Source organism: Canis lupus, chromosome 28 (genome assembly GCF_011100685.1).
Source record: "Canis lupus familiaris isolate Mischka breed German Shepherd chromosome 28, alternate assembly UU_Cfam_GSD_1.0, whole genome shotgun sequence".
NCBI lineage: Eukaryota > Metazoa > Chordata > Mammalia > Carnivora > Canidae > Canis > Canis lupus.
The window spans coordinates 29,967,516-30,088,001 of NC_049249.1; the positions used below are offsets into that span (position 1 = coordinate 29,967,516).

The following is a 120,486-nucleotide window of genomic DNA, read 5'->3' on the forward strand; positions in this document are numbered from 1 at the left end:
TGATGTATCGCTAAAGGAAAAAAAAAAAAACAGTGGCAAATACAAAACCAGTCTATTTAAAGGAGCATTTGACTCTACCTCCCTAGTTGGGGCAAAGCCCCTTGTGTGTGTCCTGCAGAGGAAAAGGAAGACTAGGCCAAGAGCAGCAGGGTGGTGGCCTTCTCCCTGGGAGAACAGAGAGAAAATTCTAGTTTCTAGTTGGAATGGTTGAAGATTGACCTGAGCTGAAATCTGGTCCCAACTGTCATAGTGACAGGTGGTACCCTATAGGGTCTGAAAGACCTGCGTTCTAATCCTGCCACTATCAGCCATGAGCCGTGGTGACTGGGTACAGGTCTGCTGCCTCTGAAGATTATTTCCCCTTGGGATATAGTGGAAGTGTCATACCCTCTGCCATGGGCCCCGCACAATGCCCAACATGTGGGAGGCACCCAGGAAATGGTGGGTCTCTCCTATCCTCTCAATTCTGCATTTTAGAACAATTACAAGAGTTGGCCATCAGCAAGGGGCAGCTCAAGGTGCCAGACTGTGCATGAAACCAACCAAAATTCAACATGCTGATCCACTTGGCCCTCATTTGCTCACTCAAGAAGCATTTATGGAGGGCCGGCTGCCACGTGGCTGCTCTGGGCCAGGGATGGGGCTCATGTCTGGGAACAAAGTGAAACACACCTGTCACTGTCCTCGGGGAGAGAGGTCACAAACCTGTAACAGATAAATAGTCATGCACCAGGGCTCCAAAGGGGCTGGGAATGGGCCTAAGGGTGGAGGACTGTGAGCAGGCCCCTCAGGAAAGACGTCTCCCAGGAGCTAACGTGTGGCCCGACTCCAGGGAAGGAGCCTGCCACACCGAGGTCCCGAGGGCACAGCCCATGAGAGGCTGTGGGAAGCAGCATCTGAGCTCTGCTCTCGGATCTGAAAGTAGGCCCAGGAGCCCCGGAAGGGCCAGAAGGTGAAGTGGGGCTGGGTTCGGCTCTCCTGGCCTCTGAATTTTTATTCTGAGAACAAGGAAAGGAGGCACCTCGGGCTGGCCAGGGCCAGGCTGTGGAGATGGGGAGGCATGGGCACATTTAGGCTTGAGAGAGAGTCTAGAGGGCCGACTGAGGGATCAGACACAGAAGTGCAGGCAAGGGGAGGCTCTCAGGCCACTGCCAGGTGCCTCTACCCGGTGGCACTGTGGGAACTAGCAGAGGCTCCCCTCTCCCCAGACGGATGCAATACCCTGAACATCTTCCCCCAAGCACCCAGAGAGGGCATGGCCCGCAGGCCCCTCACTCAGAGGCCACCCTCTTGGGGGGCCCACCAGGTTTCCCCATGAGCAAGCCTGGACTCACAAAGCTTGCAGGCAGATCCTATGGGAATGGAGGGGAGCCCACCTGCTCTGCCCAGGGTTTGGGAGCCCCTCGGGCGGCGATCCTGCCCCTGGGTGCCAGGCTTCTCCCCTTCTCACCCCAGCGCCAGCCCTTGCACAGCGCCCACTGCCTTGGATGCAGCCAATCTCAAGAAAAAACACAAATTTAAAAAACCTAGACGCTAATGGTACAACGAGACCATTTAGCACTTAACTAAATGCACGTTCTAGAACATCTGCAGCCAAAATGAAGGTAAATAATGAGAGACTATGAGTCATGACTGTGCTTGCCTAGCAGTTTACAAAGCTCGTAAACAAAGCGTGCTCCCAAATTCAGAGCCGGGACCTGGCAGTTGGTACCAATTCATCAGGCCTCGACTCTGTAACACAGGAAGGGGTCTGTGTCCTCGTGAGCAAAACCACAGCGGGAAACTTGGCCAAACTAATCCTTCATTTCCCAGAATTCACCTGAGACTGGAAGGAAAAGCTCGTGCTCACAAGAACAGAGCACCCATTCTCATGTGTTGGAAAGCAATCATTTCACCAGTGTCAACACAAAGCCTAACGTCCTGAAACTTAGGGGAAAGACAAAACAACTGAGCCTGCAAACTGAGGAGATGAACACCACCAGCCAGTCACACCCCAGAGGCCACTCTCCCAGGGGCTGGTCACTTCCTCAGAGCAGGGGTTTCGGGAAAGACCACCTCATCTTGTGACCAGATGCTCCCTGAAGGCAGGGTTTGTGCCTCATTCTTTCAGCTCCTAGATTCCTGTGTCTAGAATTCAGCCTGGGTTATAGTAGGTGGTCAGTTAAGTCTCTGTCCATGATCCCATTGGAGTCAGGTCACTGGTTCTGGTTTTCCCTTCTCTAAAATGGGGGAAATAGTTCTCCCCCCTCCACACACTTTTTTAAAAAAGCAGGCTCCACGTTCAGCACGGAGCCCACTGTGGGGCTCGAAGTCATGATCCTGAGAGCAAGACCTGAGCTGAGCTCAAGAGTCGGATGCTTAACCAACTGGGCCACCCAGGAGCCCCAAGTTCCCCCACTTTTTAAGCTTTGGTGTAAGGGGCAGTGGGAGAGAAGCACTTGGGCGGGGGGGATCTTCATGTAGGTGAGCTGCCCCTGCCATGCCTAAGAGGGAGAGCTGCCATTGAGAAGGCAGGGTAGTGAGGACCGTGTGGAGGACACGGGCCACAGCCCACGCTTAGAAAGCCAGGCAGGTCAGAGAGTGGGTCTGGAGGTATCATTACAGACAGCAAAGTCACAGAGGACAATGCCAAGTAAAGTGGAGATCGGGGCACACACTATGCAGTGAGCAGAGCACATAAATATGTGAGTGGCCTGTCACAGGCAATGGGGAGTGACAGGGCCTGCGGCCAACTAGAGGTGACACTCAAGCTCTAAGGTATTTGCATAGAAAGATTTAACACACATGCCCTGTCAAACACATCCATGGCCTGCAGGCTGAGAGTGTGAGACACTCTCAGCCCCGAGACTGTTGTACTAAGCATTTTCTTAAAAAATTCTTTTTTCTGATGCCGTGACATCGGGGGCCATCCCTGCAGGGCTCGCCAGCTCTTAGAAATAGCAAACCACCGGGGCTAACGAACCGATCCAGATGCATATCCCAACCACATCCTTTATCAGGTTCTCACAGGCCTCTCACACTCTGGGCCACCTGCCCTCATCACCTGGGCCCAGGTACCAGACAGCTAGGGACAGCCCCAGGCCCCCAGAGCCTGTGGAGGTTATTCAACCCAGCCAATCCAAGCCTGCTTACCCTGCATTGCCTTTCCCAAGGAAACCACAATAAATGCCTTTGCCCACAGTTTCCCCTTGCTCCCTCTGTCTCCCCACCAGCCCTGGTGGCTCCCCCACACAGCTCTGCGTGGCACGGCCTACCCCTCCTCTTAGGACCTGTACCAGACTCTCTTTGCAATGGTCATCATCTCTCAATCTCCTCAGCACACCTGAGTATGAACAAAATCTGTTCTTGGTAACACCTGTCCGTGCCACGAGGGCATGACTCCTAGTGGCTGCTTCATTCTCCCACCCCCACCCCACCCCACCCCATTGAATCTTGGCACCTAACATACTCCCTGGCACACTGCAGACACAACGGAGATCCTAGTCAACAAGTGGTTGATGGCCAGACAGGGCGAGGGTGAAAAGCTGGCTAGAAGCATCTACTGGCTGCATGGATTCCCTACACTTCCGGCTTGCTTTTACAGTGGCTTCAGGAAGCTGAATTCTGTATACGCCTCAGCTGTGCAGGCGGCACAGATGTGGGCAGCCAGGCGGGAGCAAGCCAGAGGAAGTGGCAGGAGTTCACGCCGGTAGGAGCACGCTGCGGTTAAACGTACGGGGCTCGCATCCCACTGGCTCTCAGCTTTTCAGGCAGCTCCCATGTGACAGGCTTTTCTTTTGCTAGATCATCTTCGGGCTGACTCTGGATATTTCCTTTATTCGAGCACTTATAAAGAGACCACCACTCTAAAGGGTCTCTGAGCCCAGTGGAAAGGGAAAAAGCCAGAAGGCTCTTTGAGTCCCATACAGGCTCATCAAAGGGAGCACAGACCCGCTTGTTCAACTCCCTGGCAACCCCAAGTTACCGTCTACCTGCAACGGCGTGGTGGGGTGGGTGTGCAGCTCTGCACTTTCCTGCTCAGGAAACTGCAAATTGCAAATTGAGGATGGATGACATGTCCCTTGGGTGTGTATCTCAGTGTCACTAACTCGCCCGAGGCAGAGAGAAGGCTTGTCTGGGATGTCCTGGGGGAAGGCACAGACATCCCCCACCCAAGGGATCGGAGCATTTGCCGTTTCTGATAAATGCAAGGTCAAGTCACTTGGTTCTCAGCAGTCAATGGCTCCCGAAGGCTGTCCCTTCCCCAGGCCGGAGATGGACGGACAGGAAACCTTCGACCACAGTGAATGGACATTGTGACGCTGGGGAACTAGGAGAACGGCAGAGTGGTCACGGGAGGGGACGGTCATCATCGCAAATGGCTCACTCAGAATAGAACCAGTCTGTGCCGATTATCCCAGCATAATTACTAAACTTAGTTCCCTTCTCTCTCAAAACTATCCTGGTGTGATTAATAAACTACATGGTCACCCTCGACATCAGGGAATTTTGCAAATGGAAACGTCTGAGTGGGAAGGCTCGCAAGTAACAGTCTGGTTGCTGTGTTTGTACAAACAGGAGCTGGAGGTTTGGCAAACATGCTGGAGAGGCCTGGCAGCAGCAGATGGTGGGAGCAAGCGGCAGGAGGGAACTGGGCCTGACCTTGGGCTCCGCTGGGCTCTGCTCGGAAAGGGGGGTGTGTGGGTGGCACCTGGGCTGGCTGCGACAGCCTGGGCCAAGCAGGATTTCAAGCACAGCCTCTCCACCCACGAAGAAACTTTTCAAAGACCATTTCTTTCCCCTCATTGAAGCGTCAAGCCCAGAGTTAACAAGTCCAGTAAAGGGTAGGACAGAGAAGAAAGGGTTCCAATGTGTCCCCAGATGGGCTATGGGGGAACGAATCATCCCACCAGCTCCGTCATCGGCACGGGCCATGTGCCACGAGCTCGTCCAACACCGCCTTGCGTTGTCACGGGGGACCCTGAACAATTTCACATGTGTCCTTCTTTCTTCCTGGTTGAGATCCTGTTTCTGTCAAGGTGAACTATTTATCTGTGCTGCATGAAATGTCACAGACGGTAGGCAAAACCAGGACAAACCCACACACCAGAAAATAAGAACCCTCTGATGATGCTCACACACAGCTCCCCAAATCTGTAGAGGCTGTCGGTGAGGACTTTTCCTTTCCCAGGTCGGAACTTACTCTCGACAGGTCCTTAATCCAAAAAGGTGCCTGACAGATGACACCCCCAGGGACCTGGGTTTGACAAGTCATTCTTGAGCTGATTTGCCAAGTGAATCGGTGGACATGCATGACCCCTTCCCGCAGAGGCCGGGCAAAGACTTAAAGGCAACAGGTGGCTCTAAGTTTCACCTGGTGGCCTCACAGGATGTTTAATCAGGCTACAAAATGCTCAAAGTATCCAGTGTTTAAGGACTCTTCTGCTTGTGTGTGTGTGTGTGTGTGTGTGTGTGTGTGTGTGTTTGTGAACTAAAACCTCAAAGCTATTTGTTGTTTTATGTAAGATTAGCCATCATGCAAAACTTACAGGTCAAGCAGTTAATAAAATACACATATCCCATTGGAGGGAGGGTTTTTTTACATTTCAGTCCTTACAGATAACAAAGCAATGAGAAACCCTGCATGGTCCTGAGAGTGAGTCCCTTTGCCTCTGACAGCCGCCAGTCCTGCCAGCTCTTGGGCGGCTCATGTGTTATAAATTCTCGAAGCCCTTTTCGCTGCAGTTTGGGCATCGGGGGGATCTTCTTCCTCTTCCTCGGTTCGCTTGTGTTTTAAAAACAAGTCAGACTTCAAGAAGCGGCTGTAGCTGTCGTACTTCATGAGGTTGAAGATCTGAGGAGAAAAAGGAAAAAGAGTCTAAAGGTTGAGGCTTAATCAGACCATGAGTCATTCTATCAAATGTTCATTAAATACCTTCCGTGTGCCAAAGAAGGCAAATATGTGCAAAACACACCAAGCAAGTTAAGTCGTGTGCTGGGCAGGGAAGGTTTCCTGGATGGTTTGGGTCATTATGAGTCTCGACGGAATATAATAGTTACTGCCACACGAACAAATCTATCTTTATCTTCCACGGAAGTATGAATGTGGACAGCAGATTCATACTCTTGTATCAAGAGGTCCGTTAAGAACCTCCACTTTATTTGTACAGATAACACAGGGATGGATTTCACCAGAACCTGGAGATGGCCGAACAGAAACCATTCCTGTAGAGAGGGTGGTTACTGGGAAGGCCACGGTCACTTCAGGTGATGTCGATATTGTTAAGACCCCCCAGAAGTCTGGCATCCAAGGTCTCAGATAAACCTGTTATTATGCCAAGGAACAAAAATAGGGCTTATTTAATGCAGGCAGGGGTGGGTGAAACCACAGTCTTAGCAAGGAGAGGCTCTGGGAACAGGCCCTAATTAAAGGAAGCAGCAGTTGGCTGCAGCTTGCGGACACCTGCGCACTCACACAGGCCCAGGAGCGTGGCTCTGGGAAAGCAGGGACTCCCTTGTGTGCTCATGGGGTACGAGAGGACCACCCATCCCGGAACCTAAGTCCCCTGGATTAGAGGGCTGCCTCCTGCACCACAGGTCCTCAGAGAGTCGCCCCTCTCTTCTTAGCCACCGTCCCTATTCCCAGCCTCCCCTCTCCCCCACTCCCCTACCCCAATCCTTTGCCACTCTCCTCCCCTGCCCTACAAAAGTGGTGGAGAAAGGAGAAGCAAACAGAAAAGTATTTTCCGGCTGTCATGGAGTATCGTCTCTTGAGAAATCTCCCTCATTGTCTCTCTCTCAAACCTTTCAACTGAATTTTCAGGACATTCTGCAGATGGAAAATCTGCAAGTACCCTGGTGTCTTCGCTTACTGAACTATGACAGGCTCAAGTGGAAAGTTCTAGGGGTGTCTAGAATGTCACTCACTGCCAGGCAGGGTTTTCAAGTGGGTGGTAAAACCCTGACATCCTTTTTTTTTTTCTTTTCAGATTTTATTTATTTATTCTTGAGAGACAGAGAGAGAGAGGCATAGACATAGGCAGAGGGAGAAGCAGGCTCCCCACAGGGAGCCCGATGCGGGACTCGATCCCAAGATCCCGGGATCATGACCTGGGCCAAAGGCAGATGCTCAACCACTGAGCCACGCAGGTGTCCTCCCTGACATCTTTAAAATTTGACCTCAGCCAACATACAGGCAAACTATTTTGAAAACTGAATGTCTGGGGCGCCTGAGTGGCTCATTTGGAGCCTGCTTCTCCCTCTCCCTCTGCCTGCTGTGTGCATACGTTCTCTCTCTCTCTCTCATAAAATCTTTAAAAAATAAAGAAAGAAAAGAAAACTGAATGTCTGATGGAGTCTAAGGACTCAGAACATCTGCCTGGGGGATTGGAGACCTGGAACCTTCCGCCTTTATACCTTCCTTCTCCCAAGATGGCTTCACCCCCAGGTGAAGCGCCTAAATCATTTTGCTAATCCTCCAAGTCCACCGCTCAGCGAATTTAGGACTCTGTGTTTTCCTTAAACTCTTACACTCTTGCCTGCCCTTCCCTGGGTGTCCCTCCAGTCTTGCCTCAGATCTGCAGCTGTTCAGGAAGATCACGCCTCCATAAATCCCCACCTTGTGTCTCTCCATGGCCATCACCTATTTTATAGCAATTTTGCAATCCTAGACTGATTTGCTGGGGTTTGGAGAAATCATTCATTTTAAAACAACAATTAAAAAAAAATCTCCCAGAAAACACAAAAATCATAGCCAAGGGCAAGGCGGGGGATGAGGAATGCCATCATCATGCCGTGGCCTCCCACAAACATGCTGCGCAGGTGCTGCCATCCATCACCACTTGCATTATTTGGCTTTTCCAGGCACAGGGCTCCCAGAGGGGACTGTGATATGCCCACCTAGTCAGGAAGTCTGGAATGAGGCTCAGAGTGACTCATGAAGGCCGCCTCATGAGTACCCCTCCTGGCACCCAGCCCTGCACCCCTCCCACACCAGGTCCGCAGCAGATGGGACCCACCACTGCCAGCAGGATGCGGTTCGACCCAAGTGTCTCGTCTGAAGTCTCTGCATGTGGGAGTGGAACATCCTGTTTGCCTGTCGTGGCTCTGAGGCTCACACTTCAAAGAAGAGAAGAAAAAGGCACCCAGGGATGGAGGCGGCAGGGGACAGAGGGCAGGGGGTTGCTTCAGCTGAGGGGAATGCTCGAGATCCCGAGAGGCCACAGGCTCTCAGTACTCCACGAGTGCCAGCAAGCTCGAAGGGACAGGGCTGCAAACTATTTAACAGGAACATAAGGGCCACTCCCTGCCGTGGGCAGGTGTGAAATGCCCATGAAGGCTTTTGGGCTAGGACTTCCTCCGCCAGGAACCTTCGCCCGCCTCCAGGGGCTGTGGAGTCACGGGGTGGTGGCTGCAGCCATCAGATCCCCATGGGAAAAGGAAAAAGGAAAGGGCTATCGCTCCCAACATTTTCTGGGGCTCTGAGCTGCCTAATAGCTCATCACTGCCATCAGCAAAGGCTCTCCTGGGCACAGGCCTCAGAGCATATGGCAACAGGGTGCTCCCATTACAGGGCCCCCATGGGGGGTGCTTGGTGAAAACAGCTCGGAGAATAGAGAATGCTCCCAAAAATCCCTTTCAAGAAAGTGGCCAAAGGCAGCGTACCTGGCTGCTGACCACAGGCCACAGTCTTAGTCATCACGGGTCCAGTGGCCGCGACTGGGGTCCAGTAAACATTCGCCTAATGAATGAACAGAAACCACCCACCGTGCAATGACAGGGGGCTGGCGAAATGACGCAGGGGATACCGAGACTGCAGGGAGCACCTGCCAGCCCAGCGCCAGGCAGCACCGAGCATTCTCGCCTTTAATCCTCACCGGGACCCGATGAGACCTGATTGCAGAGAGAAGAAACTAGGCCTTCAAGGTTTGGTGCCTTGCCCCAGCTTAAAATGGCTCAGATTATGATTTTTTTACTTTATACCAGCGCAAAAACAACACACATTCAGTAGAAACTGTACTTCAAACTTTGAAATTTGATCTTTTCCCCCCGGCTAGCGATTCATAGTACATTCCTTGCTGGTGACGCTGGGCCCCGGCCTCCAGTCTGTCCCCCGATCACGGGCGCAAACAGCTCATACTGACAACCACCCCACACCCTTACGGCAGTTCTGTTTCCACTTTCAGTCTAATATTCCATAAACCATGTGAGATATCCAACACTTCGTTGTAAAGTAGGCTTTGTGCTACATGATTTCGCCCAGCTATAGGCTAATGTTAAGTGTTTGGAGCATGTTCTAGGCTGAGTTATGAGGGTCGGTAGGTTAGATGTGTTAAATATCATCTTCAACTTACAATATTTTCAACTTATGGTCAAGATGTACCTCCATGTTGAGTTGAAGAAGCTCTATAAGTGGCCGTCTTCCTCTGTGTCCTCACACGATCCTCCCTCTGTGTGTGTCACCTCTTCTTAGAAGGACACCAATCATATTGGATGTAGGGCCCACTCCAATGACCTCATTTTACATGAATTATCTCCTTAAAATTATCTCTTTAAAGGGTTATTATCTGTATATTAGATATTTTAGATATTTAGATTTTAGATTTAGATATTTAGATTAGATATATTAGATAATTAAAATTATCTTGAAACACAGTCACAGGGATCCCTGGGTGGCGCAGCGGTTTAGCCTTTGGCCCAAGCCTGCCTTTGGCCCAGGGCGTGATCCTGGAGACCCTGGATCGAATCCCACGTCGGGCTCCAGGTGCATGGAGCCTGCTTCTCCCTCTGCCTATGTCTCTGCCTCTCTCTCTGTGTGACTATCATAAATAAATAAAAATTAAAAAAAAAAAAAAGAAAAGAAACACAGTCACATTCTGAGGTGCTAGGGCTTAGGACTTCAACCTCGGATTTTGGAGGGCGTCACAGCTTGTAACAGCCCAAGAGAGATGGGTGGGATGCGAACGCTGGCCACCTTGCCTCGCGAGCCCCTACTCCTAACCACTAGGCAGTCCTACCACTCACCTGACAGACCCATAGGCAGTCACTAAAAATGAAGGCTGCAAAGAGAGACGTGGAAAGAATGTAATAGGTGAGCGTTACACCACTGAACATTAAATTTTTAAAATGTATGAAAACGGGAAACAATGATTCCAAGTATGTTCTCCAAGAGTGTATCTGTGGGGGCACCTGGCTGGCTCAGTCGGAAGAGCTTGTGACTCCTGATCTCAGGGTCATCAGCTCGAGCCCCATGTTAGGTGTAGAGAATACTTAAAAATAAAAATAAAAATCTTTTTTAAAAAAAGTGCATTTGTGTGTATAAATGGGAAACAAATATCCCTAAAAGTCAGTACGATGGTTGAATGCTGGACCTGCAAAGTGTCTGTTCACCTGGAACCTCAAAATGTGACCTTATTTGGAATAGGGTTTGGTGAGGATCTCGTCACAGTGACATCATCTTCCAAGGAGCAGGGTCTTCCTAAGAAGAGGATAGGACACACAGAGGGACACAGAGAGAAGAGGCCATGTGAAGACAGAAGCAACCACCAGAGTGATGCAGCTACAAGACAAGAAGCACCAGGAATGCCAGTCCCCACCAGAAGCCAGGAGGAAGCCGGGAAAGATCCTTCCATACAGCCTATGGGAGGAGCACAGCCCTGCCGACACCTTGATTTCAGACTTCTGACCTCCTGAACCGGGAGATTAAATTTCTGTTGTTTTACGCAACTCAGTTTGAGATAATTTGTTAAGACAGCCCTTGGACACTCACAGTCGGCTTATTGATTTCAGCTCACTCTTACTGGAGCACAGAAAATGAGATGGCCTTAGGTGTTCCAGAAGGTTCTACAAAATGAGGACTCTCTGATGGGGAGAACTGGCCTCACCAGGCCTGAACTGAGAGCATCACCCTTCCAACACACCTCAAGTTGTCCGCAGGGAAGAGAAAGCAGAAGGTGGAGACAAATCTGGGGTGCGGGGTGGTGCTCCAGGTGGGCAGACGGCATCGGAGCAGAGCCATAGAGCAGAAGTCCTTCTGAGAGACAGGCAGCTAATGAAGTAGAAAACTCCAGTTGGCAGCTAAGGTGCATTCCATACTTTTTTTTTTTTTTTTTTGCCAAGACAGCTGTGGCTCAGCAGGTTGAGAGTTTTGGCAGCCCCACATCTGTAGGCAGCATGCCTTGTCTATAACCTATTTAGCATCGTTGCCTTGGGATCCACTCCTGCAGGAGGCTGGAGGTGAAACTCTCAGTGATAAAGGCAAAGAGAGGGAGCCCCCCTGCCCGTGGGCATCTATGTGCCAGGTCCCCTTACATGACCAGGACTCTCCCTCTCCACACCCAGGGTGCTGACTGATTAGGATTTCCCTTTCCTCAAGGGAAAACAGCCACGGAGTGCTGCAACCGGAGGTCATTCCGAATCTGCTGCTCCAGGAAAGGACCCCCTCCGGGAAGCACCCTCATCCATGGAGAAGACAGGATGCCTAAACTTCCTCAGTAAAGATTTCATCACTGTCTCAATCAAGTGTGTTTCAAGCCTAATCTTTTCATGCCTCTCAGACAGCAGGAACATTAAAAGACCTAAATGAGCATCCTCCCTCCTTTTCAAACCCCTCTGCCATGTGATTTCAACTGGGTACAAGGAGAAAAAATAAATCCTTTAATGCAACAAAACGTTTTAGTAGTGGGATTTCATATTTGCTTCAAGAACTGAGTTCTTGAAAGAAGGTGGCAAGCATCACGGTCTCTGAACTACACTTCTAGAACGTGCTCTCCTCCCACACACCCAGACCACAGACATGCTTTCATACCCACACGTACAGACAAAAAGTGCGAAGAAAGCAAGCTCCCTCCCTCCAGCCCTCAGGCTATGAAATGATCAGAAGCCACGGGGCAGGGCACACACAGGGATGTCCCCACCGCGCAAGTTCCAGACGGCCTCGCCATCTACTGAGTGGGGTGCATCCACTGCACAGCAGCTCAGCTCGATACTTGTCCCAACCTGCGAAGCTGGGCCGTGGACACTTCTGTTATCCTGGATAGTGCTCCTGCTTCCTGGACAGGCTGCCAGAGAGGGACAGCGTGCTGGTGGGATTAAAACTCTGGAAAGAAGGTGGACATGGACAGAGGAGGAAAGATGCCTGTTCGAGGGTGAAATCCCCTCACAGGCCCATGGGTGGGGTGTTATCCTATGGAGCAGGGGTCAATTCATCTTTTTCCTGGAGTCCGTAACACTCGAATCCAAGGCCCAAATGACATGCTTTATACGTGGGGTGAAGGTATTTTATTTTTGCCTTTGCCATCAGGAGGAGAGTTAAAAGCTATTCTAGTATCCCTCTGATCTTCTTCCCTTAAACACATTTTTAGAGTTATATTAAAAAAAATCTCAAAGTATTTCAAATACTATCCTTCCTGCCCCACCCCATCCCTCATAAGGCAAAGGCTGTGGCAGATGGAGGGAGCCAACTTTTCTTCCATTTGAATGAAAACCCATGACCTGCCCTTTCTGGCTTTGCACTCTGGAAAATGCCAATTTCAGGACTGGACTCAATCTTTAGGGGCAGATGTCAGCTGGCACCCACAAGACGGAGGCGCCCAGGATCCCCAGCCTCAGCCCCCACTGCAGACTTGAAGATACTAGGGGTGGAGGGAGGGAGTGGACCCCTACATGACCCCGGAAGCATGGGGTCATGCCCCTCCCCCACTGCTGGATCCTCACCAACTGGTCCACCCCTTCTTCTTGATGTCTAAAAAGGAAGTGTTTCTCACTTCTTGGGTTCTGGGGAAATTCAAAGAAAAGACAAAAGACATTACTAACAAGGGGCCGGACGCATGGTTCCTTTCTGTCAAGGATGTGGCTGGGAGCACTGACATCTCACTGAAGTATTTTCTACATTTTTTTTTAAGCATCGGAGGTTGAAGGCTTCCTTTTCCGTGGAGAAAGCTGCCTCCATTCTCCCTTCCCTCAAACCAGACTTAGCACGAAACCTGGATGGGAATGTCCTGGCAGCATCTGAAAGCTGCTTTAAGTGTAAGCATTGGGATCCCTCGGGTTTAAGGAAGAAGGATGAGCTTGCCCTCAAGCCTTCTTTTTCATGGTCCAAGAAAGCGATGATTTCAAGTTGCCATGTGCAATGATCTTGACCCTCCCATCATCTCCAGTCTCCTTGCTGTCCCGGAGCGAACAACCCAAGGATTGGGTTGGAACAAGGATTCCAACCCGATCCTGTGGAATCCAAACCCGAGGCATCAGGGCAAGAAAGGGGTTTAAGATGGTGCTGAGAAACTTAAAGGAGCAGAGTTTTGTTTCAAATCATTGACATGGCATAATGTCAAGTCACTGAGCAGATTTCAAAGCTTTCCATTCTTATACTTTCAGGGAAGGGTCTGGAAGGATCTGAAACATATGGGGCATTACTGCCTGGGAGGGAGAGAGAAGGCACGGCCTGGGGTGTGTAACTTTTTACTTCAGACCCTCATGGGTCATGTGAATTTTCTTTTCTTTTCAACAATGAACATGTAGCTATTTAATAATTAAAAATAATTTTTAGGAGTGCCTGGGTGGCTCAGTCGGTTAAGCATCTGTCCTTGGCTCAGGTCATAATCCTGGGGTCCTGGGATCCAGTCCCGTGTCGGGCTCTCTGCTCAGTGGGGAGTCTGCTTCTCCCTCTCTCTCTCTCTGCCTGCCTCTCTCCCTGCTCATACTCCCTCTCTGTCAAATAAATAAATAAAATATTTTAAAAAAACAATAGTGGGCAGCCTGGGTGGCTCAGCAGTTTAGCGCTGCCTTCAGCCCAGGGCCTGATCCTGGAGACCTGGGATCAAGTCTCACATCGGGCTCCCTGCCTGGAGCCTGCTTTTCCTTCTACCTGTGTCTCTTTCTCTCTTTCTCTCTGTCTCTCATGAATAGATAAATAAAATCTTTAAAATAATAATAATAGTAGTAATTCTTAGGGGTGCCTGAGTGGCTTAGTTGGTTAAGCATCTGACTCTTGATTAAGCTTCAGGTCATGATCTCAGGGTCGTGGGATCGAGCCTGGTGTCCAGCTCCACACTCAGCACAGAGTCTGCTTGAGATTCTCTCTCCTTCTCCCTCTGCCCCTCCTCCCGCTTTTGCTCTCTAAATAAATAAATACATGAAATCTTTAAAAGAATTCGTTTTTAAAATTAACCTGCTCAGGATCTTGAACGGCACAGTAGCAGGATGCGCTCAGGGCTAGTGCTGGCCGAGCGGGCCCTGGGTGGCCTTCCTCCCTGGAGCTCCCAGCCGTGCGACAGAACGGGACACACGTGTTCCCAGCCCACTGAGCTGACAGGGCCACCGGGGATGGGCGCTGTCCTCTCTCATACAAAGAGGAGCGCGTTAGGCCGCGGGGATCGATTTTGCTCCCTGCATGTTGGAGAAGGGAGAGCACTGGCGGGGGTTTCATGCTGCCCTACGGCATGTGCAAAGGCGAAAGGTGGCCCCAACCAGGAGGGGACAGTGAGGAAGGCCACCGCTCGGCCCAGGCCAGGTCCGTGGGCCACGAGCCCACCCATTCCCCTTGCCCCGCGCGGTGACCTGGGGCCAGCCGTGCCGCCATCCCCTGGGGTGACCTTTCACACTTCCCCGGGACCACCCCCCCCCAAGTCCCATGAGATGCGCACGTGGAGGCATCGTGGAAACCACGGGGGGGTGGGGCTCAGCCCTCGTGTTTCCCGAAGTCACGACGCTGGAGAAAGCCGCGCAACCCTGGCTGGTTATCAGTGGGGGCCTGAGGCCGCGAGCTCCGCTGCGGGTTTGGGAGTCCTTTGGGAGTTCTGTTGAGCTGGGCTTTCCCGGCCTGGGCACCACCGACACTTGGGGCCGATCATTCTGTGTCGTGTGAGGCTGTCCCGTGCCTTATATTTAGCAGCATCCTGGACTCTGCCCAGGAGCTGCTGGTGGCCCCCTCGCCACCCCGCTTGTGACAGCCAGAAAGGTCTCCAGACACTGCCCAGTGTCCCCTGGGCAGGCTGGGGCGGGGCACAAAATCATCTATTAAGAACTATTGCATGAAATTAAAGTTTATCTTCACATGACAGTCTAAAGGACACGCACAGTTAACACGGAGGGCTCTGAGTAAACACAGACACGACTGCATTTCGCCTCGTAAGTGTCTTATCATAATCTCCATTTCACAAAAGGGGAAGCTGAGGCACAGACTGTATCTTGCCCAATGTGTCACAGCTAATGAACTCTGAGGTCATAGGAAAGGGGGGAAAAGTCAGGCCTAAGGAAATAAAGATGTGGCTGGCAGGGAGCGGCTGCAGGGCTCTAGATGGCTTCACTGTGCAGCTCCGAGGGGCAGCAGAGTTTGCCAGAAGCCGCACGCCGTAGAGGAGGACACAGAGGCCACACCAAGAGCCCCCACGTCCCCCACCCAGTGCACCCAACACGCAGTGATCCTGACAGTAAATGTGAGCTCCACATCCAGGAAGTGATGAGCAGCGAGGGAGATGTCAGGCCATCAGGGAACAAATGATGAGCCATGGTCAGGAGGCTGCGGGTTCACAGTTGGTACAGAGAGGCTCTGCACCACCGAGTCATCATCAGGCTCCTGCACAGCTCATGAGACACGGGCACGGCTGGAGCTGGGGATCAGGGCCAAGGCCCACCTTTGAAGAGGCCCTAACCTTATTAGCCCAACTGGCATATTCTAGAACGAGTTACCATTCAAAATCCTTGAAAGTAAACTGGTTACCACAGCTTCAGGGCCTCACCCTGGCCAGCGCCTCCTGACTTAGTTTCTACTGCCGTCCTCATTGACTATATACTCCAGCCATACGGACCTCCTCCAACACGCCTAGTGGCTCCCCACCGCAGGGCCTTTGTGCTTGCTGTTGCCTCTCCCTGGAAGGTCCTGCCCCCTTCTCACCTGGCTTTCCTTGCCACTCAGGTCTCAGCCACCTCTTCGGGGTGCCCTCTCTGACCACTAGATCCCAAGTAGGCCCCCCTCAATCATCACTCTCAGTCCACCACCTGCTGTAGGTACTTCACGGCATTTATCTTTTTCTGTCTCTTTGGTTGGACAGGGGCTGATTTCCTCACTGCATATATAGTTCCTAGCACGGTCCCAGGCACACAGTAGGCTCTCCATCGTCATTGTGGCACAAGGGAGTGAATAAAAGAACAAATACCAGCAAACCAACCAGAGCTAAAATAAACCAGCCAGCAGTGGATTTTTAAAAGAAGAAAACAAAGCAAAACAAAAAAAAAAGACACTGCAGGAAATTGCAATTCATTGAAAAAAATCAACTCTTTGTAAGGTCGCCTCCTCCTTCCTGCTTCCCACAACTTAAATTTGTCCTCTGATTCTAGGCTAAGGTTCCAAGGAAATGGCCACAGTACTACCCCCACCTCTCCTGGCCTTATCCGCATGTGCAGAGTGCACAGAGGGGCTGTGTTTGCAGAACTGAGTTAAATCGGAGCATGATCCCTCCACTTCCATAAGTTTTCAAAGTGACAGAGTTCTGAGCCCCCAAACTTCTCGTAAGATATCAAACTTCTTTTAAGATATTAAAACGTCTAACACATCCTTCACAGAATATGTCGACCACAATTCAAACTTGATGCTTTGGGGTATCAGGATCACTGGTGTTGCCACCATCCCATAGCACAGGGATGCCCCCACAGTGGTGCGTGGGGCCAGGGGCGCCCACACGCGGTGGCTCTAGATATCTCTGCGCTGTGGTTTTATGTTTAGTTTCGTTTTTCTGTCTCCTCCCTGCCTGTCGGTTATCGCTTCTTGCTGCCCATGGCTGCACAGCTTCTACCGGCACTTCCAATCTGCTGGGACCTAAGAAGCAGAGGCTGCTAGAACTGTGCGTAAATCAAGAATAAATAGGACTTGAATGAAGAACCAAGAAGCTTTTCATTTAAATCAGATGATGGGGGGTCATCTGATTTAATGCCCAGGGAGGATTTTCCCACCCTTTTAGGTTCTGTGTCCTAAAGTCCATCCTGCCCTCTCAGCACTTCCACGGCTGGGGCCCTGCTGCCCTGAGGAGGGGCTGAGGCTCCCCGAAGTCTTCCTGGCAAATGGGGTTGGGAGGTAGGGAGCGTTCCCGCAGGCGGCTCAGACAGCTAGCTGCCTTGATGCCAAGCGGTGCCCAACAAAGCCAGAGCCATGGAGCCGGGTGGGATTCAAGTTAGGTGAACTTTTGTGGTTGGTTCTATATATGTGCCTCTCAGCTTCAAATTCCTTCACTTAGAAAACCAGGGCCCTCTGGGGGGCCTTTTGGGAGCAGAGAACCGTAGGACCATGCTGAGCACACATTTTGATGGTTACCAGCAAGGCTTTCACGAGGCAGAGTTTTCCAAAGTGGAACAGACCCAGAAGCCCTTCCCAGGGATTCACTGTGGAATCAGCTCAGATGCCAAATACCCTGTTTCCACCTTGTTGTACCTTTGAAAGAGAGTTAGTGCCCCTTGCTCCCTCTCAAATCAGTGAATTTTAACAACAGGATACACAAGTACCTTCTTCACACTAAATCCTTTGAACTGCATTGTGGTACAATGCTGTGTGCGTCTGCGCATGTGTGCTCGCACAAAGAGAAGGATGGAAAATCTAGAAATCAAATGTTATTTCTGTTTTTTTTCCAGGTATAGAACTACAAATTTTTTTTCATCTTTATATTTTTGATTTCCTAAGCTCCTTTTGTTAAGCATGTATGACTTTCATAGCTAGGTAAGTAAAAGTAATTTTTAAAATATTTTTCTTTGTCACTTAAAAAAAGATCTTCCTTTGTTCCTTGTGTGTCCTCCTTTCCCTGCCGGCAAACCCCCCCAATGTATGCATCGAGGGGAGCGTGCCCAGTCACAGGGGTCCAGTTCCATTTTAAGATGTGCTGCAGGACTAACTGCAAGAGGCCTGGGTCCTGGGGAGCCCACGGTCTCATCAAGTGCAGGGCTATCAGCTTACTGCATTCCTCACTAGTACCTTGGCTTCTGCAGTCCCGGAAAATGGGGTTGCCTGTGCTCACCTGGTCTCTCCAGTCCCTCTGCTCCAGCTGGTCTCTTGGGGCTTTGAGGAGCCATGAGAGGCCCCCAGGAACCCAGGCTGTGAGTGTGGCAGAGAGAGTGGGGTCTTTGAAGACAGGTGGACGAGAATGCACCTGGCCTCTAACACTTCTTGCTACCTGTGTGACTTTGTGCTAACAAACCACATAATCTCTCCCAAACCTTGCTTTTCACATCACCAAAATCAGAAAAATAACATGCATTGGAGATTAAGGAGATGGTATGTGCCAAGTTGGCATCAGGCACTGAAGGGCACTCCTGAATAGTAAATATTGTTATTACTGAGTTTTCAGTCTAGGACAACAGGGGGGTTCAGTCCAGGTTCTCAACTCTAGCTGTATTTTAAGTGACTCTAGGGAGCTTTTGAAAGACTCTGAGGTCCATGGGGGGCCTGGATGGCTCAGTCAGTTGGGTGTCTGACTCTTGGTTTAGGCTCATAATCTGAGTCAAGGTTATGGGATTGAGCCCCATATGGGGCTCCACACTTGGTGAGGAGTCTGCTTGAGGAGTTTCTCCCTCTACCCCTCCTCCCCTGGTCTCCCTATCTCTCTAAATGAATAAATCTTTAAAAAAAAAAAAAAAAAAAGGACCCAGAGATCAGAGATCCAGGTGGAGCAGATATCCTTACGCACTACAGCCAAAAGAAATGCCTTTTTGCCATACATTCTACTTTATTTCCTTTCACTCCACAAATCCATGTCCATGGCATCTTTCCCATTGGCTCAAAACTACCACCTCCAGGAAGCCCTCAACTAGTCTCCTGCACCCACCAGAACTCCTTCAACACCTAAATTTGATTAAGGAGTCACATGGAGTTTGCACTTGCCACTGTGTCAACTAGAAAACATTCTCAAACTACTTTTCAAATTTGTATTTGCTACTTGTTTCCTAATCTGATGCTGAGCAAAGATGGGGCATCATGGATGCTGGGACAGGCTCTGGGCTCTGCACATGCTCCCAACGATCACAAAAAGGCCAACCAAGGTCTTGTACCAGTTGTCGGAGTGTCGTGCCAGGACCTGCAACCTCAGCGTCGCCGGGGAACTTGCTGGGAAGGCAAAGTCTCAGGCCACCCGGGAACCATCAGATCTGAAGGTTAACTCTGGAGGTGAGGCCCAGGGTCTGTTTTAACAAGCCCTCCAGATGGGTATGGGCTTGCTTACCTTTGAGGGCTGCTGAATAAAGCTAAAAGCTAATTTCCACCTGTGAGCCAAGGAAAGCCTCTGCTCCCTTAGTAAGGAAAGTGCATGCAGAGTCTGATATTTGTCTGTGTTCCATCATCTACAAGTGTATAGATAACATGTCGGGAGAACGGAGCACACTCTGAATAGTCACATCTGCAAATTCACGTCTAAGAAATCTCTGAGTGCAATCTCATCCCTTTTCCTATTACCACTGGCAAATCTCATAAAAAAGCTTGCTAGAAAACTAAATTATCCCTTACAGGTCCTTTTTTAAACTCAATTCTTTCTGCTTTAAGTGGAATAAACTGTCAAACGTTAACCTTTTTCCTTATAACTCAGGAGCCTCACTATGAACTAGCCTACGGTCTTGGGCCGCTGGAAGTGCATGATCATGTTTAGATATTTGCACCAAAAACGGCCCCAGGTTCCCTACCACTGTGAGTCCTCGTGCTCACTTTCTAGATTTTTCTCTCTGTTCCTCCCTTTAGCAGTTACATATTGCTTCCTCCATGTAGGTTCCTTGAATAGCTCCAGCCTCCCTTCTAATCTGGGTGGAGAAGACAGATAATACTGTTGGTCCAACCTGTGTGTAGACGAAAAGTAAGCAGGCATGTGGGAGACTCCGACGGGTCAAATCCTGAGCCTGGCATTCCAGTCCCCTCTAGTTCACCAACCACAGCCTCTCAGGATGCCTCAACTTGCCCAGCTGGATGGGATAGCTTCTGGGGTGTCTAACATTTAGTTTTAACTGAATTCTCCCCAGCCTACGGGTAAGTGTCACATCCAAGTGCCAGCTGGGAAGACAGGTTACCTGGTCCTGCAGTTTCTGGAACATTAATGGGTGCGGTTCTTCCAGTATCTTCTCATTGAGCCGGGACTGCCCCTCGACGTTGACTTGTGACGAGGCCTTACTGGACAGAAAGGTCATGTAGATCTCTTTTGCCTTTTCCTGCATCTGGAGGAGACACAGGGAGCCTGTTATCTGGAAGCCCAGCCCTTCCCCACTGCACCCAGTTCTCTACTCCAGCCAGACCCAGAAGCTGCTGTTGCTCCATAGCTCTTGGGTATTCCGGCTGCTGCTCCAGGGCTAAGGTCTCTGGGAGGGCTCGTGGTTGGTCTAGCCCCTACCCCCACCCCTGTCATGCATCTGTAGCTGCATCTCCTGTTACGAAATTGCTATACTATCTATGGGGAAATGAAGACAGAAAGAATCCCGGCCCAGAGTGAATGACTGTCTGCACCATTCAGGACTATCCTGTGAAGTCTCCAAATTAAGGACTCAAGGCAATCTTGTTCAATCATAAAGAGGAGGGAGGCACTGACCCACACTACAACATGGAGAAGCCTAGGAAACATCATGGTGAGGGCAAGAAGCAGGCACTGAAGGCCACATAGTACATGGTTCCATTCATATGAAAGATCCAGAATAAGCAAATCCATAGAGATGGAAAGATGAGTGGTTGCCCAGGGCTGGGGGGAGGGGAAATGGGGAGCAACTGCAAATGGGTAAGGGGTTTCTCTTTAGGGCAATACAAGATTCCGGAACTGGATAATGCAAGTGTTCTTAATGCTACTGAACTATACATTTTAAAATGATGAAAACAGTAAAAATGAAAGCCCTAAGAGATGGTTAAGTGGTAAGATTTATGCTGTGTGTGTTTCACCACAATTTAAAAGATCAAGTTTGGGATGCCTGGGTGGCACAGTCATTAAGCATCTGACTCCTAACTTCAGGTCATGATCTCAGGGTCGTGAGATTGAGCCACACGTTGGGCTCCATGCTGGATGTGGAGTCTGCTTAAGATTCTCTCTCCCTCTCCCTCTGCCCCTCCTCACCTCCAAAACAATTAAATTAAGTAAAAAATAAAAATAAAAAAGACAAAAAAATCAAGTGAAACCATGCACACAGATCCCAACCACTCATCCAACACCTACTATGCCCAAGACACATGCCAGGGGTTTTACAGCCATGATCTCATTTCCTTAATCCCCTGAGCATCCAGCAAACGGCTGTTTCCTGTTGGCACCACCTCCCTGGGGAGGACACAGAGGAGAGTACTGTGGCTTATTCAAGAAGCCTGCAGGGAAACTGAGAACTGTTTGGCTCCAAAGCCTTTCAATTCTACCACCACCCCCGCCCCCCACCCCAGTTCCACGCTCACGAGATTCATCACCACCTCCAGGTGTACCATCTGTCTGCATTCCAGGACAGGGATTTTTTGGTAATGGGATAGGAGTACAAGCAAAGAGGAGAACACTTGCTGCCCCCTGAGTCCTAAGTGCCGTCCTGCTGGAAAACATCAGCCCTAAGTACATACAGGCCCTTAAAAGGCTTGTAAGCACAACTGGAAAAGATATACCCACCTGTACTCATGGTGCTGTGAAAACCTGGAGCAAAAACACTTAGGGTAAGTGCTTTGTCTTAAAAACAGCATGTCTCCCTGCTGGGGCTGCAGAAGGCAGCCCGTCCTCCAGGGCATCCCCCTAGGGTTCTATTTTCTCCTAGAGAAAGGAGGCACTTCGCTGGCTGCAAAGATGGGGGTCGATCCTCTGAACATTACAGCCTAACTAGTACCTCACCCCACAGAGCAAGTCAGGAGACAAATGCTTCTGACATACAGCCACGGAGCCATGATGTGGGGGGAGCACAGGGGCCTTTGTGGGGCCTACAGAACTACTATTCCCTCCAGAGAGCCCACCTGGGATCCCACACAGGCTGCAGAGCTCAGCTCAGGAAAGCCCAGGCTCTGGAAACGTTCAGCCTTAGAGAAACCACCAGAAGGCTTCAATATTTGGTGCTTGAAAGGAGGGGAGTTTAACTTATTCTGGTTCCAGGGACTGGTTGACAAAAGACCCCATGAGGCTGAGGCCTGACCATCATATCCCCCAGAAAGAAAGTCTTGACAGTACTTGCAAGAAGAATCCCCAGGTGGGGGTCAACATTCAAGGCCCTGGTGTCATTTCTTGATCAACCGTTACTATGAGCAGTTCATTGAGGTCAAACTCAAACAACCCAGGAGCATCTCAAGGTAAATATGGCTACTCCACGGGACAAGTCTGGAGACCATCACAGAGACCCAGGGAGGGCAGCACTTTGGAGCTTCTTTGCCTTTCAAAGACCCACCGTTCCATGAAGTCATGAGCCTTACTCCCACCACCCCTTCTGTCAGTGAGGAACAATTTTAGAGAACTACTTCCTGTTTTAACAATACTTCACAAAAATACAGTTTCAGCTCGTCTGATCAACAAACTTCATGCAGAGCTCTGGAAATAGAAATCACTTTGGGTCTCCCCTCTCCCTTGAACATTCTCTCTATCTCACACACACACACACACACACACACACACACACGTGCGCATGCATGCACACACACACATTTTCCAGATGAATCCAGGCTATCTTGGGTGGTTCTGTAAAGGAGAAGTGTAATGAGTAGCTTGAGGCTTAGAGGTGGGGGTAGGACGGGTAGTACAAGGATGGAAGGCACCAGGAGAAGAGGACGCAGGCTGGGGGGCCTGAAGATATCTTAGCCTCTGGATGGCTCAGCCCCACCTTGAGGCCCCCGTCCCCCCTCCTGAGGCTGTCGGGGAACAGTGCGGAGTCCCCGAGGCACCCAGGCCAGGGCCGGCCTAGTTTGTGGCTGCCCCCACGCATAGGGGAATGGCTTCAGCCACAGAGCTTATCTGGGCCGGGGTAGGAAGCGTGACTGGAAAGGGAAACCCTTAGACTACAGACCACAAGCCAGTCACGGGAAGGCCTGGTGCCCATGCCGAGAACTCTTAACAAAAAAGAAGAACCGGGTCTCTCGAGTTATTTTGGTAGATTTTCCATAGCTTTGTTAACCCTATTCTAGCTCCTGTCAGGAGCTACCCGGGTCTCTGGTTCTGGGTGCGACCTGGAAGGATGGCCAGCTTCTCTTCCCTACCGCGGACAGCCTCCACCAGAGCACCTGCTCCATGGAGAGCAACTAGGCCCAGCATCTGATCCTGACCATCCAGAAGGTGCTGGAAAAGGATTCCCCGCCCCCGGGACCCATGTGATGACTCCTGGCATCATCCTGAGGACTGCCTGTGGGGGCGTCTGCACCCAGATGAGCTTCTCCCAGGAGTCTGGGGCCTTCCTTCCACCTGGCAATGCATCAGCCATAACAATGTGCAGACACCAGTCAGCGCTCAGACGCTGCTCCCTCAGCCGATGCATGTTGAGGAGAAGCAAATTCGTTTTAATATCAGCCCGAGACACAGAAATCTCCTCAGAAGAACAAAAGCATTAGCATTCCAAAGCTCAGAAGAGTGTTGCTGTGTATGCTCTGGCCCCTCTCCCTCATCCATTAAGAGTGCTGAAACTTTTTCCACTGGGAGAATGAAACAAAACCTCCTTCTAGTCCACATGCCCTTACAGCTAATGACCTCCCCACCCCTGACTTCTTACAGAAACATCTCAAAGGAAAAGCATGCACTTGGCTCCTCCACTGTCCCCAAGCCACCCCTCCTCAACCCGCTCAGCCCAGCTTCCGCCCACCTGCCAGCGAGGCCTCCCAGCAGCTCCCTGATGCGGCCTGGTGCCTAAGTCCCTCAGACCTTCTTCTGGTCCACACTCTGGCCCCCAGCTGCCCTTTCAGGATCCTCCAACACCTTCCTGTTTCTGTCTCCTTGGGAGGCTCCTGTCTCTCTGTTCCCCCATAAATTCTGGGTTTCCCAGACTTCTGCCCTAGGGGAACTGCTTTCCCAACCACATGCTCTCCCAAGATTTCAGCCCAACCCCCTCCCCCAAGCTACGGACCACGGAGCCAACCGATTTCTAGAACTGTGGGCCTGGATGTCCCACAGACACCTCCAACTTAACACACCAAAGAACCAAGTGGCCCCTCCTGGACGGTGGGTCCTGCAGTCTCTACTCCTGGACACTGGGAGCTGCGGTCCCCAACACATGCCTCCCCCTACACTGCACCTATCACCAAGATCTGTTCCCTCTGTTCAGTCTGCCTTTTATACGTGCCTGCACAGCCCGCTCTTGTCCACTCCCGCCACTTGGCCGGCAATGGTCCAGAAAAAGAATGAGGCAAAGAATATCAAGTAGAGGATTCGAAAATATTTCTGAGAACTGGCTCAGGAAATGGAAAGCAGTTGGAGGGACAGTGGCTGACTCTGCCGAGAGCAAGCGTACACCTGCATGGGTGTTGGGAGGCAGGGAGTGCCAACAAGGAACCTCCGAAAATGGCAGGAGCTCAGGGGTGTCAGGTTGCCCAGACAGAAGGGACAAGGAGGGCAGCAGAGAGAAGCTGCTAGACCCCCAGGACCCCCGAGGGCCCCCAACCCTGAGCAGTTATCCCCCTCCCTTCTCCGTGGGGAGCTAGAATCTTCTCTAAAGAAACTTAGGGAAGCTGCCAAACAGAAGCCTGAGGAGAACAAGGATGAGACAGCATATAGTTAGGTGGACCCCCAGCAAAATCCTCCCAGCCCCGTACACTGGACCTATGTGTGGTTTCCAAGCACATCAGGCTTGTGGCCACCAGGAAGAGATTAAACAGGGCCCCCAGTCTACAGAAAACAAAAGCAGAAAGAAATTCCACAGAAGGATGTGGAAATAAAGTTGAAATCTCCAAAAGAGAAGTAGGAATCAAAAGCCAAAGAAATGACAAAAAAAGAGGAGGAAAAAAAGATAAAAGCGAAGGGGTCGCTCAGTCCAGGGGATGAGGGCCTTCCCTGGGAAAGAGACCAGAGAAAGTGGGAGGAAAGGAGTTATAAAAAGTCATGACAGGGACGCCTGGGTGGCTCAGGGGTTGAGCACCTGCCTTTGGCTTAGGTCATCATCCCGGGGTTCTGGGATCGAGTCCCGCATCGGGCTCCCCACAGGGAGCCTGCTTCTCTCTCTGCCTGTGTCCCTGCCTCTCTCTCTCTGTCTTTCATGAATAAATAAATAAAATCTTTTAAAAAAAAGTCATGACAATCATAACAACAGAGCATTGCCTCGAACTCTACATGTCCAGATCAATACGCTCCATGAAACACTCACACAGTGGGTGAACCCCAACCCCCCAAAGCCTCTGACTATACAGCTGTAGAATATTTGTGATGAAAAGGAGACTGTATGCTATTCCAGAGGGGAAAAAAACAAAGGGAACAAAACAAATAGTTTACATATAATATATTAATTCTTAACAAAAAGGGAAGGCGATGGGGCAGTGTGTTCAAAGTTCTAAGACAATGTCAACCTATGTCAACATTCAATTCTATGTTCCATCACTGTATCAGTGAAGTGGGAAAGAAGGGGGGAAAATCACATTTTCACTCAACGAGATCTTTAAATGTCCACCTGCCGTGTCCCCTTCCTCAAGAAGCCACTGCTGGCTGTACCACAACAGGCATGAAGGAGTGACTTGGGACCGAGAAGGTGCTGGGTCCCAGAAGCACGAATAGTGCTGGTGGCAAAGGAAGATCTGGGGACACCCCGGGGGGAGCTGCGGTCAGCGGGCCCCAGGAGGATGGTCCCCAAGTGAACCCCAGCTGCAGAGGTGAACCGAGAGGGCTGAGCCCATGCGACACCGCATCAAGCATTTTAGAGGGCTACTGGATGTTATAAAAATAAGAAAACCAAAGATGGTCCAAGAAGAAAAAATGTAATGGAAGCATCCCCTTTGGCTCGGCAGCAAACAAGAAAGATGAGTCTTAATCATGAAAATACAGTAGACAGGGATGCGAGTAAGTGAAAGCTCAGTTATAGCAAGAGGAAGCTGGTAGATAATATCTAAAAGTGATGAGTTAGCTCGGAAGGAACGGGGGTGCAGGCCAGCCAACGCTGGGCCTAAACCACACCGGGAGCAGCTGAGCTCCACGCAGGCCAGCCTGGATCCAGCCAAGCCCATGCTGAAAGGCGCAGCACGAACCAGAGTGGGGGATGAACTCGAGGGTGCTGCGGGGTGAAGGGAACCAACCCATCTTACTCCAGAAGGAGCATGGGTCACTTTGGGATATTTAATACTTTTTTTTTTTTTAACAAAAAAGATGGTTTTTAGGAAAACCTTTATTGTAGCACTTTTTTTTTTAAGATTTTATTTATTTAAAAAAAATTTTTATTTATTTATTTGAGAGAGAGAAAGAATGAGCAGGGGAGGGGCAGAGGGAGAAGCAGACTCACTGCTGAGCGGGGAGCCTGATGTGGATCTCGATCCCAAGATCCTGGAATCATGACCTGAACCTAAGGCAGATGCTTAACCGACTGAGCCACCCAGGCGCCCCTACTTTAGTACTTTAGATAAGAATCTCAAACACACTAAATCCTGGATCAAGTTGTAGTGTTAAATAGTATGTAATAAAAATCATAAATACCATAGGCCCTTACCCCCATAACTCTGTTAACACTAAAACACTATAAAAATGCAAGGTACCATTATATTTAAATACAAGTGCAAGTCGCTCTTGGAGCTATGGATTTTTTTTAAAGGTTTTATTTATTCGTGACAGACACAGAGAGAGAGAGAGGCAGAGACACAGGCAGAGGGAGAAGCAGGGAGCCCGATGTGGGACTTGATCCCAGGACCCCAGGATCAGGCCCTGGCCCTGGCTGAAGGTGGCGCTAAACCGCTGAGCCACTGAGGCTGCCCTTTTTTTTTTTTTTTTTTTTTTTTTTTTTTAGCTATGATTATTAGAAACCTGTACTGTGGGGCACCTGGGTAGCTCAGTCAGTTGAGCATCTGACTCTTGATTTTGGCTCCCGTCATGATCTCAGGGTCGTGAGACAGAGCCGCACGTTGGGCTCCGTGCTCAGCTCAGTCTTCTTGAGCTTCTCTCCCTCTCTGCCCCTCTCCACCACACTCGCAGGTTCTCCCTCTCTCTCTCTCTCAAATAAATAAATAAATCTTAAAAAAAAAAAAAAAAAAGAAAGAAAAGAAAGAAACCTGCACTATCCTACCACTTCACCCCTACTCTCAGCTTGTTTTTCCAAATCTGTACAAACTAACTGGAGCTTCTCCTGAGGTTTTATAACTCAGAAATGCTGCTCGGTTTTAGAAGATAGATCCATCTCTCGTGCTAATTCATGGGGGAGAGGCACTTTATAGAAAAATTTCAAGCCATAAAGAAATTGAGAAGGGGGAGACATGTTCTGAAAGCTGCCTGCTGCATATGAACACCCTGAGTTACAACCATCCTAGAGATTCCAAGGAGGGTGGGGGTGTGGGGTGTCACCCTCCCAACTCCCTAAAGTCCAGCATCCCTGCCACACATGACGAGTGTCAAGACCCTCCCAACCTAAGCGGCCACAGGCCAGGGAAGACAGCAGGAACACAGCACGGGTCCACTATTTGGAGCTTCTGGGCAAACACGTGCGTCCCCGGGGCTATCGCCGCTGCAGGAGGGGAAGGGGCTGGGACCTCGCCTCTGGTGGGTCTTCAGGTGCCCGTGCATCTGAGTGGGGAGCACTGGAAGTAAAGAGTACCAGGCTGCTCTAGGCACTCGGATACAGTGGGGAGAAGACATTGATCTCAGACCTGCAGAGCCTGCGGGATAGAGGGAAGCCAAGACAGTATAGAGGAAATAAAGAAATCATACACATAAGGTGCCAGATAAGTTGGTTAAGTGCTCTGGAGAGATCTAGATAATCCTAGTAAAAGAATGAAAAAGACAAGCTAGCACGGGTCCTATTTAAAATAATGGAGGAGGGGATCCCTGGGTGGCTCAGCGGTTTAGTGCCTGCCTTCGGTCCAGGGTGTGATGCTGGAGTCCCGGGATCGAGTCCCACATCGGGCTCCCTGCATGGAGCCTGCTTCTCCCTCTGCCTGTGTCTCTGCCTCTCTCTCTCTCTCTCATGAATAAATAAATAAAATATTTAAAAATAAAAAATAAAATAAAATAATGGAGGGGCACCTGGGTGGCTCAGCTGGTTAAGCGTCCGACTCTTGGTCGTGATCTCAGGGTCATGGGATTGAGCCCCACATTAGGCTCTGTGCTCAGCGTGGAGTCTGCTTGAGATTCTCTCTCTCCTTCTCTCTCTGCCCCTCCCACCCATGCTCTCTGTCTCTCAAATAAATAAATCTTAAAAATAAATAACTAATAAATAAAACAATGGAGGCAAAGTAAGATTCACACCAATCCCACCACTGCCTTAGTTCACTGTAGAGATGCACCCTTGACACACTCCCCACTGGACCAGACGTGACAAGCCTTATTGTGAAACTCAGTTGGGCTCACTTCTCCTCTGGCCTCCGGCCTCCCCCACTTTTTAAAATTAGTGCTTCAGAACTTACTCCCGGTTTTACTTCCCCTGTAGCCAGACCTGCTGGAGAATACACAGGCCCCGCAGTTGGAGACCTGGATCTACACCCTGGCCCCGTCTGCAGCAAGCCGGGTGTGTATCCTCCCAAACCACAGCCCGCACATCTGGAAGGATGGAGGCAGTCATGAGGTTTAGGGTGATACCCCAGACTGAGGTCTGGGCACCATGGGCCTCGTGGATGCTGCTTCCTTCCCAGCACTGTCTTCTCAGGCAGCTGGCAGGTGAGGCATTCACTGCCCGGAAGCAGTAGCCAGACATGTTCTAGGCTTAAGGACACGAACCTTCCAGGGGTCACATGCTGGGTGTCAGGGGTGGGGGTGCAGCAAGGGACTGCCAGATTCTGGAAGCTCTGTCTATAGGATGTGGATGGGCCAGTGCAAACCAACCCTGCGGCCTTCCAGCATTCACCTTGACTCCCAGGCTCCCCGGGTGTGACCCCCAACTCCCTTCCAGCCTTAAGTGCAGCAGAGCCAGCCTGCCCCTCAAGCACCACTCTCCCATCACCTGGCCTGCCTTTGGCTCATTTCTCCAAGCCATCCCCGCCCACATGCTGTCCCCTATTCCAGGAACACTACCCTTACCCTCAAACTCCACCCCCAAACTCTGTTTCCCCACCGACCCCCACCTGTGCCCCGGGGGAACCCACACTTCCCATTTCTCTGCTCAGCACACTTGCAAAGGCTGTTTGAACAAGCTGCTTTCCTTTTATATGCCTGTTCCCTAAAGAAGCTCATCTGTCTTGTCCGTGTGTGTCTCCCACACTCTTCTCAGGGCCTGGCCCTGAGCAGACACTCCCCAAAGATCTGGTGAATCAACTGAAACTAAGGACGCACAAGCATGGTGTACAGAGAGAGCGTCTAGGTGACCTGGAAATGCTGGTCCAAGTCCCAGCTCAGCCGTGGGACGGGGTGGGGTGGGGGGGTGAGGGCTCAGCTTTCTGATTAGTACAACGGGGTGGTAGGATGGTGGGAGGAGGGACAGCAGACCTGTAGGCCCCTCTCAGCCCCAACACACAGACTATGGCAGAAGAATGGACATGTTTGCTTGCTTGGCTCTCACCTAGGGTTTAGGCTGGGGCTGGACAAATCAATTGCACAGTCCAGCATTTATGGACAGTGGTCCTGGGCACTGGGGCTGAAGGAAAACAATGAGCACTCCTGTGTCCAGGGTGGCATCCTGGCCTTCCAAGGCAGGCAGCCCCACCTGCTTGCTTTTCCCCAGAGGCCACTCACCGCCCAGGAGGCTCAGACAAAGTTGTCCAGGGAGGAGAAGAAGCCTGAAGGAAGCAAATGCCAAGGGTCTTGCCTGGGAAGGCTTTCTAGGCTGACCTAGGAAATTTGAGCTAAAGGGAACCTATCTTAGCATCCACCCTTGCCCTCCACCCCCTCCACCCACAGACAGGAAAGCGATAGAAGGAAGGCTTCGCTGCCCCATCTTGGGGGAAGTGTGTCTGAGTCGGGAAAAGGCTTTGAGCAAACCAATGATGAACATTTTCCAAGCTGTTGTCTACAAACATGTAACCGCTGCTGGCTTTGTGGAGTAGAGCTTTTGGAGACAGAGGCTCAAAAGCTGGCAGTCCACAAGCTGCATCTGCCCGTGGATGTGTTTTGTTTGGCAGGCAAGATTTTACATTTTTTACAAATTAGTTCCAACATTTATAAAATCGGGATGATTTCATAAGAATCCAAATGTCCAGCTTCTCTGGAAAACCAGACAGCACTGGGCTGGAGATGGAAGAAGCTGCCCTGGGAAGAAAGGCCCACCACTTAGGATTCTGCGGGCAAGGGTGGGCAAGCGAAGACCCAGGCAAACAGAACTCAAAGCACAGAAAGCCCAGACAGCCACAGGCCCCAAAGCGTTCATTGCCAAAGTCAGCTAAAGAATCAGCCACAGCCCCTGGATGCAGGGCCCGCTACCCACAGCGGCCCCAGTCCCCACCACTCCCTATAGCCTCACACCAAAAGCTTCATGGACTCCTGTTACTCACCAGCCCCTGGAGGCATTTGGCTGGTAGCCTCTGAGAAATACATAGGCATAGGCCTCATGAACACACTCAATCCACAGGCCTTGTTCTCTATCATCTCCTCCACCTCCCCTGACACCCCACTTTCAAGGACAGAAAATCCACTGACATCAGAATTAAAGGCTACCTCCTGCAAAGAGCACACATCTACCCGGGAGAACAGTGAGAAACTTTCTAGGTAGGACGCCTGCCAACTACAGGATGTTTCGTAAAGATACGCTGAATAATTGACAATCTATCTGATCTGAGTTGCGCTTTTATCGCCACACATCTGTTAATCGCTTTACTACATCCGTACAAAATGCCGACATGTCAAACTCCGGGGAAGCATCCTCATAACTTATTCATGAAGAAAAAAATCGTGCACGATGATAAACTCGAAATAACAGAAATCGTTATTTTTACTTCAACTCTGTGTCCATTTGAACAGCTCCATTTAAAAATTAACACACTTTTAAAAATTATTAATATTTGATCAACACAAGGTACCTAATCTGAAGCTTCGGTCCTTCCCCAAACCCACCATGGATCAGATTTCTTTAGGCAATTTCAAAGTCTATTGGAAAGGCAGCAATGAGAGAAAAAATAATGAGAGAAAAAAATATATCAAGAACGTGATTACAGACTGGAAGACATACCTGCTTCTTATCCTGTGTTTTCTTAAAATCTTCACATGCTAGCCAAAATAAAACATTTTCTTCACTGAATTCCTTTTTTAAAAATTCCTATGGATAACGAGAGGAAAAAAATATCAAGCAATATTCCACTTCAAAGAGAGAAACAAACAAATAATGCCTTTTCCTTCAGGGATGGGTTTGGCTAAATGCAACAAATGAGTGCGGTTCAATCTCCCTTTGACACCTCCATCCTGAAAAACAAAGCGTATGTTTAATGTTAAAGCTAGAATTTCATGTGCATTTGAGCTTGATGACTTGGACACCGTAAGGAAGAGTAAAAATGAAGCAAGAATCTACTCACAAGTCTAAGATGACAATAAATTACCAAAGAGTAAATTTAAGTGGGAGATATATTCATTCCTTCTAGACAGTGTTTAAACAAAATACATTCCTCTAAAATCAGGCCCATTTTTTTAAACAAAAGAAAAGAAACATATTAAGCATGTCTAAAAATGCCATGATGAAAACTATTTTAAGTTGGAGGTGTGTTTTTTTTTTTCTTTTTTTTTGGAGGGGGCCGATGTTGGGGGCTTAGCAGTACAGCCTGCTATCCCGCCGTGCACAGAACAGGGTCCTGCCCGAGATCTACACAGTGCTCACTGCGGCCTGGTATCCAGGATTGTAGGAAATCCTGGTGGCTGGCCCGCCACCCCGTCCCTTAGTACCACGACGGGGACCCACAGCATCAGGGCTCACTCTGACCTGAGCCAGGGCTTAAAGACAGAAGTCGGTGGGACTCAGGCAGACCTGGAGCGTTCTCAAAATTCACATGTGGTTCTTCTAAACTGACACCTGGGGTTTCTGCTAGCCAAAACAGTTCTTTCTAGGCAGCCCTGACACCCCCGTCCTTCAGCCCTCCTCTCTGAGTTCAACTTCACTTTTCCAGCTGTTGTCCTTGTCTCTCACTGGATTAAAAGTGAATCCTGAGAGGGGGTGCCTGGGTGGCTCAGTGGTTGACGTCTGCCTTTGGCTCAGGGTGTGATCCTGGGGTCCCAGGATCGAGTCCCGCATTGGGCTCCCTGCATGGAACCTGCTTCTCCCTCTGCCTGTGTCTCTGCCTCTCTCTCTCTGTGTCTCTCATGAATAAATAAATACAGTCTTAAAAAAAAAATAGAATCCTGAGAATCCCTCCCCAACACCCAAGGGAACAAACCTTCACATCAGCGACACCCAGACCACCCCTCCCACACGTCACAGAGCTGGAAATTCTTTGTAGGTTTTACCTATGAGCAAAGTACCTCTTCACCCACCACTCCTAACACCTCCCATCCAACTATACAAAAACCAGAAAGAGTCTGGGCATGCCCCTCAGTTCTGGTCCACGGCTACCTGGGAGAGTGACAGCGTCTCCATCGTGGCCATGGCAAGTGAGAAGTCCTTATTCTCAGGTTGGGGCACAGAGTGTGAAAAATCAGCCCGTGTTTCCCCCCACAGGTGTCTAAACTACTTCATGTGTTGCAATCCACCCCCCCACCCCCCACCCCCCTCAACAATGAAAAAGGCAAACCCTAAATCTTTTCACGCCTTCTGGGTCTTCAAGCAGATTCTCCAGGGAGGCGGCCCATTTGTCTGTGCTCTTGGGGCTCTGGTGGCTGCTGCTGGAACTCCCATCGCCGCTGTGGATGTCTGTAAAGCAAAGTTCAGACTGTGTATGTGGCCCAAGGATACTTTCATTTAAAAATATCTGCATATCAGCGTCATCACCATTGTGGCTATCACAGGTCATGTACCAGAATCTTCTCCAGGCACTTAGCATGGGGAACTCACTCCAGCCCCGATGATAACCTCAGGGGGTAGGCACTGCCTTTTCCTACTTTCCCACCACTCTCCATCGCCCTTCCCCCACCCACGCCCTTCCCCCACCCACGTGTCCTCTGGCCAACCCTCAGGCAGCCCTCAAGTCTCTCTCCCACCATCCTCCCAGGGACCCTGACACAAGGGCAACTACACTCTGCACTGTCTTGTAATTGTCATGCTGTCGTGTGATGAGTTGGATGACTGATGCGCTAGTCTGAAGGCTTCCGTGTCTCTTTATCTTACACCTGCAACACATAGCAGCTCATTGGCTGGCACGTAAATAAAAGGATGCACCAGCGCTGGGCCTAGGGTGGGAACAGGAAGGCACTGGCTACAGGTGCAAAATTTCAGGGGGTTGCTAAAAAGAAAACTCAGGCATCAAGATAAATGGTATTTTCACGCAAGATTTTGAAAAATCAAAATATGCAAAGAATTCCATAACAAACAAAATACCAAAATTGTAAATAAAGACCAGATGGGGGACGCCTGGGTGGCTCAGTGTTTGAGCGCCTGCTTTCGGCTCAGGGTGTGATCCCAGGGATCTCTCGAGCCCTGGGATCAAGTCCCACATCGGGCTTCCTGCAAGGAGTCTGCTTCTCCCTCTGCCTATGTTTCTGCCTCTGTGTGTGTGTCTTTCATGAAAAAAATAAATAAAATATTTTTTTAAATTGGCCGGATGGGTATTACTGATTTTTCCATTGCCTCCATTAATGGTTCGGCATCACACCATTCCTGTGTGTGTAGATTGAATAAACAACTCTTCGTACCTGCACCTCTGCTGCATTCTCTTTCTCAAGACACCTGAAGAGTTTCTTAACTCAAGGAAAGGGGATGGGGGACCTCCAGCTAACACACTTTGTCAACTTACTTGCCTGAGAGGAAGTGACAACACAAACATGTCTCATTCTACAGAATTCAGCCCCTTCCTAGAGCCAAGGAAAACCCATGGAATGTCATTTCGGATAGGCCCAAGTTCCAAACCCAGTTTGGCCAATTCAAACTGTGTGGTAAGAGGCAAAATTCTGTGGGCCAGATAAAGATAATCCTCCTACCTCTCTGGTTATCCAAAGGACTAAAGGGGAAGCACATCAGGCATTTAGAAGCTCACAGCGGACTCTCAACAAATGTTAGTTCCTCTCTCCTCTTCCCTAAAATAATGATACATCGAGTGAACTCTTTTTATAGCTAATGCTTTTTCTCCATTGTCTTTTAAAAAAAAATTCAACGTAGAAGCATATTTCTATAAAGAAAAGTTTGAATGTAGGAGAAAATAAGCTTTTAACTAAAAAAATCAGCAAAGCTAACCATTTGTAAAGGATAAGTGAAAAAAAAAAGTCTTAAGAATATTAATTACTGGACGCCTGGGTGGCTTAGCGGTTAAGTGTCTGCCTTTGGCTCACGGGATCCGGGATCGAGTCCCACATTGGGCTCCCTGCAGGAGGCCTGCTTCTCCCTCTGCTTATGTCTTTGTGACTGTCATGAATAAATAAATCTTTAAAAAAAAAAGAATATTAATTGCTGCAAATAGCTAGGATGCCATACAGTTTAAAATGTTTTTGGAAAAAAATAAAATAAAATAAAATGTTTTTGGAAGAAAGTTGTATCTGAATACAGTGGACTTAAGAGTAACTCAGCTTCCATGATCTTTCATGTTCTATTGGGGGTCAACACACGTGTTAATTTCTCAAGCAGCTGAGACTCTGTCTCCCAGCATCTGGGAGAACTATCTGGATTTTAGACATTCGCTGGCTGACTGGAGCTAAAAAAAAAAAAAAAAAAAAAAAAAAAAAAAAAGAAGCAGAAGCCAGAAGCCCCAAGAGGGGGTGGGGGCTGTTTCAATACACACTGGTGATGGAGCACGAGAGAAAGATTTGGGGCAAATCTAACCCTTTAATTGAGAAGCAAACTCACTTGAACACAATATAAATGGACCTGACGCTTCTCTAAAGTGAATCTTCGGTTCGTGGATATTACATTAGTTTCCTACTCTCTTTGCAAATGCTGGGACGGCAAGCTTCTGAACACTGAGTTTCTTCCCAACAAAGTATAAATCAAATCAAAGGATCACCATTATAAGAAAGTTCAGCACAAGGGTTCATTTTGCCAAGCATTTCACCAATTTACTCTCCTGTTCGGGGATACAGCTTGACAATTCGCTGCACTTCCTCAGCTGATCTTCTCTTAAGTAAATACACATGGAGACACAAGTGGGCTGCTCCCAGGGACAATGTTAGGCAGCCACAAATTTTTCCTGCTGTCACACAACACCTACTTTGCCTGTAAGTTTTCGACCTTGGTCTGAAAGGGTTCCAGAACTCCTGACATCCTTTTCAATAATAAACCAAACCACATTGGGGTTTTTACTGCCACGCTGTCTTGCAAATAAATACATGGTGGATTCCCATTTAACCAAAAGAGTGCTCTGGTTAACCAGATCTTCTGGTTAACTGAGAGCTCCGATAGCAAGCCCCACCATTAGATAATTGCCACCACCCCCAACCCTTAATTCATACTCAAATCATCTTGCATATTAGGTTTCATTTGATCAAAACGTCTTATAATTCAATACGCACTAGTCTGGTCTAGTCTCTTTTATTTTATAGAGTAAGAAGTAAAAGTTTAGAGGGTATAATGATCTATCCAAGGTGACTCAACCAAAGAACTGCTCAATGGAACCTATATTGAGACCAGTATAGAGAAGGTGACTGTCCCTACCAGGACCACCTGCACAGAACCCCAGGGCTGCTCCAGAAATCAGGACTTTGCAGATAAGTGGCCCTTCCTCTCAGTTCTCAGCTGGGCTATCATCTCCCTGCCGTCAAAAGTAATGAAATATTTTTACCACCACACTGTTACATAAAGGCACAAAATTTCCAGGGCTGGCTCCGAAAGTCCACCAGGATGTATTACTCCCCATAGCCACGGCCACTGGTGTCTGGCTTCAGTGTCCTGGATAAAGACAAATTCCTTCTTGCCTTTTTGCCCACCTTCTGCCCCAACCATTCCTACTGTAGGAATCTTCTACCCACAGTCTGTCTGATGTATGTTTTTGCTTTTCCCAGAAGTATTGGTTTCAATTTTTCCAAGACTTCCTGCTTGTCTCTCAATTTTGATAAAAGCTTTTGGCTATGCCTTTTTTCCTTAATCTTTCTTGACTGGCATCAATATAAAAAGATAGCTCTAAATAGAATAGCATTTGCAAACTCCATTCATTTAATGGTGTATCTTCTCTCCAAGTCATTATCCTGACCTCCTGTGAGACTGAGCCGAGGGCCTCCCCATTTGACACTGCCCGAGAGATTGTCCCTCTACCTGGGGCGTTTTTTTTTTACTCAGGGTTCCCTCCTCAGGAGACTTTTGCTACTTCCCAATGCATGTAAGTAAAGGTTTCCTAAGACAAGTTCACCTTAAAAGTTACAGTCAGTCCAGTAATCATCAGAAAAAGGAAGAACCTTTTTCCAGAGTAAGCAGGTTTATTTCCAAGCTTAAGAATAAAGGAAAACCGGATCTCTGGGGGGCTCAGCGGTTCAGTGCCTGCCTTTGGCCCAGGCGTGATCCTGGAGTCCCAGGATCGGGTCCCACGTCCGGCTCCCGGCATTGAGCCTAGTTCTCCCTCTGCCTGTGTCTCTGCCTCTCTCTGTCTATCATGAATAAATAAAATCTTTAAAAGAAAAAAAAAAGAATAAAGGAAAACCAAGAGTTCCCAGCTTCCCAATTCCTGGCACTTGAAGCCATGAAGGTATAATTTTCTTCTTTGCTTTTTCATTGATAAAAGTTGCCATTTTAGATGGATGACACAAGAAAGTAAGCCTGGAGGGACACCTGGCTGGCTCAGTGGTTGAGCATCTGCCTTTGGCTTAGGGTGTGATACCAGGGTCCTGGGATTGAGTCCCACATGGGGCTCCCCATGGGGAGCCTGTTTCTTCCTCTACCTTTGTCTCTGCCTCTTTCTCTGTGTCTCTCATTTACTAATAAATAAAATATTGAAAAGAAAGTAAGTAAGTAAGCCTTGAATGCACAGGTGGAAAAAAAAAAGTCAAACCTACTTTTCTAGCAGCCTTAAGATCACTCAAGCTAGGAGGGAACTATTGGTGATAACATTTGTTTCCATTTTGTCCTGCTCTTTTTTATCTTGTCTTGTTGTTTAGTTCACCTTTAAAATATTCTTGCAATGAAGAAAAAAAAATTTTTAACCTCCTGAGGTCTTTAAAGCATTTTGGATCAGATTTTTGTAGGCACAAGTCTTATTTTTCTTTTTTTTAAAGATCTTATATATTTATTCATGAGAGACAGAGAGAGGCAGAGACTTGGAGAAGCAGGCTCTCCGTGGGGAGCCTGCTGAGGGACTCGATCCCAGGACCCCAAGATCTTGACCTGAGCCAAAGGCCAAGGCTCAACCACTGAGCCACCCAAGTGTCCCAAGACTTATTTTTCAATAAACTTATGTTCAGATTAATCTATCGTGAGCTAATAACAACAGTGAACACTTGTAAATGGCTTACGCTGTGCTGGGTGCTGTTCCAACGGGGGGTTAAATCCTTCACACCTCCCAGGGCCCTGTGGTGAGCTTACGATTATCCCCACTTCACAGAGGAGGAAGCACGGATGAGGCACAGTGACTTGCGAGGGTCCCCCCGCTGGGAAAGGGGGGACTGTGCTCAGAGCACAGGCCCACAGCACATGTGCTTTACCACGAGGCCCTGTGGCCATCTTTGTTTTTGATAAATGCTGAGGCCAGAAGACAACGGCCTTGAAGAGAAAGACAGCAGCTGCCCCGTGGGAAAAGACTGAGGAAACCGAGAGGGAATTCAGTGCAGAGGAAAACCCACACAAGACCGGGCCAGAATCATCTCACATGCAAACACAAAGTACAGACACTCTCCATTTACACTGATGTTGTTCTGGGTGGTTTCTGACTTCAGCAAAAGCCATTATTTCAAAGATACAGATGGCTGAGGCTGGTTGCTGGCAGCATATTTCGTAATGCATTATTTATAGATGCTGTGATGTCATATCTACCAGAGAGTTTCGCCAGACATTAATTCTTTGGAAATCCATACGCAAAAGGCATCTGTAACACTCCTCGGAACTGAATGCCTACAGCGTGGATCCCTCCTGTTAGTCTGCAGGAAGGCCTGGCTAATGATCCTGCATGGACCATTTTCCCAAGGCAAAAAATGTCCTGGGAATATCTCAATACGCAGCTTCCTCAAAGCAGAGTCAATGCACATCATCAAAGAGTCTATCCTAAGTACCCCTAAAACTTACAGCATTATTAAAGAAAACAAACCCAATATTCAAGCCCAGGAAGAGGCAGAAATGTTCACTCCAAATTCTGAAGTGGTTTGGTGCAACACACACACACTCACCCCCTCCCACGCACACACACACACACACACCATTCTCCTGTAAATATTCAAGGAAAGTGCACACCCCCAGAACTTTATTTAAAACCTCACATCAGGGGCGCCTGAGGGGCTCAGTCAGTTAAGCGTCCAACTCTTGGTTTCAGCTCAGGTCGTGATCTCAGGGTTGTGAGATCAAGCCCCGTGTTGGGCTCCACACTCGGCACAGAATCGGCTTCAGATTCTTTCCTTCTCCCTCTCCCTCCTCCTCTGCCCCTCCTCTCCCTCTCTTTCTCTCAAATAAATAAATACATTAAATCTTTAAAACCTCATATCAACTACACCCATCAAATGTATTACTTTTTTTTTTTTAAGTCATCCAAACTTAGAAGCAAAAAAATCGGTTTGTTACAACTGGTGATCTATGTAAGGCTCTGGAGAAACTGGGTCATGGAAACACTCTATCTAAATATTACTTAAGTGTTTATCGGCTCCAGTATCTAATGTCTGAGAATAACTACCCTTCGAGCATGCAATTCCCTTGGTGGAGAGGTTTGCGTGAACTGGAATTAGCAGAATATAAGAAGAAGAACGAAAAAGTATTAAAATAATCATCATAATAGCAAGCATCAAAGACCAGAGGAGGAGAGCAGACTGCAAAGAGGATTGGCTGGGCTCGGAAAGGGCTTCTTGGCATAATTTTGCACGTGAAGCCCAGACCTCAGGGGCCAAGTGCTCAGGCGGTGTCTGCAAAGGTCGCCTCTGCACCTGCGTCTGCCCTCCACACTCCCCCAGCCCCTGCCCTGCCCCGCTGTCACCCGGGCAGTGGGCGAGCTGAGGACATCTGCCGACGGGGGCGGGGGCCACTCCTTACGTTCCATGCTCTGGGGTCCACCCGAGGCGTCTCACGCAGCCCAGAAACCCACTGCCTTCTCAGAGACGCTTCGTGTCTCTGCCCGGGGGCTGCGGGGGCTCCTGAGCACCCTTGGGTCCGGAGGAAAAACAAGACTCCATCCACATCCTCTTTTGAGTGGACTAAACAACAGATGGCCACTGGTTTCCAGTTTCTACCAGAGGGAAGGAAATCAGAACGCCAGACTGTTATTTGCAGCCTCCCTAGAATCTCTACTTTCTAGGCAAAGGCCCAGAAAAAATAAAATTACCCAGGAGCCCTATCCTGGGGGTGCAAATGAAGACCCCGGCCTTCACGCTTCCTTCACATCCCAGAAGCCCTGTGCTGCCCCCAGGGCCTGACACTCGTGCACAAATGTGTCCTCGCTCCACCGGGGCCCCACCCGCCCGGCGAGGAAGTGAGCCTCGGAGAGGCTGTGCGTTTCTTGAGTAGGAGCTGCGCCTTCCCCAGGGTCGGCTGTGTCTGGCACTCCTGTTCGTGTTTACACTGATGGATGTTTCCCGATAGATTGGGGGCGAGGCAGGGGAGCGGGACAGCTGTAAAAATAGCTGCCTGGCTGAGCACTTGCTATAGATCCCGTCTCCACGTCACAGCAACCCTTGGAGGTGTGGGCTCCTCGGTGGCCCGTTTTACAGAAGAGGAAACTGAGGCACGGGGAGGTTCAGTAATGTGCTCCAAGCAAAGAAGAGGATGAGGTGGGACCCAACCACCCTAAGCCGTCTGGCCGCAGAGCCTGGAAAGGGAAGGGCAGTGACAGATGCAAGAAGTCAAAGGCGGGGCCCTTTTTCTCACGGAGCTTAAAATGAATTGAGAAGATGAGCCCAGGAGTTCCCAGCTGGCTGCCTGCCCCCAATGCCACAGGCTGGCATGAAGTTTTCTTCACTGGTTCATGAACAAATGCGAAGATAAGGAAACATTTACCATGTCAGCTGTCTTGATATGGTCAAGACAGCCTCGGGTTGTTTTTAGGAAAGAGATCATTGTATTTATTTACACGGTACCAAAATCAAGAGACACAGGGGGAGTACAGGGGAGCAGGGCTTCCTGGCCTGTCCCTCAGCCAGCCACTGCCTCTCCCTGGACACAGCAACCTCTAGCAGATTCCTGTGGATCAGGACGTTTCTGACATGAGAAACTATCTGGGGTGTTCGGGGATGGTTGACGATGGCACGGTTTTCAATGTCCTGACTGGAGAAAGGAAGAAAGGGGAGAAAAGGAAGAAGGGGGTGGGAGGACAGGAAGGAGAAAAGTGGTCAGCTCCATATTCGTATTTATATATATACATATATATATTTTTTTAACTCTAAATATAACTTAACACGATGACTAAATGGATACTGCGTGAACTCAGGCAGGTGGCTCAGGACTTGGGTCAGACATTTGCGTTCTCTGGTCTGTCCCGTGGGAAATGGGTGGCTCTGCCCGTTGGTGGCCTCTGCAGCTGCCCAGGGACAGACAAAGCGGGCAGGCTGCGGCTCAGGGGCACGGAGGCCGGGAGAGCGGGCCCGCGGGAACAGGGAGACCCGGCCCTGGGAGAGGGCTCAGGAGAGAGGACGCTGTGGGGGAACAAAAGGGGCAGAAGTGGGAACCCGCAGCCACCCACGGGCGGAGCGAGAGCCCGGGAGCAGGCCGGGGAGAGATGAGGGGTCCCCGGGCGCTGCGCAGACGCAGAGGGGGCAGCACGGCTGACCTGCAGGCGCCTGGCAAGGCCCTGGAAGGATTCGAAGTGGCCTAGAAGGGGCACGAGGCCCCAGAAGTCTGCATGGGGCCGTGTGTATGTCCCCCCCACCCCCCCGACAGTGGATGCCTCCTGACGGCTCTTATCGAGGAACTGCTGCTGCGGCCTGCCCGGGCCCCCCCTGCCCCTCCGCCCCTCTCGGGGCTGCTGCCCTGGAGAGCTATCTGGGGGAAGCAGAAGACAACCAGGGAGAGTAAATTTAGTACAATTTAAACAGCAACTTTCCGAGCCCAGCGGCCCCCGGGGTGGTGGGGATTACTCCATCAAGGTAGGAAGCCCAGGAAGCCCCAGGAAATGGCCCACCAGGCACCTGCTGGGGTCCCCCCAACTTCTAACAGTGAGGAAAGGAGACATCAGTCACATAGAGTCAATGAAGAGAAAGAAAGCTCCAGCGGCACCTGACACCTGCCAGCCTCCAGGCCACTCTGGGTGGCACTGAGAGCTGACACCACCGATCCAGCCGGCCACGGCCCGTATAAGACAACACCCCTCGGACCGCCCAGCCCCTCTGTCCCTGAACTGCTCTCCCTGAACCCACAGGCCTGAGCCAGTGATGATCTGCAGGGCAAGTTTCCCCAGAGGCCAAGACTGCTCTGCTGCTGGGTTTGTTAAAACAAAGACGTTAAGTTGCTATGTTGACTGTCATCTTTAAATAAAAACTTAAGCCCAGTAATAAATCTGAAACTGGTCCCAAGGGTTTAATGGGATAATGGACAACAGGCCTCGGGGGAGGGCCGAGGCCTGCCTGCAGGGTGGGGATTCCCTCGACGGGTCACCCCTCAGTCCATTCGCAGAGGGGAGGCTGTGGCTTTGGCTTTGCTTTCCAAGTGAGCAGCATCACAACTGCCACCAACAGTGTGAGTCGTGGTGGGGGGCAAGAGGGTGGCCAGATTCCTTCAAGGGGTCCTCACACTTCAGTGGCCTAAGAATCAACTCGGGCGCTTATTGAAAATTCAGCCTACTCTCCCTGCCACCTTGGGTCCCCAAGACTGAATCTGCGGGTCCAGGGTGTGGCCTGGAAAGCTGCATTTTATCAACCTCCTTTCCACCCTCAGTTTGTTCACGAACACACTTTGGGAAATCTAAAAAAGGAAAATAAGGAAATCACACTTTGAACCTTGCAATTAGGGGTTTGGGACTCCAAACTCTGAGCTTGAAGACGTTGTCTCCAATAGGTTTTGCTGAAAAGCAGGAAAAGTCTACGGCAGAAGGTTCTGGGAGGCAGGACAGCAGTCAGGTCCATATCAGGGGCCTCCAGGGGGTGGATCCAGCACTTGTGGGGCTGGAAGCTTATACAATTTGGAGAGCCAGCTTAGGAAAAAAAAAATCAAAACTACCAAATAAAAATGTACAGGGTCCCGTGGATCGCTTGGCTGGCTTCCCAGCATCTCTGCCTTGGGTCCCACATTCCCTTTCTCACTTGACTCCTTTTCTCAGGGCTGGATGGTGATGCCCAAATGGCTGGGCGTCATTTGCCGTTTCCCATCAGTGGGGCACACTTTAAGCCTAAAAATCCCAAGGAGATTGGGCTCTTGGAGGCCAGGCCCCCAATACCAATCCATGATGCTTAGCTACTAATCTTTCTATCTGTGACCTCATCCCATGTCGTAAGGCTGAAAAGTAGATGCCCTGAAAGAGGTATACTCCACTGATGTCCCTAAAAAGTGCCCCAATCTTTCTGGGGGTACAATCCTCACACATGGAACACCCTTCAAAACCAGTATGCCTGAAAATGACACAAAGCAATGAATAACCAGGCAGGGATGTTCAGAGCAGCTCTGTTTATAATATAAAAGGGGGAAACTAACCATTCTTAGTCATTTATTATGTGCACTAAGGACTTCATGTGTTCCGGTGTGTTTAATCCCAGGACTCTATGAAACCCACTTTACAGAGGGGAAAACAGATGCAGGGGTGTGCTAGTAAACCAGCTATCCTAGGGGGGAAAAAAGAACTTGCTTTTTAGCATTTGCCCATTTCCATGGTGAAACGTAGTAACCAGTTCTCAGATTTCCTGGTAATTTGGCAATTGGCTCAGAGGTCAAGTGGTCACTGAATGATAGCCAGGATGGGAACCAGGAATTGAACTCTAGGGTCCAGGTTCTGACTACCCTCCTGTGAGTGAATAGCCACCTACACGGAACACCTAAAACGAACACCCTCCCACAAAGGAATCCTTTAACCCACAGACAACACAGCAAGATCTAGGAGCCCGCTGCCACAAATATAAGCTCTTTCCACTAACCCTATGAAATCTGCCTTTATTAGAGGTGTCCTGAATATTAAATATGAAGATTTGCCTACGTTGTTGGATGGGAAACCAGGTCCATTCCAGTGCTCACAGAGGGACAGCTGTTTGGTTCCCATTTTGCAGATCTTTATCTGCACAGATACAAAGTTTCAACAGCAGCCGAGGCGGGATTTTTTGTCCCAGCGGGTCTGGTTCCAGTCTATCCTCTCAACTGCAACGTCTCTCATAAAATAGGATATTCAGTGAAAACAGGACACGGACCAATGTGTCCAGAGTCTTAGCACTAGAAAGAAGTGACTCTTGGAGTGGGAAGGGGCAGAAAAGCCTCTGACCTCCACAGTCGGGCAAACTTGGGTTTCCAGGATTCTCCGTCCCCCAGTTAAGTGTGACTTGGGCCGAGTCACCTAATAGCTCCTGGCTTCCGTTCCCTCTTGTGCAAAGTGGCCTTACCTGTCCCTATCTCACAGGGTCGCCCCTCAGGGTGCAGACAAAACACAAAACTTGGTGAGCAGAGACCGGGGCCCACATTGCGGGCTCACGGGAGCGCAGCTATAACTGAGAACGAAAGGGCAGGACGGTTGGCATCAAAGCCACGGGCTCATCGTCCCCGTGGATTCTTTGTCTTATCCAACGGGCTCCAAAGTGAGGCTCCGGCTGGTCCAGTGTGGCAGCCAGGCGAGTCCGGGGTAGTGTCAGCGCGCCCCGGGCGCCAGGGGAGAAGCGCCGGCCCCAGCCCGGTGTTCGCCTGGGGTCCCGCCGCGCCCGGGCGCCGCCGAGCATCCCCGAGCATCCCCCGCGAGAGGCGGCCGAGCTCCAGACGGGCCGGGCCCCGCCACGTTCTGCTTTCGGGTCCGGAGCGCGCGCTCCCTCCGAAGTTTGGGGGCGCGTGGGATGCCCTTTCCCCCCAGACCATCGCTCAAAAGAAAACTGCCGTTGTTCCCCCTTTTGCCCAAACTTCCTCCCCGGGGCGCCGTTCGGGGCCCTGCGCCCCCGCCGCGGCCACGACCGCAGGGGCGCCAGGGGGGACGGCGCGGGCGGAGGAGGGGCGCGCTCGGGGGCGCTCGGGGGGCGCTCGGCGGGTGCGGGCACAGGGGCGGGGGGGCCCGGGACCCGGCGGGCAGCGGCGGCCGAGGCGGCAGCTCCGGGCGCCCCGACCCGCAGCCCCGGGCCCGGGAGCCGCTTACCTGACGGCGGCCGCTTCCTGCTGAGCCTGCTCACGGCGCGGTTGAACATCGCCGCGGTGGCCCCGGGAGGAAGGAGGAGCGGCCGGGCGGCGCGGCGGCTGAGCCCGAGGACCGCGGGCAGGAGGAGGAGGAGGAGAGGAGGAGGAGGGGGAGGAGGGGAGGAGGAGGAGGAGGAGGAGCCGGCTCAGCGCCGCCCCGCCCCGCCCCGCCGCGTGGCGCGCTCCGTGCGCCCTGCCCGCCCTGCCCGCCCTGCCCGCGCCGGGGCCCCGCTGTCCAGCCCCGGGGGCGCGGGAGGCCGCGGGTGACCCGACGCCGAGGCCCGGCCCCGCGGCCCGGAGGGAGAGCCCCGGCCCGGGGCCCCCGCCGCTCCCCCGCCCTGTCCCTGCAGCCCGCGGCCAGGGGCGCCCCCTCCGCACGGGCCCGGGCTCCCCGCGGGCCGGGCACTCCCTCCGGGGAGAGCTCCGGGGTCCCGGGCCGCTGCGCGCGGGGGGCACCTGGGCGCCTTCCCCGGGGGCCCGGGGGCCCGGGGGCTCCGGGGCGGGCCTCGGCGGAGCTCGCGCGCACCCTTGGGTTCCGACGCCCTCGATGCCTCTGCCCCGCACAGCCGCCGGCGGGGGACACTTCTCCAACTCCGGGGACACGTGGTGCGGCTTCCGGCAGGGCTTTCCGCTCGGGCCCGCTGGGCGCTCCCTCCGCTTCCCACCTCGCCGCCGCCGGTCACCTGCTCAGCGCGGCGCGCCCCCCTCCATCCATTGTCTCGTTTCCGTGCAAAACAGCCCCAAAGGGGGTGTCATTAGCCTCGTTTTCTTGAGCGTTCGGTTTCCGAAGAATTGTCTTTCTGGCGAGTCTTATTTTTCTCCTTGTGTATCTGGCTTTGTCTCCAAATTGGTCTTTATTTTTAGCTGTGCTAATTGCTATTTTTCTAAACCGCTCCCCAGTCGTCGGGCCCTGCCACCCATCGTTTTGCAGTGTTTTCACTAGCTGGCACTTTCTTTTATATCATCTATTCTGAGCTGCCCGTTCTGCTCGTTTTTCCTCCCTCCTTCTACCCACCCGCTCGGTCCCAATTCCAGCCCATCTTCTGGCCTTCTACTGTTGCTTCTCATTTCTGTCCTTTTGGCCCCTCAAAGCCACTTTTCTCAAAGTATTTCTAAGCACCCCCTCTCCTCTCTTGCCAGAAGAGGATTTTCTGGCTCCTGAAGATGATCATGGGGATTGTGAGGATGGTCACTACGGTGACCAGGAATAAGCTTAGAGCCCAGGAGAAAAACCTCGATTTAAAAAAACAAAACAAGACAAAAAAACCCTCTTCCTCCTATCCTTAGCCTGCTTTGGGGGTGGGCTCCCCACCTGCTTCCACACCCTTGTAACATACTGCAACCACAGGCAGCGGCTTCATTAGTTGTCTAAGAGCAGGGCTTTGAAAATCCCAGAGTCCTGGATCCAAATGAAGTGGCTACAGTCTCAAAGCAATGCCAAGGGTATCTGTGCAGCGCACCTCCCCAGAAAACCACTCTGGAGACCAAATTACAGGTAAAATTACAGGTAATCCTAACACAGGAAATAAGGAGCCGGGCACAATGGGTAAGCATCAGGCATAGCTAAATATGCCAGTTGCCAGGTCCAGCCCCACAGTGTCCTGAAGTGCCCTGCTGTGGCCTAAGACATACCCATGAATGCCTTCTGAGCTAAGAAGGCAGCTAGGCCTTTCTGATGTAAGGGGAAGATCGCCCAGCTTCAAACCACTTTCACTGTGCTGTTAGCAAATCAGATGGTGAGTTCAAAAATAAAGACCATGGTCAAGGTTTAATGTACAGTTTAAAATTTCTGTTTTGGGACATGAAGAGTCTGTCTTAGTGAAGTTGCTTTAAATATCTGTTTTAAGTGTCTAAAGATCCAGAAGCCAGTTTTCAACATGCACTGTATAAAAGACCAAATAGACAAGTATAGAGCTTCACGATTCCTGAAGCTTGCCAAAAGAAAACACACCACACACACACACACACACACACACACACACACACACACACACACGATTAAGTTCTCCTTGCAGTTTGCATGTGGGCTGACAGTGCCCACCATCCAGATAGCATCACTCACTTTCTGTAGCTCATCTCAAGCCTTCTCAAATGATGATAACCAATCTGGATAGGAAGAAGCAGTTTGACCTCTTCCTACCTCTGTTGGTCTCATCCTTGGTTGAACAATTTTCATTCAGCCAGGCAAGGAGAAAGAGAGCCCAGGATTGTCAGAGTGATCATTGACTTCGGAGTTCAGTATATTTTTGTTCTACTCAGAAACTTTAAAAAATTAGTAAGCTGTGAATATATTAAAGAGTTTCTTATGTTTTAGGATCTCTCCTAAAGAGTACTCTAGGCCAGTTGAGGCAGGTGAGGTGTCTAGGAAGATTTATAAGTAAGTGCCTGCCTTGGAGTCAAGACCTAGGTACCAGTCCTGGGCATATAGCAGCCCAGCTAAGTGTCTTCAAACACACCGTCGTGGGATTCGACGGGGAAAGGATGCCACTTACATCCTCAGGGTGTGGCGTTCCCCAGCAATAAACAAGAAAGCCACTGGGCACAGTACCCGGCACATATAGAAACACAAAATATACTGGAACCTGAATTACTCTTGCTCCCCCTTCCACTGCTGCTTTAGTGTAAAGTTTAGCCTATATGCAGTGAGAGGCGGCTTTTTAAAAAAGATTTTATTTATTTATTTGTTTGTTTATTTATTTATGAGAGACATAGAGAGAGGCAGAGACACAGGCAGAGGGAGAAGCAGGCTCCCCATAGGGAGCCCAGTGCAGGACTTGATCCCTGTACCAAGGATCACGCCCTGAGCCCAAGACAGACGCTCCACCACTGAGCCACCCAGGTGTCCTGAGAAGTGGCATTTTAAAAGAAAAAAGGGAGAATGGGAAGGGTTAGTAACAGTGATGCGATTGATACAGAGAAAGGAAGAAAGTAAATTGTTACAACCTCTCTGGAAGGCAAGAGAGGCAGATGTGTTAAGATGCATATTTGGCAACATACATAAAAGCTTTCAAGATGTTTATACCCATTGGACCAGTGAATAATTCTACAGCTGGTAATTTATGTGGAAGAAAGACTGAGGGGCAAAGATTTCTATGTACAGTTGAACATCCTAACTCCTCTTTCATCAGTGCTGTTTATAGTTGCTATAAACACTCATTAATGGAGTGACTAAATGACAGTATATTCCTATGATGAGATACTTAACAGTTGTAAGAACTGCTTTTTTCATTGAAAAAAATCAGGATACAAATATAGAGAAATTTTTCAGTGGGGAAGAAGAGGAAACATAGTCTATTTTTATATATAGAAAACTTGCAGAGAACTACACCAAAATGTTACTAGCATTTATCTAGAGATGGGATAAGGGGTGTTTTTAACTTTCATTATTACATTTTCCAGTTTTGCAAAGTTTCTGTGGTGTATATACTCTTAAATCAGGAAGAAAAATCAGTAGTTGGAAACTGGTCAAAAATCTCTTCAGGGCTTAACCTACCAATATTTAAACCCACATTTTTACAACATGAGTCTTTAGACTCTCCATTTCCCATGGATGGAGCAAGCAGACACCAATGGCCTTTCCCATCTTTGATCTCCCTTGCATTTCAAGTCACACATTCATGGCATCCCACAGCCGGAGGGATCCTTGAAGGTCAGCTATTACCCTGCAGATCAGGAAACTGAGGTCCAGAAAGCTTTAGAGAGGATGTGTTCCTAGGTCTCCTGAGAGATTTGAGCCCATTCTTCCTCGCCCCACTCTCCTAGTTTTCCTTCTGCCCCATTTGCTGCTCCTGCCGCTGCCACCTTCTTCGTAAAAGTGGGCACTGCATGCCTGGTCTTTGGAGCTCTTCTCTTACATACTTACTTCACTGACTATCTCATCAAGTCTCATGGCTTTTAATACCATTTTTTAAAAAAATACACTTTTTAAAGAGCACTTTTAAGTTTATAGCAAAATTGAACAGAATGTACAGAAGAGTTCCCATATACATCTTGCACCCCAACATGCACACCCCCCTCATGTGAACCTCCCCCACAAGAGTGGTACATTTGTTACAACTGATGAACCCACATGACGCATCATAGTCACCTAAGTCCATATGAAATCCCATTTTTATAGCACAGAACTCCCACACTTCTCTTTCCAGCCTGGACTTGCCTGCTTGACATCTTCTCTTGGATGCCTAATGAGACCTCTCAAACGGAGTGTGTCCAGAATGGATCCTCCCCTTCTGGCCCATATCTGCTCCACCTATAGGCTTCTCATCTCAATTAAGGGCAACTCCACCCTTCTAGTTGCTCAGACCAATTATCTGGGAGTCATTTCTGATCATTCTTTTTCTCACACCTCACGTCTAATCCATCAAGTCATCCTGTAGGTTCTACCTTCCAAATAAACCCAGAAGTCCATGCTTTCACCATTTCCATCTCCACTATAAGCACCTTGTCCGAGGTGCCACCCACTGCCTGGACTAGAGCAGCAGCTTCCTATGGGCCTCCCTGCCTCCGCCTCACTCTGGTCTGTTATATACCCAGTACCCAGAGGTATCAGTGAAACAAGGGAAGTCTCACCATATCAACCCTCTGCTCAAACTGCAATGGGGAGAAAGCCCAAGACCTTATCAAGGCTAACAAGGCCCCGCGTGACCAAGACCTCCATTCCCCTCTGACTTCTTTTTCAGGTCTTCCCTCTGCCTCCCAACTCATCTGCTCCCACTAAGCCTCCTCATCCTTCCAATGCTTCCACATGTTCCTACCTCATGACCTTTGCACTGGCTATTCCCTCTGAAACACACCGCCCTGGGTGTGTGCATGGCACACTCCCTCACTTGCTTCAGATCTTTATCCAGATATTATCTTATCTGTGTTTAAAATGGCAACCCCACCTCCTGTTCTTCCACGCCCCCTTTCTTGCACCCCCGCCATGGGTTTCTTCCTTTTTTTTTCCTTTTAACATTTTATTTATTTATTCATGAGAGACACACAGAGACAGGCAGAGACATAGAGGGAGAAGCAGGTTCCTGCAGGGAGCCCGATGCAGGACTCAATCCCTAGACCCTGAGATCATGACCTGAGCCAAAGGCAGACACTCAGCCACTGAGCCACCCAGGTGTACCCCCGGCCACAGGTTTCTGCATATCATGTAGCACCTTCTGGCATACTTATTTTACTTGTTATGTTTGCTCTGTTTCTCCCTACAGCCCCTACATTCACGATACCTTCCATTCCATAGTCCCAGCACCTAGAAGAGTGTCTGTCACAGAGTAAGGACTCAATGAAATGTGTTGATGACGCAAGAGAATCCTTATCTCCTCTCTCCCAAAATCCCAATCAGTTGACAGAAAAGCTGTTAAAAACAAGGTATATTTTTATAGTAGGGTATAAACCCACCTGGACCAGGTATATGGGAAAGGAGGCAATAATAGGAGAGAGATTTCAAGAAATCTGAAAGCAGATGGAAATGCAGAAACCGTTAACTCAGAAAGTCTACCTCATACATATCTACTCAAGAGAAATGAAAACAAATGTCCACACTAAAATTTGTACAAGAACGTTCATGGCAAAATTGTCGATAATAGCCCTGAAGCGGAAACAACCCAAATGTGCATCAACTGACAAATGGATAAAACATGCTGTATCCTTACAATAGAATATTATTTGTCAACAAAAAGGAATTAAGTCCTGATGCATGCTACAACACAGATGAACCTTAAAAACATCATAGAATAGCATACATCATATAGTCCCATTTATATAAGGTCCAAAATAGACAAATTGGTAAGAGATAGAAAGTGGATTAGTGGTTACCCAAACCCAAAGCAAAGAGAGTGGTCAGGGACTGTTGACAATTATGAGCTTGTTTTTGGGGATGATGAAAAAGTCCTAAAATTAGATTATGGTGATGGTTGCACAACTCTGTAAATATACCAAAAATCATTTAATTCTATGTTCAAATAGTTGAACTCTATGGCATATAAATTATATCTCAACAAAATTGTCAAAATTTTAATTTACAAAGATCAAAAACAGATCACATATAAAGGTTCAGAACTCAAACTGTCCTGTGTCTTTGCCTCTCTCTGTGTATCTCTCATGAATGAATGAATAAAATCTTTAAAAAAAAAAAAACAGCAGCACTGTGCATTGTTCATGAGACATGGACGTTAAGTATCACAAGAAACCGTTCAAGTTTTAAGAGTGGCCTCTGAATAGTAAACCTGGGAAAGGACGGTGAAGGGGACTGCTATTTTTCATTGGCTTTTAATACCATTTGACTTTTTAAGACTCTTACACATATGCATTATTTTAGTGAAAATAAAAATCGGTTTTTAAAATTTTCAGCAACCACCACCTGCCTCATACATAAGGAAAGAGTTAAGACTTGGTGATAGCACTAATAACTGTAATAGCTACATTTCATGGAGCACTTACTATATGCTCCATTCTAAATGCTGTTTGAAATATTCCTCATTTAACAGTCCATTGGAGAGATCTCAATCCTAGACTCTCTAAGGATGGCTAGATCACCAACTAAAAGTAAAACTGTGGCTCTTCATGGATTAAAAAGCACATCCAAGCTTATTTTCAGGCGATCTTCCCTAACACAGTGATATGGGAGTTTATAGATGTAGAAAACATCTCCAAGACCTCTGGGAGGACTGGAGAACTACTCGATGTCACAGGTACAGGTGAAAAAGGAGGGCTGGAGTTCAGGTCTCTTGGCTCCCAGTGTTCTTTCCATAACTGCCTGCCAGGAAAAAATTATTAAAAAAAAAAATGCCTGTGGAGTGCTTGGGTGGCTCAGTCAGTTAAGCGTCTACCTTTGGCCCAGGTTATGATCCCAGAGTCCTGGGATTGAGCCCCGCATCGTGCTCCCTGCTCAGCAGAGAATCTGCTTCTCCCTCTCCCTCTGCCTGCTACTCCCCTGCTTGTGCTCTCTCTCTCTTTTTCTCTGTCAAATTAATTAAATAATTAAATCTTTTTAAAAAAAGAATCCCTGTTCCAGGTGTCTACTTTGTAACCCTGTACCCTGGTGTTATTTTTAAATGTTAATCTAAGATTCTTGGGGATCCCTGGGTGGCTCAGCGGTTTGGTGCCTGCCTTTGGCCCAGGGCGCCATCCTGGAGTCCCAGGATTGAATCCCGCGTCGGGCTCCCTGCATGGAGCCTGCTTCTCCCTCTGCCTGTGTCTCTGCCTCTCTCTCTCTATCATAAATAAATAAATATTAAAAAAAAAAAGAATCTAAGATTCTTAACCTGGACCTTCCTTCAAATCCAGATTCAAAAATATCCTCTGAAAGGCAAACAACAAGAAAAACAACACAAAGCTCATGGGTACACATGCACACATACACATGTAAGGCGTGACTATAACGTGATACTATCTGGGGGTTCCTGAACAATTGCACTGCAACACACATCTCCCACCAAGTGTGGCCCCATTCAGCGTGATCACGCAGACACCCTACTGAGGCACCTGGAGCCACCACTGCTGAGACCTTTTCAAAAACTTCTCCTTTGGAATGTCATATTCTCATAGGTATTTCTAATAGTGAACACTATCTTCTGGACCTAACTGGTTTTGGGAAACCACCAAAAAACTATTTGATGAAAATCAGCAGACTGAGGTGTGAGATGTGGCAGTGAGGAGCCAGCGTGGGGATAGAAGGCACAGATGTGAAATCACTAGGCCAACTGACCCATGTGGCTTATAAACCAAGCCCAAAAGCGACTTCAAAGGAATCAGCATTTGGGAAGAGAGAATTCCAGCTGACTCCTTTTAAAGACAAATGTATGTTTCACATCTTGGATATATAGAATCTGGCATGGTTAAAAGAGATTCACTTTACAAAAGCAAAAAAGTTACATGACTAAAGTTTATCGCCATTATATAATAAACCCACAAATGTTCTTACTACTTAATAAAAACAATGGACACCTTGTGCCCAAGACAGAATTCAATAAAAAACATTTTTAAAATCATCTTTTTTTACCCAGGCCTAATTGATATTAAAAAATGCAAAAGTTTTAATGATTTTTATTTTCCAGTTATTTATCTATGCTTATATATTGATCTCGAAAACTCTTAAAATGCTTTTTAAAATCATAAAATCCCAAGATTCAGTTAGAAAGCAATCTTCAAAAGATAGATCATTAAACTGTTACCATGTATGATTTCCAAGTACCTTTTGACCAGCCATCCAATTTCACCTGAAAGCTATTTTACACCTGCTTTACATGTAATTGTAGAAAATACATCAATAAGAAAGTTAGTGAACATATAAGAAAATCATCTGACAAAAACACGGGGACTGTAAATCATGCCTTTCTTGCTTAAATCTTAGCCAGATGGAAACTTTCCTGAATTATTACTTCCTGGATACACACTGACCAAGTTCTCAGGAAATGTTGACCATATTATGTTCTCAGTTTATCAGTGTAACAGAACATTACATGTGAGTTTTTGCATCCTAAAGAAAAAACTGAAATAATATACAACACCATAACTTAGATTTTGAATATACTTGAGGTAGAAAAATACACGTGTATATATGTATAGGTATGTATACACATATGAACACAAATGTGCACATATATGTATGTATATGCATATATACATATTTAAATGAGTTTTAAGCAAGCTGAAAAGCAGTGAGAGTTGTCAGCATAGCAGCTAAATGTGTTATTTATTTATTTATTTATTTATTTATTTATTTATTTAAAGGGAGAAGCAGGCTCCATGCACCGGGAGCCTGATGTGGGATTTGATCCCGGGTCTCCAGGATCGCGCCCTGGGCCAAAGGCAGGCGCCAAACCGCTGCGCCACCCAGGGATCCCTAAATGTGTTTTTTTTTAAGTTTACTTATTTTTTTAGTAATCTCTACACCCAAAGTCAGGCTTGAACTCACCACCTTGAGATCAAGGGTTGCATGCTCTTCCATCTGAGCCAGTCAGGCAGCCCACAGCTAAATGCATTTTATTTTATTTATTTTATTTTATTTTATTTTATTTTATTATTTTATTTTATTTTAATTTTATTTATTTTATTTTAAAGATTTTATTTATTTATTCATGAGAGACACAGAGAGAGACAGGCAGAGACACAGGCAGAGGGAAAAGCAGGCTCCATGCAGGGAGCCCGATGCAGGACTCGATCCCAGGACTCCAGAATCACACCCTGGGCCGAAGGCAGACGCTTTAACCGCTGAGCCACCCAGACGTCCCAGCTAAATGCATTTTAGAAACAATTTGTACAGCTTATGTCTCTCAAGAGTAGGCATTAATTTCACACAGAGATCTGGCCATCGTCAGATCCAGAGTTTAAGCCCAAAGATCTTTCCATAAGGAGTTACCTGGACAGGGAGGCAAATACCACAAATTTCTGGTTATTCGTATCATTAGATGATCTCTATTGATAAAGACAGGAGAACCCATTAATGGTACTTAGTTTTATGTGCTTCCAGTCATAAATACCAAAACACTTTCTTTAATAACTGTAAGTCCCACACATTTACATAATAGGCTATAAAGTGCCATTCTGGATACAGGCCATATTTTGAAGGGATTTATAGATACAGGTAAAATTTGTTGCCAGGCACCATTTACAACCTCAAACAATCTTTCCCAGCTGAGGCCAAGTCTGTTCTCAGCCACCATTATCCTCAACCTTTTTTAGTCATGGTCACCAGAGAGTTTTTTTCACCCTCAACATAAACAGCAGTAAATTCTCCAAGTGCAAACATACCATTCTTGACTTTATAGTCTAAATGGACACGGGGCAGCTGAGGCATAAAAAATGTTATCTGCTACATTTTGCAGGCATTTAGAACTTCCTCGTACTGGATCCACCTTCTTTCTTCAGGTCTAATATTTTTATGCCAGTAGATGAAAATCACCGTAAAACAATTTAAGTCAAAAGGCAATCCACCAATAACCTGGTGACTAGCTGAGATCTTAACTCTCCTAATGTCAAAGACTTAAATTCTGTCATATAAAATGGACATTTAATAAGGCAAAGATGTGGAAGTGTAGTGTTTCTCAAGAGGAAAAGTACCTAAGAACAGTCACCTAACAAAAGGGAAGCTGAGTACATTTGCACAGAAACCCAGATTTGGAGAGCAGTGGATGAACCTGAAAGGGAACTAAGTATTTACAACGAAGCAGGAGTGGCTCTCCTGCTTATTACAACTTTTATATGTGATCTATAAAATTTAAAAATCATATCCTTTTATTGCAGCAAAAATACACAACATAAAATTTACCATTGTGGCCATTTTTAAGTATACAGTTCAGCATAATTATATACATTCAAATTGTTGTGAAACAGACTTCCAGAACATTTTTATCCTGCAAATCAGAGACTACACCCCGGAAACAATTCCCTTCCTTCAGCCCCTGGCAAACACCACTCTATTTTCTGTTTCTATGAATTTGACTACCTTAGAAACCTAAGTGGAATCATTCGGTATTTGTCTTTCCATGACTGGCTTATTTCATTTAGCTATTGTCTTCAAGGTTCATCCAGGTTGCAGCGCACGTCAGATGTTCCCGGCATTCAAGGCTGACAGTCTGTGTCTCCATTCATCCACCAATGGACATTTGAGTAGCTTCTCTCTCTTGGCTGTTGTGAACTCTGCTACTATAAACATAGGTACAACTATGTCTTCAAAAATCTGTTTTCTGTTGGATATATACCCAGTAGAATTGCTGGATCTTATGGTAATCCTATGTTTTAATTTTTTGATGAAGCTCCATGCTGTTTTCCAGAGTAGCTGCATCATTGTTACATCCCCACCATCAGTGCATAAGGGTTCTAATTTCTCCACAGCCTCACCAACACCTGTTAGCTTGGGGGGGGGGGGGTTCCTCTGTAAAATAAAATATATACATTATATATATACACACTTATAGACATATATACTTACATTATATATACATATATACATACAATTATATATATATTTATAGCTTTTACATCCACGGTAAAGTTTTCAGTTTAAGTTATTGAAAGTTGAAAAAAATTGGCAACAATTGTCTGAAACTTTTCAAATACAAAAAATGAATATTGTTAGTGGAATCATGGTCCCCAGAACTTTTTAAAATTTTAACTTCAAGATCTTTTTAATTTTAGATTTCGACTTCTTTCTTTTGAACACCCTGCCTTACTCTAGTCCATCAGGAAGGTGAGAAAGGGTCCATTCAATGGTAAACATAGGAACGGTTGGTTGGTAGTGTCAGAAAGGGGGAAGAGGGGACGGAAGGGAAGATGTTGGCATTCCGACTGGCTTCCCTTGGAGATTTCCTTTCCAACCACTGCCACAAGCACCTTCGAGAACACCAATGGGCACTCTCAGGAAGAAGCGGGATTTGCCTGTTCCCAGAACACCTAAGACCTGGGGTTCTCTTCACCAGCAGTAGCCGCCCAGGCTGCCAGAGGAGGCTGTCGGTGGCTCATACCCAAGCAACATGGTGGGAAGCATAGGAACTACATCTTGGAAGACAGAATGGCCTGTACTGCTTTATCAACACGTCTGCCTTACTCTCACCATCAGACTGCTACAGCAAATTTGTACACAAGCACCTATTTCCCTTCTGCCCCAGTCCTACTTTGTTACTTGCCATTAAGCCCTTTGTATGTTTGCAAATTTACCTCACATAAATCATTCACTCAACAACTATTCATTAAACACCTAACACATAAACGCCACGAGTGGTTAAACGAGACAAAGTCCCTACCCCCGTGGAATTAATAATCTAGTTGAATATCATTAATCAAGTAATCACATAACTACATGTCTAGCATCTCAAGGATCATAAAGAAAAAAATGCAGGGATAATGAAAGCATAACTGAGGGACCCTTAAATTACATATAGGGCTGAGGGACAGTTAGAAACTTCTGGGAACAGTGACAGGCCGATGTAGAAGCACCTTCTAGGTTAAGAAGGCATATGCAAGGGCCCGGAGGTGGGAGTGCCCAGTGAATAAAGGACGTGATCGATAGGGTGACTAGAGCTTGCTAAGGGAGAGGGCATGGAGGGGTGGGGAAAGCTGGAGTAGGTGGGCACCTGGTCCTGCAGAGCTGGAAAGCCTGTGAAGCACGTGGGATTTCATGCTAAGTACAATGTGAAGTTACAGAGGCATTTTCAGGTTACATGCTAGTAGCTGTTTTAAAAAAAAATCGATGCACTCTTATAGGATACTCTCTAAGATTTATCAAGTGAAAAAAGAAAGGTGTTCAACAGTATATGTACATCATGCTATCATTTCTGGGGGAAAGGGAAAATATACGTTGATGCATAAATGAGTATTTCTGGAAAAAATACCAGACAGCATCTCGAGAGGGAACTAGGTGGTATGGCTAGGAGGGAGGAGTGGGAGGAACGGGTTTTACTGTGTATCTTTTTGTATCTTTTGAATTAGGTATCATGCTTAAGAATTATCTACAGAACAGTAAATTAAATTAAAATTTAAAGTCACTCTGGCTGCTGTGTCAGAACGACTAAGGGCTTAAAACTTAGGAAAAATACCAGAACAGTTAAAATGAAAAAGACCAATGATTACTGTTGGTAATGTGGGGAGTCCGTGGAATTTTCACATGCTGCGTGCAAGTGCAAACTGATGTAACCATTTTGGGAGACTGTGGGGCAGCAGCTACTGAAATGCATCAGACACACGACAGGACCCCAAATTCCATCCTTGGGTATACACTCAACAGAAATGAATACATATGTTCCCCAAGACATTTATAAAAATCCATTAGAGCACTATAGGTAAATCCCAAATGGAAAGCCATGGGCTTAATGAAGAGTAGAATGGATAAATTGTAGGACACTCACACAATACTACATACAGCATTGAAAACTCAGTGGCATGCAACAACTCATAGCATTAAGTAAATCAGACACAAAAGGATATAAGCCGCTTAATTCCATATTTACATAGTTAGAAAATAAGCAAACTAATCTATGGTCACAGAAATCAGGCCACCAGTTACGTTAGCAGAAGAATGGAGCTATCCAGAAGAGCAGGCAAGCTTCTGGGTGCTAGCAACATCGTTGCCCGATCTCATGCCATCTCGTGGCTGTGTTCCCTTTTTCAGAGTTCAGAGCTGTGCACACACGTGTCCTCTCCTATGGAATGTTCAGGCACGTACTTAGGTCTATGAGGTAGGAGCTCCTGCAGTGGTGCATATGGAGGACAACAGTCTGACTGGGGGGAAGAATGCAGTGGGGGGAGAGGGGGTGCGGACACAAGATCTACACGATGACAGGCTTTGGTTATTTCTGCTTTTGCATTTTTTCACCAGCCTAGTAAGTCTAACAAAATCATCAGCAAATTTAACGTCAAAACAAAACATTTGTTTGAAAGAGGTAAATTACCTGTGAGTAAATCCAGGTAATTTCCAGATATGAAAATTTAAAACCTTTGACAGCAGAGCCAGATTCAGGGCACATTTAAGACCCAACCAAACTAAGAATACAGAATATAAGGTCTTCACTAAATATTTACCCTTCAGGATAGAAAGGCAAACCAAATTTTAAACAAGACACTATTTTAATTGTGCGCTCACGTGGCAGACACCATGCCATGAAAGACTACCACTGCTCAGATGACCTGTTTTCCAACATTGTACAAGTCTTTTATAAGTTGTCTTCTCATCCTCACTTTAAACAACTAAGAAACTGCCGTCTGCTCTAACCAGTTTAATCAGTAAATACGCTGAGGCACACACTGACTTTAGATGCAGTCTATGTACTATATATACAATTGCCACTTTAAGAATCTCAACTGTGTCACTTCCCACAGCTATTTCCAGGTTGTCTGTTATACTCAGATGTTGCCTGTCCAGGAACCCAATTCCTGCCTTGCTGTTAGCCCATCTTCCTAAAAAGTAATCCTTAAACTATCTGGCACTGTGGCCCAGGATCACATTCTTAGAAGAGTGCCATGGAAGGGCAGCTATGGCTCCTACTTGCTGCACCCAAGTACATTACAAGGAGAACATAATCACCTCCAAAAGATGTCTGACAAGCTATATAGGGTAGCGATTACAGAGATCATTAACTCCCCAAAATCCATTTTTTTCTGGAGAATGTGTGACCATGGGCAATAGGGGTTTCTTCCCTGGACAAGAGTTAGAAGAGGAAAAAAGGAATCCACACCAATTAACTTTATTTCAGATTGCCTTCATCCACAACTGTGGGGACTCAGAATCTGCATTTTGACAAGCACCCAGTTGATTCTGGCCAAGTTCTACTCCAGTAGAACACTAGATGTTCTGGTTTTTAAGAGGGAGACTAAAATGTTTACCTTTACTTCCTACATCATAGTCTTGGCATTCAACATTTACTTAACATCTACCATGTGCCAAGCACCGTTCTGTAAGTCCCAGGGTCCGAGCAGTCACCAAAAGTCCCTGCCCCCATGGAGCTTACATTCTAGCAGAGGGCGACTGACAGAACCAAAGATACAAAAATAGCAAAGCAATCTGGAAAGGCAGTTGTCCATTTTTAAAAATAAAAGATTCCTGGTTATAATAAACTAAATGTGGATTTTGAAAGGTATCTTAATCCCATTTTACCGAAAACACTCAAAGGCAGTATTTTAGCATTGCAGCATCTGCCCCACATTCTAACAGACATATAGATACATTAATAGATATACACGTTAAAGGAAACTGCAAAGAAATGATCAAGGCCAGTAAATAAGACAAAAGTGTTGGTGATAATTTATTTTCAATGACCTGGTGAGTCTCCTAGTCTTCCTCATATGTGCCTATGGTCTTAAACTAAATAACCTATAAAATTATCAGCACTGAAGCCCTGATCACCATGGTTTGCTCTACCTGCCCAGGGCTGTCTTTTCCCATATCAACACTCTTCCAAATCAAGGACCTCAGCCCCCTTTATTATCCTAGTCATCACTTTCCCAGTCCAAATACTCATTAAACAGATAACCAAGTCTGAGTGGGGCCACAGGCTAAAATATAGCTTAGCTACTTAGCTAAAGGAAACTAACAATATTTTTATAAGTTTAGTTTTTTTCAAAAAGCAAACTAAGATTATTAAAACGGCATTCTCAATTTTGTTTAGCTATGTTAAGATTTATGAATTAGCTTTACTTCTGTGAGCAAAAGTAATTATATAAACCACCTATTGGGGTAGCCCCGGTGGCTTAGCGGCTTAGCGCCGCCTTCAGCCCAGGGTGTGATCCTGGAGACTCGGGATCGAGTCCCAAGTCGGGCTCCCTGCATGGAGTCTGCTTCTCCCTCTGCCTGTGTCTCTGTATCTCTCATGAATAAATAAAATCTTTTAAAAAATAAAAATAAAAAATAAACCACCTATCAAACAATTCAAATCACAACTCTCAAACAGTAAAACGAACTGTGAAAATGTAAAACATACATTAGTATCAACTCTCAAAACAGGCAGGTTGCATAAGGCTACATACTTCATGCCCATTCTGTCAGGATGGTTTTGGACTTTTCTTCATTAGTATACCAAAACCCCAGGAAGAAAGATGGAGGAAAAGAAAAAAAAAAAAAACTAATTGGGCAAGTTATGATACCAATTGGTTACTTACGGCAAAACCTGTTACCTCAAAAATGCAACTTTTGAGTATCACCTGGCACTAGGTTCTTTGCGAGTGTCTGTCAGTTCACCAGAACAAAGCAGAGTCAAAACAGGAGATCTGTAGGTGAGCTGAGCCCAACTGCAAGATCAACTGGACAGCTCCACCGAGATTACTATTCAACATGTTGCTTAGCCTGCCCTTCCTCTAACAGCCAGCAGACAGCACTCCAGTTGCATTTGTCTGGCAGACTTTCAAAGCTGACTTCAAAACATTAGATGGCGATCACTTTTCCAAAGAACACTTCAGAGAAATAATGGTTAGTGATTGCAAAAAACACAATTTGGAAAAGTCAAATTTAGCAACTGTATTAGAACGGAGTTAGAACATTTAAGACAATAATTTGATACATACCTTTTGTCAACAGTTACTCTCATTGACATTGTTTAATAACCAAACTGTGTACAGGATGTGGATTAAGCTCTCTTCCCTCAAAATATTGACTAGATCAAAAAGTCAATTATTATTACTGCCCTCTTTTGCCCAAGATTACGAAAAACCCCAACTATATATACATCCCCACCCCTCCTAAACTTCCTAGATATAAACTGAACCTCCTTCACATTCAGGCAATTTTAAAACCAAAAGTCATTCTTACCCCCAAAAAAGATGTTTATGCAAAGTACCTTGTGAATTAGCTTCTAGCCTCCATACTAATTGTCAAAGTAGATCCATCTGAGCAGACTGGAGCCCACATTTCACAATAATCTGTACTAATGAACACATTTATTTGAAGTCGTGATTATTCACATTATTTCCTTGTTTCAAAATAGAATGGATGGCATCCTAACTCATGGTAACCTATTCAGACAAAGTAGGACACTTTATTACTACACATAGAATTCACATTTAACAAAACCTCTCATTTGGAACAGAAGGCTTATATAAAGTCTTTATCGTTTTTGCACCTTTCCAATGTACACTAAAAACCAACTTCAAGGTTTAAATTGTATTAAGTGGAAGTCCAAATACTAATTTTTAACAAACAGGTAAGATTTAATTTTTCTGATTTGTCTGTTGAGTGCAAACTTAATTCGCAGATACTCCCAAAGATCAACCTAGACATGGTAAAACAATGATTTCCATTATCTGGGGACTCTAATAAAATTTTACTATATTAATATTCAGGAGAGCATACAATTTTAGAAAGATGTAGGTTTCTACTGCTCCATATCCAGAAATTAAATTTTAATTAAAAAATTTAATTCAACAAAGCCAATGGACTTTTGACACTTATACATAACACATAGATCCTGAATATATGTATATTCCATATACCTTACTAATAAGTTACAACAAAACTGCTTATTTCATGGCAGCCTGGAAGGAATAATTAAGTAATAAACGACAATAAGAAAAAGCCACTTATCATATAGTCTAGTCTTTATTGAAAGACTTACTTCAACTGTGGTTTACAGCTTTGGCTTACGTTGGCCAGTCATTTTAGCCTCTCACTGCCAGCAGACATAAAAATCAAGTGGGAATGATATGGGGGAAATACTAGTAGAGAGATTATTAGAGCAAAGATGGCAGTCAGAAACACATCACCAAAATAAATCTCAAAATAATTAAGAAATAAGAAACATTTTGTCACGTGCCAAAGAATCTCTGCTGTTGTTTTTAATGAACATGGAAAAGACAACGATTCTTAGGCTTAAGTTGATCAAGATAGCACTGACTTCACTTTATTATAAAATAGACTTGAGTCTGTGTTAGCTTGACAGTTGTATTTTAAAATGGTGCATTTCATTTGGATAAGTAGCTTTGTATTTTAAAAACCATTTAATATGAAATAACTTCCACTAACTGATCATGAAACCTTTCTCTCTTTCAGATTGAGACGAAGGACACTTCAGTAATACGTTTACTATGGCGATATAACTAGTCTGGATAATTTTATTAAATCATAGAATATACAACCAGGAAACACTGCAGCTACGTTTAACTGCTATTGCAATAAGCTACTTAATTTACTGGCAGACCAAAAAAGGCAAACTGAGAATATCAATATATAAAAAAAAGTCTTTAGTTGTTCAAGTTTCACATATATTCAAGAAATTTTAAACTAGGAGGCATAATTGATATAATTTGAGTGTTCTCCTTATAAAATATAAAGTAACTTTTCCATAACATCCCCCAAGGACACTAGCCATTAACAAAGAAATAAGGGTAAATTTTACACAGAAGAGGGTCACAGATGACTCCTGTGGTTAAAACTAAAGTGCCATAACAAATCTGGCCCAAAGATGAACTTCAGACCCCACAAATATTCATGTTTAATACATTTGACTGTTCTTGTAAATGAGGGAAGAAGAAAAATAATACCAGAATTATTGTAGTCACCAATTTATAAAATCATCATTATTTTAAAGCTAATTGTAAGACTTTAAATGTTCAAAAAATAGTAATTTGCGGGTATTAATTGCACCTTACTACTTAACTGGTAAAGGTTTTCTCATTTTGGTGCCCAGGCCTCAAAGCAACATTTCAAATACACTGCCTAAACATTTGCACCCTCTAGCTGTCAGAATTCGAATACATAGGATTTTATCTTTTACATTCTTGTTATGATAGAAATTTGAGGCAGGTTTTATCCACACAGCCTGAAAAAATATCTCAGAAGCAAACTTCAGTATTCTACATCTACCCAATTGGTTCATTTACAAACTCTGCACACATACAACTCAGCCTCTGATCAGGCTTATTATCCCATGCACACTACCCACAAGGAAAAAAAAGTTAAATAAAAATAAAAGTCACAACTCTGTGTACTACTTAAGCTGAATACCCAATTATAAATTGGTACATCAAACTGTCTAAATAAGATGTTTTAGCAATCTTGTTAAAAAAATTCTCGGGCAAAATATATCTAATTTTAAAAAACACCCCAAGATTTTTTAAAAACACTTGTACTATACAACTTATAGGAACCTTGGAATAGGTTTACAAGGTTTTAATCAAGGTATTTACATACCAAGTGATGTAAAGAAAAAAAAATCTAATTTCCAATGACATTTTAAAATGTACTTATGCATCAAAGATTTGTATGAAATTAAAATTAAGGCTTTTTCTGTATAGTAATTTGTATAATTTTAATTTTACATAGTAGCCAACCTTGGAAGTGTCAGTCTTAAACATTCTTATCAATCCATTGCATTCAATGCAGTGGAGTGTGTTAAGTGTTACTTCAAATAATTACATTGCTGCTACTTCTATGTTGAAGCATGCTTTTTAAACACTGTAGTTATTCAATATTTACAATGTATATCATTTAAACTTCATGTAAAAGCACAAGTATGACTGTCTGACTTAAATACAAACACCATACTTGGAATTTCCCCCCCAAAATGAAATGTAATTTACTACAGTTTTAATAATCAACACTTTTTAAAGTTTTAAAAATATGTCTTAATGTGGACCACCAACATTCACTCAAGTAACTCAAATAATGCTGTTCCTTATTTAGTTTGTAAAATTTCTTTATCAGTCTGGCTTCAGTTTCTTTAGGTATAAAGAAAGTATTTCCTCCAAAGCGACTCCAAAAACATGCAATTTCTTCTCAATATCACACTTTTTTTCTGCTGACTTCGAATGTGGTCCACCTCAGGGGAGGGGAGGGGAGTATCAAGGTTCAGGATGAACTTATATGTGATTCCCAGTTTTTCACGATCCTCCCTTTTTTTTGCTCTTTTAAAAACACAGTGAGTTAAAATACTGAACAGCAAGATAAAAATGGAATAGTATTTAAGAATCAAAATGTATTACCCATTTCTCCTATTATATCAAAATTTGTAGTCAGAATTGTCTTTATTGACTTTATTTTAGTTTTTGTACACAAAGAAAAATCATGTTCATATCCATCATGAACAAAAACTTAAAAAGGCAGAACTAGAAGACATGTGTCCTTCACCAAAGCAAAGCTGTGCTAAAGGTTCCAAACATTTCAATTTTTAAAATAAATATTTTCATTTTCCGATGTCTACTTTCATGTCTTCAGAGTGTCACAGGAAACTGAAGCTATCGTGAATTACAATTTTGTTTAGAGTCCCAGCTCACTGTGTTTGGTAACTTGCCATACCATATCCAGCTTGGTTAGGAGGAGGTATTACAGGGGGAGGAGCTTGTCCTTGGGGAGGCTGAGCACCAAATCCACCCATCCAAGCAGCAGAAGGTGATTGACTTGGAAAACAAAACAAAACAAAACATCTTGAGCAAACACAAAGAAAAAATTATCTATATTTTTATACAAAAATCAAGCAGAGCCCCATCGTAGAATAAATAAGAAATCAACACATCTACAACAAAGAAATAAATGACACACATCCACACATGCAGAATCCATATCCTAACATTAGTCTCAAATTTTTGTTAACATAATCACAACTTAACACAATGACTTCTCTGAAGAACATCTCAAAATTGATTTTTTAAAAATGACAAATCATCTACCTATCCTTTATTGCACACATGGTACATCAATTTAAGAAATTTAAAAAACACAAAATTCGTGCCGGAAAAAGAAGGAAGAAGGAATCAGTAAAAATAAAGATCTAGGCTGACCTGGGGAAGAAGCAAAGGACAAAACCATTTTATGAACAAAGGAAAAAAAGCAAGCTACTCTGTACCACATAATTTCTTAGACTTCTCACACAACCCAACAGACAGAAATCATTACATTTCTAAACATATCTAGACAAAGACCTCTTCCATGCAAAAATAAACGAGGAGATAAAATAGATTAGAAATGCAAATGAAATGAAATTCTACCAACAGCTTATAGAGATAGGAGGACACAAATGTTACTTCAAAGTAACCTAGGTAATAAAAAGCACATTTTTGCACTATAAATCACTTTTCATAAGGTTTCTGTAACTCTAACAATATCAGATAGCCTGATGAATTTACTTGAGATAGATTCTCCCTAGAAAAACATACTTTTGATTTCTTTTGTCAAAATTGTATGTTTCTATATGGAAAAACCCAAACAACTTACTCTACTCCAAATCCTTGTTGGTTCCATGGTTGCCCGTATACTCCGTAAGGCGGTACTTGCCACCCATTTGCCATATACTGTCCATACTGTTGTGGGTTTCCATAAACCTGACTCCACTGGCCCCACTGACTATAGTCGACCTAGGAAAAAGCAAATTACTGTTTTAGGGAATAAGTAAGAAACACAGTATTTGAAGAAAGTGGGAGACAAGGAAGAGAAAAACTAAGTAAGCACCCTTATGTGAATAGGACTCTGTTATTTATCATTGTCTAAGTTTATTGGGGTGGTGACACCTGTGGAAAGAAAGTATTAAGATTCAGTTAATACCGCAAAATAATCACTTTTGAAAAAGCATTAATAAAATAAACTGAAAGCAGCTATATGCTTTATTTTGTTTATTTTACAGAGTTTCTAAAGCTTTTATGTAGATATGTAAGATGGAAACCTTAAAAAGTGCTGTGAAAAATCGAATTACCTGTTGGAAGTTTTTAGTCATATCAGGAGATTCTTTACCCCAATAGCATTTAACAACATGTCCTTCAATCGTGGTGCCATTCACTGAAACAATGGCATGGGCTGCACTTTCATGGGTTGAAAATCTAAAAGGGGAAGATATGAGGGTTTTGTCCTTTTTTTTTAAAAAAAAAAAAAAAAAGAAAAAAAGAAAAGAAAAGAACTTACACAGTAAATATAGAAATGTATTAGTTTGTAACTGTCAACTTGGCATTTTCCTAAAGAACAGTATGCATACAGGTAGGTTAAAGTACTATGTTGCCCAACCTACTAAAGTAGCAAAAACTGATACCGGAGGGTATCAAGTAATGTAACTGAAAGGCATGGGTCAAAGAAAGGAGTAGCCTGTAGGTAGAATTTTACCTGACAAATGAATAGCCTTTCTCTGGAAAAACTCTTATTTCCATAATTTGTCCAAATGGTGAGAAAGTCTGTCTCATAAGCTGATCTGAGAAACAAAAACACACAAATAAAATACTTAAGACTTACGATACTGACACTAAGAGTGATACAGCTCTGCAGGGAAGGGGAGGAGGGAACCATACACTATACCTGTTAACCCAGAGGCAATTCCTCCACAGTACACAGTACAATTTTTTGGACTTGACTGGTTTACTACATCTTCAAATCTCAACTGCTTAGTGTTATCTATATACAGAAAGAAAACAAAAATGTTGATTGTACAGTAGTTACCAAACTGATTACTATGTACGGAGATACACCTAATTGGGGGTGAAAACTGAATTTTTCTTCTTGACACCATGATTTGATCTAAACAATCAGCTAGTTCACAGCTCCAAATATACTAATTACCAAATTATCAAAGCCCAATTACTACCAATTAAATTCAAGATGAAACGAGCCTTACAATGGTAATAACATTTATATTTTAAGGAATTAAGACTACCCTAATTCAGGATTTGGTGAAGTATCCATAATTTTAACACACACAGTAGACACATCTTACTTTCTTGTGTACTTTTAGGTGCAGGTGGTTTACGTGTGGCCCAGTTGGTTCTGATCTGACGACCACCCAACCATTGACCTCCCATATGCACAATTGCATTTTCTGCATCCTACAGAGAAAAAGAGAAAGAAAGCAATTACAAACAAAGAAGAAAATTGTGGCATATAAGACCCAGGAAGATGAAATAAAATGCTGGCACTGCTGGAGCCAATAAATCTTACCAGTAAAGGGAATGAATTCACTAAGCATCCTAAATAAACAAAACTGAACTAGTATCACCAAAAAAAAGGAAAAAAAAAATCTGAACTTCAGTGATATGCCAAAACTATTTGTATTCACAGATTTCAAAATACTAGGACAGCATTTAAGCATCGAGGGGAGGGAAAAGGATTATAATTCAAATATGTAAGAAAAAAATCATAATCCCACTGATTACCAGAAAGAGGGAAATCAAGAATCCCATAAAACAAAGTTCTTCACAAATATCCTAATTTAACGGTTGATTTGAAACATAACTTTTACTGAATATACAGAAACTCCCAATACTATGGTCTAAATTACATACCCCAAAATCTATATTCTAGTAGCAATGGACTATGACTGTGATACAAGATTAAGAATTCATTTTAAGACAGAAGACTTCCACATTAGGATTTAGAATGCTGGCAATAAAAATGAATTTAATTATCACAACTAATGTGAATTTGCAATGAATCTAAGCAAAAGAATATAGCTCCTAACCTTTATCTTGCCACTTCAATAAGATACAGGTAATTTAAAAGTCGCTAAAACTGGTCTAAATACTATCAAAGCCCACTTTATCATCCGATTTTAAAGTTACTACAAATGCTTAGACATTCTGGTACCTTTTTAAGAATATATGCAAAAATCATGATGAATCACTTTAATTTTCATTTACATAATTTGCCATAGTCATTAATATTCTAACTACAAAAGTATGGATGATAATTTAAAAGTTAAAACTCTTAAATATAATTTAACTTCCCTCCAAATTCTGAGATGAGTTCATATGTCCTAGTCTTTTCTTTTTTCTTTTTTCATACGTCCTAGTCGAGTTTGACTTCCAACGCAGCATCTTACCTTCACCAATGCATTAATGCAACCATAATAGTCTTTCTTATAATCAGCCTTTTTCTAGCTATTTCCAAGAAAACAATTATACTCTATTAAAATACACAAAATTACATAGAAATTTTATAGTCAACATCTAAGAATATTCAAGATTCCAATTAATAAACGACTAAATTTTATAGTAAATTTACATTGAGTTGAAAGAACATACCAGTTTGTTATAAAAAGATACAAAACCATAGCCTTTGGATTTTCCAGTTGCCATGTCTTTAACTACTCGGGCATCCCTGTGAAAAGAAGCACAGCTAAATGAGGGAAGTAAGAGTCATCCTCAAAATAAAAACTAAAAGGAACCACACACACTGTATTGTGAGCATTTTTTTAAATAAAATTCCAGTTAGCCCTAATTAACTACTGCCATTCCTGAACTCTCCCTAACGCTTCTTTACCTGTTAGAAAAAAGCAGTAGGACAAAAACATGTAATAAACATGCAACCTAATCAAATAGCCTGCACTTTCTAAACTAAATGCTCAAATTGGAAGATTAATAGGAACAATAGTTTCCTTTTCTAATATTCTATTGGCTAGTGTCCTCTAAGGTTTACTGGTTCTATAAATTACTGTAACAATGCTAACTACTTTACCATGCAATCTCTAAATAGTTAAATGTCTTCTGCCTAGTGATACAAAATATATGAAATATTAAAAAATTGAAAAAGAGGTAAAAATAGGAATTAAAAAGGCATACATGGCCTGTTAACAGATTTCTTTATTTTTCTTGGTCAATTCTCTACCATCATTTTGGAGTTTGGGCAGCTGTAAATTTTGAAAAATTGACATTTTCAGAAATTTAAGAAAGGAGAATAAAAAACTAACAACAATGCTAAGCACACCAGTACGAAAACAACAAATTTACACAGAAATTTTAGTGAGTAAGTTAAAATGATTGGAAATATAGAACTCCACTGAATATAGAATGTTAAAATGTAAATACTAAAATATGTATATATAAATAATGTATAATAAGAATAAATAGAAATGAGAAAAAAATCTACAACTGAGTTCCAGTGTGCACAGTTCCTTGCAGTTAGCCTTCAAGATCCTGTCCATTCTTATGAGCAATTCTGCAAAATAACCAGAATGCTATTACTTTTAATTGTGACTTGGACTTTAGAAAAACTGCAGGTCTCAGGTATAATAAATAAAGATCAAAAAACAGCAACCTGTATTATTTTTTATACTGATTTTTAAAACAGTACTACTTACCACATTTAAAGATTAAAAAGCAAAGCACATATCAAAATAGAAAATTAAGAATTAAATCTTTCTTTCAAATAAATCTACAGAACAACAAATTGTATACAGAAAAATATTGTTGTTCTTAGGTGAAACACATTCCTGTAAAGTAGTACTATAGCATTTCATTTAAATCTACAGGAAATACATAAAATATACGGATTTAAATCAGAAAGATAAATTGCAATAAACATTTTATAGAACTTATAAAACCACTTTAAATTTTCCAATGTACTTGATCACATAACATACAAGTGAGATTTGAGCATAAACTTTGTTAAAAATCAAACATTTAGGCCCTAACTAGCAGAAATCAAATACCAGTAAGAAAAAAACATCCACTAATTAATCCCACATTTATGGCTCAGACAATGAAACATTTTAGTATTATAATAGTACTACTTTTCAGCTAAAATATCAAAACACACTTATCATTATAATTAAACATGTACATTTAGAATTTAACCACAATATACCCAAGGATTTACCTACTTTTTCCCAATTTATAAACTCTTCCTATAAAAGTTTAATACACAGTATACATCACATTCACTTTTAGTTAACCACCAAATTTTGAAAACATATGACAGAAAGTTGGACTTTATATTAGGCTTTCCACCCAAACATCTGCTTCAAAGATAACAAACAATCACTTAAAAAATTTTAACATATTATACACAGGATTAGATGAAAACAAGACCCCAAAACATTGAAATGACATTAACATTTTCAACAACATCTACTAATCAAAAAAAAAACAAAACAAAACAAACAAACAAAAAAAATCACACTAACTAGGGAAAGAAAATCTTAATTCCAGTACAAGTTAATCATATATAATTTTGCCTATCACTACAGAGTATAGTATTGATTATGATACTTACGATATTTTACCAAAGGGGGCAAATGCTGATTTGATATCTTCTGTTGTAATTTCTGGACTCAAATCCCCAACAAACACATGGAAGTGATCTGAAATCAAAGCATTTGGTAATCAAATACTTAAAAAGTTAGCTACAATAAGCCTTTTTCAGGCAATACTAAGGGAAGAAAAACCCTACTTAAGCTGGTAGCGCTGCCAGGATAATTTCAGAACTCTTCCACAGTAAAATGCAGCAGGAGTACTTACTGGAAGTATCTTTTTTCTGGCTACTTGGTGTTGTTGCCCAGTTTACTTTGACCTCCTAAAAATAAAGATTATATTTAATACAATTATTAGGCATGTCATTAAGAACCGTAACACTTACCACTTATTAAATCATTTATCAAACAGGATAATTTTTGTAAAAACACTAGGTTGAATAAGCAAAAACCATCACTCCGCAGAGTTGAATATTTGTTTAAAAACTTGCTAAAAAGAATACAAGCTAAAAACAAAACAAAAAAACCACGCACACAAGCTAATTTGACATGCAAAAATATATTACTCATGAGGTGCCATCATTCTATTATCTTACCTTTCCCAAAATTTTTCTCCCATTCATAGCAGCTAATGCAGCAGCTGCATCTCTGTGTTCATAAAATTCCACAAAGCAATATGGGTCATTGCTTGTATGCTGCAAAACAGAAAATCCAACAGAAGAGTTGACCCTTCTGCTATCGGGTTGCTGAGAAGAAAATCCAGGAAAAAACATTACTGACAGCTAGGAATGTACAAGGTGAGATTGCAAAAGCTTATGAAAGCCTAACACTTATAAAAATAAAAAATAAGATTTACAGCTACACCTGACTTTGCACCTCAGAATACTGTTGTACTCAAACAGAACCATCAAAGCGGTATAGAATCATGACTATCATTATTAAAGCAAAATATAGAATCCTGGTGGAATATGTTAAATATAAAATAGAATTTTATATTAGACCTAACAAAACCTTAAGGACCACTCCACTCCTTACCACTGCTCTTCTTTCTCCCAACATAATTTTCAAAAGGATGAATTCTATTTATGCATCATAATCCTTCATAAACTGTCCCGGGACAAAAAAAAAAAAAATACAGAAACGAACCAACTTGAGAAACTTTACTTATGATTGAAAAACTAGGATGAATACTACATATGAGGAGATGATTATGTATTCCTTTCCTGGATAAGGGATGAAAATAAAAACAAAAATTTCAAATTTATAATCTGCTATTGAAATGAATTCCCCATCTTTCAAACTATTCTAACGAACAGGAGATTCAATATACTTTAAATCCAGTCTTCAAAAGCCAGAAAAGTATGCTAGTAATCAAGAAAAGGATTTCTGAAAATGTCTGAATAAAATATGCCAGGACAAAGCTACAATTTTAGATCACACACACAAAAAGAAACCTTCGTTAAATTTTTTCTACAATATTATGCTTGACAGGAGTTGGCAAAGAGACATTTATGAAGACAATCAGAAAGTATGACCTAAGTTATAACAACTTTATACTTTATAACAACTTTATAACAACCAAAACAGAATTGAATTCTATAAAACTGCAACCTGTATTGAAGAACTACAAAATTGTACAAATACATCTTTTTTTTGCATAAGGCTAAAAACACTCATCACTTTTCAACGTAAAACGCCCTAAAAAAAATAATACTATTTTAAAATTCTAGTTGCACTTACAAGGGGTACAAAATACCAGATAAAATAAAGATCTTTTCAATAACCATGGTTTTTCATTCTGGGAAAGTTTTAGAAGAAAAATCCAAAATAAGACGTCTAAAAACAATAGTGACGAAGCAACCAGAAGGCATTTCCTTGAGGGGGAAAAAAGTGTGATCATTAATATTGACAAGAAAACTACGGGCTCTCATATAAAATCCCACTGTCGTAGCCATGTGAACTCTGTTAAGAGGTACAGAAAGGAAATGAGGAAAAGATTCCAAAGAAAAACATGCTTAAATTCCTCTTGTAAAAGAGTTAACGTTTATCAATAACATTCATTTGTAGAAAGGATGCAAAGGTAAATAGCAAACAAAAACTACGCTAGCTAATTTTTCATTTTACTATCTCCTCAGCCCTGATGGTCCTTACAGAAAACACTGGTAATTCTAGCAAAACATACAGGAGTCCAATGGCAGATCCACGATAACAAGACACTTTAGTAAACTACCCTAACTCATGGAGACTGACTTCAAGTTTACCTAACTAGTAGCAGGCCAACCCCATTCAATATATGCATATATGCATGTGTGTGTTCTCTCTCTCTCTCTCTCACATCACACTGCATTCCAGGTAAGACACCACTGATTTCTGTCCCAACCCAGTCAAAGAATTTTTTAGCCTTAAAATCGGTAACATAACATGATAGTATAGAGAGAAACCTAGAATCTACAACAAATAATACCTCAAGTAAAAAATAAATAAATAAATAAATTTTAAAATCACAAAACTAAGGGAAAAAAGCATTTTTCATATACTGAAATGGAATTTATGAAAAGGGAAATAAACGCCTAGCTCTTTGGACACTTCCCATTTATGCCACCAAGGGACATTCTAGAGATCAACTGTGTCCTTACCTTGATTAGTAGTCACCAATGTTTGTTGGATGACATAAACGTCAAGATGAGATTTTACAGCTATCTATAAATTTGAATGTAGGAGTTGCAGAATACGGATGAATTATAAAAATTCATTTCAAATCCCTCTCCCCTCAAATGGATGACTGTGCACACAGTTTTTAAAAAGAATACTATTAAAACTTTATCAAAAGTTTCTCAAAAATTTTGTAGTGACTCTACTTTCTCACATCCCAATTCTCTCTTGAACCCACTCCAATCGGCTTCCTACCCAACCAGGCCAGTGAAACTTTGTGTTGAGCTCACCAGTGACCCCTCTGCCACCTCTGTGATCCCTTTTCTGTCTTCATTTAAGACTTTCAAGCAGTACTCAAAACAGCTAACAACTCTTCCTCCTTTAAATATTCCATTTTAGGTTCCACATAGCCTCTTGGTTTTCTGGTTCTCTTAATGGAAAATCTTTCAGAAGGCAGTTCTTCCCCCTTAACTCAAACTCTAAGCATCACCCTAAATGTTGAAATGCTCCAGCACTTAGACCTAGACCACTCTACCCCTCTTCCATCAGCACTCGTTAGATCAAGGGACTAGATTTCATCTAGTGAAATGTGAACCATGTCCACATTTCATCTAGTCCCATAGGTTCAAATACACCTACAAGCCGGTATCATCAGCACCGGTCTCTCAGCTTACCCAACTATCTACATAAAATGTTCCTTTGGATATCTAATGCACACCTGCAGTTTAACACTGTCAAAACAGAACTCCTGATTCCTACCACTCCCCCAACCATACTATGCCTCCCTTCGTCATTCCCATTTGAACAAATAGCATGACCATCTACACAACTGCAAACAAGAGCCTTTGTCTTTCTTAATGTCTTCCTTTCCCTCATGTTCCCCAGCCCATCCAGTCCTACTAATTGATTCCACCCGCAAATTATATTCCAAACTTCCCTATTTCTATCTCTACAGCTACCAATCTAAAGAACAAATCCCCATCAGCTCTTACATAGACTAGTAAAATAAACCCAGCTGGTTTACCTTCTTCCATTCCTGCACCCTACAATCCATTCTCCATGACAAGCCATTCTCTAAATAATCTTAAAAATGCAAACCAGAGTGCCTCATTACTCTGCTTAAAACTCCACCACAACTATGTATCATGGCCCCTACTACCATAGGTGATTCTGAACCCTGCCTGCTTATCTCTTTACACTCATTTTCCACCACTTCCCTCTACTTCCCCAGGTTCCAGCCATCTTAGTCTTTGGTTCCATGAACTCACCAAGTTCATTACCAACTCACAGCCTTTTGTATTTGCCATTCCCTCTGCCACTAGCTCGGAACACAGATGGCACCATCTTTTTATTCCTGTCTCAGATCAGAGAGGTGACATCTTCCCTCACCACCTAGTTTATATAAACATCAACTCTCCAATCCTCATCACAGAATGGTTTTATTCTCGTCAGAGCTCTTATGCCTATCTGCAATTATTGTTTACTTGTTTGTTAACAATATTCTCAATAGTATGTAAACTCACGGGTGTCCTTTGGCTTTCTACTATAGCCCCAGAGCTATAGCACTCTGAATAGTGCCTAGCATAAAGTAAATTTTTGATGAATGAATCAAAGAATGAATGAATGAATGATCAAAGGAAAGAAGGGGTACTGGAACAGAAGAAGGATTATTAATAGCTAGGAAAGAAAATCAAAAGGCCAATTTGCTTTACGGGTTTTTCACAGTTCCCCTCACAGGGTATAACACAAACTCCTTAGCACAGCTTCCAGCCCCTGCTGAACACTCTTGCCTCATCTCCTGCCATCTTTTATGACTAATCCCATTCAGAACGCCGACCACACCATGGTCTCTACCTTCAACTTCCTCTCATGAGCACACCTGCTCCGTTTACCAGACTGGATCGCCATTCTTCTCTTACCCGGAATCCCTTCTTCCTCAGATTTCACTGCTATCCTTGAGGTTCAGCCTAGATGCTGATTCCTCCAATAAAGCCATAAAGCCTCCCCAGGCCCAAGACTGTACCAGACCCCTGTGCTCCCACAGCATGTGTCATTAGTGCCTGTTAACTCCTCTGTCTCCCTCATCGGGCTGTAGAATTCTAGTGCCCAGAACTGTCTTATTTAGCACTGTATCTCTAGAACTTCCTGGAATAGCTGGTACAGAGTAAATAGTCTAAAAAGCGTGTGGGTGAATAAAGACAAAGGAAGAAGATGAACTGAACCACGAGCCTTTGGGCACTGCTACACAGTCTTAACCAGGAAAGTATAAAAAGAAAGTTTTCTTTGCAAAGAGGAAAAACCAAATGATCACCATAACAACTTAAGTCCAGTCTACATACAGCCGCTATTATTAGTATTTAGTAGAGATACCCACAGTGCACGGTGCTGCACTACGCACACAAGAACCTAATGTTCTTTTACTACACTAATTCCTAAACCTTACATGCAGATTATCTGAACAGGTAACATTCTTAATGGAATCGTATGAAGTATTAGCTGGTTTTTCAGCACTATGAGATACGTTCTAACAGTTTTTTTACAAGCAGAATCACTCGAAGGTAACTACATCCTGAAAAATGACCACGTGAGAGTAACAGCACACAAACTTTGTCCTCGCAAATAAAACGCCGTTCTAAACCTAGTCTGTCTGCCAAATCAAAGTAGTAAGTCAACACAATAAATGTGAATCTCTCTCCATCAGAGTAACTTGAGGCCTAAAGTGACATTTTAAAATGATATTAATCAACTTATGTATCTCCCATGTTAAGCATCACGCTGTCAGCACATGGAACTGGGAAGATCTTACCTCTGTTATCATTTTACAGCTTTTACAGGGTCCAATCTGACTGAATAACTGAAGAATAAGGACTTCTGTCACATCTCTGGAGAGGTTACCTACGTATCTGTTCAAGAAGAAAAAGAATACATTATCAGCATTTCCCTTCAGCTCTGACGCTAATGCATTATCATTTAACTCAACACTTTTTATTTCATTTTAACTTCCTCTGTCTTCAGTACAATTTTTTACGATTAAGCCTAATCCTATGCAGGTAAGATGAAGCCTTACTTAGAAAAGCAGCAAGTGTTCTAGGGTACTAAAATCAGGCCACTAATGTATCACTTCAAACATTTTATAAAGAAGAAATCACTGTGACCTTGCATACCCCCAAAGCATTATTACTCCATATCCTACATATCATTTTCTCATCTTATTTATTAGAATAAAAATAATACAAATTTAAACCAATCTCCAGATAGCAACAATTTCTGGATGTAAAAAAAAAAAAAAAAAAAAAAAAATTCTGGATGTAAAACACAATTGAAAATGTGTATGTGTGTGTGTGAGAGAGAGACACACACACAAACACACACACATAAATAATACCAAAAATACTGATTAATTATAAGATCTGATCATAAAGAGACATTAGACATAAAGGGAGTTTATCTTAGATCCCCAACAAAAGCAATTACGCGAACAAAGAACAGAATTAGAGTTATAGCAAAACACAGAGATTGGAAGGTTTTGTTTTGTCTTGCTAATAAGACTCATTGATGGTATATCTTCATTGTTTTGTTTTAGGAAAGCAGGGCAAAAATAATAAAAATTTCCTAGTGTAAAATACACCAGAACCAACAAAATATACCTTTATTTGTAGATAACAGAATATAAAGATTTCTCCAGAAATTCAGAGAAATATAAGACAAATCTAGGTATACTTTCCACTATGCTGATTTAAAGATTTGGGATTTTTTTTTTAAATTACATATTGAATATATGTATTCTTTCCTATATTAAGAAATTCAGAATACAGATAAACTCAAAAGAAAAGAATACCACCATCCAGAAATGACCACCTGGTTTTATATGATTTGTCCATGGATTTATATGAATTTAGCTTAATAAATGGCCAAACTTGTCAGTCTTTCTAGTACTCAGTGTATAATTCCTAAAACTCACATCTGTTGTGAACAACCTCATGAACTAAACAACATTTATAAATTTTAACATAGCTACTCCTGGAAATTAAAAAGACGTTAAGTTTTATTTTCTTAACGATAATATATAACATCTGGAAACTGATCACGGAGACCAAAATGAGCATTGCACCTATGGTTACCATATTAAATACATAACTGCTTTAAGCTGGAACATCCTGAAAGGGAAAAACAAACTGAGAAAAGGTAAAGTGTAAAAAGGAAAAAAATGATCTGATTAAGAATGAGTAGCGATTTCCCAGTTCAACTAAGAATTTCATTGCAATGGGCACTAATAACTACATGCTCTAAAAGTGAACCACACGTCCAATGTTACTTAAATAGAAGACTAAACTAGTGACAAACGGCTTTAGGTCTACCACGCCATCTTTTTCTTATAATTAAAGTAGAGCAGACCCGTCGGTAGGCCATGGAATGACACACTTTTTCCAGCAGTACCAAAAGTTATAGGATTATAAGCTCGTCAGACAACTGCCTGTCCCTTTTTAACTCATAGGGATTTGTGAGCCTGTATCCAGGGAATAATTTCTTTTTGTATGAGGTAGAACTCTCTATAAAGAAAATGAAGACGTGACCTTGGTCTCCTAAATGTTATATTCATTTAGCCTAAAGTGCTAGTTAGCTCATTGCTTAGAGAATAGAAGAGGAATGGATAAAACTGATTTTCACATATTGACACTAATAACAAAGTTATAGTAGAATAATTATTTTCATATAATACAATGTAAATAACTTAAATAGTTTTAAATTTGCATTACCGCTTAAACACGGATTTGTTCACAAAAATTGCATGGGCATTAGCTACCTTCCACACCTAACAGTTTTAATAGTATTTTTATTCCAAGTCAATCTTTTTCGAGTGAGTTATAAATTTTGAAGACTTTCCAGAGGCACACTTAGATATGGTAATTTACATTTCAAGCACTGATGCTAAGGAGTAAAATGGTAATCTAAGTTTAGAATGACACGAAATACAAAAATCCAGTTTTAAGGTTTCCTATTTTTCAAATATCTACACTAAAAATTCAGTGGTAAAGCAGCAAACTAAATTCCAAAACTAATATTAAAAAAGGCTTCCATAACATGTACAACATCTTAATTTAGTGGGATAAAAGGGATGTAATTCACCATATAATTTCACCTATATTTTATCCAAATCTCAGACTGCCCTTTCCTTTACTCAATTTCTGTAATTCGTTCATTTGCATATGCCTTCATCCTTCATAGTATTCAAAGAAACTACTTATAACTTTTTAAAATACTGTATTGCACAGTGTAAGTATCTTACAATACCATAAAATTATGTCCCAAAATAAATACTAACAAAAATATGTAAGGCAGATGTTCAACATCTGACCTAGAAAGAACATCATCTCTTGGCAGTACAGAGAAGTATCTTTTCTCTCTCTAAATTATAGTTCCTACACTTCACTTTCTTTCTCTTCTGAAATAGTCAATATATTCTAAAGTTCCAAGTGCTAAAGTATAAAGTTTCTGCCTGAAACATACAAAATACAGAAAAAGGCAAATGGCTCAAATTCTTGTATTAGGAGGTCAATTCAAAGAATAAACACTGAGGAAATTCCAAAACAATATTTACTGAAGGGAAAAAAAAAGGCATACCTTAGGTCTATTTTGTCTTCTATGAACAGGAACTGTTGGAACTAAAGCATTAAAAATGGGAAATGATGCTTTTATCCCTAATTTAAGGGTTAAAATCCAATCTGAGACCAGAAACTTGGCAGTTTCACTGTAGGCAAAAGTTCACATTGCCAAACTACTTCCTATGTCCAACTGGGCAGAATTTTAAGTTAAGAACATCATGCCTTTCAGAAGACTAATCAAGCTTTTTCAACACTGAATGTGCTCTCACTCTGAAAAGAGTAGCCTTACCAAGGCTGAAATTAATTACGTGTACTTTTGCACAAGACAGTATGGCTAAATCTCCATGAAAGTAACATTTTTGCTTTTGTTCATAACAATATCCTTCAACAGGCCTCTAAATGAACTCATCAATTTGTGGGTATTTTATTTTAGGAAGGAGGCAAGGTGGAGGAAAGGTACAAGGGGGTACAAGCGAACTGACCACCTATATACAAGATATTGACACACGCACACACGCATTTTAAAGAAACAGAGAATGTGATTGAGTTGACAGAGGTGCTTCGTTACAGCCACAATATAGCCAAATCCATCACATAGCTAAGCAATTTTATAATGGAATCTAATAGTTTCTTCTGCTATTACCCTCAAATATTCAGGTTATACTCTAAGTCACTGCTTTATTTCCTCCTTTTGACAGCTTCTATCAGAAATAAAGAACAGGAAAGCATAGCATAACATGGTGTAATCCCAGATCCACAATTCCTACGAATTTTGAGGCATCAGATAAATGAAATTTAAACCACAATAGAGCACTGCTATAATTTAATGTTGTGTTAGAGATTCAGATCAAATCTCTGCACTCAAAAGCTACCTACAACACAAGTCTGAAATGTGGGTCCCACAAGGTTGGTGTTAGGCAGTTTACTTCTAACACCAGATTACACAGAATGATCTCGTTTGTTTTTTTAGATCACAAGTTATCCAATATATATTACCCCCAAATAAATGTCAAATAAGAACAAAGAACATCAGAAAACAGACCTTTAAAGGATAAACAAACTTTAGGCTCAACATCAAAGCAATTCTATACCACTTTAAATACCATCAAATAAATTAGTAATACTGTAGGTAATGAATATTTAAAGACCTACCTAGGCTATAAACACCATATTGTTTTCTGATGATAGAACCATATGTCTTAGCTTGTGTGTGTCTGCAGGAAAAAAACCTCACTAGTAACACACAGGCATTTTAAGGAAACAGTTTAAGATAAGCTTTGTTAAGAGTACATTCTTTTACAACATACTAGCCACTTGAAAACCTAACCCACAGATCACAATGTAAAATAAAAGGATCTCCATAAATAAACAAAATAAAACCCTACTAGATGTCAACCTCTAAAGTCACGTTCAAAGTTTTCATCATGTTACTTACACCTAAAAGAACCCTTTGAGGGGAATTATGTAAAATGAACACTTAGAAAAAAACTAGACTATACATTATTTTTATTAAAATCTGATCGAGAAATCCTGAATCTGAAACATTTGTTATCTCAAAATTCCACATGTAAAGGTTTTAAAATATATATAAAAAAATTATCAGACCACACCATGTATGACAGTCATGTCTGCTCATGATTTTACATTAATCAGGACTTTTAAAAAACCTTAATACTAATTCAAAGAAGTATAATCATCGTAAAATATTTGAGTACCTCTTGTGTTCCAGGCAGTGAACTAAGTGCTGCAGGGGTAAGACCTAGGAAGATGTAGCAGTCCTTGTCTAAAAAAAAAAAAAAAAAAAAAAAAACCCTTCCCATAGAGAAGAGTGGGAGAAGGAAAAAGGAAGACAGAATAGTAAACATGTACTGACATACAGGTACAACTAAGCTCAAGAGGTTTCTTTACTCACATGTACACATGTCACATTCTTAGACAACTGTAAACACAGACGAAGTAAGTGTGTTTCAGAGAAAAACAGGAGATTGGAGAGAGCAGAGGTAAGAAGTGACAAAGTTAGCTCATTAGTCTACTGGAGAAGGGTCCAAGGTCTGATGGAGATGAAGATAAGGCAAATGCAAAGATAGTTATATGAATTAAAGGTAGCGAAATGGCAAATTATTTAGCCCCACAAAACCAGGAATTCCTCTTCTTAAGGAACAGATACAGTTAATGAGAAAGGTGCCATGAGAATTTACCAATTATTCAGTAGCTATTATGATGCAATGATGACATTTCTGATGTTTAGATACAATGTAACTTTTATCTTTGTTAAATACATGCTAGCTAGGCACTATATCCGCTTTCTCAGATGCTTCCATCACAGCACACGTGGCTATCAAGCCTTGGTTTCAACAGATTTTAAAGGGCAAATTTCAAATTGTTCCAATTCTCTCTTTTCTGGGGGAAAAAAAGTCAGCAATGGGAGACAGCGCAGAATATAAATATAAAACTTCTCCAAAGCAGACTTTTGTCACTGAAGCATTTGACGTGCTTAAGTTGGTCTCAAATTCTCAAAACAGGATGGCAAATACTTTGGTTGAGACATTTAGAGAACCAGGAATACAAAGAGCGCCAGCCCACCCCCACCCCTCCCAAATGAAACAACAACAACAACAAAAAAAAAAAAACCCCAAACCTGTTATCAATATTGTAAATAGATATCTATCTTCTTTACTGAGCGCTTTCTTTGGTAGAAGAGATGAGAATCTAGTCAAACTTCCTGAGTACCCATCCACCTTCATCTATTCCCCCAAAAAGTAATTTCCCCAACAGATAGCAGAGCGGAGTGGACTATGATCGTATCAATACCAGGCAGAGGCAAGAGAAAACAAAGCAGCGATCTGACTCCTTCTACTGGAGGTAGGTGTGCTGAGCTTGCAGAGGCTAGGAAAACCAAAGGTGGCCAACTTAAACAGTTCATTAGAAATCACCCAGACTTTCTTAAAAAAAAAAAAAAAAAAAAGGCAGGAAAAAAAGAAAGGAGAGCCACACTATCCCGGAAAGGAATGCAAATGCTGAGTCATCACTCTTCATTAGGAAAGAAAGGAAAACTCGAACAAGCGGTTGGAAGATTGAAACTCATTCATTAGACCGGGCTTCAGGTGTAAAAAAAAAAAAAAAAAAAAAAAAGCCACAGCAAGATAGAGGAAGAAAAGGGCGCTCAGGAGACACACATCGAATAGGGGATAGACGACACTTTATCCAACTCCGGAGGGTCTCAAAGCACACAACAGATCAGGAGAAGGGAACACCAGAAGAGCGAAAGCAGTGAAACGACTAACTGGCTGTCAGTTCAGCGTAGGTAGCGCTCAAAGTAAACTTCGAAGAAGGGAAAGATGCTCGGGCGGCAGAGGCATCCCTCCTGCACTTCGAAAGTAGCGGGCGCTCGGCGAGCGTCTGACAGCGTGGGCGGGGGCACGTGGGGCAGGGAGCGAGCCCGGGCTGGAGTGGAGGCTCCGTGTCCGCTTCCTCGGGGAGCTCAGCCTGCGACGCGGGCCGGCAGCGGCGCGGCGGCGGGCGTGCGGGGCGGGGGCGCTCCCGGCTCCGGGCCCCCCGGCTCCCGGGCCCCCGGGCACGAGGCTGCGGTCCCACCCCCGGTCCCACCCCCGCCCAGGCCCTGCCCCCGTGGGGACCGGCGGCGCCCGGCCCGGCCCGGGGCCCCCGCGGCGGAGGGGGAGCAGCTCTCCCGGGCCTGACAGCCCCGGCCGTGCGGACGGCCGGCCCAGGGAGGGAGTGCAGAGAAGGGCGCGAGAGGAGAAGGTCGAAACGAAGCCCAGACCCCAGGAAGTGACTGCGTCGGGGGAAGGGAGGGCTTCCTTCCCAGGGAAAAGGGGACAGAGGAGGAATGCACTTGGCGTCCGCGCCGCCCCGGCCGAGGAGCCGCCGTAAGTCCCAGCTTCGGCCCCGCGCTCCCGCTCCCTCCCGCATCGCCCCGCGGCGCCCGGGCCTCCCGGCGCCTGGCTGCCCCCGTCCCGGGTACTCACAGAGTCCGGGGCTGCCCGTCGTCTTCCATCATGGTGGGTGCGACGGAGCGATCCCGGGACAAGGGGGAGGGCAGGGCTGGGGAGGGGAGGGGGTGGGGAGGAAGGGGAGGGGGGCTCCGGGCACCGGCTGGGGACAGAGGAAAAGCCACCGAACCCTGCTCTCGGGCTCTCTCCCCCCAGCCCGCTCCGGACACTGCGCTCCAACCAGGAGGAGCAGGAGGAGGAGGAGGATGAACAAAATGGCCACCGCCACCAGCCAGGCAGGAAACGGGGCAGAGCGCAGGCGCGGCCCGCCAGGTCACCGCTCAGGCCAGCCGCGACGGCCTGTAAAGGGAATCACCGAGTGGGGAGCAAAACAGGCCGCTAAGGAAACCCTGCGCCCAGTCCCGACGAATCACGACGTCCGCTCCGTGCCTGCCGGCCGGCTGAACCCCACCAGCCCGAGGAGAGATCGAGTAAAAAAGGGAACCGCCGGGAAGCTGAAGGTTCTGGGAATTGTGGTCCTGGAAAGGAGAGAGGGAAGCGCTTCTCCAGGGGACTTCTGGGAACTGTAGTCCGCGGGAGACTGCCGGCGCCCCCGGCGCGCTGGGTCGCGAAGAAGAGACTTCTGGGTAGTGTAGTCGTACGTGAGGGCGTGCGGCGACCAGGAAGTTGGCGTGCTGGAAGGAGAGGGAGAGCATAGAAGCGACGTTGAAAGGCAGCGGGGGACGGGATGGGAATTAAAAGCGCTGACCGGGAAGTAAACTACGAGTCCCAGAGTGCCTCGCTCTGGGGGGCTGTCTTGGACCGCTCGCCGCATTGTAGGGCTCTCCAGTTGGCTCAGCCTGTGCTACCGCTCCGCCCTCGTCCAGCCTGAGAGCGGGTTCTTCAAGTGCGGCTGAAGCTGCGCTGTGGCTCCGCGTGGTGTCGGAGTCCGCCGGCCTTGGCGAGCTGTTCTCTGTGCATCCAAACAGCCGACGGGGGGTCGTCAGTCGCCCCCCCCCCCCCGTCCCCGCGCGGCGGGCTGGAGGGGCTGTGGCCGACGTCGGGTCCAGGCTGAGCCGGGAGCTGCGCTCGCTGGGTCCCCACGGGCTTCCTAAGGTCTGGCCTTGTCTTTGGGGCGTGTTTTCCCGCGGATAGGTATTCCTGGTCTAGGTAGGCTGCGGAGATTGCTTTAGAAGTTTCAAAGGTTTCCCCATCCGTTATCGCGGCGGGTAATGTGGTGAGCGGAGCAGCCCTCCACTAAAGTGACTCATCGGGTCAGTGTAAGGCGCAGTGCTGATGCCCCCGAATATCCCTTGTTGACTTCTTGGAGTGGGGAAAAGGAAAAAAAAAAAAAAAAAAAAGAACGTTCGGGCAGAGACGTGCACAGACTTAAGGTCGTGTTGGCAGACATCCATCATGCAGACGGGAAACGAAGCCTTGCTTGAGAAAGGAGGCAGCTATTTTCCAAAGTGCTCCCCTAGCCCCGTAGGATTTTTTTTTTCTTTCTTTCTTTTTTTTTTTTGCAACAGGTCACGGTGCGCTTCCATCCCCTCCCCACCCCCACCTCCACCCCCCCAGCATCTTCGGGAGAATGTTACTGAGTGTGAATCACAATGTTACTGTGAAGGGCGGTGATCAAGATTTTTCCAGCCTGTTGCCCGAGCTCAGGGGTCCCAGCTGTAAAGAGTGGGCTCTGCGGGCCTGTGCGGAGGGGGAGGGGGATTTGAACCTGGAAAGCTTCAGATTCCCCCTAGCGGGGGCGGTGAACCCCTTAACAGCCAGTGGGAATTGCAAAAGGGTGCAGAGACCAGGATCTAAGGTTTATATATATACATATATATATATACATATATATATATGTATATATATATATTGTTACTTGGGGAGGGAGAAGAAAGGAAGGTGTGGGTGGAGTGGGGGGTCTTGAGAGCTCGGAGAGGTGGGCTCTATGGAATTGTGTTGTGGAGGATTTGTACCAGGCCGAGGATTTGAGCTTTGTCTTTGAAACAGTGAGGAGTTATTCAAGGGTGTTTGTTGGCCTGCTTTATTTTTTTTGTTTTTTAAGGTTTTATTTATTTATTTATTCATGAGAGACACAGAGAGAGAGGGAGGCAGAGACACAGGCAGAGGGAGAAGCAGGCTCCATGCAGGGAGCCCGACGTGGGACTCCAGGATCAAGCCCTGGGCGGCAGGCAGGCCCTAAACCGCCAAGCCCCCCGGGCTGCCCTGTTGGCCTGCTTTTATTGGACCTAGTATTGGGCCAGTTTTATCATAATGCAATTAGTCATTTTTTAAATTTTTTTTATTTATTTATGATAGTCACATTATGATAGAGAGAGAGAGAGAGAGGCAGAGACATAGGCAGAGGGAGAGGGAGAAGCAGGCTCCATGCACCGGGAGCCGGTCGTGGGATTCCATCCCGGGTCTCCAGGATCATGCCCTGGGCCAAAGGGAGGCGGTAAACCGCTCCGCCACCCAGGGATCCCTGCAATTAGTCATTGATCCATGCCTGGCCCACTGTATTAATTCCCTGTTACTGCTGTAATAAACTTAATGCCTTAAAATAATAGGAATTTACTGTCTTACGTCTCCGGAGGCCAGAGGTCCAAAATCAGTTTCAGTAGAGCTAAAATCAAGGTATTGGCAGGGCTGGTTGTTCCTGAGGTCTAGGGTAGGAATGGGTTCCCTGCCTTTTCTACCTTGTAGAGGCTGTCAGCATCCCTTGGCTTTCAGTCTCATCCACCCTCTTCAGAAACAGCATAGGAACTTCTTTCCTCTCTGACGTCTGTTTCTAAGGCTTCTTTCCGACTGATCTTCCTGCCTTCCTTTCTCACTACAAGGACTCTTTGTGATGATTACACAGGGCCAGGATAATCTCCCCAATTCAACATGCCTCTAATCTCATCAGCAAAGTCCCATTTCTGCCATAACACATTTTACTGATTCTGGGGATTAGGACATAGACCACATACAACCCACCTTTATTAATTGTTCCTCTTAATGTAATAATAGCTGTGAATTTTCCACCTTAAAGTTGTAATGACAAAAATTTACAACCAAATGTATGTTTTGCCTCCCACCCTACACATACACTAAGTGATCCTCTTGCCTCCCTTCACCTGGGGTAAACATAATCCCAAATTTTCACCGTTTCTTGTTTTCCTTTTTATAAATTTATATTCCACATATGTATTTATATGGAATGCAACTGTGTGTGTGTATATATATATATATACACACACACACACAAAGTGTGTATACAATGTTTTGCCTCCCACCCTACACATACACTAAGTGATCCTCTTGCCTCCCTTCACCTGGGGTAAACATAATCCCAAATTTTCACCGTTTCTTGTTTTCCTTTTTATAAATTTATATTCCACATATGTATTTATATGGAATGCAACTGTGTGTGTGTATATATATATACACACACACACAAAGTGTGTATACAATGTATTTTTAATTGTTTTAAATATAATAAAAAGTAACAGCCCCTCCCCCCCATAAAAGACAAGAAAAAAGAATATACCTATTAGAATGGCTAAACTCCAGAACACTAACAGCACCAAATGCTGGCAAGGATGTAAAGCAATAGGCACTCTCCTATATTGCTGGTGGGGATGCAAAATGGTACAACCACCTTGGCAGAGATTTTGGCGGTTTCTTTACAAAGCTAAACATAGCTCCTAGATATTTACCCAAGATAAGTTGAAAACTTAAGTCCACACAAAAACCTGCACATGAATATTTACAGCAGTTTTATTCATAATTCCAAGAAATTGAAAGCAACTAAGCTGTCTTGGGATAAGTGAATAGATAAGCTATAGTATATCCAGACAATGGAATGTTATTCAATGAAAGAAAAAAATGAGCTATCAAGCCAAAAAAAAAAAAAAAAAAAAAAAAAAGCCCATGAAATAATCTTAAATGCATATTGCTGAATGGAAGAAGTCAATTTGAAAGGACTATATACTGTGTGATTCCAGCTATTTGCCATCCTGGAAAAAGTGTGGCTGTGGAGACTAAAAAGAGGTATGGTTGCCAAGGCAGAGGAGGGAAGATGAATGGGTGGAACACAGAGCATTTTTACCAGGGCCAAAATATTCTGTATGATACTATCCGTTTAGTGGATCCCATAGAACTGTACACTTTAAGAGAGTGAGTCCTAATGTAAACCTTGGGGACTGTAGTAAATAATAATGTGTCAGTGTTGGTGCATCAGTTGCAACAAACATACCACAGAAATGCAAGATGATAGTATTATGGAAACTGTATGCTATGGTGGGGCAGAGGATGTATTAGAACTTTGTACCTCCAGCACAATTTTTCTGTAAACATAAAACTGCTAAAAAAAAAAAAAAAAAAAAAAAAGAAGAAGAAGAAGTCTGGGATACCTGGTGGCTCTGTGGTTGAGGGTCTGCCTTTAGCTCACGGTGTGATCCCAGAGTCCCGGAATCGAGTCCAGGCATCTGGCTCTTCACGGGAACCTGCTTCTCCCTCTGCCTGTGTCTCTGCCTCTCTCTCTGTGTCTCTCATGAAAAAATAAATAAAAATCTAAAAAATAAAAATAAAATAAATGAAGTCTGTTACAAAGGGAAAAATATGCTTTTTATCTTTTTGAGATTGTTTTCACCTAATGTAAGATTAAGCCATATTTTATGTATTCAGCTTATTCATTTTCACTATTGTATGATTTCCAGTGTGTGAATATACCACATTTTGATTTCTCATTGATAGACATTTGAATTGCTTCTGGGTTTTTACTGTGATGAATAGTGCTGCTATGAACATACTTGAACGCGTCTCCTGTTAATAGATGTGTAAGAGCTTTCTTTGGTCTGTTTGGATTTATACTTAAAGTAGTATTGTTGGGTTACAGGGTATGTGAATATTTCAGTTTTGGAAGATAGTATCAAATATTTTTTTCCAAAATAGGTACCCTGATTTGCACTCCCAGTAGCATTATGTAAGAGGTCTTATGACTGGATCCACGTCCTCTTCAACACTTGCTTTTGTTAGACTTTTTACGTTTTTGTCAATCTGAGTATGATTTCAATGTGATCTTAATTTGCATTTACCGAATCAGTAAGATTGACCATTTTTTATTAGCCATCTGTGTTTCCTCTTCTGAATAGTGCCTGTTCATATCTTTTGCCTATTTTTCTACGAGGTTATATGTGCTTTTTATGTTGACTTTTATGAATTCTTATGCTAATTTTTTCTCACTTATTTTTTTTTTTAGATTTTATTTATTTATTCACCAGGGACACAGAGAGAGAGGGGGGGGGGGCAGAGTCACAGGCAGAGGGAGGAGCAGGCTCCATGCAGGGAGCCTGATATGGGACTCCCATCTCCAGGTCTCCAGGATCATGCCCTGAGCTGAAGGCGACGCTAAACCGCTGAGCCACCCAGGCTGCCCATTTTTTCTCACTTATATTGCAAATATCCTCTCCCAGTTTTTTTTTTTCTCTTTATAAGTGCCTTTAATGAACAAAAGGTCTTAAAGTGGTCACATCAATCGTGTGTGTGTCTTATTTAAGAAATATTTCCCCACCTTAAGCCTAAAGAATAAGAAATGCTCATCCATGGAGTCTACTAAAACATTTTAAAATTTCGTATTTGAAAAAAATAATAAAAATAAATGAATAAATAAATTTCATATTTGATATTGAAATCATTAACCCACCTGGAATTTTATATATATGTAGGGTAGGGATCCAATTTCATATTTTTCCATATGGATAACCATTATTTTTTAACTGCAATTAGAAGCACAACAGCTTTCCCCTCCCCCAGTTGATTAGACATGCTTCCTCTATCATGGTGCAGTTTGGGTCCTCTAGGAAGACACAGATAGGATTAGATGTATAAGAAATACACTGAGGGAAACTTGTGAATGATGGAAGGAGGAGAGAACTCGAATAGGCCGGGACTCCCACAACAGAGGCTGGACACTTGTCAAAGGAGAGAGGGAAGGCTAGCAATTCCCTCAGACACTGTGTGACTCGAAGTAAGACTTGGCTAAGCAAGTGGAGTGCCCCAGGGCAGAGCCCCCCTTAGAAAAATCCCGGGCTGAGCAGAAATGGCCCAGCTCCAATAATTCCGCCATCTCAGTGACAGGCTGAAAGCAGCCCTGGGAGACAGCATGGCTTCTGCATGGATGCTGCAGTGGATGTGATGTTGCCATGTGTTCTATCCTGGAGAAGAACAGGAGGCCAATACATTCCTTGCAGCAGCTTCTCTTGCAGGGAGGTCTGAGCAGGGCACCTTCATGGCCATCAGAGCCTAGTATACGTGCAAGTTTGCTTCCGGGCTCTATTCTGTGGGCCAACTTCTCTATGCCTGTGCCAATACAAAAATAGATCCTCCTAATAAGTTCTAATCTGGGTGGGGTTCGTCACCTTCCTGCTCTTCTTTAGAAGTATCCTTGTTCTTGGTCCTTTACTCCATATGTATTCAGAGCTTTTAAGCAGAGGAGTATAATATCAGACCTGTACTATAGCAAGATAACTCAAGCAGATGTGTGGGTTATTATAGGGATGAGAGATTTCAGGCTGAGAGAACTCCTGAGAGATAATTTCAGTAGTCCAGGCAAGAGATAAGGTAGCATAGATTGAGTGGATTTAGACAGTAACAATGAGAAAAGACAGAAGGTTATGCATACAAGATAACAGGGAGACAGAAGGGTGAGAGAAAGGGAAAACTGAGATCATTCCCATGTTAGTAGCTTGGCTGTCTGCCCAGATTGTGGAGCCTTTCACTGATTCAGGAAATACAGGAGGTAGAGCAGGTTTCAGGGAAAGTTAGTTCGGTTTTGCATCTGCTGATGGGGTACGTGTTTAAAGCTGCTCATTGTACACATGGATATAGACATCTGGAGCCCAGGCAGAGGCCCAGACTGGCTTTGGGAAGGATCAGTCCACAGGTGTAATTGTAGTCTCAGCATGAGAGAAGATACCACCTGGGGAGGGTGGCGAGGCTAAGAGGGCTGAGAACACGGGAAGCTACTAACCTATAAAGGGAAATCAGAGGAGGAGGAGGAACTCTCTTTTTAAAAAAAATTGATAAGAATAATCAAAAGGAAAAGCTCTCTGAAACCCCTTCCAAGGGCTACTATCAAAAAACAAAAATAGAAAAAAAAAAAAAAGAAAACAAGAATGTAGAGAAACTGGAACCCTTGTGCACCATTGATGCAAATGTTTGAATGATGCAGGTGCTGTGTAAAAAAATATGGTGGTTCTTCAAAATTAAAAATAGAAATACTATATATGATCCAGCAATTCCACTTTTGAATACATATCTGAAGGAATTGAAATCGGGTCTTGAAGAGATATTTATACACCCATGTTCATAAGGTGAGAGCAAGCGTCCGTTGATGGATGGAGAGATAAACTAAATATGGTATATGCATACAGTGGAACGTTATTTGACCTTATAAAGGAAGGAATTTCTCTAGCACATGCTCCAATGAGGAGGAACCTTGAAGACAAGCTAAGTAGAATGAGCAGGTCAAAAGGACAGATATTGTAAGATTCCAGTTCTATTCAGAGAGAAAGAAAGTAAAGTGGGGACGTGGGGGAATGGGAGTTACTGTTTAATGGGTAGAGTTTCAGTGTAGGATGATGAAAAAGTTCTGGGGACAGATGGTGATAATGGTTGCACGATGTGAATGCATTTCATGCCACTAAACTCTACACTTAAAAAATGGCTCAAATGGTAAATTTAATGTTATGTATATTTCACCACAATCTTTTAAAAGGCTCTGAGATAGATTTCTTCAAGGACATGAAATATGATGAACACCTAATTTTGATCTTATTGAAAGGAGAGCAAACAGCTTGAGGGAATATTTTGGGATATGTTAATAATCAGTACACAGAAAACCCGGTGAACGGAAAATAAGACATTTACCAACTCTTTAAAAAGAAAGTTGTATAGGAAAGGAAAAGTAATTATATTATTGGCTTAGCTGCACACAGAATTTACGTGGTCATAATAAAACATCTAATATTGACTTAGCTGAAATTATAACATGGCACGTATTGGAGGACCCGAGGAGAGGAAACATGAGTTTGTATGGTAGATAAGGAATGAAACAGATTCTTCTCTATTGGGAACTCAGTAGATAATCCATAAAATTGAGAAACCAGGAAGTGGTAATACAGCCAATCTATTTAAAGACAGGGAGGTAAACAATAAAAATCCAGTTAAGAGTTGAAAGTGGATGATTCCAGGAAACCAAGAGGTTCCAGGAGGGGAATTTATGGTTTTCCTAATAAGCCCTAGAGAGAGCGCCTTGATTCTTTAAATTACATAGATCTAATAAAAAATAAAATTAATCTTAAAAAAAGAAAGGATATAATAGGGAAACTAATCCTCCCCTGCCTAATACTGGACATCAGGCTTGTAAGTACCCTGTAGATGACAAAAGGCCCCACTTTTCATAAAATCAGTCAACTAAAACATATGGCAAATGGTCAATCTGAATTCAAAACTGGATAAATGAGGAACATCAATATGTTAAAAGTACAGCCCAGGATAGCCTGGTGGCGCAGCGGTTTAGTGCTGCCTGCAGCTCGGGGTGTGATCCTGGGGACCCGGGATCAAGTCCCACGTCGGGCTCCCTGCAGGGAGCCTGCTTCTCCCTCTGCCTGTGTCTCTGCCTCTCTTTCACTCTCTGTGTCTATCATGAATAAATAAAAAATAAATAAATAAAATCTTAAAAAAAATAAAAAAATAAAAGTACAGCCCATAGCAATCTCAGCCCCTAGTGATATCAGAGGCTGCAGTGTGTAAAGTCCTCTAGAATCAATTTAGAAAAATTGCAAGCCTATGATCTACATGAAAAGTAAGAGGTCCTCAAGTCTGTGGTCTGTGACTTTGAGGACCAGGTATCTTAAGTCCTCCAAAGGTCTTGACGTGCCTCTCCACATGATCCTTCAACTCCTTGGTCTCACGTTGGCTAGATCAGGGTCCTACTCTGGACACAGTCATCAGTCTCCTGACTGATGCCTTAATTCCTCACCTCTTTGCCCTTTACCCCAAATCCTTAATTTTAGATTCTTCTATTTGCTCCATTTCACTTACTGTCAAGGATTGCCATAAAAATGGATAACCTTGCCGATGGGCACCATTACAGATTTACAGTTTCTGATCCCAACTGGGTGCTTAAATCTGCTCAGCGTTCCTTTGGTCCCTCCATTTCTCCTCTGTCAAATATGTATAAAATAGCACCACTGGATTTGATTGCTGTTAAAAGGTCAATGGAATAATGCATGTAAAACATTTGGCCGAGGGCCTGAGACCGGGTGCTGAATAAAAAAACATTTTTAGGGGTGCCTGGGTAGCAGGGGGTTAAGCATCTGCCTTCAGCTGCAGGCGGTTATCCCAGGGTCCCAGGGTCCTGGGATTGAGCCCCACTTCAGGCTCCCTGCTCAGCAAGGGGCCTGCTTCTCCCTCTGCCTCTGCACCTCCCCTCCTGACTCATGTTCTCTCTCTAATAAATTAAATCTTTTAAAAAATAATTTTTATATACAAATTATCCCCAAGTCTTTCTCCATTTCCTGAGCTCCTTACTTGAATTTTGAATAATCTCATGGGCTCTTCAGGCCCCTCAAAATTCCACTCTGACATCTCCTATCTTGATGAATGACATAATCCCTGCAAGCCAAAAACATTTAACTGTGTACTTTACCATCTCTCTTACTCCCTATATTACTTTGATCCCAGAATTCCTGTCCATTCCATTTCCCTTCTGACTTGTCATTTAAAACTGTCACCCTCCATCGTTTCTGTACCACTTTTGGTCTGTAATTTCCTCTGATTATTGGAATCCCTTTCCTTCCCAGTCCTTCATGCCATTACTCTCCCACTTCTAATACACTAATCGTGCCACTATTCTTTTTTTTTTTTTTTTAATGGGACTTCAAGTGTATAGAATTGGATTTATCACAATCCTTGACTTTTAACAACTATCATCATTGGTCCATGTGTGGACCTTTTTAAATTAATTCATGTTTTAATGAAATAATGAACAACCAGGGTGCCTGGGTGGCTCAGTCAGTTATGCGTCTTGATTTCCACTCAGGTCATGATCTCAGGGTTGTGAGATCAAGCCCTATGTCGGGCACCATGTTGTGGGGAGTCTGCCTGAGATTCTCTCTCCCTCTCCCTGTGCTCCTCCCTCCACCCCTGCTCAGGTGCTTGCTTGCTTGCTCTGTCTCCCTCTGAAAAAAGAAAAGGAAGAATGAACAAACATGATCTCGCCAGCTAACCTGGGAACTAGTACATTGATAATAACATAAGCACTTAAAGGGTTCTTTTATTTCTCATTTCTCTACCTTCTCCCCATAGATGTAAGTCCTAAAGTTTGAGTTTACCATTATTTTATTTTCTAAATTGGAATTTTAATGCATGTATATGTATGTGTATATATATATTGTTTAGTTTTCCTTTTTATAACTATGGAAAAGTGTGTAATGCCGTATATACTCTTGCTTTTTTCACTCCTTCATGCTTATTACCTTGGGTAAAATGTTTTAAAAGATCTGACAATACCAATTGAGCAACTAGAACTCTCATATGTTGCTGGTGGAAATGCAAAATGGTGTAATCACTTTGGAAAACAGTTTGGCAGTTACTTATTCAATTAAACATATACTTACTATTTGATCTAGCTATCCTACTCCAAGTTAGTTACCCGGTTGAAATGGTCATTTATATCCACACAAAACCCATACAGGAATGTTTACAGTAGCTTTATGCATGTTCTCCAAAAAACTAGAAATACCTTGTGATAGTTAATTTTATGTGTCAACTTGACTAGACTATGGTGCCCAGCTGTCTGGTCAAACATTAGCCCAGATGTTGCCATGGGGGTGTTTTGCAGATGTGGTTAACATTTACAGTCAGTGGCTTTAGGTAATGGTTACCCTCAATAATATGGGTGGGCCTCATCAAATTAGTTGAAGGCCTTAAGAGCAAAACCTGAGGTTTCCTAAAGAAGCACTTCTGCCTTAAAGCTGTAATATAGAACTCCGGCTCGAGTCTCCAGCCTGCTGGCCGGCCTAACAGATTCTTGGAGTTACCAGCATTACTCCCCACCTCCAACCACATGAGCTGATCCCTTAAAATGAATTCTTTCTCTTGATATCAATATTGATATAGGTGATAGAGATTCAGATCGATATGGATGTATGTATGCTTGTATATGTATATATATGTGTGTGTATATATGTATCCTGTGGAATTTATTTCTCTGGAGAACCCTGACTGATACACATCCCAAGTGCCCTTAAACTTCTGAATGGATACACTAACTGGTACATCATGCATCCGATGGAATAATGCTCAGCAATGAAGAGGAATTGGCTAGGCAGGCAACAATGGGAATGAACCTCATGCGTCACACTAAAATATACCAGGTTCAAAAGGCTACGTGTTTTTTCTTTTACTTCATTTGTATGAAATTCTAAGAACGCAAAACTGTAGGAATGGAAGCAGATCAGTGGTTCACAGAAGCTGAGAAAGGCTGGTCGAAAAGTTGGCTACAAAGGGGCACAGGGAGATTTTGAGGTGTGATTAAATTGTTTTATAGCTTGATTTTGTGATAGTTATATGACTAAATTATACTCTCATAAAAATGTGCTGAAAAGTGAATGGGAGACAATCATGTAAGAAAATTATTGTATTGAAAAGAAACTATATGGCAACACAAAATCGCCAACTTAAATATATTGATGATATATAGAGGTTGAGAATAATTGTGCAGTATAGTAGCTGTCTTTTTTATTTTTTATTTTAATTCCAGTATAGTTAATACACAGTGTGATATTAGTTTCAGATGTACAATATAGTAGTTATATTAAAAAGCTGTCATAAAAAACATGTTGTGTCCACTTAACCTAATTAATATATGTACCCTACATAAAGCAAATATGCTTTGATTTTTTATTTAAATATTGTTATTTAAGAAATTTATTTTTAGGGGATCCCTGGGTGGCTCAGCGGTTTAGCACCTGCCTTTGGCCCAGGGCACGATCCTAGAGTCCCAGGATCGAGTCCCACATTGGGCTCCCTGCATGGAGCCTGCTTCTCCCTCTGCCTGTGCCTCTGCCTTTCTCTCTCTCTGTGTCTCTCATGAATAAATAAATAAAATCTTAAAAAAAAAACACAACATTTTGTTATGTATGGCCATAGTTGATTTTTCACTGCTCTGTGATATTCCCTTGTGTGCCCATTGCAATTTATTCATTTTTCTCATAATAAGCATTTTATGGTATCATGTATGGTGTTGCTACAAATATTAAATAAAGGATGATTTAATAAAATACTTGTCCTTTTCCTGAAAATAGTTTGTTACTTCCATTGCCTACAGGATAAAACCTAAGGGAACCTTTGGGGCTGTATCAGTGAGATGTCCTGGGCTCTGGCTTCTGTCTGGGTTTAGCCAAAAGAGAGTACTGGCTAGGCTTTCCAGGTTAAATACAGGACACCCCATTAAATTTGAATTTCAGATAACCAACAGTAATTTTTTTGACATAAATATTTCTCATGTAATCTGGCAACCCTAGTACTGGCAGGAAAGGGAAAAGAAAAAGAATTGCATTTATTCCCCAAACTTCCCACCTGCTGGGTCGCTGCAATGGGCTGGCCATATGCCCAAAATCAAAACTCTTGTCTGGCAGCCCTCAACACACAGCTCCCCAGGTTCAAGGAACTGGTCTTTCCTCTTGCTCCATCAGGACTACAAGTGGTAGTTAATAGCTGCCAGCTATTTTTAGTGCCAGGATACTACCAACTTCTTGTTGCTGTTACTAAATCCGCCTACACTTTTGTAAATAGATCCTGATTGAATTCTTTTCAACTCTCTACTTTGAGTGTGTTGTCTCTGCCCTGCTGGATATAGACAAGCCTGTGCCTTGCTCTATTAGACAAAATACACAGATCTTTCCCCCTTTTCGGCACTCCCACAGCAATTTGTGTATGCTCTTCTCCTCTAGAAGGAACCAGAGTACGGGACTTCTCTCTCAGGCCCAACACACCAGATCAGTTAAGCCCCTCTGATTCTTTCTGCTAGTTGGTCACTATTGTCTGCCTTGGGGTGGGATCTCCCACCTTCCTGTCCTCTCTGCACCTTCAGTATGAGCGCTGGACTCCGCTCTAGGCCTCAGGCCTCTGAGACCTCAAGAAATCTCTAAATAAACCCAGAAAGGTGTGGTTTTCAAGGCCACTGTCTTAGATGTTTGAAAAATGCACTCAGCAGCCCTGAGCACTTCTGTGACCTTCTAGGCCACCTGTGCCAGACCCTGACACATTCTCCTCCAGAGATGAGAAATGTGACCATCTTTATGGATAAGGGCCACAGAGCAGTAAGAAAACAGGATAGAATGAAGCCTCAGTTACCTCCAAATGTCATGCCACGGTAAGGTACCTCGTGAGAGTTCAGTACCATTGTGCTTCAGAAAGATTTAAAAAGAGTTAATAATCCAGGCACCTGGCTGGCTCAATGGGTGGAGCATGCGACTCTTGATCTCGAGGTTGTGGGTTTGAGCCCCATTATTGAGTGCAGAGATTACTTAAAAATAAAGTCTTAAAAAAGTTATTGCTATAAATATAGTCATCCCTCATCGAGCATTTCACCTGGGCTGAGCACTGCACCCACTCCCAGTCTTCAACAAGCCTGCAAGACAAGGAAGCGTTCCATGAGTTTCAGCTCCCGCCATTCCGCCCTGCGCTCTGGGGTGCCAGGCTGGGAGTCCGCGAGCTACCTTTCTCCTTTGTCAGCTGCCCAAAAGGGGGCCTGAGAAGGAGCTTGGAAGGTGAAGGAAGAGAGATTTGTTCCTTCTTAAACCTGCTTGCTGATTCCCCTGGAGCAGCAGATGGTTCCGGTTTGCAACTTCTTTCCGCATGCCCGGCATAGGCAAGGAATGCCTGCACGTCACATGTCTGGGCTCAGCTCCACGAGACCCTCCTCTAAGATCCCGAGGTAGCAGCTGTGGCTGGGAGCTCCCTCCTCTAAATGTGTAGGTTCTTGTGATCCATTGTTACACCGGTGACCCCCATGGATCCCTCCTGAAATCCAGGCCCTCTAGTGGTCCCCTCAGGTAGGCCTTGGGCTCCATCAGGCGATCTGGTTGGGCCAAAGGGAGCAGACAGGAAGCAGAGGTTGGATGAGCATGTGCGCTCTGGGACGCCTTCCCTCGGACCAGCACATGAGGGAGTCCAGGGTAGCTTCCTTGAGCATGAAAGAGAGAGAGAGAGAGAGAGAGAGAGAGAGAGAGAGGCCAACCCACTCAGATGTCCAGCCTACCTTTCAGTGGAAGACTGCAGCACGAATGAGTCTAGGTGAGACCAGCAGAAGAACTGCCTAGCCAACCCTGAGAGCGGTAAGTCTCTAAACTTTGCAGTGGTTTGTTGAGCAGCTGTAGGTGCTGGAGCAGGTCCGGTAATCCCAGGCTCTTCCCTCCACCAAAGGGCTGGTAGCCACTTTCTGTAGCTATTCTCTGTGACCTCAAAACACCTGTGTTGTTCTTTCAGTCCTCCAGCACACATTTAACAATTCCCCCGTGTTCTTTCTGTGAACTCAACTAGTGTAATTTCTGTTTTCCTGATTGGACCCCACCTGACACAAGTGCTGTTATACCCACTTTACAGATGAGAAAACTGAGGTTCAGAGAAATTAAAGAAATATACCAAAGACCACTGCTAATAAAGGCCCAGGGCTGGTTCCAGAGCCCTTGCTATACCTCACAGTAAGATGATTAATCTACAGCAATAGACAATTGTACCGTTTAATAAACAGGTTGTTAGAGATTATGATGACAATAATTTGAAGTTGATGTCATGGCAGGAAGGGCTCTGCTCAAGATCCGGCAGGCTCCAGCTTGGGAGCCAGCAGAGGGAGCTCTGTCCCTAAGGACCCAGCCAGAGGCTGGCTGACCCAGAGGGGGAAAAGGATGACAATTCCCGTCATGGTCACAAGATTTGGAGGTGCACTTCACCACAGGAGACTGTAGGCTCCTTGAGGGAAAGGAAGAACAAGCAACATGACAGTTGTGGAACCCCAAGAACTGTGTCAATTTAAATTCCCAAAAATGTTAAATTGGGGCTGCCCCACTTTAATAAGGATCGTCCTCCAGGAGTTCAAAGTCCCTTCTTGACCTCCTCCTACCTTGTGCCCCGTTTCTCCCCCAAGGTCAAGAGGAGTGTCTCTGGGGTTGGCCACGTTTGCCCGAGACCAAGTAACCTGAGTAGAAGGGACCTTGTCCCCATCCCCAGTGCTTCTTTCCTGAGTCCCTTCCTGTAAAATAATAATGGAAGGAGCAAAAGACAGGACTGCTCCCTCCCAGGAAAGCTTCTGGCTGTCCTGCCTTTGCCCCCAGACCTGCACCAGCTCTGCCCTTAGCTCTAGGGGGTCTCCTTGCTCTTGGTCTCCAGAACATTCTCCCTGATGGTGATGGGTCCCTGTGAAACCAGCTCTTCCTCCCATCACAGCAGCAAAACCTGAGACTCAGGTCTGAGCTCTGGGATAGTAAATACTAGACCTCAGAACCTGTAAGCAGATCTCACAGCCCAAACAACATGGGAGAGAGGGGAAGCACAGGGCCGGCCCCGGTGACCTCTCCTTGCACCAGGCTTGCAGCGAGCAATCACTGATCCCTTGGCCCCCCAGCCACCTGTCGTGGCATCCTGTTTTGGAACTAGGTCTAGATAGAAGTAATAAGCCAAAGATCAAGTTTGGGCATTCTTGACCTTCCCTAGCCAAAATACTGTTTTAAAACATGATGTAGTAGGTAAACACATACAAGGAAATTTATCTTCTCATGACTCGAGGCTAGAAGGTATTGGCAGGATTGCTTTTTTCTGAACCTCTCTCCTTGGCTTGCAGATAGTTTCTCCCTATGTTTCCACGTGGTCTTTCCCTGTGTGTACCTGTGTCCTAATCTCCTCTCTCATAAGGATATCACGGCCCACCCTAATGACCTTGTTTAGTTTAATCACCTCTTTAAAGATCCTATCTTCAAATCCATCACATTCTAAGGTCCTGGGGCTGAGGAATTCCAACAGGTGTACTTTGTGGGAGGGACAAAACTCAGCTTTTAACAATAGGAAATTACAATGTATACCAGGTGTGGCAAATAAAAAGAAATCCACATCCCAACATAATGTAGTGAAATTGCTAAATGTCAAAGACAAGGAGAAGGTCCTAAAAGCAACCAGAGAGAAAAGCCACACCTCACTCAACTATAGAATGGCTCCCCATCAGGCATCCTCAGATCCAGCTTCCAAAGCTGTCAAAGCTCAGCCCCTGGCCTGTCTGTCAAGAGGTCTGGCTCTGGGGGTGCTTGGGTGGCTCAGTGGTTCAGCGTCTGCCTTTGGCTCAGGTCGTGATCCTCAGTCCCACATCAGGCTCCTCGCAGGGAGCCTGCTTCTCCCTCTGCCTATGTCTCTGCCTCTCTCTGTGTCTCTCATGAATAAATAAATAAAATCTTTTTAAGAAAAAACAAAAAACAGAGGCCTGTCACTGAGGTTTGCCTTCTCCGAACTTATGTAGCATTCCAGCCTGTAATGTGGACTTTCTGTTCACCCGCAGCAGAGGGGGGCTGGCAGGGTCACGAGACCTCAAATCTGTCTTCCTTACAGACCAAAAATTTAAAATCCATTTGGGGTATAGCACTGCTTTAAAATCAGATGTGCATAGGGGTAGCTGAAGTTGGCAGATGGGGTCTGCGTAGTCATCAGTGTGGGAGATGGTGTCAGTCAGTATTCCTGGCTGGAAAAAAGAAAGGTGGCATAGACAGTATGGAGTTCACCTTTTTTGCCAAAGGTCCTGAAGGCAGGTGTCTGTGGTGTGGGCAAAATATTCCCTGCTGTCCCTGATCTAGTGCTTGTGGTCACCAGTGCCTGAGGCCTGGCATCTTATAATTTAATTTGTCGTGGGGGTTTGGGGTCTACCCTGTGAACCCATGTTGGTCTCAACCTCTATCGTACCAAACATTTGTCTCTGTGCTAGGCAAGATCCCGAGAGGTGATTGGTGAGCTGACTGATGGGAACCCCTGGAGAATCTTTGTTTCCCAAAGCCTACAGCAGACTCTGACCTGCTAGCGGGATTTAGAATCGAGGTGCCCACCCACTGCTATAGCGGTTGCCTCCACCACAGTCCCCTCTTGCATGACAAGAAGCCCCCACCTCCTCTACTGACCTCCATTTCAGTGCACTCTCCACATAGCACTCAAATAATCTTTCTGAAGAGATAGGAATCAGACCATGTCACAGTTTTGCTTAAAATCTTCTGTAGCGGGATCCCTGGGTGGCGCAGCGGTTTGGTGCCTGCCTTTGGCCCAGGGCGCAATCCTGGAGACCCGGGATCGAATCCCACGTCGGGCTCCCAGTGCATGGAGCCTGCTTCTCCCTTTGCCTGTATCTCTGCCTCTCTCTCTCTCACTGTGTGCCTATCATAAATAAATAAAAAATTAAAAAAAAAAAAACTTAAAAAAAAAAGTCTTCTGTAGCATTGGGAATGAAATCTAAACTCTTGACTGTGGTCTGTGAGATCCTGCAAGATAATGGGCCCCATTGGTGTAGTTTCTTCACTTTGATCCAACCATCTGGATTTTTCTCAGCTCCATCAAACATAGCCAACTCTTTCCTACTCCAGGGCGTTGGCCCCCCACCTTCCTTTTGCTGAGAATGGTCTTTCCCAGCTCTTCCTGCTGCTGGGCCCTTGTCATCGACCAAATTCCAGCTCATATATTTCTTCCTCACCCCTAGGGGAAGTGGATTCTCCTAGTTACTCTCTTTTTCATCCCTGTTTATTTCATTCTTGGTGCCAATCCTAAACTCTATTTGTTTTATTTGTTTGCTTATTTATGTCTGTCTCCCAATCTAGCATCTAATAGGACAAGGACCCATCTCATCCTGTTGTCCATTGTATCTCCAGCCCCCAGCACCGTGCTGGAGAGAAGACTTCACACCCAGGGTCTTCTGGTCCAGCCAGGGTCCCTGGACCATGTAGCAGAATTCTTACCCTCCAAGGGAACCCAAAGCTCAACAGAATTACAAGAGCTGCATCTCTGGCCCAGTCCAGCTCATTTCCCGACCATTCAGTCTACTCTCAAAATTTAAATTGACCCCAGGAGCCAAAAGTAGTTGAAATGCAGAGCTAGCAACAGTTTACCTCCATAAATTCGGCTCCCTGTTGCTCATGGTATTAACTCTGGTTTCAGGCACTTCCACTTCAATTAAGACTTGGCACACTTCAAAATACCTCTGAACAGCAGGACACTGATTGAATTCAAGGTGCCAGGAAGCCAAATGGAAAAATAATAGTAAAACCACTGGTCCTTTTACATTGTAGTTAAAAGCTTGAACAAACAACTATTACACCTCCTTAATGTTCTATTCTGTTCCAAATTAATCTGGTAAGTAGAGTAGCTTACATTGTTTTTAACCTGCCCCATTAGGCATGTCCAGTCTGGTCTGCGGTGCTCTCAATTTGGGGCTCCATTTTGTCACTCAGCAGCACTGTTGGCACGCAATGTGGGTCAAGTTTATGAGATCTGTAAATGTTGAAAAGAAGGTTTAATTATTCAAATGGGTTTTTTTGCATGTATTTTCAAATAAAATTTCTCTCTCTCTTTTTTTTTAAGATTTATTTCTTTTTTAGAGTGAGAGAGCATTTTTAGGGGCCAAGGAAGAGGGAGAATGCCAAGTGGACTCCACACTCAGCATGGACAGAGCCTGACACGGGGCTCAATCGCACGACCCTGAGATCATGACCTGAGCCAAAACCAAGACCTGAGCTTAACCAACTAAGCCACCCAGGTGCCCCTCAAAGAAAATTTCTTTTTTTTTTTTTTTTTAAAGATTTTATTTATTTATTCACGAGACAGAGAGAGAGGGGCAGAGACACAGGCAGAGGGCGAAGCAGGCTCCATGCAGGGAGCCCGATGTGGGACTCGATCCTGGGTCTCCAGGATCAGGCCCTGGGCCGAAGGCAGACGCTCAACCGCTGAGCCACCCGGGCTGCCCCTCAAAGAAAATTTCTAAACAAATCTATAATTCTATGATTGAAATGTTTCTCCTTTGTTCATATAAATAATGGTACACCCATTCAATGAAATACTGCCCAGTTATTTACAAAGAATGTGGGAATTCTATACGCATTCACGTGGAAGCCTGCCCAAGATTATTAAGTGAAAACAGCAAGTTGCAGAACATTAAGTGTAACAGCTCTCTATGTGCATGAATATTTAAATATATTTTCCTGCAAGCATAGAATATTTCCAGAAGGAGACCCTAAGTCATCTCTGGAAGTCGAGTGGTGATGGATGATAATCGCTAACATATGTCAGGTGCTTGCTCCACACCAGCCATTGCACCAAGCGTTTTCCAAATGCCTACACTGAACCTCCACAATGACCCTGAGTGGAAGGACTCTCTTTTACAGTTGATGAAACTGGGGCCGGGAGAAGTAAAGTAACTTAACTTCAGTGTCCTCTATTACTTGAGGGTTGTTTTTGATTTTTTCTACCTTGAATTTGCATCATTTTTCATGCTAAAAAACAAACTCAGTAATAATTTAAAATCTTTCCCTCTTGGATTTTGAAACCAAGAGAGGCAGTGAAAAATGCTCAGTCCTAACAAGTTCTATTATCCTGGCGAATAAAAACCGAGGCTGTGTTGCTTCTAGCTTGGGCCCTTATCCTGGCAGCCTTGTAGGGAAAAGGTGGTGGTGAGGAGCTGCTGGAGTCCCAAGCAGAGCTCTGCAGGAGCAGGAGTGCAGGAATGAGGAAAGGCAGGTGGAGGCTCTTCTGGAACAAGGGACTCTGGTTTCCTAAGTATGTGATTATGGATGAGCTGACCCCGCTGCTCACCGTGGTAACATCAAGGGAGGCTTCCAGACAAGGGCAGCACCATCCCCAAAGCAGCCTAAACAATTCAAGAATAACTACCAGCTGCAACCTTTTATCCAGCGGCACCTTGAAAAACTCATTATTATTAAATACCCATTACGATGCCTCACATTGATGCTTCACTCCACACCCACGACAACCCAGAGCTCCGTTATCCCCACTTTAGCAGCAAAGAATCTGGCACTTTGTGAAATTCAATAATTTTATTTACTTTTAAAAGATTTTATTTATTCACGAGAGATAGAGATAGAAAGAGGCGAGACACAGGCCGAGGGAGAAGCAGACTCCATGCTGGGAGCGCGACATGGGACTCGATCCCCGGGGCCCCAGAATCATGCCCTGGGCTGAAGGCGGTGCTAAACTGCTGGGCCACCCAGGCTGCCTGAAATTCAATAATTTAAGTCCCACAGCAAACTGCAAGGTTAGGACTAGAATGTAGGTCTATCTGACACCCTTGTTCCCTCCCACACTGGGGTTCCCATGGGTGAGCTGATGCTGGCCAGGTCTCATATGTTCAGCCCTCTCTTCCCAAGCACCTTCACCCAAATTTTGTAGGATAAAAAGAAAGAAAGAAAGAAAGAAAGAAAGAAAGAAAGAAAGAAAGAAAGAAAGAAAGAAAGAAAGAAAGAAGAAAGAAAGAAAGAAAGAAAGAAAGAAAGAAAGAAAGAAAGAAAGAAGAAAGAAAAGAAAAGAAAAGAAAAAGTACAAAGCTCCTGCCTCATGAGCCAGTCAGCCTGCTCCTGAGTCTCCCACATTGGAGGCATGTTGATAAAGTAGCATCTGCTATCAGATCGCTCTTCCTGCCACCTGCTTGATGACCTCTGAAGCTGCTCTGCTTTGTCACACACCAAACCTTAATCCCGATACTTAGCCGCACTACATTCTGAAGATGGTGCTGGGAAACTCCAGTGTCTGGCCTCTGCGAAATTCTTGGAAGGGCCCATCATGCTCTGGATCTCATGCTCTAGAAATCTGAAATCTTGAAGACAAAATCCTGGGGCGGGTCCTAAAGGACTTCCTGATGCTAAAAATAATGGTGATGGGCAAAGGTATATCCGGCCAGTCTCCTGCCCTACCTTCCTTGCACTCTAATACTGGGTTGCCTGGAGTCACACGCACACATATGACACACACGCACCCCTTGTTTTAGACCTGTGGGTCTTGGCTTGCTCTTCCACCTGCCTGAAATGCCCTTGCCATCTTTGTTCACACGACTGACTGGAGGTTCAGCCTGGATAACATACCCTCAACCTCCAGCTGGGCTAAGGGTCTCACACTGCTAGGGTTTACTGTCTGTCAGAGAGTTCCTAGACTATGACATTGAAATGTTGCTCAGTCTTGCCTAATGTCCCGTATGCCATGGGCACTCAGAGCAGGTATGGCACTCTGTCTGGTGGTTGTACTCTCAGCCTCCAGGTGGCCTCTCTGTTGTGTCATGGCAAGTCCCTGTTGTGCAGACTCATTACATAATGCCAGGGCCTGTAAGTTTGCTGCTTATCCGAGGTTCATCTGCAAGAAGCTGTAATTGAAATAGCTTCCAGGATGGAAAAAAATCACTTCTAGAATTTAATTTCCAAGCTTGCGGCCTGGATCCTTCAAGCTGATTACAGGAAATGGTTGGAGCGCTAATGCTCCCTGTGCTGAATCCAGATGGGTGTGTTTACTAGGCTGAGAAATGTTAATCCTGTCTTTGGCCCCAGAAATGTCTGGCATTCACTTTGGAGGAGAATAGAAAAATAGGGCAGTACAGCCAGCTAGCCTCCGTTATATTTCTCTTAAAGAATGTTTATTCAAAACAAATTTAGAGATAGGGGACTGCCAGTGTGAACCTGGCGCTGCTGGGGGACATTTGCTGTTCAGGACTTTAGTGTGCAGCTGCTCTTGATTTTAAAAGTTCAGGAACAGAATTCTGAATAGTTGGTCTTTAGCACCGTCAGAAGGCTGGCCAATGTTGAGAGGGCTGAATGTTGACAGAAGGAGCACACCGGGAGGAAGGAGCAGAGCTCTGAATCTGCTCTCCACCGAGGGTATCAGTAAGACTGTGCATGTGGTCAAATGATGACATGACAACTAATAGCTTCACGTTGACCGAACCCTTGGCTTTTTGCCAAGCATTATGCTAAAAACTTCACATTCCCTGTGTCGTTTGATCCAGCAACTCTTTGAGACAGATACCAATGTTATCCCCATTTACAGCTGAGAAAACTAAGTTTCACAGGGTGGCTTGTCCAAAGTGGTGCTTTGCAAACACTTTTTACAACTTTGAACAATTTTTAAAAGCCCATTCGGCTGCCGCGCAACTAGCCTTGCCTCGGGGTGGCCACCCCTCTCCCGTGTAGTGAGAATTCAAGTTCCTCCAGCTGGAGGACCAGCCGGTGCTCCCCAGGAAATGGAGCAGCAGGTGTCCTGTTGCCCTTACGAAACATTCTTCCCCATGGCACTCAAGACAACGTAGACGACAGATTCATTAACTAAATGAGTGCCCAGCCACCTGCCTGTCCCGGTCCAAGTCCTCCGAGATTCTGTCTTTGGTTACAAGTGCAGTGAGCAACCAGGGGGAGGAGCAGAGCTTCTTGAAGCCCTGTGGATCACCCTGGCATGGAGGTAGGTCTGAGCCTCCGGAGCATCTTCCCCTGAATGCTAAGGAGACAGCAAGGAGGGGAGGAGTCCCTCTTTGTCAAGCAGGAATGAATGCCTTCTGGTGCTGGCGCAGGCAGAGCCCCTCTCCGGCCCCTGAGCTCAGCCCTGTGACTCATCCCTACAACCCCTGCCTTGCATAGGCTGGTTGTGGAGCACTGTAATTAGTTAATGAACTATCTGAATGATATTTCTCTAGTCATTCAACCAGCCCCATCCTCAGGGTGGTAATTGTATTTGAGGTTATTTAAAAACATTGTTGCATCCAAATAGAGTTTACATCAGCAGACAGCGTGGTTAGTAATCCTGCTATCCCGGGTGTATCTAAATTGTGCTATAAACTGCCCGGTGAGTCGTGCTGAAACGACTGCCCCAAGGAGTTCCTCTCCCCCACCCCAGCGGGGCTCCCCTTCCAGAAACAACCAACCATCTGAGACGGGGAGGTAGCAAAAGCAACCTGTGGCCAGAATCCAATTACCCTTGTTTCAGAACAGACCGTTTTCAAAGCATGTCCCTACTAATTTGATCCTCGTCTTCAGATGTGAACCAACTCTTCTTTATCTTTACGGGAAAATATTCTGACACTCATCCTGGTCTGCCTTCCTTTACCACCTTTTTTGGAAATGTGAGTGATACACTTAAAAGCAGGGGCGTGGCTTGCTAAACATCTCCAAGCCTCCATTTCTTCCTCTGTAAAATGGGGATCATCGCAGTCACGAGAGGTGACGTTTTAGTGCTTATCATGTGTCAGGCGCTGTTCCAAGCGTTTTGCATGAAATTGTTTCATGTGATCCTCAGGATAACCTGGTAAGATATTATTAGGTACTGTAACTAGGTACTATTATTTTCCTCACTTTTTTCATAGCAGGAAACCGAGTCACGGAAAGGGTCACTAACTTTTCTAAGATCACTTCCCTGCAACTAATAGAGCTAGGATCCAAGGGCAGGAGATTTATTCTAGAACCTATGGGGTAACCACTCTGCTACTTTGCCTTTTTTTTTTTTTTAAAGATTGTAAGGATTCAGTGAGATTCACTAAATAAGTGTTGACTGTGTGCCCCAAGTACTGTTCTAGGGATGAGAGTTAAGGATAAGCCCCTGCCCTCAGGGATATCACATCCTGGGAGGGAAAGATTATCCATGTAAAGGTTTTAGTGCAACACCCAGGACAAAACCAGTGCTTCATTCCAGCTGTTAGGGCTTTAGAAGTTTCTGCGTATTTTAGTTATCTGTGTACACATTGTAATGCTTCCATTAGACTATGAATTCCCTGAAGGCAAATTAATGTCTGCTGCTTTTCCATATGTCTTCCCACTCCCCCTTCTTACACATAGTAGGAAGTCAGTAAATATTTATTGAATAAGCCAACCTATTGATCCTATACATACATGAAAGAATTGTGAAAAGTGCTTTTCCCATGCATTATTGCAAAAGTTCTCAAGGTAAAGTTAATCTGTAGCCATAAGTACATCTGAGTTATAGAATGACGTATCTGTGTCATTTGCTAAGAGGATCAAACGAGGTGTGTAGGAAAGCTCTTTGGAAACTGTAACGCACCACAAACAGGTAATGTGTCATTGGTATATGTAATACAGAGAGGGAGAGAAAGAGAAAGAGAAACAGACAAACAAGGAGAGACAGAGATTTCTATGCTAATCCCAGGGCATAAACTGCCCCTCGTATGCGGGTGGGAACCCACCAACACACAAGGCAGCAGTGAGTAAATAGCAAGTACTTGCACACAAGCCAACACAAGGAAATTTTATTGTAAAGAAACAAAAAGGTGGGACACCTGGGTGGCTCAGCGGTTGAGCATCTGCCTTTGGCTCAGGGCGTGATCCCGCGGTTCTGGGATCGAGTCCCACATTGGGCTTCCTGCAGGGAGCCTGCTTCTCCTTCTGCCTACGTCTCTGCCTCTCTCTGTATCTCTCATGAATAAATAAATAAAATCCTAAAAAAAAAAAAAGGTGTATTAGTTGTCTATTACTGCATATTACCCCAACAAAATTTAATGGCTCAAAACAACAGAAAACATTTATTATTTCACACAGTTTCTGTGCACCAGGGATTTGGGGACAATTTAGCTGGTTTTGGCCTAGTGTTTTATGCAGTCAAGATGTCAGGCAGGTCTGCAGTCACTGGAAGGCTTGGCTGGGGCAGGAGGAACCACTTCCCAGGTGACTCACTCACAAGTCAGGGCTGGTTGTCTGTGGGCGGTCTCGGCTGCTCCCCCCATGGGCCTCTCCACAAGGCTTCTTGAGTGTCTTCAAAGGTGGCAACTGGTTTACCCCAGGGGAGCGATTCAAGAGACCAAGGCGGAATCTACAGTGTCTTTTATGTCCTATCTTGGAAGTCACACATCCTCTCTTCTGTAGTATCCTATTGGTCACACGAGTCAGCCTCATGCAATGGTGGGAGGGGATCATATGGGGGTACCAGGAAGCGCTGACCAGGGGGACATCTCGGAGGCTGGCTGCACAAAGGGGTCTGGGGCTCAGAAATCGAGAATAATGGCCACAGCTGGGTCCTCTCTCAGTTCCTCTTTTTCCCAGGTCATCATAGGTTACGTGACAGCTTGCAAGTTAGCTTCTGGGGATCCACTCCTAGCCCAAACGTTTGGGGGAGTCGAGGTTTTCACACAGTCCAAAGCATGGACACTTTAGCACAGTGGGCAGGACAGGCTCACGAAGATGACCTAGTATAGGGGGGAGGGGACAGAGCTCAGGAAGCTAGTCCACTCAGCATGGCTCTTGCTCAGCAGGCACAGCAGACAGAGGGGCCACAGGTAGGGAGGAGGAAGAAAAATGTGAACCAATAAGCTGAACCCTGGCCTCTCTGTTTAAAGAGGAAGATGCCCATAACCAAATAATTAGAATTTGTATATGATGAGGCTATACTAGAAGTTCCCTGGGGCAAGCAGGGAAGACTTAAGATTTATGTATTTATTTGGGAGAGATAGAGAGAAAGGGAAAGAGAGAGAGCACGCAAGAGGGGAGAAGGGCAGAGGGAGAGAATCTTCAACCCAACTCCCTGCTGAGCGCAGAGCCTGACAGGGCTCTATCTTAGGACCCATGAGATCAAGACCTGAGCTGAAGCCAAGAGTCAGATGCTTTACTGACTGAGCCAGCCAGGCACCCCTCAGGGAAGACTTCTTAAGAAGACTCCCACCAGGGTCTTGAAGGATGAGATGGAGAGGATCCAGATGAAGAGAAGCAAGGATGGCATTTCCAGCAGGAAGGAACGGCAGAGATGATTTGGGGGAAGGTGGGACTGACTCTGTAGTGGGACTGGAAGGCAAGAGGGATGGAAGAAAAGCTGGCGAGGTCGGTGACACTGTGATGGATGAGGACTGTGGGTGGCTGGGGTCCCACCCGACCTAGAGGGGAGGCCCTTCCCTAGAGGGGGCACCGAATCCAAGGATTCCTACAAAGATTTGTAGAAACATGCAAGCATCCTCCCCTTCAGGGTCTAGTTCACGAGGTGCTGTGTAGGATTTGAGGGAAGTTGTAGTCTCCATTAAAAATAAACTTCCATGTTTATGAAGAACTAATGGTTTCTCCCTCTAATGACTAGTTCCTTTTAATAGCAACCCCTCCAAATATAATTCTGCAGGCATCCAAATAAAGCAAGGCTTTATTTAGCATCAAGAAGGCCACATCTGCATAATGAAAAAGATTTCATCAGAAACCCGAGAAAAGTCCCCCAGTGGGCTCCTCATCACATAACTTCTCATCCTCCTACAGACAACCTCCCAACCAATTCAGCAAATAATGTCGGCCTCCTTTGAGCAGTTCAGGCCCTACCCATAAGCAGCTTAGAACAGACTGGAGATTTCTACATGAGTGAGCAAACTGCAGGTGTGCAAGTTGCAGGGTTTACTATTTAAATGTCCTAGGGCTGATTTTATGTGCCACAGACCACATTTATAGTGTGACTTCAGAGGCAAAAGAGAGATCTTAGACCTTCACTCAAAGAGAAATGTGTTGCTTTGCTGAAGACTGGCCTCAGGTCAGGGGACCATTTTGTTATAGAAGTTTCTGGAAGCTGCATGCATCTGCCCTCTGCAGCCAGCCTGCCTGAGTTTATATCCCAGCTCTGACAATTTCTACTGTGTGACCTTGGCCAAGTTCCTTGAGGTCTCTGCACCTGTTTCTCATTTGCGAAATAGGGACTGTCAGAGACTGTTCAAACTGCTATAATAAAATAGTGCACTGGGCAGCTTTTAATCCACAGAAACTTATTTCTCCAAATTCCAGAGGCCAGAGGTCCAAGATCAAGGACCCAACGTGATCTCATTCTGGTGGTTCTGGTTCACAGCCAGTGTCTTCTAGCTGTGTCCTCCTGTGGTGGAAGAGAGCTGGGGATCTCTCTGGAGCCTGTTTTATAAGACACCCTCATGAATCAATCAAATCCCAAAGACCCCACCTACTATTACCATCACCTCTGGAGGTTATAATTTCAACATATGAATTTGGTGGGGGGTGGAGGGACATAAATGTTAGACACACTGTAGCAGAGATGATAACACTAACACCTCCTTCCCAGGGTTCTTGTGAGGATTAAGTGAATTATCCTCACAGGAGATTGGGAGCGCCTGGCACAAAGAAAGCTCCATGTGGTTGCCATTATTATTATTTGCGAATTAATTCATCTGCAACTCTCGTCCCATTAAGCTGTAACTACAACAAATTGTCATGGGCCATTAGCCGTTCCAGCCTTAATAAATGGCATCAATCATCTAGCTATGATCATGGAAGAAAGCCTCCAATTACCAAGTTCTGCTGCTTATTTCTCCTAAGTGCACTTTGAATCTATCCACTTTTGTCCAGTATAGACGTCAATTTTACAGCAGGCTCTGGACCCAGAGTGCCCAGGTTCAAATCCTGGCTCTCTGCTCACCAGCTGGGTGACCTTGGGCAAGTTTCTTAACCTCTCTGAGCCTTAGTGTCATTTATAAAATAATAATAATGATACTAACTTGACAGATGTTTGTGAGGATTGAATGAGATCATGCAGGTGGCTTGTGCTTAGTTATACATTCGATCAAACCTAATTTTCATCACTGTTATCCCCATTCGACACCATCTTTCACTTGAATGTCCGTTAGCCTCTCAACTAGTCTCCTGGCCTCCATCCAATCTTGCCTTCCTTCAAGGCATTCTCCCCACAGCTGCCCAGTGATTTTCTAAAAACACCAATCTTTTTTTTTTTTTTAAGATTTTATTTATTTATTTGAGAGAGAGTGAGTGAGAGAGAGCACAAGCAGGAGGAAGCCAGGAGAAGAAGGAGAGGAAGAGGGACTCCCCGCTGAGCAGGGAGCCTGAGACATGGGACTTGATCCCAGGACTCTGGGATCATGACCTGAGCAGAAGACAGATGCTTCATTTGCTGAGCCCCCCAGGTACCCCTAAAAACACCAATTTGATCATGTCACTGCTTTGCTTAAAATTCTGCAAATGATTCCCATTGCCCTTGGAATAAGGATGTGCAGCCCTAGAGAGGCCTCCCTGGTCCTTCATGATCTGGCCCAGCCTCCTTCGTCAGCCAGAGCCCTGCTGCACTCTGCTGCCACCACACTGGCTGTGTTTCATTCACTTCCTGACGTTTCCCTAACACAGACCTTCACACATGTGGCTCCTCCGCACGCTCCCTCAGCCTAACGAACTCCTAACGAGCCAGGGCCAGCTCACGTGTGACTTCCTAACAGATGCCTTCCTTGACTTCTGGACAAGGAGGGCTGTTCCTCCTTGGTGTTAACTAAAGTGATCAAACTCTTATTTGTAGAGTTTTAATGGCCATGTAAGAACTTGGTCTGGAGTTTGTGTTGTTCATGAAACATCCCCAGAGTTGGATGTAGTGCCCGGCCCACAGCAGCCACTCAATACATATTTAAAGATTTGTGAATTATTGAATGGATAAATTAACAACAGATGGGGCATGTCCCTCCTGGGGACCTAACCCTCTTATCCAGGGGCCACTCTGCAGAGCCCTGCTTCACTTTGCCCTCTCTTGCTCTGTGGGAGCAGAGGCAATGGGACATGCTGTTGAGATAGAGACAGAGAGAGAGTACAAGCTCATAAACAGGGCTGGGGTGAGCGGGGAGGGGCAGAGAAAGAGGGAGAGAGAGAATCCCAGGAAGGCTCCAAGCCCAGCACAGATCCCAATATGGGGCTCGATCCCATAACCCTGAGATTATGATCTGAGTGGAAATCAGGAATCAGACGCTTAACTGACTGAGCCATCCAGGCACCCCATTTGTGAGATTTTTATTTTTATCTTTGACTTCCGTATTTTCTGACTTTTATAGAGTATATATAAATTACTTTTGTATTAGAAAACAATACATTTAAAAAATCTTTGAACGCAAAACATAGTTCTGCCCTATATATATATATATATTTTTTTTTTTTTTTTTTCCTGACCTTTATATTAACAAAAAACCTTGCTGGCCTCCTCTCCCATATTAGATTGGTGCCTGAACCCAGTACAAGCACAGTTTGGCTTCCCTCGTCCTAGGACCTGCGTGTTATTTGTATCCTGGCTGCCATTAATTAGCAAATGCTTTTTTTCAACTTTCAAAGGCAACTTGCCCAACCAAGAGCTGTGGGCCTGTGGGAGTGCACTCCCAGCGGGCCACCAGGCTTGTCCCAGAAGGTCTTCCTGACCAATTCAAGGGTCTGTCTTGGCTTCTTATGGCCAATCAACTGTATAGCATAGCTTCATGAGTAATCCAGAGGATTTGAATAAAATTAATCCGGGACACAAAGGGATCCTGGCAAATCAAAACAGGTTTTCCCAGGTGCAAGTGGGTTAAGCTCTGGTCTCTGCCTTATAAGAACAACCCTAAAGAATGCAAAGAAAGGCCAGGTTAAGGCTTGTTGGGTGCAATGCTTCATTTACACAAGACCTTAAAATTTAAAATTTATTTCCAAACAAGGACACATAAATATATATACTCAAAGATTACTCACATAAAAAAAAATTCAAACATAAAGGGAATGGTGCTAATTATTCTTCTCTATTTACTAGGAATAAGGCTTCTTTTTCTTAGTGAAAAGTGATAAAAACAAAACCAGTTTGGCCTGTCAGGGTGCATAGCTGCTGCCTAGTAGAAGAATGAGATCTTTAAATGCAAATAACAACAACCAAAAAAAATCCCCCAAATTCATTAAACTAAGGAAGCCAAGCTTCCAGAGGACAGAAATAAAAAGGGCTCTTCCAATTTAACAACTCATTTTCTAGGAAATGGAAGTGGCTTCAGAGAAATGTTTCATAGGTTTGTTCACCACAGCCCTGGAAAGGGAAAGAAAAACATGTACTCCAGGTCAGTGACAACAAAAGAGCTTGTGTCCAGTAGCCAAGAGGTGGCACAGAAACACCAAAGCCGGGAAAAGCTAGAGAACTTTCTCTGATCAGCTAGACACTTGGAGAAGGCTGTGTCTAATTATGTATTTGTATTTCGGTCCCTAACTCATAAGGGTAGGTGGTCAATTAATAGGGCAATCCCGATTCAAGAGCAAGGAAAGATCTGATAAGGGGGCAGTAATAATAACGAGTCACATTTTACAGTGAACGGTGATTTAATGTCATTTCCTTCACATATCGTCTTGGGGCAACAAGACTAGGACGTTCCATTTTCTGATTTTAGGCATTGACTGAATTGTTTCTGAGTATGTATTTTGAAATAGAAAGAAACAAAACGATTTCCACATTGGGCAAAAACTGATTGTTGTAACCATCATTCTCAATTTCTTGACCCCCTTTGGAACCAGGTAGGGAATTAATTCCTCCATAGATTGTAATTCAATAGGAGTACAAAGTGAATTCATTCATCCCTCAAGTATTTACCGGCATCAGCTTGTGTTGACGGATTTAGGTGGGCTTGGGGAAGCACCCGTTTGAGGCCTAAGGAAAAAAAAATCTCACAACAAGTGTCCAGTTGTCATGGTGACAGCTGCTCTGGAGAAGACACCTGGTGCTAGCAGCACCTGTGTCTCCAGGATTGGGCCCCTGCTTGAGCCCTACTTCCACACATTTGTTCTTGGTATTTCCTCTCCCGTAGGCCCTTCCTCCTTTTCCACCTATTGAAACTTGACCTTGCTTTGGAATCCTGCTCACATCTCCAGTTCCTGCCCAAGACCTCCCCGACTGCAGGAGCCCTTACTTCCTCTCCCACTTCAGCATCTCTCCCAACCTACGCTAAGTCCTATAACACCCTGAGGATAATGTAGCTCACTAGTAGTTGTGTGAGTCAAAGTTCTCCTGAGAAACAGAACCAACAGTGTTATAGGACTGTGTGTGTGTATGAATATATATGTGTGTGTGTATGCCTGTGTGTATATATACATGTGCATGTGTGTTGAGAGATTTATTCTGAAGAATAGGTTCACATGATTGTGGAGGGGTGCAAATCCAAAATCTTCAGGGTACACCAGCAGTCTGGGGATGGAGGGTTGAGTTGCAGGCCCAGTCCAAAGGCAATTTGCTGGCAGATCCCTTGCTTGGGGGCCATCAGTCTTTGTTCTCTTAAGGTCTTCAACTGATTGGGTGAGGCACCCACATTGTAGGGATAATCTGCTTTCCTCAAAGTCCACTGATTAAACCTTAATCTCATCCAGAAAACATCTTTACAGAAACATCTAGAATAATGTTTGACCAAATATCTGGGCACCGTGGCCAAGTTGACACATAAAATCAGCCATCACAGTAGTGTTATTTCCTTAACTGGGGTCCACCATCCTGGAAGACACAGGTAAGCTCTTGCCTGTCTGAATCTGCCCAGAGGGCCTACTTAAGGTTATTATCAGGGAGCGTTCCATGAAGCCCAAAGAGTGGAAGTATAGAACAGTGAGACTTGACAGACCCTCTAGAAACAACTTCATGCATCTTCTGAGAACAACAGAGGATGTGTGACCAGCATCTGCCTAACTTCCAGAGTGCAAACTACAGGGTGGTAGGGATCCCAGAGGCACAACTCTGACCCTTTCTCTGCTCTGAAAATGACTCTTCAGCCATACCCAGTCATAATTTCCAAGGCAATAATGGATTTAGATGGAAATGCCTGTTCAAAAAAAAGAAAAGAAAAGAAATGTCTGTTCATTTGGGCTTGAACTCAGCACAGCCCTAGCAAGTGAAGGGAAGACAAAAGAAAAACGCAAAAGTGGGTTGTGGGTTAGGGAGAAATTTCCAATCCTAGTCTCTGAGATTCCTTTTTTTTTTTTTTTTTAAGATTTTATTTATTTATTCATGGAGACACACACATACAGAGAGAGAGAGAGAGAGAGAGGCAGAGACACAGGCAGAGGGAGAAGCAGGCTCCATGCAGGGAGCCCGACGTGGGACTCGATTCCAGGTCTCCAGGATCAGGCCCTGGGCCGAAGGCGGCACTAAACTGCTGAGCCACCAGGACTGTCCCTTTTTTATTTTTATTTTTATTTATTTATTTTTTTGAGATTCCTTTTATGATACATGGACCTGTTTCAAATTTTGTCTTTCTCCCAACCCTATTACTAAATCCATGCAATAAGTTCTACCTGTTACCTGCTCCCCCCACCTAAACGAAGCTTAGATCAGCCCCCTTGAGATGAAACAGGCCCAGAGGAGGTGCTAATGCTTTCCCAGTTAAAGCTCAAAAATTTTTAAAGATTTATTTATTTATTTGAGAGAGAGAGAGAGAGCAAGTGTGGGGAGAGAGAGGGAGATGAGCATACCACCTGCTGAATGTGGAGCCCAGGGTCGGTCAGGCTTGATCTCATGACCCTGAGATCACGACCTGAGCTGAAGCCAAGAGTTGGCCACTCAATCAACTGAGCCACCCAGGTGCCCCTTGACCTCAAATTTTCTATTCTAAACCCAGAATCTAATCTCCAGACTTCCCCTTAGCTCCCAAACAGGCTGCTGCTTAGACTGGAAGAGGAGGGAGGCCTGGGCCGGACATCTCAACTGGGGAGGGGGTAGGTCCTCAAGCCATTTTTTAATGCCAGCCCCCATCCTCATGTACTTGCAATTATCTGGTGCCCATTTAAAATTCCTTCTGCATCTGTAAAAATCCTTCTCATTCCTCCTTGGTCCCACTAGAAAATTGGGCAAAAGATAGGTACAGGCTGTTCAAAGAAAAGAAATTCCCAGTGTCTCTTAAACACATGAGAAGATACTCAATTACACTCACAACAATAGAAATGCAAATTAAAAGTACAAGGAGAATATAACAGACTGGCAAAGATCAGAATGTTAGGTAATGCAGTCTGGTAAGATCATGGGGCTGGTGCAAGGCTAACCTTCTCTGACCTCCTTGGAGAGCAATTTGGCAAAACATCTCAAATTTTAAAATGCACTGGTCTGATGACCAAGCACTTCCACATCCAGGTATTAATAGATTTGTACATTCATGCAAAATGACGTGTGCCCAAGAATATACATTGCAGCATTGTTTGTAATAGAAGACTGGGGACAACATAAATGTCTATTAATAGGGGACCAGTTAAATACATTGACCACAACACCGCTGCTTAAAGGAACATCTGTATGGACTAAAACGGAAAATTTTGCAAGGTTACTATTAAGTGAAAAGAGTAACGAGGATGCCAGTGCACATGGTGTGCAAGCATTTGTGAGTGAACGCAGGTGCACATACCTGCTGGTAAATGCATGCAGGACCCCTGGAAGAAAATCCAATAACCCGGGAACACTGGTTGCTTCTAGAGCAGGGACCTGGTAGGTGTGGAAACACCAGAAGGAAGGAGACACGTTTTTCACTGAGTACCTGTTATGGCTTGAATTGTGACCCATAAAATTCATGTCGAAGTCCCAACCCTCAGGATCTCAGAATGTCTTCATTTGGAAATAGGGGCATCGATCATAAAATTAGTTAAATTGAGGTTGTAGAGGAGTAGTGTGGGTCCCTAATACAATGCGACATGTATCCTTACACAGATGAGAAATTTGGACACAGACCGATGCACACAGAGGACAGTGTGAAGACAAAGGCAGAGATTGAAGTGACTCTCAGCAAACCATTAGAAACCAGGAGAGAGAGAAGCATGAGACAGGTTTTTTTCCCTTGCGGTCCTTAGAAGGTACAAACCCTGCAGATACCTTGATATTGGATTCTAGTTTCCAGAACTATGAGACAACAGATTTTCATTTGTTTAAACCACCCCATTTGTGGTACTTTGTTACGCAGAGTTAGCAAACTAGTACAGTGTCCTTTGGTGCCTTTCATGTTCTGTATCATGCATGTGCATTACCAATTTAAAAAACTTTTTTTTTTTTTTTCAACACAAAAGTTTGTTCCTCTCTGAAACCGTCCTAGATTCACCAGGCTGGATCAATGGCTCTGTCTTTTGGGCTCCAAGAATATTTTACTTCTGCAACATCATTTACCACGTTGTAATGTAATTTAGCTGGTTCACAGGGTTCTCACTTCCACAAAAGGAACTAAGCCAACCTTTTATTCATCATTACACTCCTACAGATTGACCCTCAAAGGTTTGCTAGAGTGGATGACTAACTGGGTAATTTTTCACTGCTTTCCTATAGTCCTGACACTATTTACTGATTTGGGGCTTGACAAGCTATCAATTCATTTATACTTTGTCAGGGGGACACGATTAAAACCTGAACCTAAAATTTGGAGAGTTTTGATTGATGGAAGGAAACTCATTTAAAGACACATATAAACTTCTGCACAGCAAAGGAAACAACAATCAACAAAACTAAAAGGCAACCTCTGGAATGGGAGAAGATATTTACAAACCACATATATGATAAAAGGTTAGTATTCAAAATGCATAAAGAACTTATACAACTCAATAGCAAAAACCCCAAATAGTCCAAATTAAAAATGGGCAGAAGACATAACAGACATTTCTCTAAAGAAGTCATCCAGAAGGCCAACAGACACATGAAGAGATGCTCAACATTACTCATCATCAGGGAAATGCAAATCAAAACTACAATGAGATATGGCTTCATTCCTGTCAGACTGGCTAGAACACTAGAACAACACTAGAACACTAGAGCACTAGAACTAGAACAACAAGTGTTGGCAAGGAGGTAGAGAGAAAGGAATCCTCGTTGCACTGTTGGTGGGAATGCAAAGTGGTGCGGCCATTGTGGAAAACAGTATGGAAGTTCCTCAAAAAGTTAAAAATAGGACCACCATATGATCCATTAATTTACTATGTTTTTCTTTAATATTTATCTATTCATTAGAGAGTGGCAGAGACATAGGCTCCCTGCAGGGAGCTCGATGCAGGACTCAATCCCAGGACCCTGGGATTATGACCTGAGCCAAAGGCAGATGCTCAGCCACTGAGCCATCCAGGCATCCCTACTATGGGGGTTTTTATTCAAAGAATGTGAAAACACAAATTTGAAAAGAAACGTGCACCCTTATGTTTATCATAGCATTATTTATAATAGCCAAATTGTGGAAGCAGACCAATTGTCCATCAATAGATGAATGGATGAAGAAAATGGGGTATATAGACACAATGTAATATTAGCCACTTGGCCATAGAAAAGATGAAATCTTGCCATTTGCAATGACATGGATGGATCTAGAGGGCATAACACTAAGTGAAGTAAGTCAGAGAAAGACAAATACCGTATGATTCACTCATATGCAGAATTTAAGAAACAAGCAAACAAAGAAAAAAAGAGACAACCTGAAAACAGACTCTTAACCATAGAGAACAAACAGATGGTTGCCAGAAAGGAGGTGGGTGCGGGATGGGGAAATAAAAGGGGATTAAGAGTACATGTATTATGGTGAGCACAGAGTGATGTAGAGCGTTGTCAAATCACTATATTTTACACCTGAAATTAATATAACGCTGCATGTTAACCATACTGGAATTAAAATTTAAAAATAAATACCTAAGTAAATAAAAATAAAAATATATAAAAGAGATTCACATCGAATGAGTTGGGAGTTCAATTCTTTCCTGGGTGTTTCTCAAACAGGAAGAGGGTTAATTTTTGCCTGGTGGGGAGATGAACAGTTGAGAAAGGGCTCCTCCCTGCACCACTGTGCTTGATGAGGGACAAATAAAACAATCTGTTGGCTCATCCTCCAAAGGGTGCTTCCCGTTGTGGATCACAGAAGCTCCCCCTGAGTTGGGTGACAGAGACTGATGGTATGGCCACTGAATGTGTTTCCTGGTGCTGCCTTAACAAAGTACCTATCACAGAGTGGGTGGCTTAGAACAATAGAAACTTATTGTCTCACAGTTGCAGCTGCTAGAAGTTGGAAATTGAGGTTTTGGCAGGGCCAGGCTCCCTCTGGAAGACTTGAGGGGAGGACCCTTCTTCCTCTTCCATCCTCTGGTGTTTGCTGGCAGTCTTCAGCTTATAGATGCATGAGTCCAATCCCTGTTCTATCCTCACAAAGCCTTCTCCTTGTGTGTGTCTCTGTGTCTAAACTTTCCTCTTTTAAGGATGCTGGTCATTGGATTAGGGCCTGCCTAATCCAATATGACCTCATCTCTTTTTTTATAGCTTCATTTTTAATTTTTTAAGAGATTTTATTTATTTATTTATTTATTTGAGAGAGAAAGCGCAAGCAGGGAGAGGGGCAGAAGGAAAAGCAGACTCCCCACTGAGCAAGGAGCCAGATTCCAGGGCCCTGGATCCTGGGGTCATAACCTGAGCCAAAGGCAGACACTTAACCAACTGAGCTCCCAGACGTCCCCACTATCACCTCATCTTAACTTGATTCCACTGATGAAGTAAGGTCTCATTCTGAGGTTCCTGGTGGATATGATTTTGGGAGGAACACTATCAACTTAGTACAGCTGTTCAGCCAGGACTCACTGAGAATGAAGAAGCAGCAAATGGTGAAGGAGTTCATTACAATTCAGCATAGGCCTTGGAATCAGACTTGGTTTCAAATCCTGGTTCTACCTGCTGGTCAGTCATGTGAATTTGGGCCAGTTACTCAATGTCTCAAAGCCTGTTTCCTCATCTGTGCAATGGGTTTAATGCCTCCTAGGTTTACTGGGCAAAATAAATAAGATCAGGGATCCCTGGGTGGCGCAGCGGTTTGGCGCCTGCCTTTGGCCCAGGGCGCGATCCTGGAGACCCGGGATCGAATCCCACGTTGGGCTCCCGGTGCATGGTGCCTGCTTCTCCCTCTGCCTGTGTCTCTGCCTCTCTCTCTCTCTGTATGACTATCATAAATAAACAAAAATAAATTTACAAAAAATAAATAAATAAATAAGATCAGGTCCTGACCTACTGAATACAGTGCCTAATATATTGAAAATATACCCCTTTTGGGGTGTTTGGCTGGCTCTCTCAGTGGAGCATGCAACTCCTGATCTTGTAAGTTTGAGCTCCACATTGGGTGTAGAGATTACTTAAAAAATACATTTAAAAAAATTTAGCTTTTAATGCTAGAGTCCTCATTTCCATTGCTTCTGCAGTCCTTTCAGGGGGATATGTAGATAAATGGCAAAACAGGATAGTTTATGCTTAAAGTCCCAGATGCCTAGTACAGATTATACCTGCCACAGGAGGTCAGAGAACATGGGGCAGCTGGACTTGAGTAGGCTGACTTTAACTTTTAATAACAAACAGATGCAAAGTTAGTGCTGAAATCTGAAATTCTATAGCTAAGCCATAGAGTTGACTCGAGCAACACGGGAGTTGGAGGCACCACCCCCATGCACAGTTGAAAATCTGTGCACAACTTTTGACTCCCCCGTAACTTAACTACTAATAGCCTGCTGTTGACCGGAAGCCTTACTGACAACATAAATAGTCGATTAACACATATTTTGTATGTCACATGTATTATTATATGCTGTATTCGCACAATACATAAAGCAAGCTAGAGAAAAGAAAATGTGAAGAAAATCATAAGGAAGAGAAAATACATATGCAGTAGTGTACTGTGTCAATTAAAAAAAATCTATGAATAAGGGGCCCCATGCTGTTCAAACCCATGTTGTTCGAGGGCCAACTGTATTGATTTTTTTCCTCTCCCCCTCTACCAGGGTATATTTCTAGAGCTTTATCATCGAGGTCTTCATAGGACAACTAGACCAGAAATCTCTATTCCCCTCTCTGCTCTAATGCCTACTGCCTGTGGTTCCCCCTCTCCCAATGCATCTCCCAACTCAACCATCAGGACATTAGGGAGAGGCCATAGCTCCCAGCCAGGTGGCCCTGGCTTTCCTTGTCCAGGCTGCACATGGTGGAAGGGGTCGTGCTGGGAGTGGTTGGCTGGTAAAGCTGTGTGTGGCTGCATGTGTTGCTCTCTGATAATATCCCAATGGCAAACAAAAATGACTTGGGATGCAACATTTTGCACAGATGAGGGAGAACTGGCTGTTCCCTTATGCCGGCTCATGTGTTCCATTAGAAATGGATTAAATTATTCAGACACTGAAGTCTTCTGGGTGACATTTGCATTTGGAACTCACCATTATAGCTGGGCGTGAGTCCACTCTCTGTGACCTGTGCTGTGAGTCAGCCAGGCCCTCCCCACCATTGGGGGCCTGGCTTACCCTCTGCCATAGCAGCCTGCTGCTGCTCTTGTTTCCTCAGCATCGAGAAAAATTATGTGTATCGGGCTTTGTTTCTCAATTGTAGCTTTTTAAATTCTTTCCTTCATGACTAGGGGGACTAAGCCATCGATTCACTGATTACGTTTATTGAGTGCCTGGTTAATAGCACGGGCTCCAGAATCAATTGCCTTCATTCAAATCCCACCTGTACAAGTCATGGGCTTCGTGATACTGAGCAAGTTATGTAGCATCTCTAAGCCTTAATTGCTTCACCTGTAAAGGGAGAATCATCGTAATATCCTCCCATAGGGCTGCTGGGAGGCTTGTTCCAGGTTTCGTTCCTCCAAAGCAGATTGTGAGACAGAAGCTAGCAAGCGGGGCTTCTTGAGGGAGTTCTTTTAAGAGTGACACCAGGAAAAGGGAG

At 44.6% G+C, this 120,486-nt stretch overlaps 2 protein-coding genes and 1 long non-coding RNA gene across 13 annotated transcripts; 1 reads left to right on the forward strand and 2 right to left on the reverse strand.

Annotated features, from left to right (window-relative positions):
• Positions 1-4,753: 4,753 nt before the first annotated feature.
• On the reverse strand, positions 4,754-44,561 carry RGS10 (regulator of G protein signaling 10). 3 transcript variants are annotated; one of them, XM_038578953.1, is made up of 6 exons: positions 44,402-44,505; positions 34,023-34,118; positions 32,681-32,799; positions 31,135-31,221; positions 20,011-20,154; positions 4,754-5,833 (listed from the first exon to the last, which is right to left on the reverse strand). In XM_038578953.1, exons 2-6 carry the CDS (start codon positions 34,057-34,059, stop codon positions 5,687-5,689), a joined length of 534 nt encoding a protein of 177 aa, XP_038434881.1. In that variant the 5' UTR covers positions 34,060-34,118; positions 44,402-44,505; the 3' UTR covers positions 4,754-5,686. The 3 variants fall into 3 exon arrangements, with proteins under 3 accessions (XP_038434881.1, XP_038434880.1, XP_038434882.1); XM_038578952.1 differs by lacking the exon at positions 34,023-34,118 and having other exon boundaries at positions 44,402-44,561; XM_038578954.1 differs by lacking the exons at positions 34,023-34,118; positions 44,402-44,505 and adding an exon at positions 39,190-39,345.
• Positions 44,562-61,431: 16,870 nt separating this feature from the next.
• Positions 61,432-82,572, reverse strand: TIAL1 (TIA1 cytotoxic granule associated RNA binding protein like 1). Of its 9 annotated transcripts, XM_038578961.1 has the most exons (15): positions 81,328-81,449; positions 79,759-79,826; positions 75,247-75,343; positions 70,385-70,534; positions 70,057-70,111; positions 69,812-69,899; positions 68,687-68,755; positions 68,380-68,447; positions 67,843-67,918; positions 66,540-66,648; positions 66,125-66,220; positions 65,936-66,020; positions 65,535-65,658; positions 65,060-65,199; positions 61,432-64,245 (listed from the first exon to the last, which is right to left on the reverse strand). In XM_038578961.1, coding segments are annotated over exons 8-15 (759 nt in total). In that variant the 5' UTR covers positions 68,382-68,447; positions 68,687-68,755; positions 69,812-69,899; positions 70,057-70,111; positions 70,385-70,534; positions 75,247-75,343; positions 79,759-79,826; positions 81,328-81,449; the 3' UTR covers positions 61,432-64,118. The 9 variants fall into 9 exon arrangements, 8 of the variants coding, with proteins under 8 accessions (XP_038434889.1, XP_038434887.1, XP_038434885.1 ...); XM_038578959.1 differs by lacking the exons at positions 68,380-68,447; positions 68,687-68,755 and adding an exon at positions 79,196-79,257 and having other exon boundaries at positions 70,385-70,483; positions 81,328-81,534; XM_038578957.1 differs by lacking the exons at positions 68,380-68,447; positions 68,687-68,755 and adding an exon at positions 79,196-79,257 and having other exon boundaries at positions 81,328-81,456.
• Positions 81,681-84,560, forward strand: LOC119866603. Its single transcript, XR_005380707.1, has 2 exons — positions 81,681-81,930; positions 82,210-84,560. It is a non-coding gene; the product is annotated as an uncharacterized LOC119866603 (long non-coding RNA).
• Positions 84,561-120,486: the final 35,926 nt, after the last annotated feature.

Excerpts from the sequence above, each read along its gene's own strand:
- RGS10 (XM_038578952.1), bottom strand. The coding sequence starts at position 44,450 with ATGTTCAACCGCGCCGTGAGCAGGCTCAGCAGGAAGCGGCCGCCGTCA. Across the intron at positions 31,222-32,680 it reads AAGGCGTGAAAAGATTTAGG|GAATTTTTAAAAAAGGAATT; the intron begins GTTTGCCTTTTT and ends CGTTATCCATAG. Across the intron at positions 5,834-20,010 it reads TCCAGAAACTGCAGGACCAG|ATCTTCAACCTCATGAAGTA; the intron begins GTAACCTGTCTT and ends TTTTCTCCTCAG.
- TIAL1 (XM_038578955.1), bottom strand. The coding sequence starts at position 82,061 with ATGATGGAAGACGACGGGCAGCCCCGGACTCT. Across the intron at positions 75,344-82,029 it reads GACGGGCAGCCCCGGACTCT|ATACGTAGGTAACCTCTCCA; the intron begins GTGAGTACCCGG and ends CTTCTTGAACAG. Across the intron at positions 70,112-70,384 it reads GGAGAAAAATTTTGGGAAAG|GAGGTCAAAGTAAACTGGGC; the intron begins GTAAGATAATAG and ends CTTTATTTTTAG.